Source organism: Lygodium microphyllum, chromosome 15 (genome assembly GCF_053477565.2).
Source record: "Lygodium microphyllum isolate KBCC chromosome 15, Lygodium_microphyllum_v1.1.10, whole genome shotgun sequence".
NCBI lineage: Eukaryota > Viridiplantae > Streptophyta > Polypodiopsida > Schizaeales > Lygodiaceae > Lygodium > Lygodium microphyllum.
Genome location: NC_141149.1, coordinates 4,619,549 through 4,763,727, shown reverse-complemented (window position 1 = coordinate 4,763,727; position 144,179 = coordinate 4,619,549). Strand labels below are relative to the sequence as shown.

Sequence of the window (144,179 nt, the reverse complement as noted above, 5' to 3'; positions counted from 1 at the left end):
TAAAATAACACATTTAAACCGACAAAAGTGAATACCTAGCAGTCTTCACCTACATAAATAAATCAACTGGTTAGAAATAAATCCTAACCTTAATTTATTACGAGTGCGCACTCTAAACTCATAAACGTTTATTAATTTAATATGCATTTTGCGGAATCACCCGCTATGGAATCACCCATGTACACACTAAATTAATGAAACGCCCGAAAAGGACAGGCGTCCCCATCAACTTCTCGCACAAAGAATCCTCTTTGCGTATGAGCCCCGGTTATCTAAGTTTACGGAATCCACCGTAAAACCTCACAGAATCCACCGTGGAATATGCCTCCTGGCATCAGATGTTCCTCTACAAGCTCAACCTCTTCTTGCTAAAGATAGGAATGAACATCTTGCACCTGATTCTCTTGATGCTCCACCACAGGCTTACCTTAAGCAAGAGAATCTTACATCAAGTTCTTACGGTGATCCTGACCAGCATTTCCTATCCAATTCTTCTTCTGTCGTACACAAACAGTCTCTCCCTGTTTCTCTTCAATCCGAACACAGAGATCTTACATCTAGTTCTTCAACTAAGCTTCAATCTAATGATTTCCACAAGGATTGCACATTTGGTTCTTTTCCTGTTGCTAACGGAAAGAATTCAGGTATTCTTCTGCAATCTTGTCTTGGTGGTACTCTACTTGGTGACTGTAGAGATCAAGCCAAGAATGGTGCATTTCGATCTTCTGGTACTTCTCCACAGTCTCCTCCTACTGTTCTTAATGAAGGAATTGAAGCTGTGGCCTCTCCACAGTCTCCTCTTACAAATCTTAACGAAGGAATTAAAACGGTGGCCTCACGTTCTTCTCCTCTTCCTCAACAGCATTGTTTTCCCCTAAGCAAGAGAAAAGAACGGCCATTCTCTTCTCCTTCCTGGTCTCCATTGGAGGGTGAAAATCTGGGCAAAGAAGATCTTATCCAACAAGAGGGAAGAATGTCACTATCCACTTTTGCTTGTGGACCAACCACTTGTGTCTTGAAGAACCAAGAACCGACACTTTCGACTCAAGATCCTGCTAAAGGTACAGATAAGGAGCTACTGTCTATGTCTGCTTCTCCTTGTAGATCATTAAACCCCTTAACCCAAAAAGATTTGGGAATTATTTACATGATGCATAATAAGGGAAAAAACAAGGAGATAATCGGGAGTAGTAAGGAAGAATTTGCGGAAGATATATTCTCTCTTAATTCTTTCCCAACTGATATGACTGTTCTAAAGCTCTCTCCCCGCAAGCATAATGCAGAGATTTCTGCTAAAATTCCCAGAGTCCCTTCAACATCTTGGACATTGTCTCCAGACAATGAACAAGAACAGTGGCATATGTGTGGACAGCCTCCTAGAGCTCCTCCCCCAACATCTTGGGCATTGTCCCCTGACAATGAACAAGAATCATGGTACAACACAGAAAATGTGGAAGAGCTTCCCGAAGCAAGATATCAGCAACCACACATCACTAAGAGATATCCTCTCAACCTAGAAGATTACCTAATCAAGACAGAGGATTACTTTGACAGGCCTCTCATTGCCTCTTTTCTGGACAAACCAGTTCTAGATGAAAGAACATATGAAGCAGAAAAAAGGCGATGCCATTGGGAAGATTCTCGTATCCATGGAGAGATACTTACTGAAGAGTCCAATTCCGTAGACACATCAAAGAAGTCCATTCAGGTCCGAGAAGATCTAAAAGGCCTCTGCTACAAAGATACACCTCATCACCAACATGAGGTTTACCATATTGACCTAAGGCATTGGCAAGAAAGAGAATGGGATGAAACACTCTACGACATCTTGGGAGAAGACCTCAGCTCCCATTCCTCTCAACAAATCCTAATTCACCAATATTATATTCTCCAACAAAAGGTCCCCTCATAAACAATTACAACCCCCCACATGATCATGCCTACATTAGAACATGGGAAGATGAACCTTTCATCCCCATCAACAACCCTATACAGCTCAATGAAGAACATGATCAAGCCTGGGATGAATGGAAAGAATAATCTATCAAAAACCCTGCTAAAGCATTCGTTAAATGAAGGATGGAGAAAGCCTCACCCTCTCTCAGAATGATATTGGCTGCCGAAGCTACACCTGGAAAAGAAGATTCCTCCAAAGGCAAAGGTAAAATCCTACCCCAAAAGTCTTTTCCAAATCTGGGTGCAACTAAAGAGGCAACTATGTCTCTTCCAAATAGTAAGCGGTCTCATGCAAACTGCATTAAAGGGGGTAAAATGGGTTTTGAATTTCTTGATCTCATCAATAGATTTGAAGCTTCCATTTTGGCAGAAGAAGAGAAATCATTACCTCTTGATTCTCTTATGTCCTTAGAATATCTCTACAAGCCCATTCCTAAAGACATGCTTTACATGATGAATTCTTCTTCTCCAAATGACAAAGCCAACGAAAAGGACCTACCAGAATCTAGCAAGAAAGCTCCCCTAGACAACCAATGGTATCCTATTCACTTAGGAGTTGAAGCAGATATTGACTTGGAAAGGCAACCCAACATGAATATCTCAAAGCCTACAATGCTAGCCAACTATGGACTAAGGAGTGAAGTTTACACAGAGCTAACAAAGAAGAAGAAGAAGAAGAATCAAGATGCAATATCCAAATCTGATGGTGACATCATCGAAGAACCACTGAAGGAAAAGAAGAAGCATCACAAAGCTGCAACGCAATCTGATGGTGAGACTTCATCCTTTTCTTATTTTCCTCTAGCACCATTTAAGAAAATTGTTCCAATGGAGGATAAAAAGGAGTTTTGCTATGAAGAATGGGCCAACACTCAGGGAAACATATGTAAAAAAGATACTCTTCATTGGCAAGACATTGAATACTAAGATGGCTCGCTTGACACCCTGTCAAGCTCAGAAGACTCTGATCCCGAACTAAACTATGCAGTCAAGGATGACCTTGCTTAGCCTCCAGAAGATAACTACCCACAGAACCTCCAGCAGTTTCATACTAAAGGGCAAGATACATGTGATATCTGTGCTCAATGGACGGATGACTCTGGTTGGCAAGATTGTGATTCCCAAGCCCAAGCCATACCTAACGACATTGGCGATGATCCTGGTTGGGATTACTATGGTGATGATGAATATGAATGCCCATATCCATACAACCCTAACTATGATAGAATACGCCAGTTTGAAAAAACTGTCCTTGGCTCCACTGATGTCCTGCAGTATGTTCTTGAATATATTCCGTACCATCCTCACACAATGGGATGCCCCACTTATAACCGGCTGGATTATTATCCACCCAACTCTACAGAATTAGGAAGCTGTGAAGGATGGGACACTGACGACAATGAAGACTATGTGGGCGCCCTCGACTATGCAGACTCCGACGAAAAACTACTTATGATGATTTACGGGTCTGACTATCTCTGCAATGCATTTCTTGGAGATGAGCACACTCCATTTCTAACTCCAAGTATGCTTTCAATAAGGGCACAATCATTAGCTTGGCCATCCCTGCAGTATTCACAAACCAACATTGCATACACGGTTCTCTTCTATATAAGCATTCAACACTTTTCTATGTATGCTAATTTTGGTTTAAAAGGCGATCTCCAAAGATGGTGGGAATCCCTCAAAGCAGTGTACAAAGATGATGATCCAGGGGTTCTCTTTCTTCTGGTCCCAGAACAGGCTCATGGCAAGAGCAATGCTAAAAGGTTCCATGCAAACCAAGCATGGAACACTCAAAGGGCGTATCCTTCGCAAGACAATTTCCTTTTGGCCCTCTACAACACCCTACAATGGTGATTGTCATGCCCACAAATTCAAAGGATAAAATAATCCTAAGCAAACACAATTACAGTCCCATTGATAAAAAACCTACTTTGCTTCCATTAAGAAGGAAAAAGAGAGTTCTCCAAAAGGATCCAAAATGTGAGCAAATGTGTAGAAATGCACATTTGAGCAAAAATCTTGGAAGGAACCAAAAGCATGCAAAAGGAGCAAAATGTAAGCAAATGTGTAGAAATACACATTTGAGCAAAAAATTGGAAAGAATGGGAAGCATGCAACAATCCTTAAAAGTGTACAAAAGAATTGTGCAAATGTGAACATTCACATTTGATTCAAAAACAACCCTTAGGAGGATTCAAAAAATAAGTGCAAAGAAATGTGTAAATGTGAAAGAATTACACATGCACATTCATAACTTGTCCTATACAAAAATTGGAGATATACTTCTTTTTGAAGCTCCAAACCATGCACAAAAGCACATTAACAAAAATTAAAGGGACAAACCATGCATAACAAAGTCTTGTCAGAAGAATAGAAATATGCATGGATGCATGGTTGTAATAAAAAGGTATGGATGAGAAATAAAGCAATAAATGGACAAAAGATACCATAGGTTTAAAAGAAAATTACCTCTTTGATCTATGGACCAAAAAATACCATGTACAAAAACCTTTTTGAAAAGGCACATGGTAAACAAATTAAAAAAATACAAGACCCAAAGAGTTGGCACATGGACAAAACCAAGAAGACAATTCATATGGGAATAGTACTCTCGCATGTGAAGAAACATGTGGCCCCCCATACAGAAAACCATTTCACATGAAAACCATGTGACTCTCCCATGGTTTTAGAAAAACCACCTTCTAGAGAATTTTTTCTCTAGAATATAAAATCCATCTATTTCATTGTAAAAAGGGACTCCCTTGCAACTATAAAAGGGGGATCTCTCATCCAAGAGGAGGTGGAGTTTTTGAGTAGAGTTTTGAGTGAAGTTGCTCTCCGCCCTTGTACAATTCTATTTTCTTTTGAGTGTTCTTAGTTATTAGAAGGTGCTAAACAAGCCTTACTTACCTTCTTCCTCAAGCTTCCTTGTACACATACCTTCTCCTCCAAGCTTCCATCTCTCTCCCTCTTCAAGCTTCCCGTATACACTATCTCTCTCAAGCTTCCTCTCCAAGCTACCCTTGTACACAAGCTTCCTCTCCAAGCTTCCCTTACGCAAGCCTTCTTCCACAAGCTTCTCCCTCAAGCTTCCCTCACTACCTTAAGCTCTTACCCTCTAGCCGCTTCAAGCTTCCTTCTTCCATAGCCGTAAGCCTCTCTAAGCTTCATTTCTCTTCAAGTTTCCTTCCTCTCCAAGCTTCCTTCCACTTACCCTCACGCCACTCCAAGCTTCCATACTCTTTCCTTGTCCATACCCTCGTCGTACGAAGCTCTCCGCCATACCTCTCCAAGCTTTCCGACTACCTTCTCTATCAAGCTACCTCTACCACTTCTCCCAAGCTTCCTCCTTCCTCTACCACTTTAGCCTAAGCCTCATACCTCTCTATCTAGCCTACCACACACACTCTTCCGCTATATCCACCTACCTCATGAACCCTTCTCTACCTTGTACAAGAAGCTTCATGCTCCTCATGCAATACATATCGGCTTGGTCTCCTACAACAAGTGGTCTTTGTCTCCTGTCTGGTTTTGCTTTCTTCATTCGTGTTGGTGTTTCCATGAAGCTTCATGCTCCTCATGCAATACATATCGGCTTGGTCTCCTACAACAAGTGGTCTCTGTCTCCTGTCAGGTTTTGCTTTCTTCGTTCATGTTGGTGTTTCCGTGTGCTCGCTATGAATTTTGGTATCAAAGCCATAAGCGTTTCGAGTTCTAGAGTAGTGTTCTCTTGCAATCTGAGATCCTATACGGGCATTATTGCCATGTTTGCCGTTGGCCGTGGTGGCGTAGGCGTTTTGGCTCAAGTCCCGGTGTTCTCTTGCAATTCGAGATCGTCCATTTCCGAAATTATTATGGCTTCGTTTCAAGTTCGGATGAGTTTGCGTGCCTCCAACAAAAATAATGAAGCAGAGTCTGCTTCTGCACGACAACCACCTGCACTTCATACGAATGAAAGGGATTCCAAGCATGACGAAGTTTCTGTCTATGAGATAAATTTCAGTGACATCCTTAAAAGGGTTCATACTAGCACTGAACCTCATTATCTCTTACGTAAATCCTATGCTCCTTCTAATCCCCTAGAATCTCTCTCCCATAAAAAATCTACCAAAAGCAATAATCTTGTTGAGCAATTATCCTAATCATCATCATCGCACTAATACCCCTAGAACTCCTAATAGTGTAATTACCTAGAATCTAGTATACAATCTTAAAGATTGTATTACTAAACTTACAGATAGTATTAATACCCAACATACTTATATAGAACATCTAGTAGAACAAAACCAAGAAAACCTTGTATCTACTCCTCCTACTATTTCATATTCTCCTTCTCCAACTGTATCTAACCCTTCTACTAAACCTCTACAATCTGGTTCCCCAAGTGCTGATATTCCTCCACAATCTCATTATCTTCTTTCTAGAGATAAGAACGAACATCTTGCACCCGATTCTCTTGATGTTCCACCACAAGCTTACCATAAGCAAGAGAATCTTACATCAAGTTCTTACAGTGATCCTAACTAGCATTTCCTATCTAGTCCTTCTTCTGTCATGCTCCAATAGCCTCTCCCTGTTGCTCTTCAAGCCAAACACAAAGATCTTACATCTAGTTCTTTAACCGAGCTTTAATCTAATGATTTCTGAAATCGACACAAGGATTGTGCATTTGATTCTTTTCCTGTTGCTAAGGGAAAGAATTCATGTATTCTTCTGCAGTCTTGTCTTAGTGATACTCAACTTGGCAATCGTAAAAATCAAGCCAAGAATGGTGCATCTCAGTCTTCTAGTGCCTCTCCACAGTCTCCTCCTACCCATCTTAATGAAGGAATTGAAGCTGTGGCCTCACGTTCTTCTCCTCTTTCTCAACAGCATTGTCTTCCCCTAAGCAAGAGAAAAGAACAGCCTTCTTGGTCTGACATGACTGTTCTTAAGCTCTCTCCCCATAAGCATAATGTAGAGATTTCTGCTAGACTTCCCAAAATCCCTTCAACATCTTGGACATTGTCTCCAGACAATGAACAAGAACGTGGCATATGTGTGGACAGCCTCCTAGAGCTCCTCCTCCAACATCTTGGACATTGTCCCCTGACAATGAACAAGAATCATGGTACAACACAGAAAATGTGGAAGAGCTTCCTGAAGCAAGATATCAGCACAACCACACATCACTAAGAGATATCCTCTCAACCTAGAAGATTACCTAATCAAGACAGAGGATTACTCTGACAGGCCTCTCATTGCCTCCTTTCTGGATGAACTAGTTCTAGATGAAATATCATATGAAGCAGAAAAAAGACGATGCCATTGGAAAGATTCCCGTATCCATGGAGAGATACTTACTGAAGACTCCAATCCCGTGGACACATCAAAGAAGTCCATTCAGGTCCGAGAAGATCTAAAAGGTCTCTACTACAAAGACACACCTCATCACCAACATGAGGTTCACCATATTGATCTAAAGCATTGGAAAGAAAGAGAATGGGATGAAACACTCAACGACATTTTGGGAGAAGACCTCAGCTCCCACTCCTCTCCCTAGGTAACAAATCCTAATTCTCCAGTATCATCTTCTCATACAAAAGGTCCTTGCATAAATAGTTGCAACTCCCATCAGCCAGTCGTACAATATGATCATGCTTACATTAGAGCACGGGAAGATGAACCTTTCATCCCCATTAACAACCCTACACAGCTAAGGAAAGAACATGATCAAGCCTGGGATGGATGGAAAGAAGAAGCTATTAATACCCCTGTTGAAGCATTTGTCAAACGAAGGATTGAGAAAGCCTCACTCTCTCTCAGAATGATATTGCTGCTAAAGCTACAGAAGATTCCCCCCAGACTATCAAAGACAAAGGTAAATTCCTACATCAAAAGTCTTTTCTAAATCCGGGAGCAATCAAAGAGACAAATATTAAGCACTCTCATCCAAACTGCATCAAAGGGTGTAAAATGGATTTAGAATCTCTTAATCTCATCAATAGATTTGAAGTTTTCATTTTGGCAGAAGAACATAAATCATTACCTCTTGATTCTCTCACATCCCCAAAAGGTCTCCAAAAGCCTATTTTTAAAGACATGCTTTACATGGTGAATCCTTCTTCTCCAAACAAGAAAGCCAAAGAAAAGGACCTACCAGAACCCAGCGAGACAGCTCCCTCAGACAACCGATGGTCTTCTATTCACTCAAGAGATGAAGCAGACGATGAAACCAAAAGGCAACCCAGCATGAAGATCCCAAAGCCTACAATGCTAGTCTACACTAAACTAGCAAAGAAAAAGAAGAAGAAGGATCAAGATGCCACATCCAAATCCGATGGTGACATCATCGAAGAACCACTGAAGGAAAAGAAGAAGCATCACAAAGCCGCAACGCAATCTGATGGTGAGACTTCATCATTTCCTTATTTTCCTCCAACACCATTTAAGAAAATTGTTCCAACGGAGGATGAAAAGGAGTTTTGCTATGAAGAATGGACCAACACTCAGGGAAACATATGTAAAAAGGATACTCTTCATTGGCAAGACATTGAATACCAAGATGGCTCGCTTGACACCCTGTCAAGCTCAGAAGACTCTGATCCCGAACTAAACTATGCAGTCAAGGATGACCTTGCTTGGCCTCCAGAAGATAACTACCCACAGAACCTCCAGCAGTTTCATACTGAAGGGCAAGATACATGTGATATCTGTGCTCAATGGACGGATGACTCTGGTTGGCAAGATTGTGATTCCCAAGCCCAAGCCAAACCTAACGACATTGGCGATGATCCTGGTTGGGATTACTATGGTGATGATGAATATGAATGCCCATATCCATACAACCCTAACTATGATAGAATACGCCAATTTGAAAAAACTGTCCTTGGCTCCACTGATGTCCTGCAGTATGTTCTTGAATATATTCCGTACCATCCTCACACAATGGGATGCCCCACTTATAACCGGTTGGATTATGATCCACCTAGTTCTACATAATTAGGAAGCTTTGAAGGATGGGACATTGACGACAATGAAGACTATGCGGGTGCCCTTGACTATGCAGACTTCAACGAAAAACTACTTATGATGATTTGCAGGCCTAACTATCTCTGCAATGCATTTCTTGGAGATGAGCACACTCCATTTCTAACTCCAAGTATGCTTTCAATAAGGGTGCATCCATTAGCTTGGCCATCCCTGCAGTATTCGCAAACCAACATTGCATACACAGTGCTCTTCTCTACAAGCATTCAACACTTTTCTATGTATGCTAATTTTGGTTTAAAAGGCGATCTTCGAAGAGGGTGGGAATCCCTAAAAGCAGTTTACAAAGATGATGATCCAGGGGTTCTCTTTCTTCTGGTTCCTGAATAGGCTCATGGCAAGAGCAATGCTAAAAGGTTCCATGCAAAAGAACAACCCAAATCAAGCATGGAAGACTCCAAAGCCGTATCCTTCACAAGACAATTTCCTTTTGGCCCTCTACCACACCCTACAATGGTGATTGTCATGCCCACAAATTCAAAGGATAAAATAATCCTAAGCAAACACAATTATAGCCCCATTGATAAAAAACCTACTTTGCTTCCATTAAGAAGGAAAAAGAGAGTTCTCCAAAAGGATCCAAAATGTGAGCAAATGTGTAGAAATGCACATTTGAGCAAAAATCTTGGAAGGAACCAAAAGCATGCAAAAGGAGCAAAATGTGAGCAAATGTGTAGAAATACACATTTGAGCAAAAAATTGGAAAGAAGTGAAAGCTTGCAACAATCCTTAAAAGGGTACAAAAGAATTGTGCAAATGTGAACATTCACATTTGATTCAAAAACAACCCTTAGGAGGATTCAAAAAATAAGTGCAAAGAAATGTGTAAATGTGAAAGAATTACACATGCACATTCATAACTTGTCCTATACAAAAATTGGAGCTATACTTCTTTTTGAAGCTCCAAACCATGCACAAAAGCACATTAACAAAAAATTAAAGGGACAAGCCATGCATAACAAAGTCTTGTCAGAAGAATAGAAATATGCATGGATGCATGGTTGTAATAAAAAGATATGGATGAGAAATAAAGCAATAGATGGACAAAAGATACCATAGGTGTAAAAGAAAAAACAATCATGGAAAAGAAAATCACCTCTTTGACCTATGGACCAAAAATTCCATGTACAAAAAACCTTTTTGAAAAGGCCCATGGTAACAAAATAAACAATACAAAACCCAAAGAGTTGGCACATGGGAAAAAACCAAGAAGACAATTCGTATGGGAATCGTACTCTCCCACGTGAAGAAACATGTGGCCGCCATACGGAAAACCATTTCACATGAAAACCATGTGACTCTAAACCTAAACCCTATTTCACATGGGAATCGTACTCTCCCACGTGAAGAAACATGTGGCCCCCATACGGAAAACCATTTCACATGAAAACCATGTGACTCTAAACCTATGGTTTAGGGTTTAGGGACAGTGAGATTGAGAGCAAGAGAGTGAGAGAATGAGGGTCAGGGCCCAAGTGGTGAAGCCTCCTTTCTTCTCTCCAATGTTCTCTCATGCCTATACCCATTGTATGCAAAGTTCATAGAGGGTTTGAGAATTAGGGGAATGTATCATGGACCATGGAGCTTGCAACATACATCTTTCATGCTTGAAGGAAGGCATGAATACTCACTATATGGATCATGACATTTGTAATGTATAAGAAGCTAGGTGAGAGATAGTCATTAAGCTCTTGAAAAAATTAGGAGTGTATCCAATGTTCTGTTGTTGAGTGCACATCAGTCATGAAGTTGTTTGTGTGTTGTGCATTGCGAAATAGGAGAGGTGAATGACCACCAACTCCGAAACACGCATATAACAATTAGGATCCCTATTACATGGTCTCATGTAAAAATAATTTATTCACATCAAATAAAATTACATTATAGTTATTTTGGTTAAAAGTGAAGGTTGATGGGGTTTAGGAATAGCATAATGTTAAGGAAACACACTTTCATCAATACACACAAGTCGTAGATCTTTGAAAGGCATATGCATAATTTGAGCAAGAAAGATGAGGTGAATCTATCATGAATTTCATTGCTTGAAAATTGTGTCTTGATAGCAAGTGTCCTTTGGTGTCTTGGGGACACTTCTAAGGTAAGAAGGATGAAGAGCAAGAGAGAGAGTTTCCCATGCATGAAGGCTTAGGCCTGATGTTTAAAGCCATAGGCTTAAACACAAAACCAAAATAGAAAGAAAGAAGTGAAAATAGAAGGCAATAGCACATTAGCCACCCTCTCCACCTTCTTTTTTTGGAGATCATCTTCCTGTCCAATCGAGTGTTAGCCTCTACTTCATTAAAGCCATATCCTGCCTCTACTGCTCATCATCCTCATTATAATTACCATGATTATAGGCCACCTGCTATCCATCTTAGCATCATCATCATCATCATCATCTCCTTCATGGTCATCTATTGTGAGTTGCATGTTGCCTAGAGGTTGCATCATCATGGCCATTGCAGTCATCACGTGTAGCATGGAAATCATGAACAATATCAACACCACCACCATCATCATCATTAGTAGCAATCATTGTTGTCCTTCCCCCACACGATTATCATCATGTTTTTCATCATAATTAAAGCCTAGTATCAAATCAGCATTATCACAATCACCACATGTAGCAACAAAGACATAATCATCATCATCATTATAGTAGTCTTGCACCAAGTGGTATCTAGAGAGCATGTCCCTGCATCATAAGCATCATCATCAGCACGTCATGGGCAACAACATTATTTCCATCATGATTCCCTTCTTCACGACCTGAACCAACCTCATCATAATCCCTATCTACTTTCCTTAACCATCATCATCATAGCATTGGGCATCACGAGTAGTCGAGAACTATCTAAGACAAAAAATGTTGTAACTTGGCCAAAGTTGGCCCTTTTCTTTCTCTAGGGAAATAGTTGGCCATATCTATGATTTTTGTATGCTTCCTCCTAAAGGCAAGCACAAGTTTCCTAGCATTCCTCATTGTACCAACTATTCTCTAGGATATTTTTTCTTGGAGATCTAAGAGAAGGTCAAGGGGTAAGAAAAATATATGGTAGTAGATGTATAAAAAGGGGACATGAGAGTTGTCAGGAACCACTCGAAGGGTCCTCCTCAACCATGCTTTATCATTTAGAGACGAATGTATTCATTGTTTGCAAATGAGATAGAAACATGAAGAGGCTATAAGCAACTATATCCACAACACAGTAAAAAACAATTGTGAACCTTTTGGATATTATTACATATTAAGAGAAATATTTGAAATATTTTCAAAGATCTTGTCAAAAACTTATTGAATTCAAGAAACTTATGAAAAATCATATATTCTTGAGTTGTGTTTTAAAGAACCTCAAAATATTAATTTTCAATAAATCATAACTTCTTTAATTTTAAAAATAAAGCTAAAATTTAGCAACTCTATAAGCTTCAAAACTTTCGAATTTTCTCTCCATCCAATGCCTTCATGAAGATGTTAACTATCTAGTCCTATGGGTTGACATATACCAAGTCAATCTCACCTATAAGTACTTTCTCTCTCACATGTTAGATATGCTCAATGCTCCATCCTCATAAGGTGCCACCTATAATCCATGGTGCTCAAAGTTGTAAGGCCCCCATTATGAGGAGAAGCCATATGTGAATCGAATATTGGTTGAGTCCTGACTTGTATTTCACATGAGGTCTATGTGACCGGATGGCAAAAAGGTGACCGTTTATTGGTCTAATCTTTAGGTTAGACGACGGAGTAGTTAAGTTGGTAGCAACTTGAGGCACATTGCATTGAATAGCTGATGATAAAGGGAATATTCCCTAGCCGACTAGTGGAGGCTCGTATGGTAGGTAGGTTAGGGCTGACCTAACCATCTTCCCGGGCTATAAAAGCTAAACCTCTTCAAAGCCATCCATAATCTATCTTTACCCAGTCAGAGTCGTTCCAACTAGCCTTAGAGCCATCTTTGTATTAGTTGTTCAAAGCTAAAGAATTTTATTCTCCTCTTATCTATTGTGTACTCTCTATCTCTTTCTCAGATTGTGTTTGCTGTGTCGTGTAATTTTTACATGGTATCAGAGCCCAGAGGGCTCTAGGAATCGAAGAATGTGCAAGAGGCAAAGGCTTCAACAGCAAAGAGAAACTATGTCGACTTTTGGAAGTAGTTTGGCACATCAGGAAATGGTGTAGGAGGTCATGTTGCTGTACTGGCTATTCAAACACTGAGGATTCATCCACTAGCCTTCAGCGAAGGAAGTTAGATGGTACAAACTACACCTTGTGGAAGTTCAAAATTATAGCTATCCTGATTCTTATGAGCTTTTTGAGACTGTGCTGGGGACTAACGCAGAACCAGAAGTCTACCCCGGAACCATCAAATTCTAGTGTGATGATTTATCCGAATGCAGAGCTTGGAAACGAAGGAATGCAGATGCATTGTATGCCTTAGTTACAAGCTATTCTGATAGTGTTTTAACTTTGATTCAGCATACAACCAAAGCATTAGAGGCTTGAAATGTATTGAGGAGTCATTATGAAACACGAAATCAAACAAGGATTCAAAACTTAGAGAATCAACTAGTAGTAGAGAAGTTTGCTGAAGGAGAGAGGACTGAAGTATTCATCACTCGGATTAAGAATCTATGCGACCAGATGGTTGGTGCTGGGATACAAAAGACTAGCGAGGAGCTAGCTCGGAGGTGTCTTCGGATTTGTCCACAAAAGTTTGATGGACTAGTAATTGCCCTTAATACTCAGGTGAGACATCAAGCTTTGAGTTTTGAGGAGTTTTGTGCATTATTGCTGGAGGAGGAGTTAAGACTGAAAGACCGAGAAGGAAGCAACAATGGAGATGCTACATTCTCTACCAATGCAAAAGGCAAAGGTGGTTCCTCCACAAAAAATGATGGTGATAAAAGAAAAAGAGCGGCAAGAAGAAGTTTCAGGGAGAGTGCTTCTACTGCAATAAGAAAGGACATGCAATTACAAATTCTCGTGTTAAAAAGGCAGATGAAAAGAATGGTACCCTTAAAAGTAAAGGGAAAGAGACAACCAATATGGCTAAAGTAGAGTTGGAGTTATTTATGGCGACCATTGAGGAACTGTGCTCCTCGACATAAGAAGAGTCTACCACTGACTCATGGGTATTGGATAGTGGGGTCTCCCGTCACATGACCAACAAGAAAGGTTTATACAGTTCTATGTAGCCTCTACAAGAATCCATCACTGTGATGGTTGGAAATGATGCAAAATATCATGTTGTGGGGTAGAGGTACTATTTCATTTGTTGCTGCAAATGGTAAAGTCAAAAAGCTTTCAAACGTGTTGTATGTTCCCAAAATTAGGAGAAATTTGTTATCAGTTGCTGCTATAACTGAACTTTGTCATGAAGTGAGGTTCAAGAAGACAAAGTGCATAAATTCTCAACAGTGCTATAAAAGTTGTTGTGAAAGGAGAAAGAAGAAACAACTTGTACGAGCTAAGTGCTCTTACAGCCACCATTGGAGTGGGCACAAGTAAGCTTTGGCATGAAAGGTTTGGACACATTGGATTTGTAGTGTTAAAGGAGATGCATAGGCAAGGTATTGTTGCTTACCTACATGCAGTGATTGAATTGAAGGAAACCATGTGAAGCTTGTATGATGGGTAAGCAACAGAGAAAGGCATTTCCACAAGAAAGCAAAAATAGAGCACATGCTCCTCTAGAGTTGGTGCATGTTGACTTGTGCGGTAAGATGCCTACACAGGCCTTAGGGGGATCTTCTTATTTTACGTTGATTGTTGACAACTACAGTAGGAAGATGTGGGTATACTTCCTTCGTGATAAGGCTCAAGATTTTGGTAAGTTTAAAGAATGGCTAAAACTTGTTGAGAATGAAATAGGAAAAAGCATGAAGAAATTTAGAAAAGATGGTGGTGGTGAGTTCAACTTAAAGGAGTTTGAATACTTTTGCAAGAGCAAAGGAATCAAGTGTCAATTGACGACATCTCACACGCCTCAACAGAACGGTGTTGTGGAACGCATGAATCACACCATTGTGGAGATGGCAAGATGCATGCTAAAGCCCAAGGGATTGCCTAACCATTTTTGGACTGAAGCTATTAATACTGCAGTCTACATTCTAAATTGGAGCTACACAAAGGCTCTCAAGGGAAAAACACCTCATGAGGCTTACATTGGTAAGAAACCATCTATCTCACATTTCAAAATTTTTGGATGTGAATGTTATGCACATGTTTCAAATCAGAAGAGAAACAAGTTAAAACCAAAAAGTTAAAAATGTATCTTCTTGGGTTATAGTGATGAGCAGACGGCTTACAAATTATATGACCAAGAGGCAAAGAAGATCATCGTGAGCTGTGATGTGGTGTTCAAGGAGGAGCCTCATACAATGGAGGAGGAGAAGGTAAGTTCTTCCACTTTATCATCAAGCGAAGAAGTAGTCCACTATGAACCTATCCTGAGAGCTGTCCCTATCCTTAAGGAGGAAACATCATCTTTAGATGATGAGGACAAAGTTCACCAATCTGATATCACCCCACCGGAAAAGCCATTGCCGCATTGGGTGAAGCAACTCTATGACCACAATAATCCTATGTCTACATCTATTGAGGAGAAGGTAAACTGACCAAGGAGGTCTCAGAGAATAGAGGAGCAAAGGAGGGCTTCTGCTCACATAGTCAATATGGCCTTGGTGGCCGAGATTATGAGAGAAGTAAAGGAGCCAACTGACTTAGAAGAAACCCTTGCAGATCCAACATGGAAGGCAGCTATACAAGCCGAGTATGACAACATAATCAAGAATGACACTTGGGAGCAAGTGGATCGGCCAGCAAAGTGGAAGGTTATTGACACCAAGCGGATTTTGAAGGTAAAGTACAAGGTTGATGGTACCTTAAAAAAGTATAAAGCCAGATTGGTTGCCCAGTGATTTTCACAGGTTGAACAGTTTGATTTTCAAGAGTCATTTTTTCCAACTTCCAAAATGACCACTATTCGCACAGTACTTGCAGTGGCCAGTTTACCAAACGGATGTTAAGTCAACGTTCTTAAATGATGACCTCAAGGAGGAGGTGTACGTGGCTCAGCTACCAGGGTTTGAGGCACCCCATTCTAAGAACAAAGTATGTAAGTTGAAGAAGGCATTGTATAGGTTGAAACAAGCCCCTAGAGCATGGTACTAGCGAATAGATAAGTTATTTTCAAGCTTAAACTTCAAAAGATATGCCTCAGATGCTAACTTGTATGTTTACAGGGATGGTGAAAAGTTTGTAGTGAATATCTTATATGTGGACGACCTTCTTATTATAGGTGACTATGAAGATATGATCAACCAAACTCGAAAGGCTTTGAGTTCTGAGTTTGAAATGATAGACTTGGGCTTGTTGCACTATTGTTTGGGGATTGAAGTCTGGCAAGAGCTAGGAAAGATCTTTATCTCTCAAAAGAAATATGCATGGGAGATCTTGAAGGCATTTGTCATGACCGAGTGCAAGGAGATATCTACATCTATGGAGGTGAATGCAAAGTTAACGGTTAAGGATACATCAGCACTAGCAGACATGGGGAGGTACAGGAGGTTGGTCGGCAATCTAATCTACGTGTGTAACACCAGACCAGATATCAGTTTTGTTCTTGGTGTTTTGAGCAGGTTCTCAAACAAACCTCATGAGAGTCATTGGAAAGCTGGGATGCGGGTGCTCAAATACTTGAAGGAAACTCTTGACTATGATATCACATACATTTCTAGAACTTCTCTTGTGGGAAACTGTGACTCAGATTGGGCAAGAGACAGCAATTCCAGAAAATCATTTTCTGGTTATTGTTTCTCTTTGGGTTCAGGAATTTTCTCTTGGATTAGTAAGAAGCAGCCAACAGTGGCATTGTCTTACCGAAGTAGAGTACAAGGCATCTTGTTTTGCTGCATGTGAAGCAATATGGTTGAGAAGGATTCTATGGCATATGGGAGTGCAGGATGAAGAACCAACTGTGCTGAGATGTGACAATCAGAGTTGCATCGCCATTGCCAAAAATCCAATGTTTCATACACACACCAAACATATAGAGATTTAGTATCATTATGTGTGTGATTTGATTCAGGGGATGGAATAGTGGAACTGGTCTACTGTCCAACTAATCCATGGTGCTCAAAGTTGTAAGGCCCCTATTATGAGGAGAAGTCATATGTGAGCCGCCCAGATATTGGTTGAGTTCTAAATTGTATGTCAGATGAGGTCTATGTGATCGGACAGCAAAAAGGTGACCATTTGTGGGTCTAATCTCCGGGTTAGATAGAGAAAAGTTGGTAGCAACTTGAGGCACATTGCATCGAGTTGCGGGGTAAGGGAGTTAAAAGGGGCCCCTATTTTGGGGTATGGGGGCCATGGAAACGGCCCCTGGTTGGGGGTCCGAGGGTAGAGCCCCCGGCCCGACGATAAAGGGAATATTCCCTCGTCGACTAGTGGAGACTCGTATGGTAGGTTGGTGAGACCGACCTAACCACATTCGCGGGCTATAAAAGCTAAACCCCTTCAAAGCCATCTATAATCTATCTTACCCCAATCAGAGTTGTTCCAGCTAGCATTAAGCTCTTCACATAACTTCTATTTAGATTGCCATCTAAGCTTCACTGTGAAAGCGCACGAGTAGATAGAGCCATCTTTGTATCAGTTGTTTGGAGCTAAAGAATTTTATTCTCGTCTTATCTATTGTGCATTCTCTATCTCTTTCTCAGATTCTGTTCGTTGTGCAGTGTAATTTTTACATCATAAAGTGGTAATGCACTTCAATATGTTTTGTCCTAGCATGGAGCATAGGATTCCTATGTAATTGTAAAATACTCATATTGTCACAATGAATGACGATAAGACCATCTACTTACACATCCAAATCACCCAATGACTTTTGTAGCCATACCACTTCACATGTTGCCATTCGTATGTTGCACTACCAAGGAAAAATATGAATCCACTTGTAGATTTTTTATTAGACATACTGTCAGTCCAACCTGCAACTATGTATCCACACACTTGTATATCCTTACTTGCCAAATAAAAAATTCAATACTACAAAGTAAACTTTACATGCCTTAATATGCATCTAACTGTATCCAAATGAGGCTTCCTACGCATTTGTATACACTAATTGATAAGGCCAACACTATAACTAAAGTCTAATTGGCCTTATGATAGTTATGTAAATCAAACTCTCTACTATCCTCTTCAACATAGTAGAGTCTTTTATCTCATTCCTAACATTAGCACTCAACTTCACATTTTACTCCGATGATACTGAAAGAGGCTTATACGTTGTCATACCATACTTGGACAACATATCTAAATCATGCTACCTTTAGGACAGCCATATACCATCATCACATTTGATTACCTTAATACCAAGAAACTACCTCAACTATCCCAAATCCTTCATCTCAAAATTCTTCTTCAAACCGTCCTTGACTTTAGCAATCCCACTACTACTATCATATGTAATAATCAAGTCATCCACATAGATGACTATGATGATCAAACTTACATATCCCTTTAACATATAAAGTGAGTGATGAGCATCAAAAACATAAAAGCTAATGTTAACAATATATTCTATAGAGCATCTTTTTTAACCTGAACACGTATTGAGATGCTCTAAATCCTCATAACCTGGTGGTTGTTTCATATATATATCTTCTTGCAATTCACCATGTAAAAACACATTCTTTACACCCATTTATTGTAAACTTCAACCTTTGGCTTGCCAAAGCAATAACACATCTAATAATTGTCATCTTAACAATTGGTTTGAATGGTTTTTCATAACATATGCCATATGTTTGAGCATAGCCTTTTGCAACCAGTCTAGCCTTATACCTAATAACAAAACTATATGCATTATGCTTAAATTTGTAAATTCACTTATAGCTAATAGATTTATTACCCTTAGGTAATGATACTAGATCCCAAGTCTTGTTGGTCTCCAATACAACCATCTCCTTATCCATTGTTGCATCCCATAAGAATAACCAATAATATCCTTAAAACAAGTAGACTCAACATTCTCAACTACCTTTACTATATAGGTATAATATTAAGCTATATAATCTTTAAAAATAAAACTTTTAACATGAAATTTGACTCTACTAGACTTGTGTACCACTGGATCATTCAATGGTACCTTTACATTAGCATATACTCTGTATACCTGATGTTCTAATTAAAGGAATACCAAGCTCATAATCCAAACACTTTGAACCATTAGAATTCTCTATCAAACCCTAAATAACTAACAAATGCATCATTATCATCTTACATTTTTTTCTTAAATTATCTTTACGTGCAATACTAGTATATGCACTTAAAATGTGGGACTGCTCCTTAGTCTCCTAGACCAAGGGCTAACAAGTGTAGATGTAGTACAATATATTTCTGATCCACTAAGGCTCCGTGATTCTTACTTTTCTTTCTGCACATAGCTATCATGATCATGATCATCATCCAACGTATCACCACTAGATGCATATAAATTGCTCATTTTATAAAAAATAACATCCATGCTCACTCTAAACTCACATGTGATATAACATCAATATCTTTTCTATTGTAAAGAGTATCCAATGAAAATACATTTTTCAACCTTTGAATCAAGCTTTTTTTATAACTCATCTAGCACATAAACATATATAATACAATCAAACACTTTGAAGTGTAATACATCCAGCTTCTTCCTCGTAAAATATTATTTAAGTATGACATATAAATATGAACATCTTCAAACAAAAAATAATTTGATATTTTTTTTCTGCCATCAATGCTTGTGAAACTTCTACAATATGTCCATTTTTTATTTTTTCAATCTTATTTTTCTCTAGAGTATAATGCAAGTAAATTCTCTCTTTATCTCGTGAGACCTCAAGAAGTCACTAAACATATTAGCGACGTACTCTCCCTCTCTATCTGATCTTAATTACTTAACTTTTAAGCATGTTTTTATTTTCAACAACCACCGTGAAAGTTTTGAAGTGCTCAAATATATCACTTTTTTTCTTTATAAAATACATCCATAATTTTCTTAAACTATCAATAAATGTAATAAAATATTTGCTACCACCAATAGATACGTTTTATATATGTACATAATATTTATATCCACAACATCAAGTATATTCATGCTCATATCTCTATCATGAAAAAAAAAATCTCTTGCTTACCAAACTCACATACTACATAATCGTGATCCATATTATATATGAACTTTTTATATTTTTTATATATCCCAATATAGTATTATCAATTATTATAAATAATCAATACATTATTTTTAATATTTTATATTTCATTCTTTCTGCACATTTAATTCATTTGTAATCGCAAGATCACTCAACTCGAGCTTCTTTTTTTCACTTGAAATAAACTAAAAGATAAATTTTTAAATAAAAAAACTTATCACACAAAACTTTTACAACATTTAGTTTTTGTCTAGCTTCTTAATTATAAAAATTTTACTATTTTTTACAATTATCATAAAACTAATACAAAATAATAAACAAATCTTCTACAACCTTTTACAATAAATGCATAACACATCAAGTAATCTTTTTCATTGACTACTCAATACACGTGTAATTTGCAACCAATTTACAAAAAAAACTTATATTTGCTTATTAAAAAACACCTCAAAACTTATAAATTTAAATTCTACAACATATATACCCACTTTTCGTCGACATAACCAAAATCTCAATATATTTTAAAATTGTTATCTGTAACCTTATGGATCTAAAATAAGACCCAAACAATCTCAAATGGCCAAAAAAGCATTGGAGACTTACCTGCAAAATATACAGTGCTTTGCTCGCTCACCTAATCTTACAACAATTTGAGCTTTTTACTTTCCCTACTTCCGATGTCTCTACAGACACTATCCAAGAGAAAGAATGAAAGAATGAGAGAGCTTATTATCCATCGCTTCCTTACTCGAATCCTTGTTTCTTCTTCAATTTAATCTCCAAAACCAATTTCTATCACTGGTGAAGCTTTGTTGCGAATCGCGTGGTGGGAAAGACTTGCATAAGCTACTATATCAAACGCACACCAGATACACAAGAGAAAGCTTACTCAAGAACACAAAAAGAGAGAGAAAGGCTAAAACATTTTCTTGTTGACTTCTTTTTCTTTCACAAAATTTTAATATACACAGTATAAATTAAGATACAATATAAAGAAAAGTAACCTACTAAGCCAAATGGTACATAATTGACTATATTAATCGATTGGCACTATAACTATGTTAATATTGATAGATATAGCAAACCAAATATAATAAGTCAATGGCGACATAAGAGTTATAATGACCACCGATATGCTAAGTGTAGATGTGCAAACCTATCTGACCAAGCGATCCATCATTAATGTATATATATATATTGAGCTTGTCGTCTCAACAAAGGAGCTCTCCATGGTGGGATCACTATGGTTCCATGCCCTATTAGACCCAATTAAGACACTACAAGTAAGCACTAGCCACTCTTCGATAAAGTAATAGGTGGGGTGTTGTTAAGGGCCTCCTTGGTAGGGTCACATCATATTGACATGCAATGCTAAAGTAGAGCTAGTAATGATCTACAACTGTTGTAATGAAACACATAGAGATGGTAAAAGACTATATTTAATATGAGAGAAGAAACTTAACAAATAATCCAACATGCTCGATTCACAACTCCCAAGTATTCTTAAAATACCACAAAACAATGATATTTCATATGAAGAATGAGTCGCTTGCTACAACTTGAATCAAGGATTTACATAATGAAAATACTCTTTTGTAAATAAGAGACTATAAATCATATCCAACACGATATGGATCAAGTTATCATGTACATTTAAAGATTTTACACAATAAATCCCAAAGTAGACCCAAGGATTCTTGCTTCATGAATTATAATTTCATTAAGTTGTTGCTTGAGAGTTTGACACAAGCTCAGAAGTAACCTTTGATACAAGGGTTAAAATAGACATTTGCGATGACTTGATCTAAGCTATAAACAATCATTAATATCATAGCCTCCCTAAGAAATGTGATTATACCTCAATCCAACCAAGTCAAGCCCCATTTTGATTTATGCCTTTAATTTGTCAAGATTGTGGGAGAGAAGAAATGAGTCTCACTTGTAGCTTTCTTGCTTGCACAATAGGGGAATACACACAAGGGTGGAGGCTGAAAACAGTTTTCCTCTTCTTAGTTTGTGTAAGCCAAAAAGAACTCAAGTACATAGAAATAGAAGAACCCTATATATGGGTCTCAAACCAAACTCAACTAACTAAGGTGGCATACTAACTGAGCCACGAACTAGAGTAGATAAAGATAGCTGTCATCTAGCTATTATTCATGGGCGGTGTACCAACCACATCTACAACTGACAAGTCGGTGACGTAAATGCACAACGGTCACCCTGGCATATCACGAGTGGAGCTCGATATCTCAACACTCCCCCTCGAGCTCAATCCCAATTCCTGCACACCAAGCAGGTCTCTGAGCTTGCGCAGCTTCTCTGCGCCCAATGCCTTCGTAAATATGTCAGCTACTTGATCCTCTGTGCTGACATAAACTAGATCAATAAGACCTAGTAAAACCCTCTTCCGCACATAGTGATAATGCACCTCAATGTGCTTTGTTCTAACATGATAGACTGGGTTATTTGCCAAGTATATACTACTCATGTTGTCACAATAAATGACAATTGGCCCATTTGTAGGCCGATGCATATCATAAAGTAGCTTATGCAACCAAGCTACCTCACATGCAGCCATTGCTGCGCCCATGTACTCAGCCTCTGTGCTCGACAAGACAACTGTAGGCTGTTTCTTGCTGCTCCAAGTGATTGCAGCACTCCCAAAAGAGAACACATATCCACTGGTAGATCGTCTATCAGAAATACTACCAGCCCAATCAGCATCAGTGTATCCATGTAACTGTATCTGAACCCCAGTCTCATAAAGTAGTCTATACTGCAATGTGGACTTCACATACTTGAGTATGCGTCTAGCCGCATCCAAATGCGGTTTCCTTGGAGCCTACATAAACTGAATTACCAATCCAACATCATAGCTCAAATCTGGCCTGGTAATAGTCATATAAATCAAACTTCCTACTATGCGTCTATACATAGTAGGGTCTTCGAGAAGCTCACCTGCATCTGCACTCAACTTCACATTCTGCTCCAAAGGAACTGAAATAGGCTTACAGTCTATCATCCCATATTTGGACATCATGTCCAATCCATACTGCCTCTGTAAGAGCCATATCCCACTTGGTGATCTAATCACCTCAATGCCCAAGAAATAACGCAGATCTCCCAAATCCTTCATCTCAAACTTCTGCTTCAATAGCATTTTCACATAAAAGATATCTTCATCACTGTCACCTGTCATAATCAAATCATCAATATAAATGACAAGTAGCATAATACCTCTCTCTGTTTTTCTCACATAAAGTGAAAAATCTGCCTTGGAAATCTGAAAGCCAATAGTGACAAGATACTGTCCTATCTTGTCAGACCGTGCTCTAGGTGCTTGCTTCAGATAGGACTGGTTTTCTTGAGTCTGCTGCATATTCTGATTTCTACCACAGCCTTCAGATCAGCTCCCTCTACCTCTGCCTCTACCTCTTCCAGCATTTGAATAGAAGACAGTTTCTTTTGAACTTCCTCCTGAAGAAGATGCACCACCATTTCTCTACTCCTCAGAAATTAGAAGAGCAATCAACTCCTCAAAATCAGGAAATCTTTCACGAATTGAAATGAATGTCCGAAACTGTGCATAATCCTTTCCTAGACCATTCAAGGTCACAAAAACTAAATCATCATCTTCCACTGGCGACCCAATGGAAGCAAGTGCATCTGCAATCTTCTTCACCTTCATGTGGTAGTCATTGATACTCATACTTTCTCTTTGCACATTATGCAACTCTTGCTTGAGCTGCATTTTCCTGGCTTGCGTATTTGTGCTATACATTTTTGACAAAGTATCCCATGCCTTCTTTGGCGTACTTGCATCCTGAATATGCACTATCATAGAGTCTAAAATGCTAATAGACAGTCAGTACATAACTTTCCTGGCTCTCTCATGCCATGCTTTAAATGCATGCATTTGCTGTTGATTTGGAACATCAGGAAGAACTAGTTCTTCTTCATTTCCTGCAACAAATTTCCAATATCCTTTTCCCATAAGGAAATTCGTCATTTTAAACTTCCATGCTTGGAAGTTGTTCTTGTCAAGCTTTTCAGTTACAATCTGTGAAAGAGAATCAGACGCCATTACAAAACACTGCAAAAAATTCTGTCACTGCAAAAAAAACACAGCTTCACCCTCAGAAGAGCGAATCTGCAAAACCGGCGAAAGTGGTATTTGACCACACAATCACTTCCTAGTGACGATTTTGCATAAACAAGAAACAAGGATGATTCTGTAACTCCCAATGTCTCTACGCACAGGCATACGATGCAATGTCTACAGCAACTTTTCACCGATCTGTAGAACAGTGGTTGCACAGCATAAAACTGGGCCTTTTCCTGAGTGCGTGCAGAAAACTTTCGCCTCCAAAACAGGCCCCAAAATGGCCTCAAATTAAAAAAACAGAGCAACCATAGGCTAAAGCCCTCTCTCGCAGCATATACTGCCCTCTTGCTACACCGCGAAGAGCGTCTCAATTTGAGACTGCTCTCTTGCACTTTCCGGCTGTGCTACCTGTACAGACTTGCTCCCAAAACAGAAAAATGAAAGCAACAGTGGTCCTCTTACCAGAACACTGCGAACTTGGCTTGCTTTCTTGAGCTCCTTACCACGAACAACGCTCTGATACCATGTCAAGATTGTGGGAGAGAAGGAAGGAGTTTCACTTGTAGCTTTCTTGCTTGCACAATGGGGGAATACACACAAGGGTGGAGGCTGAAAACAGTTTTCCTCTTCTTAGTTTGTGTAAGCCAAAAAGAACTCAAGTACATAGAAATAGAAGAACCCTATATATGGGTCTCAAACCAAACTCAACTAACTAAGGTGGCATACTAACTGAGCCACGAACTAGAGTAGATAAGGATAGCTGTCATCTAGCTATTATTCATGGGCGGTGTACCAACCGCATCTGCAACTGACAAGTCGGTGACATAAATGCACAACGGTCACCTTGGCATATCATAAGTGGAGCTCGATATCTCAACATAATTCACATACGGAGCATAGCAACCAACATATCTTCTTAAACATCTTGCATAAAAAAACTAAAGGCCGAATTAGAGTGAGGAGACTCTTTGGCCTATGTCATTCCCTACAATATGTTGATGCTCGTTTGCCTTGAACATTGAAAGAACCCCACATTCTTGGTCCAACAAGTCCAACACCACAGACATACACACACACAAAGTAAACACTCAGAAATTCCATTAACTAAAACTTTCAGAATTCCATTTCTTATATTGTGATTACCAACATTTTCAAAACTTACTACCTAAGATCAACTCATTCTAACATTTAGACTTAAGGCAAACTAGGTTTCTTAAAGATGCCTGCACTTAAAAATAAATAAGTCATCTTATTTTCCTGAAGCATTCTTCATATATAAGCAGGATTAATAGAGAACATTTTATAAATGTTAATTCTTGAGAAGCACTTGCAACTCAAACTTTTGTTGTCTTTTGCAATACGAAGAATTTATTTTCTTGTTTGCATTTGCGATACAATTGAGTACAAGTATCTTGCAAATCAATTCAATAGTCTTCTCAAATGAATCCTTGAAAGCATAAGGGTTACACATATTATACAAAGAAGAGGGCCTTTTACCATTAAAATGCTGAACCCCCAATAAGATTAAAAGATTTTAAATAATGAAGCAGTAGGCCTTTAGGTCAGATGAGATCACATATCTGTATGAACATGTTTTTACTGCTGAGACTATATTGAACCACTTAATCGATGATAATGATGCCCCAAGACAGTAACTAGTTTGATCCAAACTCCTGATTCCACACTTCATATTGATGTAGTTGATCCTTTAGTATACTTGGCCGGATAGTTCTCAAGGCTAACTGGAAGTCTGAGTACCTTAGAGGACGAACCTGTGTAAAATCCCGTGTGATTACACATCAAAATTGTCAACCAAAACTCTAACACAACCAATCACACTAAGGCAAGATTTTGTGCACCTGATCTGCTCGCACACTGTTGATTCGCGATCCCAACTCGCGGATTGGAATCATGGCTGCCTCTTGGCATAAAGCATGTATATCACTACCAGAATACCCTATTTACTCCATTACAATCAGTTCCATCAGTCCATGATATGAGGTTAACTATTAGGAGCACTTTAAGCAGTCCAGCATCATGTAGTACATTCTAATGGCACTCACCATCAGTATCCTGCACAATACGCTCTATGTCTGAACCTGAAAAACAGGGCAATGTCACAATCAGTGTATGTCATAGTGATCTAACTTTTCCTCGAGATATTCACCCAAAAATTCACAACCCTTTGTGGCATCCAGCAAAATGGCTTTTCCAGACTTGTCTGCCCCAAGAATGCAGCTATTAGAGTATTCTACTCCCATAGAGCCTTGAATTTCTAGTACTCCTATGGAAAACCTGCATTTCTTTGTTAGGACCCATACCAGTTACCAGCCACACTGATCTTCAAGAGAGATTCCAAAAGCATTTGCTAGCTTGAGAATAGATCATCTTTGCATGACACCTTGTGCACACAATTTGGGTTGCTTTGAATTGGCAAGGATATGGAGGAGTGATTTCCGCCAGGATTGCAAGCTAGAGGATCACTTTCTTCATTGGACTTTCCTATTTTACTACTATTTGCGTTGTTGAAATTTCTGGTTGGAAGAAAGCTGCTCAGAGGCCTTACAAGTTCATGCTATCAGGATGATGAGGACATGCTGACTTGCATCTACGGCCAGACGCTAACATATCTTGCGGCATCAGATAACATATTCCTTTGGAGGATGAGGGGGTACAACAGGCTTTGTGGAGGGGAGGACATAGAGCCTAGAGGATCATGTTGCCGGAATTAACTGGGTTGTACCTGAGGAGCCAATGGAGAAGCTGCTTGATGCATTGTGTGATGATGTCCATAGTGATGGCAAGGAAAAGGCAAAAGAAGAAACAAGGCAAAGGCAGTTGGGGCACTTAAAGGGGTGAGCATTAGTCCACGTTAAGAGCTTGTGTTAGTTTATTGAATCTTCCAGCATTGTTTGGATTGTCTGATGCTTGTGGCATGGTCCATTCAAATTGCTGGGAAAGTTGTTGCCTTAGGACAATTGCATACCCAAGTTGCATTTTGTCATCCTTTGGTTTTGACTAAACGGTATACGCACATCACATTGTAAGATGTCCCCCAACTTTGGCATCCTAATAGACAAACAAAACCTTATAAGTCTAAACTACACTTGATGCTTCATAACTAGGCCAGTAGCAAGAATATTCACATATCTTTGACCCTTACATAATGTAGGAGGTGTAGTGTGAACACACACCCCTATGTTCACACTAACACTACTGAGATGTGTTCACACAAATGGAAGGAACATTCTAGCAAAACCCATTTCAGGTAATCGGAGGCCAATGATATGACAAAAACTATGATCTTGTACAAAAACTACAATATGGTCCAATACAATAAAATACAGCTCAATATGATACCTTAAGGTACTTTAAGATACAGTATTGTAAAAATGCATTATTCTCTCCTAAAAACTACTTAAAACCTAAATTGTTTGAGAAAAAAGGGTGAAGTGGTTTTATCATAAACAACCACTCCATGAGAGAATCATACTTCTACAATAAGCATTTAACTTATAGTTGGTACCTTATGGTGCTAACATGTACAATAAGGTACCTTTAGTACGGTATAGTATGAGCCCTTTCATACATGGTACTAGTAAAAAAAAATACTCCAAAAACATGAATGCATTACCATTGGACAGCTCTAACAACTAGATTAGGCTCTAAAGATTAAGAGTGACCTCTTATTAGAAAAGAGAAAGTAGGATCTAATTGGTCTCACAGCATGTTCTATCAACTTATTAGGCTAAAATTGAACATGATTAAGAGGTGCATGCTCAAAACCTTAACAAAGGCAAGCAAGGCTGACATGCAAATGCACATGATAGATTGAGACTCATCAGTCCCGGTGCTCCTCATGAAGAAATCTGTGAGCTGTCTTTGGGGAGAACTGGTGCTCTTATCTCTAAGGATGGTCTCTCTCAAATCCTCGTATCTCCAGGAGATAAAGACCCAAGCATCTCTAGATAGTATAATCCATGACTCTCAACAATGGCCTTAATCCATTCCTGAATAGGCAATTAAAGTGGCCCAGGATCTCACAGTACATTGGGCAATGACAGTGTGACATTAATGTGACATTAAAAGTGATATTTAATGTCACATTAAGGTCATAAGTGTGGAATGTGACATTAAAAGGGATATTTAATGTTACATTAAGGTAAATTTAGGGGAACATGCACGAGAATGACCGTCCGGGCTCTTGGGCGCCCGAACGGGGTTAAGGGGAGCCTAGAGAGTAAGGGAGTCCAAGAATAGTAGGACTCCAGCAAGTTGACGGCTGGCAAAGAGATAAGCTTGAGGGCCAGCACTTATCTAGGCGTGGCTGGGAGGATGAACTGTCTCGTGCTTCCATCAGTATTAAGAAATCTGTCTCCGTCACCTAACATTGGTGACGAATGTGAAGAAGAACGGAAGCCAGTCGTGAAGAAGAACGGAAGCCAGAAGCGTCCCGTCCCGTCGCGTCTTCACGGCACTTAGTTCCAGATGGTCACGCGATCTGACGTAGCACTTCTGCCCTGCCCCGTCACGTAAGAAAACGGGCCGTCACTTCTGTCCGGTCCGTCGCGTGAGAAAACGGGCCGTGAAGAGAAATAAAAAGGGAGAAGGCACGTCACGTCACATTAATGTGACCCATCCCGTTGCGGGCAGGGAAGGTTATATGACATAAAGGTGACCCGTCTTGTTACGGGCAGAAAAAAGAAGAAAGAAATAAAAAAACGTGGGCCGCGAGGACCAGGCGTGGAGTCGCCAGCATTCGCGAGGACCAACCAGATCAGAAGTGGAGCTGCCAGTATCAGATTGCTGTTGACGGATAGGACTGCTCCTGAGGCGGATAAGACTGCGACTGTTGTGAGACAGGCAGAAAACTTCATATATAACTGAAGCTACAGCCTTCATACATAACTGAAGCCACAGCCTGCCATAAAAAATCAGGGAAGTATTTTATCTTGTATGCAAATTTCTTATTTTTGCTTTCCAATTCCAGTGTATTAATGGCAGAAAAAGGGAAAGAAAGGATAATGGAAAGTTCTAGTTCCGGGGATCAACCTATGGTAGATCCCCATGAACCAGACATACAAGAAGAACAATGGGAATAATTTTTTGCCAGATCCCCATGAACCAGACATACAAGAAGAACAATGGGAATAATTTTTTGCCATGAGAGAGCAATTTGATGATCTTTCTGCTCGTGTGCAAACTCAGGGGGTTCAAATGGAGTTTTTAACTCAAACACTTACTGAAATAAAATCTCAGTTAACTTTATTGTTGGAAAAAGACAAAAATAAGATAGAAATCTCAGATGTCCCATCTTCATCGAAAGATTTAGATGCGACCATTCGAGATTCTAAAGAACCCCAAACCTATCATAAATTGAGGGATAATCTGGTTTTAAAAGATATGAAACCACCTCAATTTTACGGGGAGGAAAAAGATAGGAATAAAGATACAATCTTTAATTTCCTCCAAAAATGGGAAGATTTACATAAATTAAAAAATACACCACCACATCTCCAAGCACTGGAGGCCAGTTTAACTTTGGGGCCCAAAGCATATAAGTGGTGGCGAACCTTAAAGGAGGCGAATAAAATACCTGAAACTTGGGCTCAATTTGAATCCGTATTTTTAAAAGAATTTCTTCCTAAAAATGAAATGGAAAGAAATTGGGAAGATTGGGATTATGTCAGACAAAAGGGACGACCCCTACTGACATATCTGGAGGAATATCGTGAGATAATCCTCAAACTGGAAGGAATTGATGAATTCCAAAAAACAAGAGGATTCATTAGAGGACTGGATAAAGCCTGTAAAAAGGAAGTAAAACGGAGTTTACCTAAGACGCTTGAAGAGGCAATTAAATTTGCATTAATTTATGAAGAGAGTACGCGTCCAGGTACACTCACCAGTCTCACTGATATGGAGCCCAAGTCTAAGGAATTAGAAACCTCAAAATTTGTGGGCAAATTTAAAAGAAAAATGCCATTTTTCAAAGGTAAAAAACAACCTTTTGAAAAGAAACCATATATGAGGCCAAAGCTAAGTCCTGATGACTTTGATAAGGCCAAAAAACAAAAATTGTGTTTTAATTGCCTATCCCCTAACCATGCTGCTTGGAATTGCCCTCAAAAGAAAAAGGGGGAAGACAAAGAAAAGGACAAGGGCAAGGGAAAAGAAAAACAAATCCATGTAGTGCAGACCTTAGAATTAAAGGGCCATGAAAAGTATAAATCTTTAAAGGTCTTGCACATGGATGTACAACATAAGTGTTGTATGTCAACTTCTTTGTGGCAGCCTACTTTTGGGCCACATGATTTACTTAGAGTACATGGATTGATAGCTGGAAAACGGGTTAGAGTCATGATTGATGACTCTGCCACACATAATTTTATAAATTATGCACTTGTCAAAAAATTAAAACTTCCCCAACAAAACAGTGAGCATCAATATGTTGTGCGTATGATGCAAGGCCAAGACAATAAAATATGGGATACAATGGTATCCAATTTGGAAATCGAGATTCAAGGATATAAAGATAAGCTTGATTTCCAAATAATGAACATGGAAAGAGCTGATATTGCTCTAGGGAGGGAGTGGCTATGGGGATTGGAACCATCCTTAAAACGTAGCTATCACCATAATACACTGGAATTTGAAAGGGATGGTAAAACTTTTGTCATTCAAGGTGAACATGAAGTATCTGATAATCCTTTGCTGTGTTCTACTGAAGTTCAGAAGCTGATAAAGAAGGAAGTTTGTGAGGTATATATGTTATGGTCTCTTCCTGTACAGAATACTTTTACTTTCTGTAATATAAAGCAACAATTTTCTTATGTTTGCGAATTGAATGTAAATAATGAATTGAACAGTTTGTTAGATGATTTTAAAGATGTGTTTCCTTTTGATTTACCAAGTGGCCTTCCACCAGATAGGGGTGAAATAAATCACCCAATTGATATAAATAAGGATACACACCCAATTTCAAAACCACCGTATAGGTTAAGTGAAACACAGCATCAAGAAGTTGAGAGACAAATTAAGGATTACTCGGATAAAGGATTTATTCAACCTAGTAATTCACCTTGGGCTTCACCAATTTTATTGGTAAAGAAAAAAGATGGTTCTATGCGACTTTGTGTTGACTATAGAGCACTTAATAAAATAACGGTGAAGAATAAATTTCCTATGCCCAGAATGGAAGATCTTTTTGATCAATTGCAAGGGGCAAAATTCTTCACAAAGATAGACTTAAGATTAGGTTATCACCAAATAAGAATTAAGGCACAAGATATTTCCAAAACGGCATTTCGTACTAGATACGGGCATTACGATTTTTTGGTGATGCCTTTTGGCCTCACTAATGCACCAGCTACCTTTATGAAGCTGATGAATAGTGTTTTACGGCCCTATCTAGGACATTTTGTAGTAGTCTTTTTGGATGATATCTTGATCTTTAGTAAATCAAGAGAAGAACATTTGGAACACTTATTATTAGTATTCCAACTGTTAAGAACACATTCCCTTTATGCGAAGAAAACTAAATGTGAATTCTTTGCACAAGAGGTCAAATATCTAGGGCATATAATCTCGAAAGAGGGAATCAACATGGATCCAGAAAAAGTAAGGGCAATTATTGAATGGCCACCTCCACGGAACCTGGAAGAGCTGCAGATTTTTCTAGGTTTATCTGGATTTTATCCTAGATTCATTCGAGATTATGCCAAAATAGCTGTTCCAATGACAGACCAACTTAAAGGGAAAGGGAAAAGTTTTAATTGGGGAACATACCAAAATGAAAGTTTTCAAAAACTTAAGGTAGCTATTGCTACAGCTCCAGTATTATTAATAGTGGATCCCAATAAACCATTTGTGGTTGAAGCTGATGCCAGTGATAAGGCAATAGGCGCGGTCTTATTACAAGAAGGTCGACCAGTTGCTTTTGAAAGCAAGAAATTAGATCGTGCAAAACAGAATTATTCTGTTTATGAGGAGCTGTATGCAATAGTACATGCAATGAAGAAATGGAGGCACTATTTCTATGGTGCCAAACTTTTGATTTTATCGGATCATGAAAGCATTAAGTGGCTTAATGATCAACCAGATTTACATGGGCGTAAAGCCAGATGGGCCGAACTCCTCCAAGAGTTCGACTATGAAATAAGATATAGGAAAGGAAAGTATAATATAGTACCTGATGCACTCAGCAGAATGCCCATCATTAATGAATTGAGCTTTACTCAGTTCACTTCCAACTTGCTTGAATCTTTAAAAGGGAAATGTCAGGTTGATCCGGCATATTCCAACATATGGGAAGCAATAAAAAATGGGGATCCAAATGAAAGTGCTTCTACTGAGGAAGGAATATCTGAGGATGTTCAACTAGGAAATGGAGCATCAGGGGTTGCTCAAACTGGATTCAAGTGGAAGAATTTTACCATTGATAATGGTTATTTACTCTACAAGGGTAGGGTATGTGTCCTGAAAGATATAGAAATAAGGCGCCAGATACTCTTTGAGTGTCACGATACCCCTAGTGCGAGACATCCAGGAGTTAATAAGACTTATAGTCTTATTAAAAGGCAGTTCTATTGGCCTGGAATGAATAAGGACGTCCTTGACTATGTGGTCAAATGTAATAAATGCCAGGTTAATAAAGCTGAAAAATTAAAAATGGGAGGACTTCTCCGTCCATTAGAAATTCCTTCGGGAAAATGGAAGAGTATCTCTATGGATTTTATTGTTGCTCTACCTAGAACAAAGAGGGGGCACGACTCTGTGTGGGTAATTGTGGATAGGTTAACCAAAATGGCTAGGTTTATTCCAACTTCAACTGATGTTAAAACACCAGAATTGGCTAGATTGTTCGTAGAGAACATATACCGATTGTGTGGCCTTCCGGCAAATATAATTTCTGATCGGGATAGAAAATTTGATAGCCATTTTTGGCGTGCAGTATTTAGGAAATTGGATACTAAACTTAGCATGAGTACGGCGGATCATCCGCAAACAGATGGGTAAACTAAAAGGGTTAACCAAATTCTTGAAGATATGCTTAGGGCATATGTAAGCAAAAGGCAAACTAATTGGGAAGAGTATTTACCGATAGCAGAGTTTGCATATAACAGTGCCAAACACTCTTCCACTGGATATAGTCCATTTATGTTGATGTATGGGTTTCAGCCCAGAGCTCCTTTTGCAGTAGGACTGCATAAGGAAAAGGTTCAGGCAGCTAAAGACTTTTTGGAGGATATGAATAATATGTTAAAATTTGCTCAAGAAAATATTAAAAAGGCTCAAAGTAGAGCTAGAGCATATGCAGATCCTCACCGAAGAGACATCTCCTTTGAAGAAGGAGAATTGGTCTATCTTAAGGTGCCTGAACAAACTAAAACTATGAAAAAGGGACATTGTCCAAAGCTTTCACCAAGGTATTGTGGTCCTTTCATAATACTTAAAAGGGTGGGAGAATTGGCTTACAAGCTCCAACTACCTATTGGTAGTAAAATACATCCAGTTTTTCATGTAAGTAAATTAAGGAAGAAGCTGGGTGATTTGGATAATTTAGTCTTAAATGATGATATTAAGGAGTTATTCTATGACCAATCTAATCCACATGAACCAGAAAAATTATTAAATGTTCGTAATAGACGAACGAGGAATACTATTTATCAAGAATGTTTGGTTAAGTGGAAAGATTGTTCAGAGGAAAGCTCAACATGGGAGCGAGTAAGTACTTTAAAGAAAAGGTTTCCCGATTTACAGTTAGACCTTCCAAATATCGTTTTCGAGGACGAAATCGATTCTTAAGGGGAAGGAAATGTGACATTAATGTGACATTAAAAGTGATATTTAATGTCACATTAAGGTCATAAGTGTGGAATGTGACATTAAAAGGGATATTTAATGTTACATTAAGGTAAATTTAGGGGAACATGCACGAGAATGACCGTCCGAGCTCTTGGGCGCCCGAACGGGGTTAAGGGGAGCCTAGAGAGTAAGGGAGTCCAAGAATAGTAGGACTCCAGCAAGTTGACGGCTGGCAAAGAGATAAGCTTGAGGGCCAGCACTTATCTAGGCGTGGCTGGGAGGATGAACTGTCTCGTGCTTCCATCAGTATTAAGAAATCTGTCTCCGTCACCTAACAGACAGATATGGTGCTACTCTGCCTCTGGCTCTCACTGATAGATCTGGTAAATATATTCTTCTAGGGGTAGGGAGGTATATCTACCAGTCTCAATCTCTAGTGGGTGTGAGGAGGTGCCTATCTAGGTAATAACACATCTAATCCCATGTGATAGGTGACTATTTATGTATCTCGGGCATATAATAAAGCCATCCTCAATGGTATGCAGACAATGGTCTTGGTAGAAAGCCATTTTCATCCCCATCTCATGTATTGGTGTCAGCCATGTCCTCCTAGTCTCTCACTGAATAAGATCCTGTTTGATGATCCTGCCAATCTCTGAGTAACTCAAAGTGAGAGTGAGAGATGATGCGTCAAGGGAGTATTGAAAGGGAGGTAGCCTACCTATGCTACAGCCAGGTAGCTCAAACCATGATGTCATTTGGGCATACCAACATGATGTATCATCCTTTGCAGCAAGCTATCATGAGGATTGAAGGGCCAATCATGCATGTCTTTGTTGTAGAAGCTTCCCATAAGCCATGTATGAATGAAACTGATCTAGTAAGAGCCTTTATCTCCATTTGAAGAGCCCCCAATTCAGCTCTAACAATCTCATGTGGGACTGATCCCTTACATCTTACCATCTTGGAAATCATGCATACCAACGGTCTCTTCATCGATCTTTGTCCATTGTATGTATGGCCTGATATACTCCATCGTCAAGGCCAAGTCCCAAAATTTGTACTCCATACAAGAGTGTGGTGTAACTAGAGTATCAAATAGCCATAACTTAGTGCAGGGCTGCTGAAAATGTATATGTGAGCACGTTGTCTCCAACCCTCCCAAGGTTGAAAACCCTCATGTCAGTCTGGTTTGTGCTGCCTTTCTCATAGAGAAAGTGGGCCCTATGAATAAGACCCCCAAATATATATAAGAATCAACATACTCCACCTGAAATCTGCAAGTGATGCATGAAGACTGTGGAGGAGGAAGCCTAAATATATAGGCAACAAATATGCCATAAATATGATCAGGTCGGCCAGCATTAAATGTTGGTTGGCCAATAATAAATGCTAAAATTACCATAATAATGGCACATTAAAGATACCTAAAATCACTACAATGTTTGGCCCACTAAACCACATGCCCAAACTCACTCATGAGCTATCAAAACTGCTAACACCCTCTCATATCATGGATGTTTTGATATAATACAATAATACAATGATACAATGATAATGACTCATCATAGTCATGATCAAGCCACCACAAAGGTGCCCCGAAGAGAACCTAATGTCAATCGTACTAGAACCTCAAAATAGAGAGTAACCATAGTAGCTCTCTATGCCTTTCAACAATGTCTTGCAGTAGCATACATGTCCTGTCAAAAATGCCTATGAGCATACATAACCATGGATTCCCTACCTTTGGCCAGAGACGGCCAAAGTGTCCCTCACGTAGACTCGAACAATGTGCCAATCCTGTTCTTTGTCAAGAAACGGCTCATCATGAGCATGGATGTCAATCCCAACTCCATGATTTAAAAGATGTTGGACTTCAATTGATGCAAAAGGAAACTCTCTCTCTAGCACTGGAGATTTGTGAGAGATGACTGCATCACCTATACTACGAAGCAACAAAAGGAGGGGCAGCCAAGTCCTTCCTCCATCTGAAGAAGATGGCCCATTCCACGTCTTGGCCTTCACCTTGGCTACAGGATCCGATTCAGAGTCAAAGAAGGAGGATGACTTGGCAAAGGAATCCGTATCCTGCTTCTTCCTCTCCTTCTTCTTCCACAAAGCCACTAACTCCTTATAACCCTCGTATAAGTGTCCCTTTCAAGGACATATGTGTAAAGCTCATTGGTATCGATGATGTCCGCGCCTGTAAAGCATTGCCTACTCCATCAAACTCTCGAGGGAGCTTATATAGCATAGTCCCCACAAGATGAGCCTCTAGAAGGGCAGACTCCATGTGATGAAGTTGATCTTGTACCTGTGTAACATGAAAATAAAATGACTAAATAGTATCCTTCAGCTCGAACTTTATCTACTAGAGTTGTCCATAGAGGGGTAATTGTACACATGGTTAAGGAAGCCTCATATAACATCTGAAGCTTCTCCCATATCATCGAAGCTCTCCTATAAGAGGTGACCACTAGTAGAATCTCTTTAGAGATACAACCATAGAAGTAGGAAATGCCTTGAAACACCCCTTTACACGACCCGAAACATCGAAATGTGTGGAGGATGACCCGAAATGTATTTTCCTATCCAAAACGTTTCCTCTTTGGGAAAACGACTGCCACGTGGTGTTTCCCCTTTGGAAAACATCTTGGTTCACCCCGTTTTTCAACAAGCCCAAAACGTTTTCAGCAAAACATAGTATATTGTTTAAGCTTTAAATGTAGCGTTATTAATTGTCATGTTCTTTACACTTTAAACGTAGCATTTATAGTGTTATTAATCTCATGTTCTTTATACTTTTTAATTGTCATGTTCTTTAAGCATTGATAATGTTTAATTATTAAATGTTTAATGTTTTGATGTGGCGTTTTCTTTAGAACTCAAAACATTAAATAGTCATTTAATATTTAATGTTCACAGGTTAAATGATTCATGAATTATTCTTAAATCATTGACTATTTAACGTTTAATCATTGAAAATGATTAAGCTTAAGAGTCATTTCTATCCGTTTCAACTTTCTTTATTAATGAGGATGATGATGAAGAGGATTTGTCTACAACACTAAAGCCTATAGCATGGATAAGGAAGAGGGAGATAGAGAGGAATAGGAACTAAGAGATGATAATTAGTTCACTCACACTCTTATATGGTTTTGCACTTATTTACAACTGTTTCTTCTTCGCAATTAGCATATCAATTATGTGCCAAAATCCTTGCATACCTCAAAAAGCTCCTTTGAGCTTACACCTTTTCTATAACTCTTTTAAAACTTGAAAATTATAAAGCTTTGATTTTGAGTATGAAACTTGTATTGTAAGTTTTTGCCCATCTTGTGTATGGAAAGCCTCCTCTAGTTCCTTCTCTGTGAAGGGGACTAGGAGGGCCCGGGGGAGGATGGCCTCTCTAAGGCCTTCTTCACTACATACTGGGAGGTGGTGAAGGATCCCCTACTGAGGACTTTCCAGGAGATATCCGCCTCAGGACACATGCCAGGGAGGCTATCGGCAGGCCTTATCATTCTCCTCCCCAAAGGGGGAGACCGGTTGGAGCTATCCCAGTGGAGACCAATCACCTTATTCTCAGTGGCCTATAAGGCTCTGGCAAAGATGATTGGTAGACGATTACGCCATGTGCTTCCAAACATCATTCATGACACACAGACAGGCTTTGTCCATGATAGGAGCATCCTAGACAATGTATTTACATTCTTTGAGGCGACAGAGTGGGCTCAGCACAGTGGGCAAAGACTCGCAGTACTACTATTGGACGTCGAGAAAGCCTACGACAGGGTGGACTGGGATTTCCTAGAGGGTACCGTGGTGAAGTTAGGATTTCCCCACGCTTGGATTCGTCGGGTCTCCGGCCTGTACAGATCAGCCACCAGCAGGGTTCTCATAGGCGGGAGGCGAGGAGAGGAGGTCCGGATGGAGAGATCAGTCCAACAAGGCTGCCCCTTGGCCCTATACCTGTTTCTATTTGTCGCAGAGAAGATGTCCCACTTCCTCAGGTAACGTGTGAGTGGACTACGTGGCCTCCGACTTCCAGTGAGAGAGGAGACTGAGTTGTTAGACTTAGAGTACGCAGATGACACAGGACTCTACATAGAGGACGATGAGGTGATGCTAGAAAGAATGAGGTTGGCTCTTGAGGTGTTCTGTGTTGCAACAGGTGCGAAAATCAACTGGCAAAAGTCGGTTGGTTTCCTCACAGACCCGGACTCTAGCACGGAGTGGGGAGGCCACTTGGGATTTAGATGGGTGAGCAGAGGGCAGACCGTCCGATACCTAGGGTTCCAAGTGGGACTTGATATCACTCCTGCCCAGCAGTTTCTTCCTGTTCTAGAGTCTATTAGGAGAAAACTGACCTATTGAAGCACGGCTCGCCTCTCACTAGCCGGTCGAGCCCTGGTGGTTAACCAGGTCCTCCTAGCGACGGCCTGGTACATCGCCTCCTGTTGGTGTTTCTCCTCATCGTGCGTAGGGTAGCTTCGCCGCCTAGTGCGGAATTTCCTTTGGTCAGGGTCTGATGGCTCCAGAGACTCCAGGGCCAAGGTGGCGTGGGCGACCATCATACAACATTGATGAGAGGGAGTGCTTGGGATCATAGACCCAGAATATCAAAGTAGGGCCCTCTTGGGCAAGTTAGTTGTCCACGGTCTCACACCAGGTGGGCAAACCTGGAAGGTCTTATTGCAGGAGGGCCTTCAGGCCTGTAAACCGAGGCTTGGTGGGGAATGGAGGCCGTCCCTAAGATGGATCTTCACTTCAGCCCAAATTACCCCGCCCAGATCACCTTTCCTGCGGAGCCTGCTCCGCGTGTGGCAGGGCTTCCGTAAGGCCCTAATCCAGAACCCCCCGGGCTGCTAGGAGGAAATAGACCGTTAGTCGGTGATCTGGAACCTCCAGGTCAAAGATAGAAAAGGGGCACAGTTAGGTGAGGGCCCCCACATCTAGTGGGCTGGGTGGGAGGCCGGCCCGGCTCGCTCCATCAGGACATGGCGGGAGGTGTATAGGATGGCAGACAAGGAGGTGCTATAGCGAGTATCAGGGTGCATGAGAGGAGTGGAGTTGAGGAGAAGAGAGATAGACGCAGCAATACCTCTGGAGTGGCTTGCCTCCCCGATACGAGAACCGATAGAGGCCGGGGAGGTATGGGCAGCCAGGTTCTCTCCAGCAAGCATCCCTCTTCAGGTGGCAGGTAGAGTGGGCGGTGCCCCCCAGGGGACCTTTTTTACCATTCAGGAGGGGGGACGTTTGGCCCTTGACAGAGGGCAACAGGATGAGGGGATTGCCACCGTTTCATGGAAGAGGATTCGGGTGGTGGGTCTTCAGGGGAAGACTTGGCGACTGGACCCCTATGTCTTCTGGATGGAGCTCAAGGAGTGGCGCCTTTGGATCTGGGAGGGTAGACCACTTGATGAGCTGGAGTGGGACCCAGGAGAGTGGCTATGGCCGGCCTCTGCGGTTGCAAAAAAGCCACCGAGGCTTCTAGAATACACTGCCAGGATTGGCAGACACGTATTGATGCAGGAGGATATGGATTGGGCGTCGTCACGCAAGAGGCACTGGACGGAGCACAGCATCACGAAGCCCTTCCGACGGACCTTCTGGCGCCGCCTATGGGATAGCTGGAGGCCGAGGAGGGTATCGTATTTTTTATGGCTAGTGGCACATGGAGGTTTGGGGGTGGGAAGCTGGCTTGCCCAGATGCAGGAGGGAGGTTGTAAGCACTGCACACAGCAGCCTCTAGAAACCCAAAGCACTGCCTTTGGTCTTGTGAGGAGCCGCAGCTTGTATGGAGAGGAGCATGCCATATCCTTCGACATATAGTCCCCAACCTTGGGTGTATTTCATGGGGTGCTTTCTATTGGCAGGCAGTTAGCCAAGGCCGTCACCTTCTGTATGAGGCGGGGATGTAGGACACGATTTTCATGATCGAGCCAAGGTCATGTGCAGTGGTTGGTCTGGAGGCGGAGATCATAGGGAGTCTTACTGGATGGCATATCTGGAAGGCGCGATGCCAGGTGGCTTTCGACGGAGAGAGACTTTCAGCACTTGCGACCTTGGCAGAGCTATGGACCTCCATCATTCACTCCCTCCGTGGCCGATGGGAGCAGGTGCAGGGTGAGTCCAGGGCTCGTCAGGAGCTCCGTGGTCACTTCATGCGTACCTGGGGCGGCCAGGGCCTATTCTTTGCGTTGCAGGCAGGAAGTCCCGTTTGGCGATATACCCCTCCCCCATGGCTCCTTGCCCCCATCCCCCCTAGACCGCCTTGAGAGGCTAGTATACATGTAGTGGTGAATTTGCATCAGCTCCAGTTTATTCTGTTGAGCTTGAGCACTCTGTTGTAATCAGTTTTTTGAGTAATATAATCAGCCACATTTTCTTTGGAAATTTTTTTTGTAAATTTTAGCTTCTAAGCTTAGAGAGGACGTGGCATTTTGGTTTCCCCCTCCTCGAAATTGGACGTTTCCATTCCCGTTTCCCTCAACTATGGCTACAATGGAGGAGCAAAATATGCATGAGCATCATCAAAATATCATATAAGCACAACTTCCTCGTGGTTATCATGGTCCCAATCATTAGGGAGAGGAGTGGGAGGTTGAGGACACTCAATGGCTCCAAAAACCATGTATCACAATCACTTATGCACAAACCATGCTTTCATAACAGCCCTCTAAGTCAAGTTATCAGAGCCGTGAAGTTTATCATCTATAGAACAACAGAGAGGAGCCATCTAGAGAGGATAGGAAGAGAAGATAAGGAAGATAAAGAGACAGTACAACCAAACACAACACAAAGTACAAGTGCACAGTGTCAAGGAAGCTGATCAAAAACTGCCTGCAAAATCCAAGATAATCAGGGTGAGAACAATCAAGAAATACTATCAGAAAGCTGAAGTCACTTTCGCCCAACTTGCACAAGCAATAAATGCACAAAACGCACCTGCTGCAGATCAAAATGCAGATAATCAAGCTTTAAATGCAAGTGTCAGCATTTAAATATTGCAGAAAATCAGAAAACACAGGCAGCTGATTGAAAATGCAGGCTGTAGGGCATAGTATCCCAAAACGATGTTGGCTGTTTAAGGCCAAAATGGAGACGGGGAAATGCCGTTTCAGCATCCTGTGGGCGGACGGCAGACTAGTTATCCAAAGCGAAAACACTTTGTTTTTCGCATTCTCACCTTCGTCTTCTTGGTTTTGCGTGATCGTCTCCTGCTCTCCAACAATCGTGACTCTACCTCCTGCAGCTCTAGTGGCCAGCCTTCCTCCTCCTTCCTTCCTTCCTTCCTTCTTTCCTTCTTCTTCCATCCTTCTTCGTTCCTTCTCCTACCAAGTTCCTTCTTTCCTTCTTCTTCTTCCATCCTCCTTTACTCTTCTTCCAAGTTCCATTCTCCTCCTCCTCCTCCTCCTCCTCTTCGTCCTCGTCCTCGTTGTCATGCTTCTCCTTCTCCTTCTTCTTCAATCTTCTTTTGAGTTCTTATTACCTAACTTATTTTCAAAATTCCATTACCTAATCATGGTGCCTGATCCATTTTGCAAGCATGTCACTCCAATCAAGGGATACGAGGGCTCTGATGGATCGAAGAAGTGGTAGTGCAACTATTGTGGATTGGAGAAATTGGAGGACGTAACCTGAGTGAAAGACCACTTGACATGTGTCCCCAATAAAGATATCACGTCTTACACAAATGTGCCGGAAAAAGTAATGGCAAGTCTCCATTTTTGGCACCGAAAATGTATGGGTATTGAGCTACAAGAGGATGAATCCTCTCATCCAACAGCACATGGGGCTAATGAAGCACAAGTGGGGTAAGGAGAGGCTAGTGAACCTAATGGCCCTAGAGCCAAATTGGAGGTGCCAATGACCTATCAAAAGAAGTGTATCCATATCATTATTAGGTCCAAGTGCAAAAAGGACCCCATTGCCATCTTCTTGTGGAGGTGGGCAAAGGGACTCCTTGCATGGTGCAAGTGTCCATGCAAGACTTCCAAGGGAAGCAATTGTGAGGCATGTGATAGAATGAGAAGAAGAGATGGGTTGCAATGTGAAATTTCCTTTTAAAGAGAAAGAAAGAAAGAAAGAAAGTTATATTAGCGTATGCAAAAGGCCAAAGAAGAAATGAAATGATATATTAAGGTCTAGAAAAGGCCAAAATGACCTATAAGACCATGAGTTACAATCATCTATGTCATGGTACAACTCTCTGATAAAGGAACAATAAATGAGACTGTAATAAATAGTACAAGTAGACTAAGGGCTATAAATAAAGAGAGCTCTAGCTAACAAGTAAAGAGTTCCAATTGATATGATCTCATGGGGACGTAGAAGGCCGAGCTCTAGCACAAGCAATAATCTCTTGTATCTAGCTGTGGAAGTATCGTCAAGGCTTGTATTGGGTGTTGAGCTAAAAATGCATTAGCCTGACTTAAAGAGCCCAAAACACGCTTGATTAATGAAGAAACCTTCGTATTTTAAAAAGAAACGCGATCCTAGAGAGTTATTGTCCCACATGCAAAACCCCAATTTGGGTGCCTCAAACTTTCAATAAATAGGTATGCAACCCACCATTCTCCCTTAATCTCGTTTTTGCAAGTTTCAAGCCCTCTAGCTTCGCTGCCCACACCCCATTCGTGAAAGCCATCTCATTTGGAGTTGCCTATTGCTGTCTACATTGGTCTACAACTTGTTTCCAGCCTCCATCATGAAGTTTACATCGCTTTTTGTTATGTTTGCTGATCAGCCACATCGTCGACAACTGGCGAACAGCTAAACTAGTACATTTGTGATCTACGGCTGCTGTGCAGATTGCCACGTCATCATACCTGAGATTTTTATGCCATCATCACATCATCAGGCCTACATTTTATTGTTGTCAGCCTACCACATCAACATCAACTTGCTGCAGATTTTCTCTCTCAAGTACCTCCGTTTTTAGTCTTTCCCCCTCCTCAATGATTGTCTGCATCAGATCCAGCCTCTCTGGCTGTGTTTGTTGTTGTTTGGCACACGGAGGCTGCCTTGCTACGTTCTCGAATCCTTTCGAAGTACGACACACTCTCCAGCTCATACCTTTGCCTTGATCCCAAAAATACGAGAATTCAAGGTTCAATATTCACTGCATAGTGAGTTTACTACATGAGCACTATATATTCAGTAGTCATCCACTTCATTATTCATTGTGTTGATTGTCTCTAAGTTACCCTAACCCTAACTATGTTTTGTGTTTATCAGTTTGTGCTTTGTCGTATGATTGGTTTTGTGTTTTGTGTTTAGAGCTTCACATGGTATTAGAGCCAAGTTCTCTTTGAGACACCTAAGACTTTGATCGGGAAGCTCATCTGCAGAAGCATGAACAACAGAAGGGTCAAATGACTTTAAACACTTCCACACCACTTCAATCTCTACAACCAAACATGTCCAAAAACAATCAAGAGTGGATCTCCTAGCTTGCCTTTGATAGATCTAACATAGCTAGAGAAACTTCAAACTACCATGGAGTCTACCGACCATGAAATTTCAGCTGCAAAGTACGATCTTATCCTTATGCATGGGCTTAGCAACAGATTGAAGGTCAAATCGAGTTTTCTCCTTTAGATTTGATCCATAGAACCAATGGCCATGTAGAAAAGATGGAATCTCCACCACAAATTGGCCATTTGCAAGTGGAAACTAGCATGGACTATACACCACTTCCATCGTTCATCTTTACTCCAATATCAAGTATGACCACATCTATTCATGTTCATTCCTCTTTTTCTCAAGTGTGAAGAGATCCTCTTGATGAAGGGACTATCCATAATAATTACCTGTTTATGAGCAATAAAAAAGACATATCCTTCTTTTTAAACTCAAAAGAAGGTATTCAATTGAACGCAGAAGCTGTAAGTATCCCTTCATCTCCTTTTACTTCAAATGATTTTGTTTCTCATGATCAAACTAAAGTAGATGCATCCACATCCTCATCACAATCATCATTTCAATTTAATGTATTTAATGAACAAAAGGAACCCACTTTATTTCCCATTTCGATAGCCATCACAAATCCTTTCGAGCTCCCACCCATCCCACCCTCACATTCCGATGCACCTTCCTTTTGACCTCCATTAAGGGCATCACATGTTCCACCACACAACAACATGGGGGTGCCGTACACTTAGACTTTAGGACACCTCCTTCCCCCTATCCGAGCAACATACCCGTGGTGGAGGCCAATCCTCCCCCCCCCCCCACACACTTTCTCGGTATCCCTTTGTGAGTGCATCCCAAACATATTTGAGTGTCCCCCACTTGATACCACAGTTTGCCTTCATGACCTTACCTAGTGGCTCAATTGGTCATTCTTCCATTTCCCAGCCAATATTTAGGCAGGCTTACGTGTCTCAGTGCCTCCACCTTCCCCATCGGCTCCTTATGGAAACATTCATGTTCCTGTGCCTCTGCATCAACTGACACCCATTGGACACTCACAACATGTTTATTCCTACCCCCCTCCTCCACCAAATCCACCTGTAGTAATCGATTAGGCACAGAGATCGAGGCAGACAGTCGTTACGCTCAGTTAGAGAGACAGAGAGAGTGCGAGAGAGCAGAGTATAGAGTGAACACGTTTTTCGGTACAATGACGAGTGTACCACTTTAGGTTTTTAGATAGATATATGTATGAAAGTACAATGTGCTAAGGGTGTGTTCACACCCGTGCACATATAAAACGCACAATGGCCCTTTATTCCCAACAACCTCCTATCTAAAGGCAATGTGCCTTAAGAGGAGAAAAGAATCAGCTAAGTCTAGGTATGTACAAAGCTGAAATAAATATATCTATCCAACTCCCATCATCTGTCAGCAATGAGCAAACCGCTTTGCTTGAAGACCCTTTGTGAGAAGGTCTGGAGGATTATCATCTGTATACAGTTTGACAAGCTCAATGCTCTTGCTGTCAAGTACATCTCTAATGAAGTGATACTTCACCTGTATGTGCTTTGTCTTTGCATGAAAGACAAGATTCCGTGCTAGCATGATAGCACTCTCACTATCATAATGGAGAATAGGTAACTCTGAAATGCCAAGTTCTGCCACCAGACGTGAAAGCCATAAAGCCTCCTTGCATGCCGCAATGGCAGCCATATACTCTGCCTCTGTTGTAGACAATGCAACACACTTTTGTAGCCTAGAGATCCAAGAGACTGCTCCTCCTGTGACAGTAAACACATATCCAAAAGTGGACTTCCTGCAGTCCACATGACCAACATAGTCTGCATCCGTAAAGCCAACAACAGATGCCTTCTGCTTTTCAAAGTAGATGCACTACTCCTTTGTGCCTTTGGGATATCTCATAATACCTTTCACTGCATCCCAATGCTTTTTGCCAGGGGTTGCCATGTATCTGCTAACCACTCCCACTGCAAAGGCAATGTCAGGACGTATAGCAACCATAGCATACATCAAACTGCCAACAGCTGAAGCATGTGGTGTCTTGGCCATTTTAGCCTTCTCATCATCAAATGTAGGGTTGTCCTCTGCACTGAGTTTCACATATGGAGGCAATGGAACCCCAATTTTTTCCCCCCCCCTCTATATTGAAACGCTGCAAAACTTTGGACATATACTCTTGCTGAGATAGATAGAGTAAGCCTTTTGATCTATCTCTGAGTATTCACATGCCAAGAATGTGATTTGCATCACCCAGATCCTTCATGTCAAAGCTGCCATGAAGACTTTGCTTCAATGAATCCAAGATATGAGTATCCCTGCTAGCAATCAGCATGTCATCAACATACAAAACCAAGATAATCAGGCTCCTATCTGCTGCCTTCTTGGTCTATAAGCAGTGATCCACTTGACTTCTATGAAAGCCTTGGGACTACATGAATGTATCAAACTTATGATACCATTCTCTTGGTGCTTGTTTCAGCCTATACAAACTCCTTTTGAGTTTACATATCATTTTTTATTTCCCTTGTTCAACAAATCCTTCAAACTGTTGCATATATATGTATTCATGCAAATCACCATGTAAAAACGCAATCTTTACATCCATTTGTATGAGTTCCATATCTTCAACTGCCACCAAGCCCAAAATGGTTCTCAATGTAGTCATCTTGACTACAGGAGAGAAAATCTCATCAAAGTCAATTCCATGCTCCTACTTGTACCCTTTTGCAACCAATCTTGCTTTGTACTTTGGTGAGGAACTAGAAGTAACCATCTTGTAAACCCATTTGCATGGAAGGGTTTTCTGCCCTTTAAGCAACTGCACCAAGTCCCAAGTGCCATTTTTTTCAAGAGATTCCATCTCTGACGGCATGGCTTTATATCATTTATTGCTGTCCTGTCTATCCATTGCTTCCTTGAAGCAAGACGGTTCACCACAGTCTGTCAACATGACATACTCAGCCACATTAATTGTACCAGGAACAAACCTGTCAGGTTGTCTAGTAGCCCTAGACGATCTCCTAACCAATGGTCATTGTTTGCTGGCTGTTCCTGCAAATTTCCATTTTCAGTATACTGTCCTGGCATTCCAACCTGCAAATCAGCATTAACAGCTTGTTGTCCTGGCTGTTCCTGCATATGGAATGGCTGATTTTCATGGGCAATAGCTGGCTGATAATTTCAGCATCATTTCGTGCATTCACAGGTTCATTTACAGCAGGTATTTGCTGTTGCACAGCGGGCACATTTTGCTGTCCAAAAGGTATTTCTTCCCGGAATACAACCCTACAGACCTCCTCAATCTTTTCGAGCTGTTTATGCATGCTATCTTCCTGGAAGATAACGTCATTGCTGCGTACTACATTCCTTTTCTCGAGATCCCACAATTTATACCCCATTTCACCCTCGTCACCATATCCTAGGAAAATGCATTTACAAGACTTTGGCTCAAGTTTGCTGCGTTTTTCTTTACGAATGTGCACAAAAGCCTCGCAGCCAAACACTTTCAAATGAGCATATAAAGGTGGCTTGCCTGACCACGCTTCTTGGGAAACTCCCCTCCCCCCCAAAGACCTATTTGGTGACCGATTAATCAAGTAAACGGCTATCATAACAACCTCTGCCCAAAAACCATGGGGTAATGTAGTATGAGACAGCATCGTACGGACCTTATCATGTATGGTCCGATTCATACGCTCTACAAATCCATTTTGGGGTGGATTATGAGGGGCAGTAAGCTCCCTCTTTATCCCTTTGCTGTCACAAAATGCCTGAAAGGCCTTGGACACATATTTCCCACTATTGTCAAAGTGAAGGCACTTAAGTGTCTTATCTGTCTGATTTTCAGCCAATGCCAAGAAATTTTTAAACTTGTCAAGCACTTCATCCTTGCTACGAATAGGGTAGACCCATACTTTCCGTGTAGCATCATCGACAAAGGTGACAAAATATTTCTTTCCCCCTAAAGATAATCCTGGCATTTGACATACATCCGAATGCACTAACTCTAGAGGAGGAGATTTTTAAAAAAGAGACTTTTTTATGTGACGTTTGTGCATGTTTGCCATAAATGCAATGATCACAATGCTCAAAATCAGCATAACGAAGACAAGGCAAGTAACTCAAACGAGAAAGCACTTTCATTCATGTTTGACTCATATGTCCCAACCGGCCATGCCACAAAGAAACGCTTGGCTGCTCGGTCACGCACATTGGATACATGAAGTGGATACAAAGTATCACTCTTGCAACCTCTGGCAATAACCCTAGATCCCTTACAGATCTTCCATTTTCCATCACCAAAGGTGGTATGAAAACCATCATCATCTAGCTGCCCTGTGCTAATCAAGCTCTTCTTGAGTTGAGGTATATGCCCTACATGCCGAAGTGTAAAGACAGAACCATACTGAAACTGTAACTGCACACTGCCAATACCTGTCATCTCACATGCATAGTTGTCCCTAAGATGGACAACACCATGTCGACCCCCTGTATAGGCGGAAAACCACTCACGATAAGGGGTGACATGAAAGGAAGCACCTGAATCAAGAATCCAGATATGCATGTCATCATTTGTATCTACAAGTAAAGCATGTGCACCAAAATGTGAAGAGACAAAGAGTACATCACTCCCACTGTCACTGTCATGAGTAACTACATTCACCTCTTCAATTTTTACACTGCTCTTCTTAGGTTGACTGTTCTTCTTTTCTTCCTTGCAATCATCTGTCTTCTTGCCTTTTCCTTTCTCTTTCTTCCATTTGTAGCAGTCATGTTTAAAGTGACCCTTCTTACCACAATGATGACATTCAACATCTTTGCCACGTGATTTACTGCATCCCTTACCATCATATTTACCCTTTTGCTGTGATCTGTCCCTAGTATGAAAAGCACTAGAAGACTTACTGGATGCATTGTTCTGCCGATTCATCTCTTCGATAAGTAGAGCACTCTCTATATCAGCATACAAAAGGATTACATTAGAATTGCTCATAGCAGTCCTGAATGTATCCGAACTCTCTGGTAGAGTGTAAAGCAAGAAAATAGCCTTAAATTCCTCATCAATCATGAACTTCAAGGCAACCAGCTGGCTGAAAATGGAGTTAAACTCACTCAAGGGAGTAGACATTGCTGTACCTTCTTTCATAAGCAAATCCATAAGCTTTTTCAGCCAATACACTTTGCTTGCAGCACTCTTCTGTGCATACACTTCTTCCAGCCTAGTCCATATAGCATATGCAGAATCCAAAACTTCAATGTTGAACAGCAAGGCATCAGAAATTGATAGCTCTATGGTTGAGCGTGCAAGCTCATTCAACTCATCCCAATCATCCTGATCCATGTGCATGGGCTTTGCCCCTTTGGTTTTGATCGGCTTTGCCTGCTTCTTTTGTAACAAGATATTGTAGCACTGTTTTTGCCAAACTGCAAAATTATGTGTGCCTTCAAGCTTCTTTATGTGCCTCAAATTACTATTGTCATTGCTGCCAGCTATGATTTTCGGCCCAAATGTGACCAAAAAACCAACAAATGCAGGTGGGCTGACCAAAAAACCAGCAAATGCAGGCCCAAACTGTCACCCAAGTGACCAAGGTACAAACAAGTACCAATCAACAATAAATGACCATGCAGAAGTATAGATTTCAGATCTGTAATTAAGTTTTCAGAAGCGCCAAAACAAGTGCTACAGCATTATCCAGCTGATTACAGCTGTTCCAAGGGCACGTGCATCACATTACATGAGAAATCCCAAAATTTAAGCTGCAATTTCTGTTGTACATGTACCTACGAGCATAAAATTTGATACGAACGGTCAAAAGCCCCAAAAATTTCGTGCTCAAAAGCGTCAAACACACATCTGCATTTCCTCTGTCATGGATAGGATTGTCCAATTTTGCCAAAATAAAGTAATTTCAGCAAAACCCCCAAATTTTACCAAGTGTTGATGTCCAAATTGCGTGGAATTCAACCTGCATGTACATAAAGTGACCAAATGCTGCACAAATTTTGCCCAAATCGCAAAAGCCCCAAATTGCACGGGGTCCAATGTGCCTCAATGTCAAGAAATTGGGTTAATTTCAGCCCAATTCGTGCATGTACATGAAAAGCCCCATATGTCGGGGATAAAATGTCACAAATTCCTGCAATTTCTGAGACAAATTTGCTTGTCCTGCATCAAATTTCCCAAATCTGGGAAAAGCCCCAAATTTTTGTGCCTAAGACTCGAGCCCATCTAGTGCGAGCACACCCATCCCCCTCCACAATCGAGACAACACGGTAGACCCACTGCTCACATGGCAGCTAGTTCTTCTGCTTCCTCTTTACTTGACAAGTTGTCAAAAATGTCTACCCATCCTACTCTTGTCGACTTCAATTATCCTCGAGCATGTGTTGTCTCTCTTGAGGACCGACTTGATGAGTCCCCTTCCCGCTCTAAGTTACCCTCTCCTTCAAGTTTGTAGCCATAAGCACTTAAGCCCACTTTCCCTAGAGACCATTGTTAGGGCTCAGTAGATTGTGGCACCTTCCTCACATTCAGACCTCCGTGATACTAACCATGATTCCTTTTCAATCCCCACCTACACATCACTTGATCCTTGTAGGGCATGCTCTAGTTTGTCTTCTCTTTTCTATTGCAGATTTCTCATTTTACTTTCTTACATTCTTACCGTGCCTACCTTTCGATAGTGGGAGTCCTATTCACATTTGTCCATAGCACTAGCTTGCACTTAACATTGAAGTCAAGGGTTTGTATGTTTTATGATCTTATGTAGTTGTTTTTGCTTTCTTTTGCACGTTGACATTTGCTTCTACAGGATCTACCACCTAGCGAAGCCTTGGATCATTCGACATTTCTTTCCATGGTTGCATCTTTTGGTGGCACTTCTTTTCATCTTCCAACAGCGGTATATACAAGAGCTTTTGAGTACCTTTGAGGTGGAGGGATACAAGGCTGATTCTACACCCATGGATCCAAACTGAAAAGCTATGACCCATGCAAATTCATCGGAGGCAAATGTTACTTGCTATAAGCAATGGATTGGGGTTGTTGATATGGCTCCTTAACACTCGGATTGATTTGTATTTTCTGTAGGTTTGCTTGCAAGGTTCATGAGTAAACCCAATTTGGTTCATTAGCATGCTGCTATAAGGACTCGCCAATTTCCGAGGGGATCCCCGACCTAGGTATTTATCATTAAGCAGGTACGGGAGATTGATCCTTCATTCTAAGGGGCTGGATAGATTCGGATTGGGCTGGAGATATTGACTATATGAGGTCAACAACAAGGCATTGCTTCACTTTGGGTTCAGATGCTATCTCTTGGAGTAGCAAGAAGTAGCCCACTATCACCCTATCAAGTACTAAGCGGCGCCTTCTACAACATAAGAGAGTGTGGCTTCAACGATTGTTAGGAGAGCTTGGATATAAACAGGTCCTAGTATGCAGCACTGCAACAACAAGAGTTGCATTGCTTTGGTACAGAAGCTCATACTCCATACTAGGCCAAAGCACATTGAGATCTAGCAACATTTCATTCAGGAGAAAATCTTAGAAGAGACCATTAATGTGGTTTATTGCAAGACAAAGGATAATTAAGTAGGTTTTTTTACGAAGGCTCTTCCTCAAACCATTCTTCAACAGCACTCCAAGTTCGCGAGCCTTATGCCCCACCCAAAATCTGAGAGAGGGTATTAGAGATTTATTCATCCCCTAGATAGGCATTGGTAGGCTATGTTCTACAATTAGCACTCTCGGGCATAGTTACGCATGTCCTATTTATCAAGTCGAACAGCTCGATACAATCTACAGGTCATTTCCAACTTTACCAAGCAATCGAGCAAGCAAGGCAGACATTTGAGCTATTATTTCATCCGATGATTGCATATATGCAGCAGTCACCGAACTAATTATTTTATTGCTAATTTTCTTGCCTACTTATAGCCAACCCACCCTTGCCATCATTTGCTTGGCTTTCAGGTGGTAAGATAGATCGGCTTGCGGAGATAGATTCGACAACCCGTGTATACATCATCCTTCTTCGTTTCAGCATTCATCTACTATAGATTTATACGTTCTATTGTCTCTTTTTTCTCTCTTGCTCTTCTTTCATGTCCAGTTTCTTTCAGTCCTATTATACACTTCTATATTCACTACACTCTAACACGTCCTTACCACAAGAATGTCATTGGAACAAAGTGGATTGTTAGAACTAAATTAAAAGATAATGAAACCTTGGATAAATACAAGGCTCACCTTGTGGTACAACGGTTGATAGAAGCAACAAATTAACTATGAAGAGGTCTTTGCAGCAACTGAGCAGTTGACTTCGTTTCGTCTTTTCATAGCATTGGCTATTGATCACCCTTGGCCAATCCATCAAAAGGATGTCAAAAGTGCCTTCCTTAATGACTAATTACTATTTGGAGGAGGAGGTCTATCTAGAGCAACCTTGATTCTCTCTTTCAAACCATCAAGACAAGGTCTTTCATTTGTCGAAAGCTCTTTATGGCCTAAAGCAAGCACCGTGTTCCTAGTTTCATAGAATGGATGAGTTCCTCAAATCTTATGGTTACCACTCTACCCCTTATGACCAAAATTTATATGTAGAACACACTTCATAGGGGATCAGCTATATCCTACCATATATGGATAATCTTTTCATCACATGCTCAAATTTTGCGACCAAAGTAAATATAAAGACCAAGCTTTGATTTACATTAAAAATGGCTGACCTTAATCAGCTACCATGTTTCTTGGCCATAGGGATTGAGACATAGAAATGGGATCTTCACATCTTAGCAAAAGTGGCATTCGGTTACAGCAGATTAATATTAAACCGATTAGGTACAACCCATAGCTGCTCCTCTTAATCCCACTGTGAAGCTTTCTAAGGATCTTTATGGCCAGCCCTTTGATAAGCATATCTATCAATCTATGGTGGGCAAACTCATCTAGTTGATCCACAATAGGCTAGACTTAGCTTACTCTATTTCATTGCTTGATTAATATTTCAATGCACCTAAAATGTCATGTTGGATTGCTTGTTTACATCATCTATGTGTTGAGCTATATTAAATGTATTTATTCTGTCCATTCAAGGATGAAAATCTGCCCATTTAAGGATAAAAATCTCCATGCATTTGTGCATAATAAATGTATTTATTCTGCCCATTCAAGGATAAAAATCTCCATGCATTTGTGCATAATAAATGTATTTATTCTGCCCATTCAAGGATGAAAATCTCCATGCATTTGTGCATGTTACCTCATTTCCTTCATCAAAGATTGGTCGATTTGGAATCCGCCATATTCACGGCAGCTCATATGGAAGTTTGTATTGCACTACCTCCTATGGTAGCATACACCGCATACTTCTATATATTTCCTCTTTACCAATACTCTAGATAGGTGATTGAGATTGTCTTTCTATCTTGTGATGTTGCATCTGACCACCTCTTCTTTTCCCCAATATGTACACATACTCTTTTTAAAAACACACCAAAAAGAGAAAGGTAGTTCAAAGCAATTCCCGAGGCAAAATGACCATTGCCTCTGCAATCTTGGTAGGTTCTTAGGCAGCCATTTGTGCACCCTAGGACTAATGCCCTGGTTGCTTTGGGATGGGATATCTCGGGGTATTATGGGCTAAGCTATGCGTAGCAATGCCTCCTATGTTCCAATTTTAGGCCTGAGAGGGGGTGTTGAGCATTACAGACTTAAAACCCTCATTAGCTCTTTAAAAGTGCTCCAAAACTTAGAATTACCAATTATTACTAAACAGTACCAAAGTCTCTATGTCCTATAAGCCAACATCTAAACTTTGAGAGGAACCCCATTTATAAATGAGAGGCTCTCCATTCACTTGCCCCTGTTCTTGTTTTATAGCTTCTCCATCAAGCATCACCAACTTCCATTGTTGTCTACACCCCTCCATTAGCGAACACCTTAGTTTGTGCTACAACGAGCTTGCACTCGGCTCCAAGCACTGTGTCAAGCTTGTCGTGACAGCTGCATTTGCTACTTACATCATCATTTGACTAGTCGTCGTGATCTTCAGGGGGCAGCAAAACGCTGCATTTATAATTTCCAGCCACTGCTTGCATCATCCTGACCATGTTCGGTCTGCTTTCCACTTTCTAGAGCTATTCCACATGGCATTTTTTGTTTTGGTGCACGTTTAGAGTACAACACACTCTTCGGTTCATCCCTATCCTAGTCCATTCTGAGACCTAGTGAAACCAACCTTCCTCCTCAATAGGGTGGTAAATAACCTAATTAAGTACTGATTATAGCAAGCATAAAATTCACATAAATTGAAAATGCACACTTTACCACTTAAATCTTGGACATTGGACATCCTATTGGCCCCGAAACTGGCACCTCTTGCATTATTTCTTTAGCTTATATTGCAAACGGAAGGAGTACAATAGAGATCCTCTGATCTCCTCCACTAAACCAAGTGCCCTTGCTATTAAAACTAACTGGCAAGCCTCCAAACTAATTTGCCCCTTGGTTTGCTTAGGGATTGGTCTTCACCTTACTCCTTGAAATACAAATCTAGCCCCAAATTTGATATTGGCTAGTTGGCCTCTTAAATTTCCCTGAAATTTCTCAAATTCAGTTGCTAGAATTTAAGTCCTACACCCTCATTTTTGAGCATGCATCCTGAGGTAGTTGTCAAAACCCAAATTTCTACTGTAAATTAGGATTTACAACAAAGATTGACTGAAATCTCTTCCTCTAATGGCTCAAACTACTGAGAAATGCTGAGTTAACTTGAGAGATGGCTAGGGAATGAGAGAGAATGCTATAGGGAGAGAAATTTCAAAGTTTCATTGTGAGAAGTATTGAAAAACTGCTACTACCTTGCTCAAACAGCCATGGGAGCTGTCACCTAGAGCTTAGGAGCACCAGAAAGATTGCTGCCCCATCTAGTATGCTCTCACCTGCTCCTGAAGGGCTCCAAATTGCTCTCACTTGCTGTAGGACTAGTCCATGGTAGCTGCAAATCACATCAGCAGCATCTTCTTGCTCTCTAACTGTCTGCTTCTCTCACATAATGATTGGAATAGACTCCACTAGCCCCGAAAAAAGTTTTTCCCACTTTTTGGGGCTGCAAACCCTAAACGCAAAACGCAAAAATGCAAACTGTGGGTGAAGGATTTCTCAACACCCTCTTCTTCCACATATCGGCCTAATCCCCTGCCTTCCTATCATAGGCTAAAAAAGGAAAAACTGAGTGGTACTTAACTAAAACTACACACCATCAGGACAAACAAATAGACGCGAGCTAGACTACGGCAATGTCCAACACTCCCCCCACCGTGTAAACAAGCATCCCCCACCACCCCTCCTCGCCATCGGCCCTTCTCCCCTCCTGTTGCTCCCTTTCCCTGCAACGTCCCCCCCACCTTCGATAGCGCAACAGAGTGAGTGGTAGGTCCTTAGCAAGGGCGCGCGATGGAAACCTCTGGTCAGATACCGGTGCACTCCACGAGTGCCCCCCGGTCAAACACCTTGCACATCATCCTTTCTGAGGAACAGCTCTTGGCCGTCCAGGCCACAAAGTTCGAGCTAAAAGAAACAGTGATCTTTGGTTAGGTCGTTGGACACTCCCCATTGACGGCCCAGTTGCGGAATTGGCTACACTCCACGTTGCACATTGGCACAACGCAGATCAGGAAGGCAGTCCTTATGGGCAGAGGGATCTTCATGGTTCAATTCATCTCTGCGGGCACAGCTCGTGAGTTAGTGGAGAGCTCACCCTATGCCTCCATGAAGGGGGTCATCTACATGGTTTCTTGGTATAGCGGCTTCACAGTGGAGTCTTTTGCACTCCACAACAATTTTCTCAGACACCCAGTCATTCTACTTTTCCCCGGACTGGCAGTAGAGTACTGCCAGTTAGTGGAGGACTTTGGTCGGCTCTTTGGCACAGTTCTTTCTGCTTCCTTCGCGTATGTAATGACAACTGCAAGAGTCCCAAAGGTACGAGTGGCTGTGAAAGAAACAAAAAGCATGCCAAAGTTCCTAGAGATTTGAGGCTGGAGATCACTTCTTTAGGCAGCAGGTCATTGAGACTGGGCAACCAGAGCAATGCATGCGCTGCCACGACTTTGGACATCAGGCAGCAGATTGTACGCATTTCAGGGCCAAGGCAGCTCCGTCTCGACAGGCCCACAAGTGGACACTGACAGCTTCACATGAGTCCAGAGATGGCAGAGAGGGAGACGGCAGGAGGGGCCGCAGACAGCCCCTCAGACCCAACCTCGATAGCAAGGGACAGAAGGACGAGCGACGCCTCCTCGGCAGAGAACTTCGCAACCCCCCCTGCTAGCCCTACCCGACGGGACTGCAGCCCCTACGTCCATCACCTGCACCACAAACTACCTCACCTGAGATCCCACAGCCCCCACCCGAATGGAGTCAAGGGGAGTCTAGGAAGTGAGTGAGCTCTAAAATAGTATAACTCACCTAAAGGAGACGGCTGGTGGGGGAGAGACACGACTTGGGAAAAGTCTAGCCAGCACTTCCTAGACGTGGCTAGGAGGAGAAATAGAGACGACTCTCTCATGCTTTATGACTGATAACAAAGGGGGCACTTATGAGAAGTTTCCCGCATCTAATACTGACCGGTATCTAACATTGGTATCAAAGCAATTTCTATTACATTGAAATGTGATCAAGATCTGTCTCAGCTGTTTCAATCGCACTTCGCCTGTTGTCTTTGTTCCGCAATTACGGTGGTTCGGCGCAAGTCGTGTCTTCATCCCGCGATCATGGTGGGGCGGCGCAAGTTGTGGGATGGTGCAAGTTGTGTTGGGCGAAATCCCACTTTAAAGTTACAAAGGTGGTCACAGTTTGTTCATACGTGACCTGGCGGGGGGGTGTTTAATCCCATCCTTATCCTGCGTTCCTGCCCGACAAGTCTTATTCCCCGCGACCTGCTCAAATTGGAGGAAAGTCATACTGTTCCTCACAACTTTCGCTATCACTAAGCTGTAAAGGCCATCGACATCTGCTCTATTACTATAATCAGGAAAGTACCTCATCTTGTACACAAAATTCTTATATTTGCTTTCTAATTCCAGTGTATTAATGAAGAGAAAAGAGAGAGAGGGAGTAACCGAAGGCTCTAATTCCGGGGACCATCCTATGGTGGATCCCTATGAAAACGGAAATACAAGAAGAACAATGGGAATAATTTTTTGCTACACAAGAACAATTTGATGACCTAACTGCTCATGTGCAAGCACAGGGGGTTCAAATGGAGTTGCTAACTCAAGCACTCACAGAAATCAAATCTCAATTAGCCTTATTACTAGAAAAGGATAAAGGTAAGGTAGAAACCTCAGACATTCCATCTTCATCAAAAGATCTAGATGTGACTATGCGAGACTTTAGGGAACCCCACCAAAAGCTGAGGGATAACCCAGTGTTAAAAGATATGAAACCCCCTCAGTTTCATGGGGAGGAAAAGGATAGAAATAAAGATACTATCTTTAATTTCCTCCAAAAATGGGAAGATTTGCATAAATTAAGGAATACTCCACCACATCTTCAGGCGCTGGAGGCTAGTTTAACCTTGGGGCCAAAGGCATATAAATGGTGGCGAACTTTAAAGGAGACAAATAAAATATCTAAAACTTGGGCTCAATTTGAATCGGTCTTTTTGAAAGAATTCCTTCCTGAAAATGAAATGGAAAGAAATTGGGAAGATTGGGATTTTGTCAGACAAAAGGGAAGACCTTTGCTAACATATCTCGAGGAGTATTGTGAGATAATCCTCAAATTGAAGGGAATAGATGAATTTCAAAAGACAAGAGGATTCATAAGGAGACTAGATAAGGCCTGTAAAAAGGAAGTGAAAAGGAGTTCACCTAAGACACTTAAAGAGGCAATTAAATTTGCATTAACCAATGAAGATAATACACGTCCAGGTGCACTCACTAGTCTCACTGATACGGAGCCCAAGACTAAGGAATTTGAAGCCTCAAAATTTGTAGGCAAATTTAAAAGGAAAATGCCATTCCTTAAGGGTAAGAAACAACCCTTTGAAAAGAAACAATATATAAGACCGAAGTTAAGTCAAGGTGACTTTGATAAGCCTAAAAAAGAAAGGTTGTGTTTCAATTGCCTATCCCCTAACCATGCTGCCTGGAATTGCCCTCAAAGGAAAAAGGGGAAAGATAAAGGAAAGGATAAGGACAAGGGCAAGGGAAAAGAGAAACAAATCCATGTAGTGCAGACCCTAGAATTAAAGGGGCATGAAAAGTATAAATCTTTAGAGGTCTTGCACAAGGATGTACAACACAGGTGTTGTATGTCAACTTCTATGTGGCAGCCTACTTTCGGGCCACATGATTATTTATAGAGTGCATGAATTGATAGCTGGAAAGAGGGTTAGAGTCATGATTGATGACTCTGCCACCCACAACTTCATAAATTATACACTTGTAAAAAAATTGAAACTTCCCAAACAAAAGAGTCAATATGTTGTTCCTATGATGCAAGGTCAGGATAATAAAATATGGGATACAATGTATCCAATTTGAAAATTGAGATTCAAGGATATAAAGATAAACTTGATTTTCAAATTATGAATATGGAAAGAGCCGATATTGCTTTAGGGAGGGAGTGGCTATGGGGATTGGAACCATCCTTAAAGTGTAGTTATCATCATAATACACTCGAATTTGAAAGGGATAATAAGACTTTTGTGATTCAAGGTGAACATGAAGTATCTGATAACCCTTTGATGTGTTCCATTGAAGTTCAGAAGCTGATAAAGAAGGAAGCTCGTGAGGTATATATGTTATGGTCCCTTCTTGTACAGGACACTTTTACTTTTTCTAATATAAAGCAACAATTTTATTATGTTTGTGAGTTGAATGTAAGTAATGAATTAAGTGGTTTGTTAGATGAATTTAAAGATGTATTTCCTTCTGATGTACCAAGTGGCCTTCCACCAGATAGGGGTGAGGTAAATCACCCAATTGACATAGATAGGGATACTCACCCTATTTCTAAACCACCTTATAAGCTAAGTGAAACACAGCACCAAGAAGTCGAAAGACAAATTAAGGATTACCTTGATAAAGGGTTTATACAACCCAGCAATTCACCTTGGGCTTTGCCAATTTTATTGGTAAAGAAAAAAGATGGTTCTATGCGATTTTGTGTTGATTATAGAGCACTTAATAAAATAACGGTGAAGACCAAATTTCCTATGTCCAAAATGGAAGATCTTTTTGATCAATTACAAGGGGCAAATTTCTTCACAAAGATTGACTTAAGATCAAGCTATCACCAAGTAAGAATTAAGGTACAGGATGTTCCTAAGACAGCATTTCGTACTAGATATGGGCATTATGATTTTTTGGTGATGCCTTTTGGCCTCACTAATGCACTGGCTACTTTTATGAAGCTGATGAATAGTGCGTTACGGCCCTATCTAGGACACTTTGTAGTAGTCTTCTTGGATGATATCTTGATCTTTAGTAAATCAAGATAAGAACATTTGAAACACTTACGATTAGTATTCCAATTGTTAAGAACACATTCCCTTTATGCGAAGAAAACTAAATGTGAATTCTTCGCACAAGAGATCAAATATTTGGGACATATTATCTCAAAAGAGGGAATCAAGATGTATCCAGAAAAAGTAAGGGCAATTATTGAATGGCCATCTCCAAGGAACCTGGAAGAGCTGCAAATCTTCCTAAGTTTATCTAGATTTTATCATAGATTCATTCGAAATTATGCCAAGATAGCTGTTCCAATGATGGACCAACTTAAATGGAAAGGGAAGAGCTCTAATTGGGGAATAGACCAAAATGAAAGTTTTAAAAAACTTAAGGTAGCTATTGCTACAGCTCCAGTACTATTAATTGTGGATCCCAATAAATCATTCGTGGTTGAAGCTGATGCCAGTGATAGGGCAGTAGGCACGGTCTTATTACAAGAAGGTTAACCAGTTGCTTTTGAAAGCAACAAATTAGACCGTGCAAAATGGAATTATTCTGTTTATGAGAGGGAGCTGTATGCAATAGTACATGCAATGAAGAAATGGAGGCACTATCTGTACAGTGCCAAACTTTTGATCTTGTCGAATCATGAAAGCATTAAGTGGCTTAATGACCAACCGGATCTACAAGGGCGTAAAGCCAGATGGGCCGAACTCCTCCAAGAGTTCGACTACGAAATAAGGTATAGAAAGTGAAAGTACAATATAATGGCTAATGCACTCAGCAGAATGCCCATCATAAATGAATTGAGTTTTACTCAATTCACTTCCGATTTACTTGAATCCTTAAAAGGGAAATGTCAGGTTGATCTGGCATATTCCAACATATGGGAAGCAATAGAAAATGGAGATCCAAATGGAAGGGCCTCCATTGAGGAAGGAATATCTGAGGATGTTCAACAAGGAAATGGAGCATCAGGGGTTGCTCAAATGGAATTCAAGTGGAAGAATTTTACCATTAATAATGGTTATTTACTCTACAAGGGTAGGGTATGTGTCCCAAAAGATGAACAAATAAGGCGTCAGATACTCTTTGAGTGTCATGATACCCCTAGTGCGAGACATCCAGGAGTTAATAAGACTTATAGTCTTATTAAAAGGCAATTCTATTGGCCTGGAATGAATAAGGACGCCCTTGACTATGTGGTTAAATGTAATAAATGCCAGGTTAATAAAGCTGAAAGATTGAAAATGGGAGGACTTCTCCACCCATTAGAGATTCCTTCGGGAAAATGGGAGAGTATCTCCATGGACTTTATTGTCATGTTACCCAAAACACAGAGGGGGCACAACTCTGTGTGGGTGATTGTGGATAGGTTAACCAAAATGGCTAGGTTTATTCCAACTTCAACTGATGTTAAAACACCAGAATTGGCTAGATTGTTCATAGAGAACATATATTGATTGTATGGCCTTCTGACAAATATAGTTTTTGATCGAGATAGAAATTTTGATAGTCAATTTTGGCATGCTGTATTTAGGAAGTTGGATACTAAACTTAGCATGAGTACGGCGGAGCATCCGCAAATTGATGGGCAAACTGAAAGGGTTAATCAAATCCTTGAAGATATGCTCAGAGTATATGTAAGTAAAAGGCAAACTAATTGGGAAGAGTATCTACCGATAGCAGAGTTTGCATATAATAGTGCCAAGCACTCTTCCACTAGATATAGTCCATTTATGCTAATGTATGGGTTTCAGCCCAGAGCTCCTTATGCAGTAGGACTGCATAAGGAAAAGGTTCAGGCAGCCAAGGACTTTTTGGAGGATATGAATAATATGTTAAAATTTGCTCAAGAAAATATTAAGAAAGCTTAAAATCGAGCAACCTCTTATACAAATCCTCATCAAAGAGACATCTCCTTTTACGAAGGAGAATTGGTCTATCTTAAGGTGCCTGAACAAACTAAAACCATGAAAATGGAACGATGTCCAAAGCTTTCACCTAGGTATTGTGGCCCTTTCACAATACTTAAGAGGGTGGGGGAAAAGGCTTACAAGCTCCAACTACATGTTGGTAGTAAAACACATCCAGTTTTTCATGTAAGTAAGCTAAGAAAGAAGCTGGGCGATATAGATAATCTAATCTTAAATGATAACATTGAGGAGCTATTAGATTACCAATCTAATCCACATGAACCAAAAAGAATTTTAAATGTTCGTAACATACGAACAAGGAATACTATTTATCAAGAATATCTGGTCAAATGGAAAGATTGTTCAGAAGAAAGCTCAACATGGGAGCGAGTAAGTAAATTAAGGAAAAGGTTTCCCAATTTAGTGTTGGAAGTATCGTCTTCGAGGACGAAACCAATTCTTAAGGGGGAGGAAATGTTACATTTATGGTGTAATACTGGGGGAACAAGTGCGAGAGAAGACCATCCGGGGGCCTTGGGCACTCGAATGGGGTCAAGGGGATTTTAGGAAGTGAGTGAGCTCTAAAATAGTATAACTCCCCTTAAGGAGACGGCTGGCGAGGGAGAGACACGACTTGGGGAAAGTCTAGCCAGCACTTCCTAGACGTGGCTGGGAGGAGAAACAGAGACGACTCTCTCGTTCTTTATGACTGATAACAAAGGGGGCACTTATGAGAAGTCTCCCGTATCTAATACTGACCGGCATCTAGCACAGGTCGTCGCCGACCACATCTCCCTGTGGATGGGAGACAAAGGACTAGTTCTGTTTGCACAGCAATGGCTTGGTTGCATGATGGACATTAACTGGTGGGCTGGAGCCGAGGTACCACACTTGAGCATGATCTTTCGGGCCCCCCACGGTGGAGAGCTCCGAGGGATGTGATCAAGTGGCCCCTAGCACAGGCAGCCCGTTTCTACCAATGTACAGAGTCACGACTCTCAGCTTGGCTGATAGATGCATTGATAGTACCACCTGGAGCATCTATCACCCCTCTGGTTTGGTCGAGGGCCACCATGGGGGACTAGAGTTCACCGTCTAGACATGCGGCAAAGCATACTTGCATGCCCCATAGTTTTTCCTCCTTATCAGCAGCCTCCACACCGAACAGATGTCTGTTCAGTCAGTCACAGGTTTCCCCATGAGCCTAAACCTGGCATTCTAGAATGAGAATAGTCTCCACTACAGTGGGGCACAGGCTTCCAAGAAGTTGATTGTTTCGCAAGAGCTGCAGCCTGCCCTTGCCGGATGGATTAACATCTTACTTCTACAAGAGCACAAGCTCACTCCCACCCAGGCCCAATGGATAGGAAAGGTACTCCCGGGCAGCTCACACACCTACTAGGAGCACGCTATAGATGCCTACGACAGGAGTGGAGGCGTATGCACCTCTATTAGCCCAAGTCTCACCGCCTGTGTACGAGACCACGGGACGATAGTGGCAAGGAGGGTTCTATGGATCAAATTGGATATTGGGGACTCCTGCCTTGGAGTCCTCAATGTCTATGCCCCTACGGAGGTTAGGGCACGCAGCAAGTTCTGGGTGGAGATCGTGGATGGTGTCCCAGAGGTGGACTCCTGGATTGTTGGAGAAGACTTCAACAACCTGGAAGCTTTGGAGAACCAGTAGGCCAGAGGCAAAAACTACCACGTCATGGCTGGGGAAGAGCAACAGGCATGGGAGGTCTTTCTACCAGCAGTAGGAACACGTGATGCCTGGAGAGACCCTGCCTTCCACAGGAGGGAGAGGTCGCTAGACTTCTCTTGGGGATACAAGAGGCTAGATGCAGTCCTGTTGGAGCGGTTGGACATGTTTTATGTGGGAGAATGGGGTGGCTCTCGTGGAGGCCAGATTGGGCAGTTGGCAAGCACCACGTTGTCCGATCCTTGCCCGGTTCTCCTCACACTAGATTCCCCAGCCTCTACCCTAGACACATGAGCCTATCGGATCCCTAACTCCATATATAGGAGGGAGGAGGTGACGAGACACATAGAGCAGGTTTGGACCAAGTAGTGGGGCAGGAGGGACAGGATCACAGAGGAGGTTGCAAAGGCCCTAGCCGAGTCGAGTAGAATCTGCCAAGAGGCAACCATACAGGCCAGGCAGCAGAGCTGGGAGGAGGAGATAGCACTCCAGCGAGACCTTGCAACCACACAGAGATTATTACAAGAGACACAAGGGGATCCCACCCTCCATGCACAGGAGGTGCGTGCGCGAGCAGCCATTGCTAGCCTAGAGGACAAGTGCTCGGAATTCTCTTTCCGCACCTCAACAGCTTTCTGGGCGCAGAAGGGAGATACGATGTGTAGGGAGTTTTTCCGGGTGCACCAACCTTGCTCCTTAGGAGAGCAAATACGCAGCCTTCGAGATCAGTATGGGAGGACTCATTCTAGCCCAAACGAGGTGATGGAGATTACCACCAACTACTACAGTCGCGTGTTCCAGCAGGAGACAGCCTCGGCTAGAGGGCAGTGATGTAGACAGCATGTTTGGGATCATATCCTATCCCTCGTCTTTCAGAGGAGATGGGACGCTCCCTCCTAGCCCTCTTCACGGAGAAGGAACTAGAGGAGGCTTTCCATACACAGGACGGGTAAAAATGCCTAGGAGAGGATGGCCTCTCTAAGGCCTTCTTCACTACCTACTGTGAAGTGGTGAAGGACCCGCTACTGATGGCTTTCCAAGAGATCTTCACTTCAAGACAGATGCCAGGGAGTCTTTCGGCACGCCTTATCAGTCTTCTCCCCAAAGGGAGAGACTAGTTGGAGCTTTCTTGGTGGAGACTGATCACACTTTTGTCCGTGGCCTATAAGGCACTGGCAAAGATGATTGATAAGCAACTACGCCCCGTGCTTCTAGACATCATCCATGACACACAGACAGGCTTTGTCCAGGATAGGAGCATCCTGGACAATGTATTCAACTTCTTTGAGGCGACAGAGTGGGCTTAGCACAGTGGGCAGAGATTGGCCGTACTACTCTTGGATTTTGAGAAAGCTCATGACAGGGTGGACTGGGACTTCCTAGAGGGCACCATGGTGAGGTTGGGTTTCCCTTAGGCTTGGATTCGCGGGGTCTCCGCACTTTACGGATCTGCCACCAACAAGGTTCTCATAGGTGGTAGGCGTGGGGAGTTTCAACTGGAGAGATCGGTATGGTAGGGATACCGCCTGGCCCCATACCTGTTCCTGCTCTTTGCAAAGGCAATGTCCCATTTCCTCAGGTCACGTGTGAGCGGACTACGCGGCCTCCAACTTCCAGTGAGAGAGGAGACTGAGTTGTTAGACTCAAAGTATATAGATGACACAACACTCTACATAGAGGACGATGAGCTTATGCTGGAGAGAGTGAGGATGGCTCTTGAGGTGTTCTATCTTGCTGCGGGAGCGAAAATCAACTGGCAAAAGTCAGTTGGTTTTCTCACAGACCCGGACTCTAGCACAAAGTGGGGCGTCCACCTAGGATTTAGATGGGTGAGCAAAGGGCAGATCGTCTGTTACCTAGGGTTCCAGGTGGGACTCGACATCATGCTTGCCCAACAGTTTCTTCATGTCCTTCATTCTATTCGGAGGAAGCTGACCTACTAGAGCACAGCTCGTCTCTCACTAGCTGGCTGAGCCCTGGTGGTTAACCAGGTCCTAGCGCAGCCTCGTACATCGCCTCGTGTTGGTGCTTTTTCTCATCCTGCGTAGTGCAGCTTCACCGCCTAGTGCAGAACTTCCTTTGGTCAAGGTTAGATGACTCCAGGCATTCCAGGACTAAGGTGGCGTGGGCGACCATCATACGGTATCGGTCAGAGGGAGCGCTGGGGATCATAGACCCAGAGTATCAGAGTATGACCCTCTTCGGCAAGCTAGTTGTCCGCGGCCTCATACCAGGCGGACAGACCTGGAAGGTTTTATTGCAAGAGGGTCTTCAAGATTGTAGACCGAGGCTTGGCGGTGAGTGGAGGCCGTCCTCGAGATGGATCTTCACGTCAGCCCAAATCACTCTCCCAGATCACCTTTCCTACGGAGCTTACTCCGTGTGTGGCAGGGCTTACGTAAGGCCCTAATCCAGAGTCCCCCCATGATGCCAGGAGGAGATAGACCATCAGCCGGTGACCTAGAACCCCTAGGTCAATGATCGCAATGAGGCACAGATTGGCAATGGCGAACGAGGAGGTGCTGCAGCAAGTAGCAGGCTGCCAGAGAAGAGTGGCAGAGAAGAGTGGAGCTGAGGAGAAGGGAGATAGATGCAACAATACCTCTCGAGTGGCTTACTCCCCTGATACAAGAGCCAATAGAGCCCGAGGAGATTTGGACCGCTAGGTTTTTACCAGCTAGCATCCCCCTATAGGTGGCACGTAGAGTAGGCTGCGCCTTGCAAGGGACTTTCTTCACCATTCAAGAGGGGGGGCATCTGGCCCTTGACAGAGGGCAGCAGGATGAGGGGATAGCTACCCTGTCGTGGAGGAGGATTCGGGTGGTGGGCCTTCCGGGGAAGACATGACCACTGGACCCCTATGTTTTTTGGAAGGAACTCAGGGAGTAGCGCCTTTGGATTTGGGAGGGCAAACCACTTGATGAGTTGGAGTGGGATCTAAGAGAGTGGCTATGGCCGGCTACTGCAGTCGCCAAGAAGCCACCGCGGTTCTTGGAGTACACTGCCAGGATTGGCAGACACGTACTAATGCAGGAGGATATGGATTGGGCATTGTCATGTAGTAGTAGGCACTGGGCGGAGTACATCATCATGGAGTTGTTCCGACGGACCTTGTAGCACCGCCTATGGAATAGCTGGAGGCCGAGGAGGATATCCTATTTCTTATGGCTGGTGGTACATGAACGCTTGGCGGTGGGAAGTTGGCTTGCCCAGATGCAGCAGGAGGGAGATTGTAAGCGCTGCACATAGTAGCCCCTGGAAACCCCAAAGCACTGCCTTTGTTCTTATGGGGTGGCGCAGCTCATGTGGAGAGGAGCATGCCGCATCCTTCGTCGTATAGCACCCAATCTTGGATGTATCTCATTGGGAGAAGGTGTAGAGCGAATCCAAGGCCCGTTGGGAGCTCCGTTGTCACTTCATGCGTACTTGGGGCGGCCAAGACCTATTTTTCGTGATACAGACAAGCAGCCCCAGATGGCGATACACCCCCCCTCCATGGCTTCTTACCCCCATCTCCCCTAGACCACCTTGAGAGGCTTGTATACATTATGTATTTGTGACTCTGCATCAGCTTCAGCTAGTCTATTGAGCATGAGCACTCCGTTGTAATCAGTTTTTTTGAGTAATATAATCAGCCACATTTTACTTGCAAAAAAAAAGTACACCCTCTCAAGCCCAAAAAGTGAGATAAAAAGAAAGCTCAACCCAATTTTTTTAAGTGTTTTTGGTTTTCTTATGAGTTTTTCACCCCAAGGCATCCCACCCCAAAGCAGCTAGGGTATCACACAAAGGATACACGGTGGTTGCCAAGTGGCTTACCAAGACTACAGACACAATGGTTATACTGCGAAGAGAATCCATATGGTCACCCCAGAGAGGCCAAGGCATCAGACAAAGAATGAACATTGATTGCCCAATGGCCTACCAAGTCTTATCGAATGAAACCACAATGAAATTTTTTTTCGGCTTTGTTTCAAAAAGGGAAGAAGCGGTTGATTAAGAAACTAATGGGAGACAAGTAGCCAGTCCCAAAGGCTTTCACAAAATAAATAGGCTATCCCTACCACTATTGGATGTTAATGACGGAAATAGGATAATGGAATGTGAAACAAATAAGAGGGAAATGTGGAGAGAGAAAAAGATATGTGGAAAACAAGCTAGCAAGGCGAAGCAAGGAAGGGGGATTGTTGTGGAGACTACCATGTGCAATGCCGTATATACGGTGGATCTAGGGTCGACCAGTCAAAAAGATTGAAAAGGGATAAATGCGCACAAATGCATGTTTATAGAACGGAATGCCAATGCACTAGAGTTATGCATAAGGCAATGCAGGTATGATCATGCTCATGCAAAATGCTATGGAATGGTGCCACTTGGACAGTGCCCTCACATGGAATGTTCAATGAATAAAATGACTAAATCAAAATCTGTAAGCAACATTACTGTCACTATCAAAAGAAGAAAGTTGCCCCCTCTCAAACCAGAAGGAAAAGCTAGAGGGAGCCTCCGAAGATATCTAACAGTAGAAAACGCAATGGAGCAATGAAATTCAGTAGTAAAATGCCACAGTAAAACGGCAGCAATAAAACGCAAGAAGTGGCACACATTGCGAGGTAGAGGCTGTAAACAAGTGCCGGATATTGAAGCAAGCTTGAGGCAGCTTCGGCTGAGATGTTCTCTATGCGAACGGGGTGTGGACAGTAAAATTCTAGGACCTGAAACCTACAAAAACGAGATTAAGGCTGAATGGAGGGCAACTTGTCTATTTATAGAAAGTATCGGACCTTATACCATGCACCATTTTAAAACTCTCTCGAGCTGCACACCGATTTAGGGATGTGATTAATTAAGTATTTTTTGTGCTATTTAAGTGCCTAATTCAGCATGCAATACTTATATTAGCTCAACATGGAGGTAACTTCAACAACTTAGAGACCTTGGAGGTTCAACATGGTCAAGGCACAAACATCTAGGGTATAGCTAAGGATGACAAGAGGCATGAGAGGCTTTCACTTTTGTGGTTGGTGTGCGAGACATCTTAACTTTGAAGAGACCCAATCTTCCACAAGTGTGATGGCTCGTTGGACTTCTCTTCGGGGTGCAAGCATTTGGGGGGCATCCTCCTAGAGCAATTGACCACGTTCTATGTGGGTGATTGGAGTACCTCCCATGGAGGGGAAATTTGGGTAGCTGCCAAGGACCATGTGATTGGATAATGAGATCGCTTTCCCTCTATATTATGAACAATAAGATTTCCTCTCACAAAATGCCCAACCCCAATCCTTGTTTCTCTAGATGAACGTGCTTCAGCCCTTGACCTGAAAGATGCCTTCAGGAACCCAAAGGACAGTAAACCACATTTCAGCAAACACCTAATTCAGCATAACAAAAAATTCAGCAAGAAAAATCTACACACAACTGAAGCTAAAGTGCTCCTACACCACATGACACTTGTCGGCTCCAAAGCTTGGTTCCCTTTTCAATATTTCTTCAAATAACTGGTGTATGATTCAAATCAGTTACAGATGGCTATATTTTCAGTTATTTCTCACAATACAACTAATTCAAGGTGGCATAATGACGTTATCACATTCAATATTGGCCTCAAACCAATCGTAGAGTGTTCAAAAATGCATATAAATGCTTCAGCCTGCCAAACAATGAAAAATGACATCCAACATTTGAACCCAATTTTGTGGAGCAAATGTTCCTTGTCATCATTTTGTTGCCGAGAAGTTGGGGGTGTCCAAATCCAATTCAACACCAATCAGCTAGTTAATCAATCAGTCATCAGCTGATACATCAATCCATTGACACTCCATTATACACGGCCATTTCTCCCTCCATCTTTGTGGGTTGCTATAAGAGTACAATAATGAGTAATCAATCAGGAACTCCATCCAGTGTGTACGATGGGACATAATATATTATAATGGACAAGGGTTAAGAAGAGCCCTCATACCTGCTCCACCTATTGTAGGCTATGTAATCCCCCAGCAGCTCTACAATGGTCCATGGATTTTAGAAATATGTGCCTAACATGGGCATGGTAATGTGTCCAAGTACTCTTGATCTCCTACTGACATTGATGTCCAGGGCTCTTTGCATTCGAAATCCCTGTTGTGAAATGGAGGGGGTGTAGTACATTGATTGTCTTGAAGAACTTGGAATCTCTAACTCTCTATGTGTATAACTACCTCTTAAATCCTCTATAGCATCATGAGAAAAAGAGTGAGGCATCTATGATCAGGGTAGTCTATCACTTGACTAAGCAATCCAAAACCCTACCTAAACACAACCAAGAATATCTCTCCTAATCTCACGCACTTACAAATGCATGCTAGCAGGTATATGTAGTATAATACACATTTTCAGGGTTACCTTAATTTTCCCAAGGCACAACCAAAACCAAAACATGTAAGCAAAAATCACCCGTACGAGAGGTGCTAGCACCTCACAAGCACATGCTCCAATTTGAACTATTTTCATTTATACCTGGCAAAGAAAAGAACTTTCCCCGTAAAAGGTTGTTTAGTAACTCTCTACGCGCAGGAACATCAGGAAGTGTCACATAGATTCTCTTCACCTGCAACATTTATTAAAACTTGAAATTAAAGGTCTAGTATATTTCACATGGAGTCAAGATTGCAGATTGTTTATAATGATCTAGCTAAAATTGGCATTAAAAGCATTGAGGAACACTTTCGAATATGTCACTAGGATCAAGGTTGTTTATAAAATGAAACGATCCTTCTAGCTCCAACTTCATGTTTGAGAAAGTATGTAATGTGCAGTTAACCTCCCAATTCTACTGCTTTTGAGAGTAAGATATTCATTACAAAGTTCAAGTATGGAAGCTCGCATGATGAGTAGCACTCCTTAAAGCAGATTAATGTTACCGCATACAGCTTACACAACATTTAGGAATGCTTTGCAACCTAGATTTATTTGCCAGGAGGTATGGTTCAGGATAAACTTTCTTGTGAAGGGCTAAACTGTTCTTTTTGTGCTAATTTAATTGAAATCTTTTTCATGCTGGTTTCATAGAAGTTTGAGCATTTTTACTAGAGATCAAAACAAATAAAAGCTAGAAACATTCAACCAAATTTTTGTCTGACTCGTTCTAAATAATAATTGACCCTTAGTTCCAAATTGTCCTTCAAAGATTCATAAAATTACTCCTACAAACTTGATTGAAACTAATCATTTTATAACACCAAAACAACTATCTGCAAGAAAAACAGAAACATCATTGGAACAGTATAAGCTATAGTGAAATCTGCATTTTGAAATGAAAGGCACATTATATGCACTTTAGTCTTGTAGAACATGTTGCAAGGATAAGGCAACACAAGGAGAAACCCCATGTTACACTCAAAGAGGTCAGCACTGTTATTGATGTGTAGCATGAGCTTGAGTTTGGACTGATCAAAGGACGATTCAAAAAGCTACTCAAGCAAATAATATGTAGTACTTAGAGAGAGATACTTGGCATACATGTACAGAGTACCTTTTCACATTTAACCCAAGCTGGAAGTACGCATTTGATTTCAAATGACTGTTTGAAAAAACAAACATACATGTTACAGAAGTTATAGCTCTAGGTCTTTTCTCTTTCTTTTTCCCACACGTCGAATACAGTAAGACTTAGGGTTCTTTGAGCAGTTAAATATGTCTGATGTATATTTGTCTCTGCATACACATCAAGGAGTAAGCCAGGTTATCAGATTGACCTACTCAGACTTTACACATACTACATTGCAGAAGAATCCCAGCTCAGCTGCCACTGACCAAATGCAATATTACCAAAACGTATGAAAAGTGTCAGAAACAATAACAAGTTTTCTATTATTCCTGAAACCACAACACTTTAGAACAACTCTTCAAAGAACACTCAACCACAGTCCCACGAGAGCCTCTCCCACCGCCACAGTCCACACACAGACGAGGAGTATTGATTGATCGAGCCATTCAGCTTAGCTGATCTAGACGTCCTAGGCCTCGACACAGACACCGACAACACCTTAATAGGCGGATACAGGGGATTATTGCTCGGGCTAGAGCTAGGCCCTCCATACCCACATGAGATTGTACCATTTGGAGCTCATTGTTACTAGATAGAGCTCTATGTTTACACATAGCCATAGTTAGTTTCCTTTCTTATTTTGCTTTGTGCTGCATATTTTGCCCAGACAGTTGTACCATCATACACATGATCGTAACTCATGCTCTCATAGGTCATTTTGGCCTTTTGTAGACGTTAATATATCATTTCATTTCATTTCTCTCTCACACATACATGCTTGGTAACCAGATAGTCTTGGGTTCAATCCCTACATCTGCACAGTCATTTTGTATAGGAATAAAAAAAGGAGATTTGACCCTGGATCAATGGGTTAATAAAACAAGTGGCTTACCACTAGGGTAGTCACTTGATCATGGAAATTAAAAAGAGAAAGAAAGAGAGATGCTCTAAATAAATCTGCCAAAGAGATCTTGAGAGTACCAGCCGACGTCGGACAGCATCATCCAGTTCTTGAGGCCTGTTTGTTGCACCTAGAAAAATCGTGAGAACAGTTAGGACTAACTGCCAAACAAGCTGACATTACAAGGTTTTGATACTTAAAAGATTCCATCATTCACAAAATGAAAGCTCGTACCACATACAACATGTAAGCTAAGAATAATCACTCTTACCCATAACAACGATACGATCATTATCATTCGACATCACACCATCGAATTGCACAAGAAACTCGGACTTTAATCGACGGCTTGCTTCATGCTCATTCGAACTTCTTGTAGACATGATACTATCAATCTATAGCAAAAAAAAAACCAAAAAGAAAAAAAAGAAAAGGTGGCTAAAACTTGCACTGAGTGTGAACACATCTAAAGGTGAAATTAACAGTTCAAAGATCACTTCATACCTCATCTATAAATATGACTGACGGCTGCTTTGACTTGGCAATACCAAAAAGCGCTCTCATTAATTTTTCTCCCTCTCCAACCTAAGGGCAACAACCTAAGATTAGTTTTTTTTTTTTGGATTTCTCATCATGCATGCAAAGCTCACAGTCAAACTGAATATAAGCAACATTACCCACTAAACACATTAGGACTTTTAAATTACAAGAATGTGCTGTTGAGTTCTATAAACTATCCTAAGATGAACACCTGCCACCTTGGCCATTCAGACGATGTGATAGTCAAGTCATCCACGTACAAAATGATGAAATACAAAAAAGAATCGGCTGAATGAAAATAGATGTTTGCATCCAAGTGGCTGCCAAAAGTTTCCTGTCATAGGAAAAATGAGCCAACCCTTGAACAGCATGCTTGAAGGGCTTGTTTCATGCTGTAAAGAACTTATTGCGAGTGAAAATGTAATCCTCCTGTCCTTGAAAGATGTCTCTCCCATGCTGCTCCTTGTAAAATTCCTTGTGGCATCATGGTGGAAGACCTTAGGTCAAACCGGTAGTCTTAGTCGGATGAGATGAATTCTGAGAAACTTGGAAATGGTGAAGGATCTCGTGTGTGGACATGCAAGTTGTGCCACTAGTGGGAACTGCAAAGATTTGTGAAAGAAAGAAAGAAAGAAAGAAAGGTGTATCAACGTCTACAAAATGCCAAGTTGACCTCTATGACAAAAATAGGCATATCTGAAGTTCAAGTAACTATCATGTTTCCCAAGTACAATAAAGAAACAATAATCTAAAAGGAAACATCTAGGCAAGAAGAAAGGATGAAAGCGAAGAGAGACCCTATGTGAATACTAGATGAATGCTCAATGCAATGATTAGCCCCTCCACATGCTACAGTGTATAGCTGCAATGAGGGTGCTAGAAGTGAGAAGGTAAGAAGAGATAGTGACCAATTGACAAGTGTGCCTACAAATAGACAAGAAACCCTACAAATACTCTTGGATGGCATAACCCTCAAGAAACCTAAAAATACTCTTGGCTCACACCTTGACCAAAAAGATAGGCAAGCCCTGAAAATACAAACAAAGGATAATAATACCAAAAGTGACCAAAATGAGTGGGCCTAGAAACCAGTGGCAATGGTTATCTTACCAAGGGAGTCCAAGTGATCACCCCAAATAGGCCAAGGCATCAAACAAAAGGTGTGCATTGACTTTCCAATGGCCAACTAGGACCTGCAAAGGCGGATGAAACCGCATTGAACTTTTTTTCATTTCCTTAATAAATGGTGAGAATAGATGGTCTGCAGCTTGTCATAATATTGTGTCCCATAGGGAAAATAAAAAGGGATGGTTAGATCCACCACATCACAAAACAAACAAGCTATCCCAACCATCCGTGAATGTCAGTGTGATGAAGGAAAAGGGAGAAGAAGTATGTAGATGTGGTGATAAGGTGGTGAAAGAACCACCAGTAGAAACACCTCAAGATCTGCTCATGGGTGCTCTATAAAATGAGATGAAATTATTCACTTGCCCAAGCACCCTTTTACAAAGATGATGATGATGATCATGCAATGCAAAGGGAAGGTACAACACAGAAGCGAGGCTGATATCAAGGACAAATACCAAAACCTCTAGAATACCAAGAAAGGGAAGGAACCCTTTTACAAAGATGATGATCATGCAATGCAAAGGAAAGGTACAACACAGAAGCGAGGCTGATATCAAGGACAAATACCAAAACCTCTAGAACAAGGATTTGAGTTGTAGCTAATCATATTTTGGGCATGTGTGTCCACGAGATAGAGAGCAACAACTCTTATTTCTCAACAAAGTACTTGATCGTTTTTCTATGTCTAATGCTAAGCCTCTCGGTATACGTTTTCCACCTTACCTTAAGCTTAGCAAAGCAGATTGCCCAAAAGATGACATGGCAGCCAATACCATAAAGGGTGTTCCTTATGCTTCAGCTTGTGGTTCACTCATATATGCTATGGTTGCTACTAGATCTGACATTGCTTATGAGTGGGAGTTGTAAGCAGGTTCATGTCAAATCCTGGCAAAGCACATTGGGAAGCAGTGAAATGTATCTTAGTACCTTAAGGGCACACAAAGAAAATGTATTTGCTATGGCAAGGGTACGTTGGATCTGCAGGGGTATTGTGATGCAGACATGGCAGGTGACTTGGATACTTGCAGTATCCAATCTACTAGCAGGTATATCTTTACCTTGATGGGTGGCGTGGTTTTTTTGTGCTCTAGATTGCAAAAAATAGTAGCACTCTCTACCATTGAAGCTGAATATATTTTAGCCACCGAGGCTTCAAAAGCAATTTTGCTTGGTCATTTGGTCAAGGATTTTGGGCTGCCCACCAAAACACTTGTACTTAGATGTGATAACCAGAGTACTGTATGCCTCGCTAAGAATGCCATGTTTTATGCACGTACCAAACATATTGATGTTCAGTATCATTTTATCAGACAGGTTCTGGATGATGGTCTAGTCACTCTGACTAAGATTAAATCACAAGATAACCCTGCAGATGTTCTCGCTAAAAGTTTTGCACAGGCTCCACATGAGCATTGCATTAGACTTGTGGAAGTTGGTTAAAGGTTTGCTTAGGATCTTTAAGTTGGAGGTTGTTGGATGTAAAGGCCCTTTACACACTCTTCCGTGTATATATTACTTCACATGTGAACCCACCCTAACAGGTGTAAGTATACCGTACCCCTAAGTATAAATACATTCTTTCGTTCTTTGTGTGTACCACACTGGTACACACCCATTCGACGACTCACTCTCACTCTATCACTATCAAACACTCTTTAGCTCTGAGTCCTTGAACTTCTCGATCACACTGTCTGCCTTCAGCTCATAGCTCTCACTCCCTATCTGCTTCTGCTTCGCCTCAGCACTCCAATGATGGAGAAGCTTGATAGGGCGTCATAGGATCTGAAAAAGAAGGCGCTTGGGACAATATGAGTCAGAATCCAATCGTGTGCGAGTCTCGCACAAAGACTATTCTCCACAATCATTGCAGAATACTCTTTAGACGATCATTGACTTTGATACCATGTGAAGATATACTAGGGTTTGCACTGAGGAAACACAACATGTACGACCAAGAATGAAACACAAAGACTCTGATAGAGACAAGCAAAACTCAAACCCTAAACACAAAATGCACAATGCAAAAACTCAAAACTCAAACACAGAGAGAAGAAACTCAAAAGTGAATGAATACTGTAAATGAATCCAAGAGTGTACTGAATGCCCAAGGGTAGAGCAATGCAACATCGAAGAGTGATGTCCACTGTAGATGGATCCCAAGTGCTGTGACCAGCAGTTGAAGATGAAAGAGTGTTGAATAATGAAGGGTAGCAAGTCGGTCGCCAAAAGGCAGTAGTCGAAGGCTGAAATCTGGTAATGCAATAGTGTACCGCCAAAAGAAGGCTGAAAACCCATCGCCCAAGCTAGAGAATTGTCAAGCGACAATAGGAGAGATGTTTGCTGATGTAGATAGCTTGTTGGACAATAAAAACGCAGGTACTACAGCAATCACCTGGTGGGAGAGATGACAATAGCCTATTGCTTGGATCCAAATGCTAAAAATAGAGGTTGGTTAGGTGCTATGATGATGTAGCAAATGGAGACCTCCAAACAACAGGGCGATGGCTGAAAAGAGGCCACGCCTAGGGCTAGATAGTGATGGGCGGTAGTCGATGATGGTTGGACAGCGAATGGTAGGTTGCTGATGGTTAAAATCTGCACGGTAGAGTGAGAAACTCGCACAAAAGAATAAGGCTGAATGTTGGGCAGCCTGTCTATTTGTAGATGTTGAAGGGTGTTGCAAAAATTAGTGTTTTGGGAACCACTAAAACTCTGTTGAATCGTGTACCTAATCTGTGGTTTTCATTAATTAAGCATGTTTTGGGGCTGTTTAAAAATGTTAATCAGCTATAAAGCATGTTTTAGCTCAATAGAGAGTACATGTTGCATGTTGCCATAATACATTGCCATAGTAGACTACTATATGAGATGTTGCAAATGTGGTGGATCCAAGATCAACCACTCTTTGAGAAGGTTAAAGAAAAGTGTGCTACACAAATGTAATTGGTTTTTATTCTCCGATGGGAATCTAAAAATATAGGTTTTTGCCCATCCAAAGCACCCCATTTGTACAAAAACACCATGCTAATACAACATTTATGCAAGGTTTAATGCAAGATGTTATGTACAGAAAATAATTCTATGCAAAGTGCAATGGTACCACTTGGACAATGCCCTAATTAGGGAATTGTTTACTTGCCTAAGCTATCTTTTAGAACTATGATCATCAAGGCACATATGGACAATGATACAGGTACATATAAGAATGAAGTAATGGACCAAAATCTTGTTAGTACCAAGCAAAGTAGCCGCTTCCTCTTACCATCGAACGGAGGAAGGGAATGCTTTGGGAATCCCCTCTTCTAATAGTGTCAATGTCGAAGGGGAGAGAGTATCGTAGGAATTATGGAGGATCAGATGATTATCAGGCTTGGTCAATATTATAGTGAAATTGTTGAATGATGCCACAAACTCTAGATGTATGGCACGTAACTCAACCTAACTTATAGTAAAATGATATTGGACCTTGGGATGCTGTATCTTTGAATTGGTGATGGGATTGCTATCAGATTTTATGGCATTTTGGTTGTCACAATAGACCATAGTCTAGAAGGCTTTAGAATTGGTTTTGAGAAAGTAAATGGCCACATATCTCAAAAAATCATCCACTAATAAAAAGTACTATTGTGCTCATTCATGGTAATAATGGAGAATACTAAGGTCAATGTGAATCAATTGTAGGGACCCCCTCAACTCGATGGGTAGACTATTGAGAATATGGAGTATGATGTTGTTTCCCAAGTTGGCACGCTTTGCACATATCCTTGGATAGTTGTAAGTATGGAAGGTCTTCAACCACTTGACTCCACAAAACATGGAAAGAAAGTTGTAGCCAAGGTGTGTGAAGTGAAAGTGCCAAACTCACTACTCATTCAAAGGGTTCTTGGTAGTAGCTGAGCAATGGTGTTAAGAGGGCATAAATTTTCAACTTAATGCTCTTAGTTGTGCACATGTGAGGTGCATAGGTGAGATTAGTTGAATGTATGTCATGATGATAGATAATCCTAGCCTTGGCAATCCCCTTGGAAATGATTTTTGGTGTCATGGTGATTAGATTTTAAATGATGTAATGTTCTAAGATTTGTGAATGGTTTCAACACTTTTAGGTTTAAAAAGTTTAGGAATTGAAAATTGAGGTTGGACATTTAATGCTATTTTAATGAGCGCAAGGCCAAAGGGCTATGTAGCTCGAATTTACATGTGGGGACTTTAGTGAAAATGAAAATTTGCCAAATGTCATGTTTGGGTTGGTTTTGGGCTGCATGCAAGTGTATCTTCCATGTTGGATTCATTTTCTCCCATTATCAACTGTTCGGGGCAGATCCGAGGGTGGAGAATTGAGTGGTGGGTTGAGAGAGAGTTACTGAGCCATTAGGGACAACAAAGCAGACGTGATCCATAGCACTTTTTGGGACTAAAAAACAATAGGGCAACTACTGTATAAGCATTTTTCTCACGTGAAATTGGAGAATTTTCTCTTATGTTCTCCTTATCTCTCCCTATCCAGAAATTCTCAACTTGCTTCTTATCTTTTCTCCCTTAGCAGATTTGAATTTTGGCCCTAATTTGCTGGTACAACTCTGAATTTTTGCAAAAATTAGGGTTCCTTAGTTGTCAGAAGAAGCGTGCCATCAAATCTTAGCCATGCAACAAGGGAATTTACTGGAATTTTGAAAAATTACAGTAGATGTGAGAAGGATAGATCATCTATAACCAAGATGACTTGCTTGCAAGTGTAGAAGATCCAATTCATGCCCATATGTGCTTCAAATCAAGGGGAAGAATTTTCTCCCTCTTGCTTCTCTCTCATCTAGACTTGGTGCATGTTCCATTTGGTGAAGGAAATTGGAGATTTGAGCCACAGATGTGAACTTGATTGTGTCCAATGTGTGACCAAGGCTTTGCATGGCAGCATTGAAATGCATGCATGCATATCTTTGTGATCGAGGAAGGTTGCTAATATAAATTGATTCATTGGAGCAAAATAGATAAGATTTTGGATCTATAGGTGGACTGATTTGTATGTAACAGGTTCGTAATAGGTAAAAGGGGTACTTTGGGATTGATGTGGTTGGTCATTGGAGATGTGCATGTAAGTGTTCTTGACCTAATTTGTGCTCGATTATGCATCGGATGAAGGGATCAATTAAACTTGATGGTTGTTGGTTATAGCACAGAACATATTATTCTAAATGTTATTGGAGAATTGGCTTGGTCAATTCTTAGTTGTATGATAGATGTTTGGAAGTAATTTGAAAAGAAATACTGCAAGGGTTGCCAACATTTTGGAGCCAATTGGGAGTTCGCTTGTCTCAGTTTCTTGAGGGCAATCCAGCCCAAAGTGGTAAAGTGGTTGAGTTTTGATTTATCTTTTATCTTAAATTTATTGCTTTCTGTAAGTTTCTATAAATCAATGCATTTTAGGGTGTAAAAATGAAGGCTGGTCTCACATGGATACAATGAAACTTGGAGTCTTTAAGTGTCGGCTGGGACAAGAATTGTGTTATGAAATACAAACCATTAAGTTGTACCTCTTGTGAGCAATCACTAAACTGGTCTTGGAATCAAGTACCTTGATTGTGATTGCGAAAAAAAGATTGCTCTTCCCAAGTGGCAAAGCTGATGGTCAGTATAACAGGTTCACCCCAAGCTAGGCGACATTGTAAACATTGTTCAATAAGGTGAGATCTAGGCCCTCATCATTGTCAAACTTGACATGACCAATGCTCCACATCACTGAGGAGTCATCACTCCATTGGACGTTCTTGACCGTTGAATCGTTGGAGATGAGTAAGTCATGTAGCGGACTCATATGATGGTGGCTTTACTGTCGACTATCCAAATGGCTCGATGGCCTGATGGCCACAAGGATTTGTCGGTAGGCCTCTTTGGTAGCCTGGTGTGAAGGCAACTTGTCTATATGGACCAAGCTCTTAACCTCCAACATGTGTAAGGAGATGAGGTGGGCTTGAGTATCGAAGTCCATCGATGGTTCAGCAGACCAATCTAACATTGCCTTGGGAGTCAAGAAAGGAGCAGATTGTGATGGTTTGGTCACTTTTGTTCTTATTGTCCTTTGTCCCTATTTTTGGGCCTTGCCTATCTTTTTGACCTAGGGCATCACTTGAGAGTAGTTTTAGTGTTTCTTTAGGGTTTTGCCACGTGAGTGTACTTTTAGGGTGTCTTTAGGATCTCTTGTCTATTTATACACACACCTAGTCATTATCACTTCATGCCTTCTTACTTCTAGTGCCTTCACTGTATCTTCACACTCTAGCACGTGTAGGGGTTGATCATTGTATTCAGCTGAGTTCTCTCTTCATTCCCTGCATCATGCCATTCATCCTCACATTTTGTGTCCTTTTGTAATATTTCCTTGCAATTAAAAGTCAATTGGTTAGTTCGAAAGTTAGTTAGTCAATTAGTAAGTTAGTAAGGTTACTAACTAAAGACTAACGAAAGAAAAAACTAACTAACGTTAATAACTAACTAATAAACAATTTTATTTAATTTGAAAAAAACCGAGGATTGTAACCCGACATTTTTTCCGGATTGATAAGGATTGTAACCACCCATCAACGAAAGTTACCACGTGAACGAGAGTTATGAGCCATATTAGTCATTGGTGTCAATGTGTATGGTATGGATGGTCTAAACGTATTAGATTTTTGGACAAAACTGACATATTTTAGATATTATTTATTGTAAATATCCTAAAAAGCTATGAAAATTTCTAAAACATGATGTCGTGTAACAAAAAACACGTGGTTTTTAAAGCCAGTTTTGGAGATTTAATACAAAAAAGAAGGATTGGCGAAATCGCATGTGTCCTCATCTCAGTTTATAGAAAGTAAACAATATTTCGAACATGGAGAAGAAAAAAAGTATTCTGAAAGATTTCTAATCAATTGTCTTGGGGTTTTATCCCCCTTTTGGAGCCAATGTAACCATCAGATTTGTGATTCGAGTATCAGAGTGCATCTTAGAAGTTTCAGATCACTGATTTTGCCAAGATCCCCTTCACAAAGAGCTCTTCTTCTCAGCCACAACCCTTCTTCTCTAATTTAGCTATAAATATGAGGCATAGGAAGCAGTTAGAGAGGCACAAGGAGACCTCGAGAGGCTGCGAGAGAGAGGTAGAGAGAGAGAGGCAGAAGGATATCCCTCCAAGAGGTTGCGAGAGAGAGAGAGAGAGAGAAAGAGAGAGAGAGAGAGAGAGAGGGGTTACCCTGAGAGCCTGCAAGGGAGATAGTTAGCTCAATACCCCTTGTCTCGGTCTTCGACTAGGCCATTGTTTCTTATGCTCTCCCATCTCAAATTTATTTTGCTTTCTCTATCTCTCGAACATGCTCGCGGATAATGGCTCCAAAGCGATGAGGTGGAATGATCATGAGAATCACTTCAACTGGTCAAATAACGGGTATTGCTAGAGATACGAGAGTGCCCGAGGTTGTCGGAGTTGCCACTACCAGCGGAACATCGGGGGTGTGGCAAACGCAAGCGCAAGCAAAAGCGAAATTTCCAATGTCGTTGTGCCAACCAGGTTATTCACTACTAGGTTATTATTTTGCCACTTAAAATAATAAGGTTTTTACTAAAATTTTGCATAAAATATTAGCTTTTATATTTTTCACTTATATGATTTGATAACTTAATCTAGAAAGCATACTAGTACACGCATAAACGATTAATCACTATGAATTGCAGCTAGATTAATTGAGATTCTAAATCGTAGAATCATGTTGTCTTTATACGCACTCGATATAGTTATTGTTAAACGCGACAAGGTTAAGTGTTGACTAATGCTTAAAAAGTGAAACTAGTTGCCAGAGGTTATTGCACATATGTCTTTATGCGCACTTGATATAGTTATAGTCAGACAGGACAAGGTTAAGTGTTGACCAATGCTTAAAAAGTGAAACTCTATTTAAAGGATCTGTAAGTCATCTCGTTGAGTTATTGGCACAATATATTTCTTTAAGGAATTTCGCTTATGTTGGATAAGATAGCCCAAATGAAAAATTCATGCCTTGCTTAATATATTGTCAGAGATGTACTCAACACTTCTTATTGGGGAGGAAAATCCTCATGAGAATGTAAGGTTACCTTAGGATAAGGTCTACCTTGGCTATGGAAGCTGTGAGTTACACGATGGTGTGATTAACATTGCATCATTTGATATACGTCTGAAAGGACTGTTTGTGTTTGCTAGAATCTAGATCTTTGATTGAATACATTGACAAACAGGATAAAAGGAAGGATTGCGCTAGGCTACCCCCAAGCTAGTTGCAAGACCCTACTCCAAGGGGGTCATGGTTATCGCTTCGAGAGGCTTAGACCGGCTCCTTAGCGAAAGGTCTGTCTATAGGGATAGTCTCGAGCAGTAGGCAATGTGGGTGCCAGAGGGGGCTCTGGCCGTAAATCCTGCATTGTTCCTGGAATTTGACGAGCCCCTTTGTGACCGAGGATGGGATCTTAGAACCCTAAATACTAGTTAGAAGGGTGGAATCTTGGTGGGCAGAATATCCTCGTGAAATTCTGTGTATCTTCCGTAGGCTCAGAAAGATAGAAATTGTAATAAACTTCCAATATAATAAAGAAAATTATTTTACTCAAGGGTTGTTTGAATTATATGCATGTCCGTGAGATAAATTATGTGAAGGAACGTGTGATTTAATGGACTAATTACGGAAGCTAGTTGTGTATGTTTCAATAAATGTGGTGTAGGTAATTAAAAAACTAAAGATGACTCCATCATCAAAGAAAAGCGGGTGGGGGTAATGCCCGTCGAGTCCGTCCAACAGTAGGGTGGTCCTGGTTAGCTGGGAGCTTTTCTAAATCGGCGATAGAAATAGGAAGATGATAAATTGACCAACCAGTCGTTAGGTAGAACCGACTTGCATTGTTTTAGGGGGCCAAAATGGGATTTTGCCTTATGGGCAGGAGAGTTGACGTACCGCACTCCCCTCCGTCTCCCATTCTCTTTGAGCCAAGTGTAATGGCAAGTTGGCTTGAGATCGAGTAATCCTGCAGAAGTGGAAACTCGAAATTTCTGACGCTAGCTAGCTGCTAGAAGACCCATCTGACTTTAGGAACCCAGAAATTCAAGTTGATTCTAGTGGGTTTGGGCTAGAACATTTTCATTGCGATATAGACTCAGTGAGGTTTAAGTGACAAACCCCGTGATGTTCCAAGGGAGCACGGGGCGGTGTCATTTGGAAAATATTGATGGACTACAAAAGGATGTGCCTTGGAATGAGCCTGGCGGACACCTCACACCTTTCCTCGCACATTCACTTCACATTTAGATTCCTCTCCTTTCAATGTAGATTCTTACTTTAGACTTATAATATATTATCCGGTCTTAGTGCGCATTGTCTTTGATGCACATCAATGTATTAGGCCACTAGCCACTTAGAAGTATACTACTCATCACCTTGGTACATTGTTGGTGGAAATGCCATCTTTTAACATCGTGTCTTATACACACCTGCAAATGCGTTAGTCTCTGTCCTTAGGTCCCCTTGTATGGGAAATCCACTTTTTGCACATTGTACCGCTCTCCTTAGTTGCTTAAACACATCGTTCTTTGAAGTAAACAAGAAGTGGAAAGGAATCACCTCCACCTTTAGATTCAATTTCACCTTTTTTGACTGACCCTGAATACATATCATGTTCGGATGTTCACAATCAGTCTCCTTCTTTGAAGGAAAAAGAGAGCGATACACTCATATCCTCACAATGACCCTCTTGGCACTTCTTGTATAAAAATAATAGGTTTTGTACATTTTGCTAGAAACCCGGCCATGTAGATGACAATTATCACTCAAAGGCGAAGTCTGTTTGACCCACACCCAAAATCACCTCGTCCCTAGCTAAGGATCTTCTACCCACACCAAAGCTAAATCCTATCTCCATTCCTCAGCCAACCTCAACCCCTTTCGGTAGTGGTAGTGTCACTCCAAGGAGGTTGAGGGGGGGTCTTCCCCAAGGAGGTAGCACAATTTCTTTACCCTCAAGTATCCGTGTTCATTAGTGGCTGCCCACCGGTGCAGTGGATCTTGGATCTCCTTCTCACTTAGTGCCTCGTAGCATCTCTGATTGGTTGGGTCCATTGCCTTCCCTTAGGCTAGTTTTTGAAGAGCCCTAGGTCATCCTTAGGAACCTTAGGCTAGTTTCTAGTTTTCTTTAGACTTAGCCATACTTTTTCATGTCTTCCGTTGCACATTTTCTTCTTTCATTTACCTCATCTCATTCTCACAAGTGACAACATCCAAAGCATCTCAGCATGAAACATATGATATACCAATTTTTATAATGCTGGCTTTTGTACCTTAGTTAGGACTAGCATTGTAGGTCCTATCGAGGCTAAAGTTTTGTTTTTCTATTCGTTCCATGGTGAGTATTACCTCCATTAACATGGAGATGGAGATAGTATTTTCTCCTTTGAGATCAGGCATTCTTTCCCCTTATCTTGGTATCTACTATTCTTCCCTTTTAGTTGAGATGTTTTTATCATTTCACCATCATTTTCTACTCTTTTAGTTTATTGTTTTCATGACAAGTGGATTGCTACTTTGTTGGTTGTGCCTTGATGTTCTTGGCTAGCATAGGAACCATCTCTTGAGGTCGAGTTTCAAGCATGCCTAAAATACTTGGTTAGCATTGGAGTCCTCTCTCAAGATTTAGTATGGGCCCTGAGTATGGGCCCATTCTTGATTGCTTTAGTGGTTGACTTTTTCTCGCTCTTCTAGTTGGGAGAGGTTAGGTCTTCCTTCTTCATCCATTCAATCTATTTGCATGATGGACTACTCTCTTGATGCTTCTTGACTAGCATGGAGCCCTCTCCTAAGGTTGAGATTTGGGCTTGCCTATGCCGCTTGATTTGCATTGGAGTCCTCACTTGAGATTGAGTACGAGCATATTGCGCATACCCAAAAGATTGACCTTTATTTGGCCATTTTGGATAAGGAGTGTTAGGTCTACCTTCATCACGAGATTCATTATGGTTCTTGGCACTATACAAAGAGTGACATAATGTTTCTCTTTCTCCTTCAACATTGACATCTGTGGTTGAGAGGGGGTTCAATGCATTAATCTGGCTTTTATGCTTACCAGCAATAAGCATATCATCCACATAAAGCACAAGTATAATAAGGCTTCCATCATCAGCCTTCTTAATATATAAGCAGTGATCTGCACTACTCCTTTTAAAACCATGCAAGAGCATGAAGGCATCAAACTTTTATACCATTTTCTAGGAGCCTGTTTCAAACCATACAAGCTTTTCTTAAGCTTACATACCAAATGCTCCTTTCCATATATAACAAAGACTTCGGGCTGTTTCAAGTACAGCTCTTCTTCCAGATCACCATGCAGAAATGCAATTCTAACATCCATCTAATCAAGTTCAAGATCCATAGATGCTACAATGGCAAATAACACTCGAAGAGTGGTCATTTTGACAACAAGAGAAAACACTTCCTGAAAATCAATGCCCTCCTTTTGTGTATAGCCTGTAGCCACAAGTCTGGCTTTGTATTTGGGTTTGCCATCCACATATTTTATTTTATAGACCCATTTGTTAGGAATGGCTTTCTATTCTTGGGCAATGTAACCAAATCCCGAGTATCATTCTGATACTATAGCTTCATTTCTTTCTGCATAGCTAGCTCCCACTTTTTCTTTAACTCACATGATAAGGCCTCTTTACACGTAAGAGGCTGACCTTCATCTGTGAGCAAAATGCAGTCCAAAGAAGGATCAAACCTTTCTATAGGTCTTCTAACACGTGTAGATCTTCTTACCCAATGATCTGTGTTATCAGGTAGTGGATTCACATCTAAGGAAATGTCAACGACCTCATCGTTTGGCTGTTGAACTGCATGTTCAGGTTGCTGTAATAATATTTCAGGCTGCTGTAATTCATTTTCAGCATGCTGATTTTGGTGCTCAAGCTGATGTTCAGCCTCCCCTTGCTGCCTATTTTCATCTGGCTCAATGATGATACGCTGAGTGTCATAATCAGCATCAAAAGGAGCTGAATTTTCAGTGGGTGATGGCTGCTCTAGCAACTGATCGTGCTGAAATTTAACTTTCTTTTTGTCTGAGTCATTAGATGTGACATTTTTCAATAGCTTTGACTCATTGAATATCACATCCCAGCTGCGTAGCAGCTTTTTAATGCTTGGAACCCAAACTCGATAGCCCATTTCACCTTCATCTCCATAACCCATGAAGATGCCTCTATGAGATTTCATGTCAAGTTTGGTTCTGCTATCAACAGGTACATGTACATAGCATTCACAGCCAAATGTGGAGATCAGTTGCATAAATGCACCGCGGTTTTAAGTGCCTCTCCCCAAAACAATTGTGAGAGATTAGTTGTGGACAGCATGCACCAAATCTTCTCACATAACGTGCAATTCATTCGCTCAGCCACACCATTAGAAGATGGACTGTAAGGAGCTATAAGCTCTCGTTTAATCTCATTGTCACCACAAAACTTATTGAATTCTTTAGATACATACTCTCCCCCATTATCTGTTCTTATGCATTTTATCTTTAGGCCTTTTTGAGTATTAACCAATGCATAAAACTATTTAAAAGCATCCAATGCCTCACTTTTCTGTTTAACCAAGTAAACCCTTAGCTTCCTAGAGTGGTAATCAATAAAAGACACAAAATAACAGAAACCACCATGAGTTTTTATTGACATGGTGCAAACATCAAAAAGGACTAGATCCAAGATACATGCCTTTCTAGAGGCTCCATGAGAGAAGGGACTCTTTACATGTTTACCAAAAATACAATCATCACAAAAGTCAAGCTTTGAACTTTTCACATCAACTCTTCGAAGTGAAGAGAGTGCTTGCAAACCCTTTTGGCTCATATGTCCAAGACGCTTGTGCCATAACTCCATGTGTGCCTGTACTTTAGCAACTGCAATAAACTTTTTAGGAAATGCCTTGCAATAGAGATAATACAGAGTCCCCTTTTTACCACCTCTAGTGACTAGCATAGATCCTTTCTGCATTTTCCATATGCCACCACCAAAAGTAGTAAAGTAACCTTTGCTGTCAAGCTGTCCAACAGAAAGCAAGCTCTTCTTGATGTCAGGAACATACCTAACATCATGAAGAATCAATTCCTGATCATTTTCTAGAGCCAAGTGTATGGTGTCCATTCCTTCGATATCACAAGCATGATTGTTGCCAAGGTAGACTTTTCCAAGATTACCTTCTGCATAAGTAGAAAAACACTCCAAAGATGGAGTTACATGAAAAGAAGCACCGTCGTCAACAATCCACGATTGTGACAAACCATCATGAGCTAAAAACAAAGCATCTATCACATCTGTTTTAGTGATATACATGTCCTCCACTGTCATAGAAGCAAATCTGAAAATGCAACCAGCAAATCAGCAACTTTATCATCTTCTATCTCTGAAATAACAACACTAGATACCACATTTGTTTTTTTATCTCTTTAGGGATAGAGCTGTCATCCTTATCATTCTTTTTGCCTTTTGCATTAGCCTTCTTCTTACATTCTTGTTCCTTTTTAAAATACCTAAAATAGGGCTTTTTATGCCCTTTGCAACCACATTGATAACAAGTTACATCTTGTTGTTTTTGCTGTGATTTTTGTTTTTATTTATAGCATTGTACCTTTTTTGAGGTCTTCCTCTTACATTGTAGGCTGATCCATTGCAACAGGCTTATGTTCTTCTAAAGCATCATCACAATCCTTTAGAAAAAGTATATCCTCCATACGATCTTTCCAAAGATCAAAACCATTTCCATCAAATTTACGAATCTCAAAGAGATTGTTTGTGTCAAATGTAGATGCACTACCAGCCATTTTCAGCAATACACAATTGCAATAACGGGCTGAATGCTTTCAGCCAATAGCAAGGTTTTTGAATTATAACAGCAAGTGCACTTGTACTTCCAAAGTGTCCAAGAAAAAGATGTTTAGCTGCAAATTTCAGTCTCAAGTACTGATTACAGCATGTGCACGAATCAAATCTGATAAATTTGCATTAAGGGTAGCTCCCACTTCAGTAGTACATCACCAGAATTCCCAAATGCTGTATTTACCACTGTTTCACTGCATAATGAGTATTCAGCAATGCATATACCAAGAGAAACTGCCCTTTTTCATCATTTGAAGCATCCAAAATTGACTCCCACTCAGCAATGAATCTGCTGTAGATTTCACTGTCCAGTCTCAACACGACTCAAAAATACATCACCAATGTGAAAAACCCAAAATTTCCGCAGTGAATCTGCTCCAATTGCATAAATACATCATCCCGAGCATCAAGGGCGGGCTAATGTTGCAGGAATTTCACGATTTCTGCAAAAGCCCCAAATTTTCGGGTCCAACAATGCACAATTTCCAAGAAATTGTGCTCATCCAAGCAAAAATTTCACTTGCATTTGAGAATCCCTAAAAATTTTCTGAGACCTGTGCACTCAATATCTGCACTTTTTGGTACAGAGATCACTGCAATATGTGTCACGCACCAGATTTGGGAAAAGCCCCAAATTTTAAGACCCAGACTTGCACAGATTTGCACTCTATGCTTATAGGTATGAACACCTTGTAGAAGAGGGAAAATAAATGTGAGGAAAATTAAAGGGAAAAATGTGGCATTGACCTTCTGCCGTCATTCATGTGACGGCGCTTGTCACGTGGACGCCTTCCAGTCCGTCGCACAGGTCGTTGTGCAGTCACTTCACACAGCAACGTAACGCAGCAACACCCCATCGCACAGGTCGTTGTGCAGTCACTTCGCACAACAACGTAACGCAGCAACACCCCATCACGCAGCAGCATTCCATCACACGGTAGTTTTTCCTGTCAGTCGTCAGTCCGCCGTCGATTGCACCTGACCAGCAGTCGTTCTTCGTTCTTTGCTTACCCGTCATCTGCCCCTCAAGTGTCCGCCAAACCATTACACTGTTATGCCTGCACCCAACCAGTCGTTGTATACTCCTCAACAGCTTGCTTGGGCCATTGGCTCTGATACCAGTTTACTGAGGTGAAGCGGAAGTAGATAGGGAGTGAGAGCTATGAGCTGAAGGCAGACATAGTGATTGAGAAGTTCAAGGACTCAGAGCTAAAGAGTGTTTGACAGTGATAGAGTGAGAGTGAGTCGTCGAATGGGCGTGTACCAGTGTGGTACACACAAAGAATGAAAGAATGTATTTATACTTAGGGTACGGTACACTTATACCCGTTAGGGTGGATTCACATGTGTGAAGTAATATATACACGGGAGAGCGAGTAAAGGGCCTTTACACCCAACATTGAGGCTTTGAGAAGTCATTATGGTCTCGAGGACAAGGTAGACACACCTTCACCTTTACCATCTTCTTCTCATTTTGGTCATCTTACAAATGAAGAGTTCGAGGAGTACTTGTGCATCACTTACAATTATGTTTACACTTCTCCAACGAGTGCTACTACTCTGTCTAGACAGATTGGTGAGACTAGCCATCTCTCAGATCTCGGAGGGACCACGACATTCGGTGCGTTTGGGGATCCATCTCCTTCATCACAACCAGGCTCACATCTTCATTCCAAAATCTTGAATTACATTCTGCTTCCGCTCAAAGCACACTAGGGGTTGGATCTTCTATCTCCACTCCTAACACTTTCTCTTTCTCCATTCCACCATCTAGCTACCCTCCATTCACTCCACCTCTTGGTGCATTGTTAGGGGGAATGCCACTCTTTGACATTGTACCTTCCATCTACCCCCACTTTACCACATCCTTTTACTCTGAGACAACTATGATGGGCATCCCCCTCACTATCCCCTAACACTCACAAACCCCCAACATGACCTTTCAGATGCAGGGATATCCATCCTCTACTTATGGACTATCATCACACATCCCTTCGGTCACTCCTACGCAGGGATTTCCATCCTTTGCTCCCTGCGTTCCTATCCTTCCACCTTGGGCTCAACAGGCGGTTACCATGTCCAGACCCAATCCACCCTTACCCACATTTAAATCCGCTATGAACACTTCTCATATGCATAGTGGGCACTCTCGGATTCCTTCCCAATGTACTCTACCTCCCAACCCTATCCCCCCCTATTCACCCTATCCCCATTACACACCTTCTCCATCTCCTAGCATTACCACTCCTGTTGCAACAACCAAGAATGCCTTCGCGAATAAGACACGTTTTAACAAGTCAAATTTAACCACTGGGTCAAACTTCATGCAACAATTTATTGAATCTCAGAAACTTTGGGACCTCGTCATCAATACCGAGCCTATGCTGGCAGACCCTCGATAAGCTCACCCTACTCATATCCATCAATGGAGAGCCCACAATAGCACAACCAATGTTGTATTAATGTAGGGATTGCTTCCTAAATTCCACTCTCAATTATAACGTTTTATCCACACATCTCAGCGTTGGAGTCATCTCATTGACCGCTATGTAACATGGAATCGCACTCAATATATCAATCTTGATTTTGAGCTTTAAGAGTTTTCCATTGAGAAAGGGGATGATCAAAAAGTCAAGTTGGCCAAGTATCAGCATTTACTAGCCGAGTTTGCCACTACTCGCTCCCCGAAGTTAGATGGTGATTAGGTCATGTTCTTCTTGAACAAGTTGCCCGACAAATACTTCCATTTTATCCAACATATTATCTCACTACCTACATTGCTGACCTTCTACGAGTTTGAGTGTCAGTTCTTGCATTACGCGAGGCTACATGATCAAGTCCATAAGAAGTGCTTCACATATCCATTCAGAGGGGCGAGGGTTGATTGCCTCTTCTTAAGGAGAGAAAACCAATAATAGCAAGGACTTATAAGATACGAAGGCAAGCCAAAATAAGGGTGACACCACTTCCTTTAACAGAACCAAAGAAACACGACCCCTTTGGTCATAGCAAATTTCTTTTCTTTTTTTTTAATTGCACACACTGCCAAAGGTCGAGCCATGTGGACGAGGAGTGTCATACCAAGGCCCAACATCTTCCACCTAGAAAACCACTTCAGATTGCTGCAATTGCCTCCACTCCAACTAACCAATCCAGTGGGGCTACGCCACCCGCTGTTGCATCTACCCCAACAGCTACTAGATATGTGGCATGCAGACAATCTTAGCAACCTGTCACGAACCCACCTCGGGTCCGCCTTGGGATAGGGGAGATCCACCCCGTAAAGCACGCGTCCAAGCCCATTCTGGTCTCTGGACCAAAGGGGTGTAATCTTCTTGGCAAGATCATCGTAGTTGGTTGGTTGCATGATCAAACCAAGTCGGTTCCAAGGAGGCTTCACCCTCCAGGTCATTTACGTTGGATGCAGCTCATCATGGAGCGAGATAGATTGGAACAAGCTAGGAGTGAAGTCTTAGCTCGAACATGCATCCCAAAGACAGATCTGGATATGCCTAGGCCCCAAAATGACGTGGGTGAACTTGTGCTAGGGCACAACGCAAATCCACTTCCAACTTTATGTGTCTTATTGTATAATATGGCTGTTGAGGGCCAATTCAGAGTTGTCACGGCGCAGGCTATGGCCCGTGCCATGCAGGCTAGGCAGTTCGATGCTATGCATTTGCATGTTCTACTTACTCAAAGTGCCTCAACACGAGAGCTAGCCATCAAGGGCCCTAACATACATGTAGGCATGGCATGGAAAGATATGTCTGAGGGCTGCCTACCTAAATCGGTTCGGATAACGATGTATTTGGGTGACAAAGGCCCGATGGTATTGACCGCAGGGAGGATGTCCCTTGCATTGCAGGCGCAGCAATTTGATGCAACCTGTCAAGTCGTCCTGCTTTGTTCAGGCGCTCTGACTATCCAGTCCACACAATACAAGCTCCCACCTCCTCTTTCAGCGTCCAGGTGTGCTCCAACACGAGGCACGGTGCTCGATGCGGGAGAAATGGATCTCTCGTGACGCGCAAGACAGCACACAGTAGGACCACATGTCCCTTGGCGCGTCCCTATTCAAGGTGCTCCCGACCCAGGAAGGTCCAAGCGGATGAAGACGGCTGGTGCGACGTGCTAGGATCGCGCCTTCCGCGCAAAGAGACATGCTACCTTCGCAAGAGAGCAGTGTGGGCTCTTCTTCAAGAAGACAACTCAAAGTGCCAAAGTGCCAATCTAGGCAACCAAGGCCCAAATCAATAAAGCTCGTGCAAAGCAAAAGATCCAGGCAACTAAGGCCCTTCAACTCTCAAGGGGGGTGCGACTCCACAGCGCACCCCTAAGAAGATATTGAGGCATGCGGCTACCCCGCGGTGGTCAAATGCTGCCTCATGCAGGTGTGCACTTAGCTTTACTTTCTTTAATTTTAATTTCAGTTTTGTTTTATGGAGCATCTCACTATCACCTCTATGCTTGCAGCTTTTGATCTCTTTTGCAAGGTTTTGTATTTCAATGTAGGGTTAACATACACGCTTACACCAGTCCTTTCTAAGCTAGAGACAAGAGATGCACACAGTCCCTTTCATGGCTCCATCTACTTGAAGTTTTGCTCTTCTACCAACATGGAGACTTCCCCTCCCGAGGAGGATTGTGCAGTATCTCTCTTGATGCTATCATGTTGGTGACTTCTATCATTGCCCTTCCAATAGGGATGCTTTATCATCTTCATCCACATGGTTCTCAACACCACACAAAGACCGACATTCTCAAGCTCCTTTTCCTTCTTCGGCATTGACATCCACATTGAGAGGGAGTTCGTACCCTTCTTGGTATTCGACATGTTTCAAGACTTGTCTTTGACATTGGCCTTTCCCCCCCTATTGTACCTTTCCCTATGTATTACATGATTTCATCATCTTTGTACTAGGAACCTTGGACAAGTGAACAATTTTCCCACGAGGAACACTGTCCAAGTGATACCTATTACATGAGCATTCTTCAACATGTAGCATACTATGCATCCCATTGTACAGAGCACCACTAGATAGATCCTAAGCTGTTTCCATCAGTGGATTACACCACCATCCTTCTTCCCATGCTACTTCATCAACTTTCCCTTGTCATCGACATCCTAAAAAAAAGTTCAATGTGGTTCCATCTGTCTTTATAGGGCTTGGTAGACCAGTGGGTGGCCGACGAGTACCCTTTATTCAATGCCATGTCCTCTCTAGGGTGACTACTTAGGCTCCCCTGGTAAGATAGCCGTTGCCTCTGTAGTCTTGGTGGGCCATTGGGCAACCAACGTGCACCCTTTGTCCAATGCCTTGGTTACTTTGGGATGGGATGCCTTGGGGTAAACATTGTCGGTCTTCCCTTTCAGGCTCAATTTGGGCGTAAGAGGGGGTATTAAGCTAAAACACGCTTTACAACCGATCAGCATTTTTTAAATAGCCCCAAAACACGCTTAATTAATAAAAAATGCAAATTTGGTACGCGGTTTGAGAAAGTTTCAATGGTCCCCAAAACCCTAATTTTGTGGGGCACCCTTCAACACCTATAAATAGACAAGCTACCCACCATTCAACCTTATCCTTTTATACAGGTTTCTCACTCTACCATGCAGATTTTAGCCATCAACAACCTACCATCTACTATCCAACCATCACAGACTGCAGCCCATCAATATCCAACCCCAAGCGGCCTATTTTCAACCATCACCCTACTATTTGGAGATCTCCATCTGCTACATCATCGTAGCACCTAATAAGCCTCCGTTTTCAGCATTTGGTGCCAAGCGAAAGGCTATTGCCATCTCTCCCACCGGGCGACTGCTGTAGTACCTGCGTTTTTGTTGTCTAGCAAGCCATCTACATTAGTAAATACCTCTCCTATTATTGCATGACGGTTCTCTAACTTGAATAATCAGTTTTCAACCTTCTTTTGGTGATACACTGCTATGATTCTAGATTTCAGCCTTCAACTACTGTCTTTTGGTGACCAACCTGCTACCCTTCATTATTCAACACTCTTTTATCTCCAACTAATGGTCACAGCACTTGGGATCCATCTACAATGGACATCACTCTCCAACACTGCATTGCTCTGCCCTTGGACATTATGTACACTCTCACATTCATTTAGAGCATTCATTCACTTATGAGTTTCTTCTCTCTCTGTTTGAGTTTTGAGTTTTTGTATTTTGCATTTTGTGTTTAGGATTTGAGTTTTGCTTGTCTTTGTGTTTCAGTCCTAGTCGTACATGTTGTGTTTCCTCAAGGCAAACCTAGTATATCTTCACACCCTCATTATTTACCCTTACCCCTTCCCTACACCACTTCCCTCATCATTTTCCTCATAAGATACTTCTTCATCCAAACCTTGCCTTGCATGGCTTTTGTTTATGGTTGATGTATTTTGTTTTTCCCGCTTATTGTCATTAAAAGCCATTAAAACAAAAAAAGGAAAAAAGAAAAGGAAAAACTTAAGACCCTTTAAATAAGGCTATCTAAAAGAAGATGAGCACCACCTCCATAGCTTCATAGCAACTAAACATCAAAAACGTGTTTAATAAATTTCTTTCTTTAAGGGTAAAATAAGGACCAGTTTTCTTATACAGGGAATTTTTTTTAATTTTAAACTATGGAAAGAGGTTTCAACCCACTATTAAACTTTATCTTAAACAAAAGAAAAGGCCAATTGAGCATAAGTGATAATGCATGGGAGTTAATTGAGCATAACACATTACACATCCATTATTGACTTATGTCAAAGTTTTTTAGACAAGCTATACTATGATTTAGACCTCAAATATCATGGTTTATAATATTACACTAAGGAAATTGAAATAAACATGTTACATAGCCCATGTGCAATGTGCAATGGATCAGGCTACAACATCACAATTCTCATTCTAAAATACTATGACAACATTTTAAAATCGAAAATGAATTATTATACATCATACATAACTCATAAATGATACTAGAGTAATATAATTAACTCTTAAGACAAGAATAGATATTGAAGTAAGAGAGCCCAATAACCAAATAAAATGCCAAAAAAGTAAGCCACTCATCCAAAATCCTAATCCCTCATGAGTCACTACTTGAACTCAACATCATCATCATCATCATCACTATCACTGGAGGCTCCTGCATTCTCATGCTCAGCCTCCTCCACTGACACTCCATATAATGCAACATTATAGTAAAGTTGGGCTTCACTTTTTGGTCTTAAACGCACATGTTTTACTCTCAAAAACATTTCTTACTTCTAGAGAAAATTTTGAAGCCTAAATCAAAGAAACATGTCTCTTTGCTATTATGTCTTGGTAGGTTCATGAGCAACCAACAAACACCCTTGCACCAATGCCTTGGCTACTTTGAGGTGGGAACTTTAATTATTGAAAGGAGGGTTAACTACCTCTCATTCTATCTCGGACACAATCCTTTTGGGCCTAAGAGGGGGTGTTGAGCCACTAAGTTCAGGGTTTTATTAACCCAGAATTAAGGCTTTCTAAGCCAGCCCCAAAAGCGGATTAATGCTGAATTTTAATTAAAATGGCTTAATTTGGCAGTATGCACCCCCAATTCTCTATGAATAGCCACCTGTGTGAGTGCATCCCCATCTCACATTCATTATTCCAGCCAGCTACCATTGGCTCTACTCACACCCACACTATCTACAGAGCTTCCGGTGAAAACCTCAGCTCGTGTAGTCTAACAGAGTGCTGCCCCTGCTGTTCTCAGCCATCCTACATCTGAGCGACCTGATTTCAGGTGTCGCCTACCTGGTTTGGGCCCTCATCAACAGCCTGCATTTATAATTTCCAGCTGCCATCTGCCTATCGGAGCACTCCGAATGCTGTTCCTTATCAGATCAGCCTACATTTTCAGCAGTTTCCTGCTGTCCAGTCACCAGATCTTCATTGACACTGATCTGTGTTTTCAGCCACCTGATATCATCAAAGACTGCCTGCATTCAAGGTACAACACACTCTTGGAGCTCTCATCACTTTCTCCGACTCCTCTTCCAGCTAACCTCATCCCCACTCCATGTTGAGACCCATTGTATCATACCAGCATACAGTTTGATTACTCATTCATTCATTGTTCACTCACAGTTCTTTTGTCATTGAGTTCTACGGCTTTCACTGTGATTGTCACAAACTTTGATTTCTCTATCCCTGTTCATGTACTTCTTTACACTTACTACATCCAGCTTTATTTCCTTCTCAATTTTTTGGTGCAGTACTTCAAAGAAAAACTTGCCCTCCCTGTGCAAACACATTCACTATGCCTAGCAGGCTAATAAAAACTTATTGTTCCCATCTAAGACAATAGTCCAAGGAAATCCACAGTGCTTCAAAAGATCCTGAATTAGCAATCTTCAGGGCATCTGCATCAGGCATGCTCAGAATCAAACAAGCCTATTTGCTCAGTCTGTCTACAGCAGTCACAATACTAACCTTCCAGAATCTCTTGCTCTTCGACAGCCCTAACAAGTACACCCCCTCTCTCGGCCTGCCCCCCCCCCCCCGCGCGCCCCCCCAAAAAACCAACTCCTTGCTCAAATGCAGGCCCTTGATATAAAGCTCCTTCAAAGGCACGATTAGCATCCACCACTGTATTCTTCTCCCCCAGAATGTGCTCAATACACATCTGCAATGTCCCAACTATGTTAAAGAAACCATTTCTTTGGCTCTTCTGATTTTAGAATATGACCACCAAGCTCTTTGCAGTTCTTTAGAGAAAATGAAGAAACCCATTCTCTGGTACAGATTCCTCACCCATTTTGATGTTAAAGATGAAGCGCTAATACTGAAAAAGGTTGCTGAAGACTCAGAAGCAACGGCCTTTGCCAGCATGGTCTTCCCAGTTCCAGGTGGTCCAAACAGCAGCAATCCTGAAAGATAGTATGTCTTTTAGCAGTGATGCAAAAGCCTTTACTGACAGCACAAAACTAGTTTATGGAAATTGCAAAATAGAAACCTGCAACAGAGACCTCGAGCAGGTTTCCGGAGCCCTGTGAAAAGATCACTCCTCTTTATGGGTAGAACAACCATCTCCAACAATGCCTGCTTTGCATTCTCCAGACCGGCTTTAAAAAAGTAGACCAGTAATGAATGGCCTCCAACAAATTGTCCAAGAAAGTAAAGATATACTAAACAATGGTGCAGTGACGCATACCTATAGAGTCCCAACTAACAGCAGGACTCCTATCCAGAATTTCATTCTCAATTATCTCTGCAAGTTTTGGATCCACACCCTTGGGTACTGAGGAAGAACTTTGTAGCAGGCGGCTAGTATCATTTGAGGAGCTTAATCCATGAGGACCCATTTTCTGTACATGCCTTGCAGAACCAGATCTTCTTCTAGAAGATGGAACAATTGCACCATCCACGGGGGGTCTATAAGGTAAAAGCTGCAACCATACACAATCAGGCATAATTGTAGACACCTATCACCAAAAAATAGAAAATCTTACTTCATTTTCAAGTCTATCTTGTACCCGCCCAGGCACTTCCAAGTGCAAACCTGTCCAAACACAAAGATCAAAGTAAATACCTCCAGAAATGAATCTACCAGTATGCCCATGTGTATGGTCCCATTTTGATAGTGTCCATGTGAAAGGAACTTGAATGGAAAGCAAAGTTTTTGTCTGAGTTGACACCAAATAAACCCACCCCCAAAACAAACAAAAAAAACCATCATACAAAGCTACAAGCACAACCTACAATCTGCCTTAACCACTTGCAGAAAGTAACACTTCCCTGCAAGATGAGCATAGCACTACTCTTTGAGATTATAATAACATCTACATTGCCAGGTTGCAGCAATTTGCATCCCTACGCCGAGCATCAACTACTGTTGTATAAGATAACAATACCTGATCGACATGACAATATCTGCAATCTCTCATTTATGTTCTTCTGCCATTTAAGCATCTTTCCTCGGTAGGTTTTTACACCATCCCCATAACTGATCAAGCAAATAAAATCAAAGTTTAAGATGGGGAATACATAGTGTGAAACTTAATTCACCAGTATAACATCCTGTCGTGGACAAGTTAGATATAGATAGAAAGATTTAAGCAAAAGATTCCCAAGATTGTAACTACTTATCCTTACAGTTTTAGTTAAGTACTTTTTCTACACTCAGTCATGAATTGTGTAGAAGTTATGTTAAGTGACAGAGTCAAACATTTCTGTTAGGGTGGAGACCAGTTGTTCCATTTGCACTGGCCTTGTAGGCTAATAAACAAAAAAAAATTCCTTGTTTAGCTTGTAAAAGGTAGATTTTTGTGGCACATGCATTCACCCAATAATATTTCATTTGTGCTGTGAATCGAGAATGGAAATCTGAAAAAGAACAATGACTTACCTGAATTCTCATATTACGGCCGGAGTGAGTCTTTACAAGAATTTTCTTTTCTATCATCATATTTCGGTAATGATGTGTGTCCACCGTGAACACAATTAGGACCGCCATGGCACTTTTTTTCCCTCTCTAGGAGGTTTTTCCCCCCGGGCATGCATATATGTCTATTCGTTGTAGGGTATACTTAGTCTTGTAAAACTTCTCTATTAACACCTCTCGATACACTTTGAGCTGTGCTCTCTTGAGCTGTTGCTTCTCCAAGCTGAGTACGTACATTTCTACAACCCTAGATCCATCAATTGGTATCAAAGCAGGCTTTGACCTCAGGGGTAGAGTCCTCAATACCCTCTGCTTGATTTCCTTAGAATGGTATGTGATTTGAAAAGCCTTCACAAGCAACAAATACTGTGGGCAAGCCTCTAAGGGCTTGGTGTCATCTCATTTTTTATTCAGATTCATTTCGGCCTTCATTTGCACTACTACCAGTATTGTGCGAGCTATTTCCTCCTTTTTTGCAAAATTTTCAGTAGCAATAAATTCTACAAGTAAGGATTATTCTACAAGTAAAATCCTTACAATCTCCTTTGCGTTGTGCTATATACCATAGGTTGGTTTTGTGCATATTTTCCATCTATAAATGCAACTTTTGCATCAAGTACAATCAATGGTCATGTCTATGACAATGATGTATTCTATACCTTCATTTTTGAGGACAAGTTGGATGGAACCGACTATACACTGTATGCTTATATGATGTATCATGTATTGGCTGCAAAGGGGCTTTGAAACATTATGCATAGAATTGAAAAACATCCTTGTGGTATTTTGGAAACTACAATTGTAACAAAAACAATAGAAACTAGTCTTGTTAAGGACAATATAGGTTCCATTGTGCTCTAATTAATCTAAGAATACCTCCACCACCTACTCTTGAGCACATCCCTTGGGATGGCACAAATACATAGCCTCATGCTTTGATTGCAGTGTCTATTAAATATACCATGATCCCTTATTCACTCATATCAGACAGTTAACGATACTTGGGATATACTTGCATGTTTGTATCAAGGAAGAAATAAGGCCCATATTGCTTACCTGCATAAGCACATAGAGAGTGAACATATGGACCAAGGTGACTCTATGGACACTTTTCCAACAAATATAAAATATCTTTAAGGAGTAATTGATTGTTACAAACAATATGTTGCCAAATAGTTCCTTCATGCATACTATTCAGCATTGCAGAATGCTTCACAACAACTATGATGTTTGTGGCATTAGTTTAGTGTTGACCACTGCTGCATATGGTTCAAATTTCATGCTTCTTGACGTTTTCTTTGTGCCTAGTATCACAAAGAACCTATTGTCCATTTCAGCTTTTAATAAGTATGGATTTTAGGACATCTTTGAGGATGACAAATGCATTGTTAGAGATGGAGAGCTTGATTATGCTTTTCACTTATCAAGGATTTTGTAGAAAGGTCTTCTTTTGCTTGATACTTATGAGAAGAAATCTATTCATGCTCTGGTAGTTAGCACTCTTATACCCGCTACGTAGAATGTGGAGCTTTGGCACACTCACTATGGTCACATGAGCTTTAGCAGTCTCATGACTCTCCAAAGGTGTTAGATGGTAGATGCTTTGCCTACATTGGATACTCCACCTCCCTATGCCTATGAGGGTTGCATTCTTGGAAAAATGCACAGATTTTCTTTCAACAAGAATGTGTTGAGAAACCACTTCTTCAGTTTAAACACTTCAGTTAGGCTTTCGCACTGACAACCCCAAAAAGGGCTAGTATCCATATTCTGGTCACTTTTTCAATGGGTTCCCACATCGTGGTATGCCACCCTAGATAGCTTATGCCTATAAATAGGCAATCACTTCATTCATTCTACACTACCTCAGTCATTCTTCGCCCCTCTTTCTCCGTCACTCCCACATTCTTCTCTCTTCACTCCAGTGCTGCCCATACCCCTACTAGAGAACATCACAATTCATGGTCACCCTTCCTCTTCTCCTTCAAGCGCCTTGTCACATCCCTCAGGTCCTACGTTTGGAGGCTCCACCCTCCTGGTGTCATCATCAAACTGTTGGGGACAGCACTCCTACCTTGGCGTCAATCCTCCATAGCTGGCAACCTCTTCCACTCCCTTCAAGCTTCACTAGATTTGCATTTGGTTGCCTAGAGCCCCTCACATCTGGTGCCACCTTCCCCACCTAGCATCAGGATCTTCTTGCCTTAGATCACCCCACATTTGGCATCTTTTGCAGCCCCAAATAGCTACCTTTTTGAGTTGACAAGCCTTCACAGGCTACATTTACCCTCCTGGTGGCTATCCCTTCATCTGGTGGCATCATCCATCCCCTACCATCAACATCTGGGCTGCTCTACCTACGTTTGACAGCTTTGACACACTCTCGCATTTGTGTTTTGCTGCCCAAGCCATCTCCCCAGCATCTAGGAACAATGTTTCACTCCCTCAACAGCTCGTGATCATCTTCTTCATCCTTGATGGCATTTCATCCCTGATAACATTAGAGGACTGCGGTTCACTCCCTCAAAATCTATCCTTCACCTTCTATTGATTACTTCGATAGCCCACTACCCAAAGGACTGCATTTCGCTCCTTTCACTGTGCAGATTCCCATAGGTGCTACCGCCTAATTCAGAAAAGACACTGCAGTTATCTTTTGAGCTTCAGCTCCGTTGTATCAGCTTTTCTTCTCATAGCATGATTCAGCATATCATCATCGTGTTCTTCTTGTGTTTCTAGGTCTCTCTTCTCTCTTAGTGTCTAGCATACACACTATGTTTCTCCCCACAAACCCTGTTGTCTCTCTGGTCTTTTTGTCATTTTTTGACATGGTATCACAACCAAAGGCGCTCAGTGACCATGAAGATCCTTTGCATTAGAGAAGTCAAAGATAGATTGTGGATTCGCCATCACCTACTGATTTCCCCCTTCATTTCCACTACATCACCAAGAGACAGAGATACCCTTCTCTTCCTCTCCCACCCACCCTTCCTTAACAAGTTGACACTCTAGTGCTATGACTTCACAAGTAGATGGACATACCACTAGGTGACCACCGCAATGCAATACGGAGGTTGCTTCTTCTTCTTCTTCTTCTTCTTCTTCTTCTTCTTCTTCTTCTAGGGTTTCAAGAATACCACCTCGACAACCCACGGTTCTATAGCCCACTCCATCGAGAGATAATGATTGTTAGATATCATTCCCTCATTGGTCCGCTCCTTCGTGAGAAAGTGGTTCAACACCTTCCATTACTTTGGCTCCACAATCTACTCCATTGAGAGACATCAACTATTGTCTACCCTTGGCTCTGCGTGAGCCTTCCCTTTCCCCACCCTCAACTACTCAAGCTTGAGAGGCCACCTCTAGGAGTTCTTTGATATCTTCGACACCCCAGATATCTTTTTGGCACGACTAGCGGCACTTCCTTCGTCATCTGATGATTCAGAGTCCGTGATCCATGAGTTTTTATATTCCCTCTCTCTCGCAAAGGGGGATTCAGAGGGAGATGTACTCTCTTTACTAAGGGGGCTCCTACTTCTTCAGCTTCAAAGGGGGCCCCTGTACATCCACCCTCGGAAGGGTCACCTGCTCCAAGAGATTCAAGGGTGACTTGGTGATAAGGGCCTTCGAATTCCTTCTAACATGGAGCTACAGAGCTAGTGGCTTCTCTCCCAAGTTGCAGTCACGTTCTACATTTCATCGCGTCTACTGTTACTTAATATGGGTTACCTTTCAGATGGAAATCTTGGATCTCCGAGATCCTCTACATCTTCCCTGTATCTCTCTTTGCTCCTCTTTCTTCCTCCCTTTTTGGGCCTGAGAGAGTTAGTGAAAAACCACTTCTTCAGTTTACACTGCTCACTTAGGGTTTCGCACTGATAGTCCCAAAAAGGGCTAGTGTCCACATTCTGGTCACCTTTTCAGTGGGTGTCCACACCGTGGTGCGCCACCCTAGACAACTTATGCTTATAAATCGACAATCATTTCATTCATTCTACACCACCTCAATCATTCTTCACTCCTCTTCCTCTATCACTCCCCCACTCTTCCCTCTTCACTCCACTACTGCTCATACTCCTACTTGAGGATATCGCAGCTTGTGGTCACCCTTCCTCTTCTCCTTCAGGTGCCCTGTCCCATCAGTCAAGTTCTGAGTTTGGAGGCTCCACCTTGCTGGTATCATCATCATACTATTGACAACGGTACTCCTACCTTGGTGTTAATCCTCCATAGCTAGCGACCTCTTCCACTCCCTTCAGGCTTCACCAGATTTGGCAAGGCTCCCACTTGGCAAACTTGCCCATACAGGAACAACGAGATTCTTCTTGCTGAAGCAAATGTGGGAGAGCTGTGAGCAACCATGGCCAGTCTATTTTCAGCCATTGCAGCCAGCCACGAGTAAGTTTTGAGGAGACAAATGCAAATTCAAACCCTCCACAACTGGGCGATTACATCTAGGTACAAGGTGACAGCTGATTAGGATGTCTCAACTATAGGTGTCAGCATTTAATGCTGTTGTGGCAGGGTAGCAGCTGCATTTGACTGATTTTCAATCATTCTTCGCGACAAAACTCTGAATTTTCTCTCTCTACAGCTTTCTCTCTCATCTCCCAGCCATTTACAACCTTGCTCCAAAGATCTCAGAATTTGGACCCTTGGAGACTGAGAAATTGTAAATTTCTTGGTTGTAAACCCTAATTTACAGCAGAAATTAGGGTTTAGCAACAGGCTTGGAAAACGTGCCAAAAATGCGTTTTAGACCACACAAGGGTCCCAAAACAGCCCATCTAAACCCACCCTCTACATCAAGAAAGGAGGCGGGGATTTCATCATCCTTATTCTTTGCATAGATGATATGTTGCTCATTGGACCAACTGAGAAAAAATTGGTGATTTCAAGGTTGATTTGCAATGTACATTGGATATATCAAATATGGGGCTATTTCTATTACATGGATGTGAAATTTTGATATGTCAATTATGCCAACTAGGTTTTGGTGGTCAATTGGTGTCAGTTTTGACCCTCAAATAGTTGTTTGGCCATTAAGTGTCAATCATGAAACTAAGGACTAGCATTATTTAACTAATTTATGCCAATCCAAGGGTTAACAAAGCTTGTAGAACACTCCAAGTTGCAAATGGCCTAGCCAATTTAATTATGGATGGGCCACATTTAATTTTGGGCAATGTCAAAAAAGCTGAAATTAATGTTCAGAATAATTTAATTCTGAAAATTAATTTAATGGTTGAATAATGCTAAAAAATGGGTTTAGAAGGCTGCCACTTGGCAAAAAATGCCCATGCAAACTAAAGAAACGTTTTTAGAGGCAAGGTCTCAATAATTAAGTGAGTTTTGGACCCTAGGGGACAGAGGCCAATGAAGCAAAATAATTGGTACCTACGGGCCAAGGAATCCAAGTGCAAGGCCATCATGAAAGGGCCAATCCAATGGATTGTGTGAGTGCACAACGGAAGAAGGAACACAAGTACACAGAGAGAGAGAGAGAGAGAGAGAGAGAGAGAGAGCAGAACATGAAGGAAGAAATACTGCATTGATCAAAGATGAATGTTGAATAGAATGATGAGGACTGATTAGTCTCTACATAGAGCCCAAGGCATCAATGAGGGCACCAAATCAAGCTGAGATGATAGCAGCACCAATGTCGGAGAGTGTCTGAGAGAAAGTGTGTTGAATCTGCAAAAGAAAGAGTGATCAGCCAAATGTGGGTTGTGGCTATAAATAGCCAAACTCCTCCAAAACTGGCTGATCAAGGCCTTTAAATCTGGCGGACCTGCTCCAGATGGTGGTATAGCTGCAATAAATGCAGCCCACCAACTACATAGGAAAAATGGAAAAATAATGACAAAAGGGGAATGAGGTACACCTCGTTGCTCCATCAATCAGGCCATCTTCAAAATGGTCCGATTCATAGTCTCTATCACACCATTCTCGGATGGTGTGTTTGGACAGGTATACTCCACTTGAATGCCTTGATCCCTACAAAACTCAAAAAAGAGGTGAGAAGTAAACTCTCCACCATGATTAGCTTGAACACAGCGAACTTTGAAGGTCGTCTGCTTCTCAACAAACACCTTCCACTCGCAAAAACAAGAGTGCACCTCACTCTTATACTCCAAGAAGTATGGCCACACATAATGACTAAAGTCGTCAACAATAAGCATCAAGTACTTGGCCTTCCCAAGGGAGGCCATGCCCATAGGTCTGCAAAGGTCGATGTGAACCAACTCGAGCAATGTAGAAGCCCTCCAAGTGGCAACTTGTGGATGTGGCCGCCAATGCTACTTGCCCCTCAAGCAGTTAGGGCAAAGGGTGTGAACAGGAGGGAAGTCTGAAAGCCCCACCTTCTTCCTCTCCAAGAGCCCCTCTGATCGCATCCATGTTCAAAAGACCATATCAAGCATGCCAAAGTAGCCCAAGCTCGTGGGAAGCCCACGCGGCTAAGGTTGTGAGAGTATAAAGCCCACCCTCTTGTGTGCATGTCCAAAGATCTACACCTATAGACTCATCCTCCACTGTAACTACGTCTCCGGTGAGGACCACACATGTACCTAGTGTTGAGAAACCCTTCACCCACAATTTGCGTTTTTGCGTTTCTGCGTTTTGCGTTTAGGGTTTGCAGCCCCAAAAAGGGACACCATCCTAGACTGACTGTGCCTATTTATAGGCCACTCTCTCATTCATTCCTTACGGCTGATTTATTCAGTCCGTCACCTCTTCTCTCCAGCCTCTCCACTACCCTCACACCCCTTCAGGAGGACATTGCGGTTCGTGGTTCATGGCTGTCTTCATCATCTTCCTTGTGCTACAGCACCCTTGTTCCCTTGTATCACATTCACTCCATGATTCAGATCTTCATCATTCCATTCATCAGAGTTTCTTCTCTCTTCTCTTCTCTTCTCCATGTTTGTCGAGTTCACTCCATGTTCCTCCCCGCAAACCCTACTGTCTCGCTGGTACATCTTCTTTTGACATGGTATCAAAGCTAGATCTGCTCACCTAGCAGCTAAGATCCTACACTCCAATGAAGGCAAAGACCAGTGGCGGGTTCAGCATCCACTTCTCTTCTTCTTCCGCTGCATCAACACTTTTTTGGCCAGACCAGCCCAAGGCTCAGCCCAGCTTGCGTTTGCAGCTGGCTGACCTCCGCCTTCTCTGCCCAGCTCCTAGCGGCTGTTTTTCTGCCGCTGGCCAGCTCCGCCCAGCTCTTGGCAGCTGTCTTCTGCCGCTGGCCTGCTCCGCCCTGCATCTTGGCAATTGTTTCCTGTCTGCCCCAGCGGCTCAGCTCCTGCTGCCGGCGGCTACACCCAATCTGCCTGCATTTTTCAGGCGGTTGCTGCTGGCAGCGCTGGCTGCAGACTAGCAGTTCCACCCAGCCAACTGGCGGCGCTGACTGCACACTGGCGGTTCTGCCCAACTAGCTGGCGGTTCCTCCCTATCTCCTTGCGTTTGCACATGCTACTGCTGGTGGCTTAGCCAGTCAACTGGCGGCACAACCAGCACTGTTGTTTCTCAGCTGGCCGCTTTTTTTCCCACAACTGGCGGCGGCACCTTAACTGCTAGTGGTTCTTCTTGACCACTAGTGGTTCAGCCCATTTCCAGCCCTTCCCCTGCCCTCCCACCCCTTGAGCGACGGACATTGTGGCTTGTGGTTCATGGTGGCTGAGCTCTTCCTTCTTCAACAAGGCACATTGGTATCCATGGCTTCTTTACCAACAGATGACCAGACTACTGGGTGCTGCTACTGTGGCATCACCGGACACACCACCAATGCTTGCCGACTTCGACCTTTGCTCCCCACCCCCCCCGAGTATATGTGTTTTCCACCAGGCACTCCTTGTGCCACCTCTCCTTTCTAGGCCACAAAGATTATTCTGCATCGGCTATCGGAGTACTATGCTCAAGCCAATAAGACGCATCCAATGAGCACTAAGTCCTTTCGAGCACATGGAGAATCGATTGGCGCTACGACTTCCTGGAGATCATTGTAATTCCAACGGCAGTCTTCTCCCACTTATTTTCAGGTACAATGGCTTCCACGATCTACTGATCTGTAGTCCGCTCCATCGAGAGACAGAGATTGTTTGATACCGTCTCCTCGTCAGTCTGCTCCTTCGAGAGACAGTGGCTGCTCGACTCCTTCCTCTTCTTCGGCTACCCAATCTGCTCCACTGCGAGACAACGACTGTTGCCCACCTCTTGCTCATTCTAAGCCCCACCCTTCCCCACCCTCGACTACTCCGGTTCAAGAGGCTACCTCTAGAAGCTCTTCAGCACCCCAGATACCTTCATCCGCACAACCGGCGGCACTTCCTTCGTCACCAGACATTTCAGAGTCCGTGATCCATGAGTTTTTGGATTCCCTATCTACTTCAGAGGGGGATTCAGAGGGGGATGTTATTTCTTTGCCCTCAGGGGGAGCATCTACTTCTTATTTGACTTCAGCGGCGGCCCCTCCACCTCCCATCTCAGAGGGGAACCTGCTCCACATGAAGTTCTTCACCCATCCTCTACTTTCTTGGGGTGGCTGTCTTCGACCAGTCATCTCTTCTACTGCTACCCAGGATCTTCACATACCACCTCGATCGGGGCCTCAAAGGTTCAACTGCGACTTGGTCACAAGGCCTTCGTATTCCTTCCAGCATGGATGCAGAGAGCTAGTGGCTTCTCTCCCGAGGTTAAAGTTGTGTTTCAGGTTCTACAGTTCACTTTGTCTACTAGTCTTTACTGCAGGTTCCCTTTTCGGTGGAAATCTTGGATCTTAGGGATCCTCTACATCTTCTTCATTCTCTTCTCTTCTTGCCTTGGTCACTTGGTTAGCATGGAGCCACCTCCCGAGATCGAGTATGGGCATATCCTTATGGTTCTCGGCACCACACAAAGTCCGACATTCCTCCTATGCATTGCATGTTTTCATCAACTTTGTACTAGGGCGCTTGGGCAAGTGAACAATTTTTCCACGAGGAACACTTTCCAAGTGGCACCTGCTGCATGAGCATTCTTCAGTATGTAGCATTTCATCTCCACCTCACTCTTCTCTTGTTCCCCTTTTTGGTCCTGAGAGAGGGTATTAAGAAACCCATCACCCGCAGTTTGTGTTTTTTGCGTTTCTGTGTTTTGCATTTAGGGTTTGCAACCTCAAAAATGGACGCCATCCTAGACTAACTGTGCCTATTTATAGGCCACTCTCTCATTCATTTCTTACTGCTAATTCATTCAATCCATCACCTCTTCTCTCCAACCTCTCCACTACCCTCACACCCCTTCTGAAGGACATTGCCGTTCGTGGTTTGTGGCTGACTTCATCATCTTCCTTGTGCTACGGCACCCTTGTTCCCTTGTATCACATTCACTCCATGATTAAGATCATCATCATTCCATTCATCAGAGTTTCTTCTCTCTTCACTTCGCTTCTCCATGTTTGCCGAGTTCACTCCATGTTCCTCCCCGTTGCTCTATTATCTCGCTGGTACATCATCTTTTGACACCTAGTTGGGTAAGACCATAGACAAACAAAGGGTTAAAGCCCAACCTAGGTACATAAAGAACTTTGGTAAAGGAAGACTACATATTTCGTAATAGGGGAATGGTCCCCACTCCACGAACTGGAACCGTAGAGTTGTCTCCAATGGTGACGGTGCCCCCTCCGAAACTCAAGTCCTAAAGCCAATCCTGCCAAAAGGTCATGTGAGAAGAAGCTCCACTATCCACGAGCCATGACTTTTCCCGAGTGGTAGAAGCAAGGGTTATATCCTACTCAGTAGGGACATACACAAAGACAGACTCTATCGTGACAGGTGCCGCTTTTGAATCCTTCTCCTTTGGCTTCAAGTGGGGATACTTCTGCCAGCACTTCTCCTTGAGGTGAGTACACTTCCCACAGTGTGGGCACTTGGGCTTCTTCTCGTCCTTCTTATCCTCCTATTTCTTGTCCTTGGCCTTCTCCTCCTTCTTCCCACCACTAGTACCTACAGTAAAAGCCTTGGAGGAGCCAAAACCACTGACCCCTACCTCTTTGAGTTGCTCGTCATGCTCCAAGACAAGCAGGGAAAGCTCCTATCATAAGAGTCTCTCACGAGTGCTCAAGGTGATGAGACTGGTGTAGAAAATATTGAATCTAGGAGATCGTAGCTCCATCAACAGGATCATAACCATATCCATAGTACAGGGGAGTTTCGGAAACGGGGGAAACGGAAACGGAAAAAACAGGAGTTTCGGAGTTTCCGCCAAATTTTGGAAACGGGAAAACGGCGTTTCGGATTGTTCACTAAAAAAATACAGTAGTATGTGGGTATGTAAATATATCAAGGCCTACAACAACATGTGTTCAAATTTCAAAACAAAACTTTGAGTCTTCATATCATATGATTAAAATCATAATTCATTACACATTTCACGAGTCACGAGTCACGACTCACGAGTGAAGATTGAGGAGTCAACACTGAGGACTCAATGGTTGAAACTTAAGACAACTTAACGCAATTAAGACTCAATTTTCAAAATATAAGGCAACAAAATGAATTAGAATTTATAACTCATGAATAATCTATAATCTAAACTTTAAAGAGCAATGAAGACTGACATTAAGAACAATGGAACAAGAATCAAGATGCATAATAGGTGGGATCGAGATACAATGATAGTAACTATGTCATGTGAATTATCTATTATCTATCAAAACTCCAAAGTCCAGTGAGGCTATAAGCATCAACATCAATGAACAACTGACAACTCTAGTCTGGACTCTGCACTGCTAAACTGACTCCTGTATATCACGAGTCATCCGGACTCTAAAGATCTGTGCACCATCTCCTCGTCCGACTCTAAGGTCTTTGATTGAGAAGAAGATGAAGCAACCTCAGCCTCATCCTCACACTCTAGCTCTGACTCTGCCTGTGATACACGACTACATGTGGCCCTCACTCTAACCCTCCTCTGTGCACAAGACTTGTGCACCAGTGTCAATAGCTCCTCATAGAGCATGAAATAGATATCCCGCTCCTCCTGTGGTATCTGCGGAATATCAGCACATTCTCTATATCAATCTTGTCAACATTCACCTGTAAAGGTGAACGAGACAAAGATATATCATATGAGAGGAGATTCAATATGTTCAATGTTCAAACTTCATACGTATCACAATTAAGAATCCAACTTCTAAGCAAATTAGCAATGTCGAGTGTCAAGGACTCAAGGTTGAAAAGTTAATTATGCATAATACTAATCATTACCAATTTACCTGTGAAGGCTCAGGGGACAGAGCGATCCTCTCAAGAAGCTGGAGATTGCAATGGCAAAACACTAAACGCTCCAACAGGGCAGTTGTGAGCTTGTTTCTCTTTTTGGTGTGGAAAAGGGCCCATGAGCTCCAGTTTCTCTCAGCAAGCCCTGAACTACAATCTTGCAAGAGGACCCAAATGGCAATGCATTTCTATTCAAATTTAAAAGATTGAGGTAAAGTAATTGGCAATTGCTAATATACATGTCACAAAATCAACATTTGAGTGGGCAATAGATTACAGAACTTGTTACCTAGGTTGCATAATGCATTAGATAATCAAGATTCAAAATATAAAAGTCACCAGTCACATACCAAAGTAGCAGCACAATTGTTGTATTTCTCCCACCAAGAGAGAAGCTGAAGCTGCGTCTCTCGAAGCCTAACTGTGGGTCGGCCAAAATGAAGAGAATGATTGTGGAATGCCAGCAAATCATTCTCTACTCTTCTCATCATATCTATATCATCCCCTGTGAAACGCCTCATGTACTCCATAAAGCCCTCCTCTAACTCCTCGCTAGTGTACTACTCCTCGCTACGCCAAAGGGGATGCAAGATATATGCGACAGCATGGATTGGTTTATGGAATCAATCCCATCGTGCATTCCACACAGCATGAATCTCATCAACCCTATAGATAAAATATGTTAAAAACTTAGAAGTTAGAATAATGATCAATCATCAAGGAGTTGTTAATACCAAATAATTACATGTGTAAAAGTTAAACAAAAACTTACTTGTCTTGGGGCAAAAAGCTGTTGTAAAGCAAGGCCTCGCCAATTTTATCCATATACTCATATAGAAGCCCCAAAGTACACCCCTCCACATCAGTGATGCGGAATACAGTGTAAATAGGAGTAAGACTTTTCACCAATGCCTCTGCCTCAACCCACCAACTCTCATTTAAAATATTACGCCTAAAAGCAAGAGCCTTTGGAGACTCTCTCTCACTCCCTGTGAGTCATTCCTGGCATGCAATGGTCTGTATCAAATTTGGACCGATCCGTATAAACCTCTCCAATACAATAAACATATAAGCAAATCGAGTGGTGGAGGGCTTCAATAGCTCAAGTGTGCTATTGGCTCGAAACATGCTTGTGATGGATGGCCTTAACTTCACAAATCTTACCATGCTTGTTGCCGTCTTGAAAATGTCATCCACCCAAGATATTTGCCCAACATCTTCAATAAGTAAGTCAAGGCAATGGGATGCACATGAAGTCCATACTATGCTAGGAAACTCCTCCTGAAGCATACGTCTCATAGACACATAATTGCTTCCATTATTTGTCACCACCTGCAGTACATTTTGGACTCCTATGTCCATGATGACATGTCGCATGTGCTCCCAAATGAAAGCTCCTGTGATGGTAAGACCTCAGGCAGAGGCATCGATGGCCTTAATGAACATGGTGTCTTTATATGAAGACACCAAAACATTGTAAACATTCCTTCGGCGTATATCTAATCATCCATCGCATAATATTGTGCATCCATATTTCACCCATGTCTCCTTCAAGGGCTTTAATTGAGCCTCTATAAATGTTTTTTCCTTTCAAAGCTCCCGTGTGTGTAATGCATCTGCGGATGGACCTTCCCACTCACACCCTATGCAACTTACTGTCCTCATTGTCTTCTTCCATTGATGTGTAGTGGCCACATTGAAAGAGATAGTACACCAAATAAATAAGCGTATGAGTTTCCTAGTGTCTCTACAATTACTTGTCTCTGAAGTCTCACATGGATCCTTGCACCATCCAAGAAGCCCTTTTGCCCACCACCACTAGAAGATGGCAACAAGGTCCTTTTTGCACTTAGACCCGATGCGGATATGGATGCACTTCTTTTTTATGGGTCACTCGTACCTCCAATTTGGCTAGCGCCACTAGACCCACTAGCCTCTCTTTGCCCCACTTGTACTTCATTAGCCCCATGTGGCGTTGATTCATCCTCTTCTAGCTCAATAGCCATACGCTTTCGGCGCCAAAGATAGAGACTTACTGTTACTTCTGCCGGCACATTTGCGCAAGGCCCAATGTCTTTGTTGGGAACGCAAGTCAAGCGGTCTTTCACGTGCGTTACACTCCCCGATTTCTCCAATCCACAATAGTTGCACTACCACTTCTTTGATCCGCCGAAGCCCTCGTATCCCTTGATTGGAGTGAGTGCCTCCAATATGGATCCGGCGCCATGATATGATTAGCCTTTAGGAGGCAGGACCTAGGTAATGGATTAAAGGAGAAGAAGAAAAAGAAAGAACAAGAAGAACAAGAAAAAAGAAGAAAAAAAAAAGAAATCTGAAGGAGAAGGAGAAAAAGAAGAGCTTAGAGGAAGAGGAAGAAGAAGGAAAAGAGGAAGAGGAGATGGGAGCTGGCTGCTGTAGGTCCGAGGAGGAGGAGAGCCGAGGCGAGACTCAAGAGCTACGCAAGTGATATGAAGTGGGGAAGGAGAATCATGAATGAGTTTCGGCACTGGATAACCACGCGAAACGGGGCCGGGCCGCAAGATTCCAAAACGGCGTGCTCTCATTTCCGACCCGGTTTGAAACGGCCGGTCCGTTTCAGACCTGCCGAAACGCCGTTTCGGGGTACATAGGCCTTTTATCCTCTTCCTCTGCTGACGATGTTCACACGTGGCACAGTTTCAAAATCTGTGCAAATCTGGCCAGAAAATTTAGGGCTTTTCCCAGATTTGATCTCATCTAGGCCTGACAGTGACATTCTTGTCAAAACTTGCTAACATTGCCATCGGTGACACCAAATTAATTTGGGGATTTTACCAAATTTCTCGGACTTTCACTCTTCTGGGCAAAAATTCCTGACATTGAATCCCAGATATTTGGGGCTTTTCATGTATTAGCAAAGTTTTGCTCACTTGGGTCAAACTGACTGATATTTATGCAATTTTGGACTTGAAATTTTGGAGATTTGCACAGATTTTGGTAAATTTCTGCATCTTTTGTCCATTTGTTGGCTCGTTCATGTACAAACAGCAAAAATTTACTTCTAGTTGAGAAAGAACAGCAGTGCATTTCGCTGGTACAGCTTGTGCTTTTGCAAATTAGTGCATTTACTCTTGTGTTCCTAATAAAATAACTGCAACTTCTTCCAATTCAGACATCAAGAGTTTGATGGAGATCAAACGGTTTGATGGTCATGGCTTTGACCATTCGAAAGACCGTATGCAAGGCATTTTGTTCCTAAAGGATTGTGAAGATGCTTTGCAGGAAGATAAACCTGCACTAATGTCTGATGCAGATTGGGCCAAAATGAATAAAAAGGTTGTGGCTTACATAAAGATGGGTGTCACTGATGACATTCTGACAGATATTAAGGGTTTAGATACAAGTTATGCAATATAAAACAAGCTGAAAACTACCCATGAGATCACCACACCTGTTAATCAGGTGCATTTAATGTGCAAGTTGATGAATATGCGACTCGATGAGTCAAAGCCTGCAACTGAGCACTTGAGGGCATTTACAAGGATTCTAAATCAGCTCAAAGATGCAAATTTGGACTTTGATGATAAGTTGAGGGCGATCTTTTTTATCATGACACTGCCTGACTCTTCGGAGACCTTGGTGGTTTCACTTAGCAATAACCCCAATCTCTCATACGATGGGGTGAGGGGTTCTATTTTGAATGAAGAAATTAGACGTATGTCTAGTGGAGAAGGCAGCAACTCACCTTATCATGTAAGAGGCAGGGCTGAAAAGAAAAATGCAAATGCAAGGCAGAGAAACAGCAGCAAGAGCAAAGGAAAGGAAAAGAGTGACATTACTTGCTATCACTGTGGTCGAAAGGGCCACAAGAAACCTTTGCAGGTATTACAAAAAGGAACAAGAGAGAGAAGAATGCATGAGACAAAAAGGAGGAAGAAAAGACAGATGCATCGGAGACAACCAAAGGCAAAGAGAAGGCCAATGTGGCCTCTAGCGTGGTCATGGAAGAGCTTTCAGATACAGAGGCTAATGTATTATGTGCAGTTGATTATGATGCCCTTATATGTCACATGCAGGATATGCAAATTACCAAAGCTGATGTGATTGATGCACTTTTGTCACTTGATGATGGTATCACTCAGACTTGGAATGTAGACTCTGGTGCCTCTTTCCATGTAACTCCTTGCTTAGAGTGTTTTGCTATGTTCAATGCAGGCAGTTATGGAAAGATGTATCTTGGAAATAACCATGCTTGCAGCATTGATGGAATTGGCACTGTACACTTGTCTTTAGAGAATGGGCAAGAGCTTGTATTAAAAGATGTCAGATATGTGCCTGGCATTAAAAAGAGTTTACTATCTGTTGGTCAGCTTGACTTGCATGGTTACACTACACTGGCAACCACTCAAACAGGTAGAAAGCTGAAATGCTTGAGAACAAAATGGGGGTGAGTTCACATCTACTGAATTCAAGTCCTTTTGTGACTTGCATGGTATTAAGAGGGAGCTGACACCTCCTTACAGCCCTTCTTCAAATGGGGTGGCTGGAAGATATAATAGGACTTTATGTAAAATAGTGCAGTGCATGGTGTCCACTACTAATCTCCCTCATGAATTTTGGGGAGAGGCACTCAATACCGCGGTTCACATTTGCAACCACTCTCCAAACAGGTCCTTAAATATGGTATCCCTGAGGAGGCTTGGTTTGGCAAACTGGCCTCATATGACCATTTACACATATTTGGCTGTGATGCTTTTGTACGTGTTAGAGATTATCTAAGGAACAAACTTGACCCGAAATCCACCAAAGGCATTTTCATGGGCTATGGTGATGAGGGTGAATTTGGCTACAGAGTGTGATTACCTCAGTTCAAGAAAACTATTCACAGCCGTAATGTTGTGTTTAATGAGGTAAAATTGCTAAAAGGTACTTTAGCCTCAAATGAAAATATGAAAAAGATCAAATTTCAGAGTTTGCAGCCACCTATTACTTCAGAAAATGAGCCTCATGGTGTCGTACCACAAGCTGAAACTGATGATCACCCGGTTATTTTTTAGCCAAATGATGATGGACAGCAAATAAGAGCACAAGGAGGTCATGGACAGCAAGATAGACTTACTGATTATGAAAATGTTGGTGCTGGTAATGAAAATGAAGGTGCTGTACAGCATGAAGAGCATGCTGAAAATGGCTTACAGCTGCCAATAAATGCTGAAAATAAATAAAGGGTATACACAAAAGGAAGGGATTGACTTCCAAGAGGCTGTCAGAAGTGGAGCAGCGGTGGAAGCATAAACATGTGCTGAAATAAACTGCTGAAACACAAGACAAAAAGAGAAAAGAAAAAAACACGATACAGATGAGAACTCAGATGTATGCACGGGAAATGGAATCCATATATCTGAACACGAGATAGTCGCATACAACAGTGAGTCACTGGCTGTGTGGGCACTGGCACTCGCTCCTCTCTCCACAGAGTCTGTGGATGGTGAAGATGATGATGATACTGACTGAGGAGGAGCCACTGAGAATAAATAGGCTGAAAAGTGGGGAGCAATAAATGTTGGTCGGCCAGCATTAATGCTGGCCGACTGGTGCATAAAATGCTCCACTGGCATAAAATGCCACACCTGAAAAACACCTAAAATATCTAATAAAAATGCCCAGCCCAGATCAAGCTCAGACTCACACATGAGCTGACAAATACTCTGCTAGATCATGGGTTATCTGCTACAATATAATAGTACAATGAAAAAGGAATCAGAAACTATAGAACCACCAAGTAGAACCATGGATGCCCAAGCAGTGGGTGATCAAGCCACCACCAAGGTGCCTCGGAGAGAACCTGATGTCGATGTCAATCGTACCAAACACCTGAAAATAGAGAAGATCATAGCATGTCTCTGTGTCCGTTACCAATGTCTCGCAGTAGCATACAAGACCATCCTGTCAAAAATGCCCCTGAACATAGGTGACCATGGATTCCCCGCCTTTGGCCAGACCGCCAAAGTGTCCCCTCATGTGAGCTCCAGACGAAAGCCTCCCGCTCTCTGTCAAATAACCAGCTCATCATGAACCTGGATGTCAATCCCAGCTCCAGGATTTGATTCTGCCAGACTGAAGGCGATGCGTCAAGGACGTCCCTCTCTGGAACCTGTGCACCTGTATAAAAGTATAGATGAGGCACGGCTGCCCCATCTGAACACCCGCTCACACTCCCGCTCTAGCACAAGAGAGTCATGAGGGATGACCTCATCACCACCACTAGAAAGCAGCCGAGGAAGCGGCCACCAAGCCCTTCCTGCGATCCGAAGAAGAGAATCCCTTCCGCGCCTTGGACTTCACCTTGGTCGGAGGATCTGAGTCGGAGTCTAATGAAGGAGAGGACTCATCGGTAGAGTCAACATCCCGCTTCGTCTTCTGCTCCTCCTTCCTGGAAGCCGCTAACGTCTTGCAGTCCTTCCGCAAATGTCCCTTCTTGCCACAGTGGTAACACTGGGCCTTCGACTTCTTCTGTCTGTTACCCCTCTCTGAAGCTACATAAGCCTCGCCTCCATAATGTGCCGGAAGCCGCCCTTTTAATCTCAAGGATGTCTCATGCTCAAGAAGCATCGAGGTCATATGTGTAAAACTGACAGGAGTCGATGATGTCTACGCCCGCAAAGCATTGGCCACTCCATCAAACTCCGGGGGGAGCTTGTAGAGGACCGTCCCGACGAGATGCGCCTCGGGAAGAGCAGATTGCATGTGCCGAAGCTGGTCCTGTACCTGCGTAACACGAAGAAGAAAAGACTGAATAGTATCTTTCGGCTCAAACTTCATCTGTTGGAGCTGGCCATAAAGTGTGACTGCCCGCATGGTGGAAGGTGCCTCGTACATCTGCTGCAGCTTCTGCCATACTTCAGGAGATGTCCTACAAGAGGTAACCGTCGGTAAGACCGCTTTAGAAATACACCGAAGCAACGTCGAGTAAGCACGAGCATCGTCCGAGTCCCATGTGAGCACCGCTTCCTCATGGTTGTCCTCATCAAAGTCTTCAGGAAGAGGAAAAGGACGGAGAGGTCGAGGAATAGCTCCACAAACGATGTACCATAACCGCTTTTGCACAAACCAAGCTTTCATGACAACATTCCAAGTGAGATAATCAGGTCCATGTAACTTATCATCAGTGGCAGTGCACGGAGGAGCCATATGGAGAGGATAAGAAGAGAAGTAGAGAAGAGATGGTCAGAGAGGAAACACAGCCAAAACACAAGCACAGACTGCAGAAAATGAGAGTTCACATCCAATATAACCCAAAATCTGATCAATAGAAAACAAAATCTGCTGCAGAAAGTCAAAAAATCAATCAAAAACAGCAAAAACGGCCTGAATTAACAGTCACCCAGCCACAAAAGATGCGGAATCAGCAAAACGCAGGCTATAAACTGGAGAAAAACAGGTGGAAAACTGTCGCCAGCAGTTGCTGATGGAGAACGCAGGCAGTAGAGGGTGCGTAGGCAGCAGGCGATGGTAAAACTGCAGAAAACGCAGGTCAAATAGGTCACCAGTAGGGAGCAGCAACCGCCTGAGCAGAAAAGGGAAAAACAGCCGTGAAATCAGCAATAAAACACAGCAAAAACACACATCCTGAAAACTGATACCATGTCAGAAGTGAAGCAGCGGTGGAAGCATAAACATATGCTGAAATAAACTGCTGAAACACAAGACAAAAAGAGAAAAGAAAAGAACGCGATACAGATGAGAACTCAGATGTATGCACGGGAAATGGAATCCATATATCTGAACACGAGACAGTCGTATACAACAGTGAGTCACTGGCTGTGTGGGCACTGGCACTGGCTCCTCTCTCCACAGAGTGTGCAGATGGTGAAGATGATGATGATAGTGACTGAGGAGGAGCCACTGAGAATAAATAGACTGAAAAGTGGGGAGCAATAAATGTTGGTCGGCCAGCATTAATGCTGGCCGACTGGTGCATAAAATGCTCCACTAGCATAAAATGCCACACCAGAAAAATACCTAAAATACCTAATAAAAATGCCCAGCCTAGATCAAGCTCAGACTCACACATGAGCTGACAAATACTCTGCTAACAGAGGCCTCCTCACCTGTTGTGAAGATGACCACTCTACATGTGCTTTTTGCTCTCACTATTGTATTGGACTTAGAGTTGTACCAAATGGATGTAAAAACAACTTTCTTGCATGGTGACATTGATGAGGAGAATGAAACAGCCTGAGGGCTTTGTAGTTCGTGGAAAAGAACAGATAGTGTGTAAACTAAAACGCAGCCTGTATGGGCTGAAGCAAGCACCACGGCAATGGTACAAAAAGTTTGACACTTTTGTGCTATCTCATGGGTTTACACACAACCATGCAGATCATTGCTTGTACATGAAAAAGGATACATATGGCAGCCCCATCATACTTGTTTTGTATGTGGATGATATGTTGCTAGCTGGGAAAAGAAAGACTAGCTCGGATGCTCTCAAAATTCAGCTGAAATCAGCCTTCTCCATGAAATATTTGGGAAATGCAGAGCATATTTTGGGCATGAGGATTCGCAGAGATAGAATGCAGAAATTGCTGTTTTTATCTCAAGAAAAGTACATTGAGAAGGTACTGGACAGATTTAACATGGTTGAAGCTAAGCCTTTTGGGGTACCCTTACCTCCTTATCTTAAGCTTCGTAAAGCCGACACCCCAAAAGATGACGTAAAAGCAAATGCTATGGAGTCCCTTATGCATCAGCTTGTGGCTCTCTTATGTATGCTATGGTTGCTACTCGTCCAAACATTGCTCATGCAGTTGGAGTTGTTAGTAGATTTATGTCAAATCCTGGCAAAACACATTGGGAGGTTGTCAAGTGTTTTCTTCGATACCTAAAGGGTACACAAAGAAAGTGTATTTGCTATGGGTAGGATGCAATTAGTTTGCAAAGTTATTGTGATGCAGACATGGCAGGTGACTTGGACACTCGTAGAACCACCAACGCATATGTCTTTACAGTTGCTAGTGGGGCTGTTTCTTGGTGTTCCATGTTGCAAAACATCGTTGCACTAAGTACTACATAAGCTGAATACATATCAGCTACTGAAGCTTCTAAGGAAGCTATATGGTTGAGCAGACTTGCAGAGAATCTCGACCTGTCTATGGGTACTGCAATTTTGGGATGTGATAGCCAAAGTGCCGTGTATTTGGCCAAGAATGCCATGTATCATTCATGCACAAAGCATATAGATGTGCAATATCACTTTATCAGACATATTCTGGAAGATGGTCTAATCACATTGACCAAGATCAAAACACATGACAACCCTGCAAATGTTCTCACTAAAAGTCTAAGCAAAGCTCAGCATGAGCACTGCATACGACTAGTGGGAGTTGACTAGAGGTTCACTTCAGACCTTTAAGTTGAAGGTTGTTGGGATAAAGGCCCGTTTGACCTGCATGTAAAGTACAGGGACATTATTTAGCTGTACATATGAATGCACCCTTACGTGCCCTAAGTATAAATACATTTTATTCTTTGTGTACCAACAAACTGTTGGTACACTCAAATCTAATCGTACTTTCGCTCTCTCTCTCTAACTCTCTCCAACCGTCACTCTCACTCCTCAAACTACTGTATCCAGCTAAGCTTCAACACAATTGAGAGTCCCTTGATATCAACCAAGGTATCATCTTTGACTGCCATTTTGATGTAAGCAATAGCCTTCTTCATTATCTTAGCCCGTTCCTCATCTAACAAAGCAACAGGCTTTTCTTCTTCCAAAGCATTGATACAATCCTTCAGAAACAAGATACCCTGCATACGATCTTTCCAAAGATCAAAGATGTTGCCATCAAATTTCTAAATGTCAAAAATATTCTTTGTGTCAAAAGTGGATGCATTGCCAACCATTTTCAATAATAAATTTCTGAAATAAAGTGCTGAATACTGCCAGCCAATAGCAAGGTTGTTGATGTTAGCAGTCATGTTTATCATGCTTTGTCATCTCCTGCCTGTGAGCCTCAATCTGAGCCAGACGAGGACTTTAGGAGCTCTAAAATTTCTATAGCTTGTTTCGACGAAGGAGGTAGCTCATTCTAGAGCACTCAATCCGTTCCATTTCAATGCATTTTCTCCTCCAATCATGATTTTATGTGTATTTCCCGGGTAATTTTTGAATTCTTTAGCCTGTCTTGCTGTTAGCGATCAGATCCTGTCCGTACAGTCGGACTGACCAGTCGGACTGCCACGTGGCAGTTCGACCTGTACCTGGTCAGTCGGCTACATTTAATGCAGCTGACCTGCCTATTTTTGGCGCCCATTTTCTGGCTATTTATAGCCGATCTTCTGCAGTCTCTCCCATTTTTCTGATCGCAGGTTTCAAGCTGGAGGCTCGTGCAGATTACATCTCTGTTTGCAGATTTCAGAGTGGAGATCGTGCAGACTGCAGCGGACTTCGAGGTGAACAGCAGGTTGCATCGTCGAGGTGGAGACACGCAGTCCCACACACTGCGCCCGTGTACATATCTGCATATCTTTGTATACAGCACACTTTATACAGCAAATCTTCATCTTCCACTGTCTCTTTCTCTCTCTTCTCTCTGCGTTCTCTCTCTCTCAGTCTCGGTCCCACGCTTCCGCATCGCTGCACTCTGACATGGTATCAAAGCAGTGTAGAAGGGCTGGCTGATTGAAGAACCAACCTGAAGAGGAGTTTCCATCACGGCACAAGGCTGCGTTTCCAGCGTTTGAGGGCGAGCGGGAGGGCTGCGCCTCAGAACAAGGCTGAAGCGAGCGTGGGCGGGCAGGAAATGAGTCCAGTTGGTGGATTTGCTGCTGTTTGCTGCTGTTTGAAGAGGAGGAAGGCTGAGTTTTCAGCTTTCAAGTGCAGGTTTTGCTTTTTCATCGCCTCTGGCGGGTGAAGAAGGTACGAGACGCGGAAGAAAGAGCCCTAGCAGGCTGCGTTTTCACAGTCAAAGGGGGCTACTTTTGCGTTTGTGAAGGCATTACAGGTAAAGATGTCTACATAGATTGACTTGGAGTTCCAGACGATCATGGACGGGAAGGTGCCTATCTTACCGGCTCTTCCCGCAGATCAAAAGCTCGATGGCAACAATTACCGCATCTGGCGTGTGATGATGTTGGCCATCCTTGAGTCCTACGATTTGGCGGAGCTTGTACAGGAGGAGATCGACCGGCCTTCGGTGAGAGATGAGTCCAAACTCTCTTCCGATGCTCGTGCGGAGTTGGCCAAGGCATAGTCTCACTGGGACCAACTGAATGCCCGGATTCGTTCTTTTCTTTTTCTGTCTTGTACTACAGCCGTGATAGCCCACATCGAGCACTTGACGGTGGCTCGAGAGATATGGCTGGAGCTTGATCAGATGTATAACCGAATGACCCTTATGAAGCGGGTTTCTTTGGAGGTGCAAATGCGAACCTTGTCCGTGAACAAGTCTTCTTCGTTGCGGGAGCACATCAACAAGCTTAGATAGTTCAGAATGTAGGAAAGCCGATTTCCTCCGAAGACATGGCGATCACATTTTTGTCCCAGTTGCCGCCACGATTCAGTGCTTTCTACTCTACCCTTATTGCTTCGGGGCGAGAGTCTACTCTTCGGTGGGAAGAGCTGGTTCCTATGGTCTTGGACCAAGAGGAACAACTGAAGGGACAGCATGCTTCCAAGTGGAAAGCCTTGACAGGTCAAGCCTCTCAAAAGAAGGGGAAGGACCAAAAGAAAAAGAAGGAGGACAACAAGTCAAAGAAGGACAAGGACAAAGAATTCACATGCCATATTTGTGGAAAGACCGGCCATTGGAAGAAGGATTGCCCTGACAAAGACAAGGAGGACACCAACAAGAAGGACACGAAGGATTCTGGAGCGGTGGCTGCACCCTCATCAACTGCGTTTCTTCATCTAGCTGTCATTGAGGACTCTACACCGAATGCTTCTGATGCTGCGATGACAGCTCCGCAGGCTCGAGAGTCGATCGTTGACAGTGGTGCCTCCCGGCACATGACTCCTTCATCAGTTGGTGTTGCCCAGTTGCGACTTTCGCGTGGGCAAATTCTCATTGGAGATAGCTCTTCGATGTCTATTGCAAGACGGGGTGAGATGCAGCTTATTCCAGATGGACGTGGTGATACCCATACCTCAGAGGTCTTGCATGTGCCAGGTTTAGGGTATTATCTACTTTCGGTTCATAAGATTTGTTCACTTGGACTTTTGGTAGAGTTTGACAGTGATTCGGTGCAAGTCCTTGATCGTGGGTCAAGAAAGGTTCTCTCATCAGGACATGAGGAGAACGGCATCTACAAATTGACGTCTTCTACCGCCCTCCCTACTCTTCTTCTTACCTCTCAGACACAGTCAGAGTTATGGCATGCTCAGTTTGGTCACCTCAACTATGATTATCTTCGAAGGGCGTCACGTGGACAGCTTGTTCGAGGGTTGCCGGACATAGTGGTGAGCCAACAGCCATGCGTCTCCAGCATTCGTGGAAAACAGCATAGAGATGCGATTCCCCAAAAAGCTTCGCAGTGGTCTACTTCACCAATGGAGCTTGTCTCTACGAATCTTTGTGGCCCTATGAGGAACGAGTCCTTGAGAGGAAGCTCATACTTCATGTTGATCGTAGATGACTACAGCAGGATGACTTGGGCCTATTTCTTGGCGTTGAAGTCAGAAGCTTTCTTCCACTTCAAGGATTGGCTTCTCTTTGAGGAGAACCAATCAGGCAGGCGATCGAAGCCCTTACGATCCGATAAGGGTGGTGAATTTGTTTCTAATGAGTTTGCTCGTTTTTGTGCAGATAAAGGTATTCACCAGGAGTTTGCTAACACCAACACTTCTCAAGAAAATGGCATTCTTGAACGGAAGAACCAAAGTGTGATCGATATGGCGAGCACCATGATGGAGCACCGACAGACACCTCAGTTTCTGTGGGCCGAGGCTGTGGCTACTGCAGTCCACATCCTTAACCGATCCCCCACTTCGGCCGTTGATGGGATGACACCTTTTGAGGCATACTTTGGGACTAAGCCCGATGTTTCTTATTTTAGGGTTTTTGGGTGTGATGCCTATGTTCACATTCCCAAGGCTCATCGTGATAAATTTGAAGCAGCTTCCCGAAGACAGGTGTTTGTTGGCTACAGCTCTCAGTCCCAAGGCTATCGTTTGTATGATCCCGTCAAGCGGGATGTGTACACCAGTCGAGATATGCGGTTCGTGGAGGTTCCGGCCATAGCAGCGGGTGATGAGCATCCCGTTCTTGGAGATCCAGGGGAGAGTTGGGCTCCCGAGACAGTTCCTTTGAAGCCCGCGCCTTTTGATTCTGATTCTGTTTCCGATACAGAGTCTACTATTCCACCGGTCACCCCCGAGGAGTAACCACCGGTGGATATCCCAAAGTCTTCAGCTGATGAAGAGAGACGAGGAGAGGTCCGGCCTCCTCCTCGTTGGGCCCGTGACACACTCCATGATTCAGGGATCGAGGGGGTCCCTGAGGAGTGGGGACCGTAGGATGGTCCGCGGCGGTCACGGAGGCACCAGGCACATTCTACGGAGCTTGTTTGCTCTAACTATTATTTGATGACCCGTGTTATGCAGCATCGAGAGCCCACCTCCGTAAAGGAGGCTTTACAGTCCGCACCATGGAAGAAAGCTATGAAAGCCGAGTTGTACGCTATTGAGAGGAATGGCACTTGGTCTCTCGTGCCTCGCCCCCCGAATAAGAAGGTGATTGGCGTCAAATGGGTCTTCAAGACCAAGTACCTTAGCGATGGTTCTTTGGACAAGCACAAGGCTCGCCTTGTTGCTAAAGGTTTTGTACAGCGCCCAAGGATTGATTGTCATGATACTTTTGCCCCCACTACTCGTATGGCGACTATTCGAGTTGTGCTTGCCTTGGCTAGCCATAGGAGATGGCCTGTCTACCAGTTGGATGTGAAGTCGGCCTTCCTCAATGGTGATTTGAAGGAGGAGATCTATGTAGAGCAGCCTCCTGGCTTTGGATCTTTAGATGGGAAAGTCTCCAAGTTGAAGAAGGCCTTGTATGGCCTCAAGCAGGCTCCACATGCATGGAACGAGAAGATTGATTCGTTCCTTCAGTCACAGTTGGGATATCGGCGTTCCAAGGCCGATCCGCAGCTTTATGTACACACTTCCAAGGCTGGTTGTGTGGTTTTTGTGTTGTATGTTGATGATTTTATTGTCACAGGTGATCATGCACAGAAGGTCAAAGAGACGACGGCAGCTTTACATCAGACATTCGAGATGACGGATTTGGGTCTACTCCATTTCTTCTTGGGCCATGCGATTTATCAGTCTCAGAGGGGGATTTTCATCTCTTAGCAGAGATATGTACAGGAGCTCTTGGTTTCTTTTGCGATGGAGGATTGTCGGACCATTTCTACTCCTATGGATCCGAACTGGTAGGCTACTTCACATTCAGCTTCTCCCGGATGCTTCCTGCTACCGTCAGTTGATTGGATCATTGATTTGGCTCCTCAACACTCGTGTTGATCTTTGTTTTGCTGTTGGTCTCTTGGCGGGGTTCATGAGTGAACCTCAAATGGTGCATTGGCAGGCTGCCCAGCGGATACTTCGGTATTTGAGGGGGACATCTGATTTAGGGATTCATTATCCAGCAGGCACAGGTGGTTCAGATCTTGTACTTGCAGATTGGAGCGACTTGGATTGGGCTAGTGATGTGGACCACAGGCGGTCTACAACAGGTTATTGTTTTACCTTGGGTACAGGTGTTATCTCATCGAGTAGCAAGAAGCAACCCATGGTAGCCCTTTCGTCTACTGAGGCGAAGTATCGCACCGCGTCTTCCACCACATGTGAGGCTGTGTGGCTTCGGAGATTGTTGGAGGAGCTTGGCTGCCCCCAGACTCGTCCTACTTTGCTGCAATGTGACAATGAGAGTTGCATTGCCTTGGCACGGAATCCTGTTTTCCATGCCCGAACGAAGCACATAGAAATCCAATACCACTTCATCAGAGAGAAGCTTCTGGATGAGACCATCGCTGTGGAGTACTGCAAGACGGAGGACACTCTTGCAGATTTGTTTACGAAGGCGCTTCCCCAGGCTCTACTTCGGAGACATGCCAGATCCCTCAGGCTTCTGTTCCGTCCAGGCTCTGAGAGGGGGTGTTAGCGATCAGATCCTGTCCGTACAATCGGACTGCCACATGGCAGTCCGACCTATACCTAGTCAGTCGGATGCATTTAATGCAGCCGACCCGCCTATTTTTGGCGCCCATTTTCTGGCTATTTATAGCCGATCTTCTGCAGTCTCTCCCATTTTTCTGATCGGAGGTTTCAAGCTGGAGGCTCGTGAAGATTTCATCTCTGTTTGCAGATTTCAGGTTGGAGATCGTGCAGACTGCAGCGGACTTCGAGGTGAACAGCAGGTTGCATCGTCGAGGTGGAGATACGCAATCCCGCGCACTGCGCCCGTGTACATATCTACATATCTTTGTATACATCACACTTTATACAACAGATCTTCATCTTCCACTGTCTCTTTCTCTCTCTTCTCTCTGCGTTCTCTCTCTCTCAGTCTTGGTCCCAAGCTTCCACATCGCTGCACTCTGACACTTGCCCTATTGGACATTGTCGACCCTTTCCAAGATTTTTCTAAGTATTTCTAGCATTTTTACCAACATTAAATTTTGGTCGGCCATATTTGTGGCCCCACATTTCAAGTCGGCCAATTTTTGGGATATTTGGCTATTTATAGTCATTTCCCACTTGGTAGTCAGTCAGATTATCATCTTCCCTCCTCCTTTGGTAGGTGCACTCTCCAACTCCATCATCTTTCTCCATCTTCACTGCTGCCATCATCATCAACCTGATCTGGTGGCCTCACTAACGTTGTGGGTCACGTGCAGGGATTGATCAATCCTCATGTATTCAGCATTTGTTCCTTCTCAGTGCACGTTTCTTTTTTTTTCTCTTGCAAATTGTCACTCTCTCTTCCTCTGTGTTCGAGTTCCTTTTTCCGTTGCCCACTCACACATGGTATCAAAGCATGGTATCATCGCCTAAGAGAGATACAAAGCTAACTTCTCGTAGAGGAGACCACCCCACACTACCAAGTGGCCTTAAACCTCACCATGAGGATTGCCGCACAGCCAATCACTTTTCTTCAGTTAGTCAGTTTGCTTCTAGAGGAGGTGCAAACAAGAAGAAATGGTGGTGTGGATGTCATAACCTCTGAGCAGGCTTTTATGGCTAGACAGAAGGGCAAAGGCAACCAAGTAAAGAATACTCCGCAGAGCTCTGGGACTTCTAGCACATCACAGGCAAGTAAAAAACAAGGGGACACGCAAGCCAAAAAGAGCAAATGCCATTATTGCAAGAAGCCAAGCCACTACATCACTCAGTGAAGAAAGCAAATCGCCAAGGAGTCGGGAATGTCTGTTTCTGATGCTCCTTCCACTGCTATTGAGTCCGCGTCCTTTGTTGCAAACAGGGACTATTGTTTTTACACATACAGTAATGACACCTCTTGGGCAGATCGAGCATTCAACTCTACTGAGGATGCAAGTACTTGGTTTTTTTACAGTGGTGCTTCTAGGTATATTACATCTCATAGAGATTTATTTCCATCTGTTCGTGCAACTCCAGTTGGCAAGTCTGTACAGTGTGCCAACAATGCATCATACCCTGTTAGAGGTATTGGGGAGATTGTGCTCACAGCCATTGATGGCTCTATTCTCCGCCTACAGGATGCCTTATTTGTGCCAAGCATAAAGAAGAATTTGCTCTCTATCTCTTCTTTGGCACGTTGTGGATTGCAGGTCACATTTGATGATGACCGATGCATGGTGAGAGACAAAGAACACATGACTTTGGTCTTGGCAGGCACTTTATGTCATGGGTTATACGAGTTGGATGCTCTTTCAGTTGATCAGTCAGCGTATTTGACATCCACTCTTACTCCTGCTATGATACAAGTAGAGTTATGGCATGCTAGGATGGGGCATGTGAACTTTGGTAGCTTGATGCTCTTACAGCGTACACAAATGCTAGATGGATTACCTCTACTAGAGAGACCTCCTGAGCACTTGTGTGAAGGATGTATTTTGGGAAAAATGCATCGTTTTTCGTTTTCCCGTGATGTTGCTTTCAGAGCAACAGCGAGGTTGCAGTTAGTGCATTCAAATGTATGTAGGTCTATGCACACAAAGTTATTGGGAGGATGTTACTATTTTGTAACTTTTATTGATGACTTTACTCGATTTTGTTGGGTCTACTCTTTGGTCAATAAGTTAGAACTGTATGATGCATTCTTGGCTTTTGTTGCACTTGTAGAGAACCAATTTGGTTGTAAAATAAAGACTCTCCGTTCGGACCGAGGGGGGGAGTATATGTCATCTATGCTAAATTCTTTTTTAAAGCAAAAGGGCATTGTCCATCAGTACAGTACTGCTTATACTCCACAGCAGAATGGCGTTGCAAAGAGAGAGAATCGGTCACTCATGGAGATGGCCAGATATATGCTGAAAGCAAAGAGCCTGCCACACGATTTTTGGATGGAAGCCGTCATGTGTACTTGCCATGTTTTGAACAGATGCCCCACCAAAGCATTGAAGAAAATTACACATTTTGAGGCTTGAAACAGCCGGAAACCTTCTGTTGGACACTTTCCTACCTTTGGGTGCCTTGCATATGCACATATTCCAAAGGTACTCAGAAAAAAGTTGGATAACAAGGCTGTTAAATGCATTTTTATGGGATATAGCAGTGAGAGCAAAGGCTACAGACTCTATGATCCTGTTTCGAAAAAGGTATTTGTCAATAGGGATGTACTATTTGATGAAAAAATAGAATTGTCCCTGGCTGGTTTAGATACATGTCAGGCTGCCGTGATGTATTTGAGGGGCTGCTGCCCATTACATTTGGTGATTCAGCTAGAATTTCAGCAAGTGAACACAATGTTCAACCAACTGCTCCATTGGAAAATGCAAAAAATCAGCCATTGGCTAATCTGAATATTCAGCAAAGTGCTGAAACTAAAATTCTGTAAGCGCTTATGGACAGTAAGGAGGCAAGACAAATGCCTAGATGGTATTTACAGACTATGAAAGATAGTCATCTGGATGCACCCATGGCTGGTCGTACTAGAAGGCAAGCTCGTATGCATGATAGTGCACACACCATGGAGTTTGTTATGGCAGCAATCACACTTCATGATGAGGAGCTTGAATGTTTTGAGGATGCACAACAGTGTGTGCATTGGATGGCAGCAATGCAAGCTGAATTGGATTCTATAACTAAGAATCAAACATGGGATTTAGTGTCTTTGTCCTTTGGGAAGAAAGCCATTGGAACAAAATGGGTCTACAAGCTGAAACGAAATGTAGATGGATCCATTGACAAATATAAGGCAAGGCTTGTAGCTAAAGGCTATGAAGAGAAGAAACGCATTGACTATGAGGAGACATTCGCTCCTACTTCCCACATGACAACCATCAAGTCTATGGTTACTTTGGCTGCCCATTATGGATGGACCGTGCATCAGTTGGATATTAAAACTCCATTTTTACATGGGAAACTTCATGAGAAAGTATATATACAACAGCCCATTGATTTTGCAGTTGAGGGATCGGAACACTTGGTTTGTAAGCTGAAAAAAACTTTATATGGTTTGAAACAAGCTCCTAGAGCTTGGTATGCAAAGATAGATGCTTTCTTGCTTAGCCAAGGGTTCATAAACAGCTCATCTGTGTCACGAGAACGTGAAAATTTTATGCTTTGCTTATGTTTAATTGACATTTGATTAAAGGATTAATCAAATGTGCAATTAAAAGATGCACATGTGAGGTGCAAGCTACTTTTTTTTTACAGTTGAAGGTTGAAGGACCGTGTGAAAAAGATGGGTGTCAAAGGCAAAAGTTGTAACAAGTTACCCTTGTTAGATTCTAGATGAATTTTGGTGTCAGTTTGCCCCTAAGACCATTAATTGGCCATTAAGTGTCAGTGGTGATACTAGGGAGCATTAGTTAATAGTTTAATGCTTGTCCAAGGGTCAATTAATGCATGGGACCACTTTGGGTTGCAAATGGCCTAGCCAATTAATTTTTGGATGGGCAAGGTCAATTTTTTGGGCATGGATTAAGGGCTGAATTAATTTTCAGAATTAATTAATTCTGAAAATTAATTAAATGGCTGAAAATTGCTGAAAATGGATTAAGAAAGCTGCCACTTGGCAAAACTTTCGCATGCAAGTGGGGGAAAGGCTATATAGGGCTGAAGGGAGAGGGAAATCTCGTTTTTTCATTTTGGAGCTGTTGGGAAGAGGTGTTGGATTGTTGCTGCCAGCTTTTGGGGCTATTTCCCAGCCATTGGAGACCATTTTGGTGATGGAGATTGTATATTCTTGACCTTGGGAAGCTGACAATTGTGCTGATGCACTTTCTCCTGAAGATCACAGTCTTTGATGCTCCTATTGTTGTTGGTGCATCCATTTGGGGCTGGTACATCAGGGCAGCAGCTGATTTTGATCAGTTCTTCACGACAAATCTCAGAATTTTCTCTCTCTGTAGCATTCTCTCATCTCCTTCAGCCTATGCTCAGCCATTCTCAGTAATTCTCAGCCATTTGGAGGAGATTTCAGCCATTTTTGGTGGGCTGATTTGTAATTTCTGCAGTAAACCCTAATTTACAGCAGAAATTAGGGTTAAGCAGCCACCTTGGGATCCGTGCCAGAGATTGAAGGCTCAAGGGACTGAAATCAGCACCTGATAATTGAAGATTATCAAGGGATTTCAGGAGCTAGCCCATCCCAAATTGATTTGGGGCAACATTTGGCCAGCCAAGGGTCAAATTGGAAAAGATGTCCTGGGTGAATCAAGGGGCAAATGACCCAAAAGGCTTGCTGGTCATTTATGACAGCAAGAGCAATTGGTTAGCAGGAAGGAGATTGAAGAATCTCAAGTTATACTCCTTCCAATTGAATGAAGCTAAAGAAATACCGCAAGGGGCGCCAGTTTTGGGGCCAACATGGAGTCTACTATCCAAAAATGTTATGGTAAAGTGTGTATTTCATTTTATGTGCATTTATTTATTGCTGTAATTAACTCTTAAATCAGGTTATCACCACCCATTCCAAGAAGGAAGGCTGGTTTCAGATTATGATTCACATCACTCCACTAGTGGCAATTGTTTCTTTCTTGGCTCGTCTTGCATATCTTGGCTTAGCAGGAAACAGTCCATTATTGCCACATTGTCATGCGAAGCTGAATACAAGGCAGCTTTCACTACCACAGTTGAATGCGTATGGATTACACTTGCTAGCTAATCTGGATGTATCTGTTACAGAGCCTACTCCTTTGTTCACTGACAGTGAGAGTGCCATTGCAGTGGCACGGAACCCAGTGTTTCATGCACACACGAAACACATTGAGATACATTATCACTTTGTCACAGAGAGGCTACATGCAAGTGATATCAACCTTGTCTATTGTCCTACCACTAGTAATGTGGTAGACATCTTCATCAAAGCTCTTCCTCGTGACAATTTTGAAGCATTTCGCAATGCTTTAAATTTGATCTCCTTTGGTGGCGGATGATCCTTGTACTCTTGATCACTCCACTCCAAGGGGGTTGGATCTCACAAAAGGAGAGAAAGAAATCCTCTATTAAATCTGCAAGGCGGGGAGTAGTGGAGACTCTCTGTCTCTTTGAGAAGTACTTGCCCACCAGCATGCTCACGATACAAACCAACCTCCTAGTGCATCTTTTAGAGGAAGTGAAGATTGCAAGACATATCCATATGCGATGGATGTTCTTCGTGGAGAACTTCATGAAAACCTTGAAAGGATTTGTGCAACAACGAGCTCGGCTAGAAGGTAGTATAATTAAAGGTTGGTTAATATCTAAGGGGTTAGTGCATATTTCACAGTGGCTACCAACAGTGGATTCAGACAATAGTATACTATGGTCACTGGAGGACGATCATCCCCCCCCCCCCACTTACGCCTACGCTCACATAGGAGTATTTCACTTACGCCCCACTTTTTACTCTCGGTAGGAGAGGTTTTTTCCCCCATACTTATGGTCTTATTTCATATGTACGTATGTCACACACTTACGGACACTAATCGTATTTGGGTGTGAACATCCCCTACAACCCTAAGGTTTAAGGGTTGTACCTTGAACTTACACTACACTCTCTTTCAATCTATTGCATTGGGTGTCATGCTTCACTCTCACACTGTCTATTGATTTCTATGCTGAGCTTCGATCCTGTCTCCATCTCACATAAGGCTTGTAAGGAGGCCCTATGGTTAGACCGCATCTCATGGCAAACCTTGATATTATTGTTACTCCTAACCTACATTCGACACTATCACTTCGTCAAGGAGGTGGTAGAGAACAAGTCTGTTGAGCTTGTTAAAACCTTGATTGACAAGAATCCTACAGATATGCTCACTAAAAGTCCCTCAATCGAACGTTTTGCCTTTCTTAGGAAGACGATGGGCATAAGATGAGATGACATCTTTCCTCATCTTGTTGTACTTTATGTACATCTACACTTTATCACTTCTTGTTCTCTCCTCACTAGAGGCACGTTTGCTTTAAATGGAAGGTTGTTGGGAGTAAAGATGCATGTGCTTGTGCCACCCTGTATTTACTTCACATACCATGGCCATAAACTGTTGAGATATCGAGCTCCACTTGTGATATGCCAGGGTGACCGTTGTGCATTTATGTCACCGACTTGTCAGTTTGCAGATGCGTTTGGTACACCGCCCATGAATAATAGCTAGATGACAATTATCCTTATCTACTCTAGTTCGTGGCTCAATTAGTATGCCACCTTAGTTAGTTGAGTTTGGTTTGAGACCCATATATAGGGTTCTTCTATTTCTTTGTACAAGAGTTCTTTTTTGCTTACACAAACTAAGAAGAGGAAAACTGTTTTCAGCCTCCACCTTTGTGTGTATTCCCCCATTGTGCAAGCAAGAAAGCTACAAGTGAAACTCCTTCCTTCTCTCCCACAATCTTGACATGGTATCAGAGCCTTGTTCGTAGTAAGGAGCTCAAGAAAGCAAACCAAGTTCGCGGTGTTCTGGTAAGAGGACCAGTGTTGCTTTCATTTTTCTGTTTTGGGAGTAAGTCTCTGCAGGTAGCACAGCCGGGAAGTGCAAGAGTGCATTGTCTCAGATTGAGACGCTCTTCGCGGTGTAGCAAGAGGGCAGTATATGCTGCGGGACAGGGCTTTAGCCCTTGGTTGCTCTGTTTTTTTTATTTGAGGCCATTTCGGGGCCTGTTTTGGAGGCGGAAGTTTTCCGCACGCACTCAAGAAAAGGCCCTGTTTTTTTTCTGTGCGACCACTGTTCTACAGGTCGGTGAAAAGTTACTGTAGAAATTGCATCGTATGCCTGTACGCAGAGACATTGGGAGTTACAGAATCATCCTTGTTGCCTGTTGATGCAAAATCGTCACTAGGAAGTGACTGTGTGGTCAAATACCACTTTCGTCAGTTTTGCAAATTTGCCCTTGTGAGGCTGAAGCTGTGTTTTTTGCAGTGACAGAATTTTTTGTAGTGTTCTGTAATGGCGTCTGATTCTCTTTCACAGATTGTCACTGAAAAGCTTGACAAGAACAACTTCCAAGGATGGAAGTTTAGAATGACGAATTTCCTTATGGGAAAAGGATATTGGGAATTCGTTGCAGAAAATGAAGAAGAATCAGTTCTTCCTGATGTTCCCAATCAACAGCAAATGCAGGCATTTAAAGAATGGCATGAGAGAGCCAGGAAAGTTATGTACTGGCTGTCTATCAGCATTTCAGACTCTATGATTGTGCATATTCAGGATGCAAGTACGCCAAAGGAGGCATGGGATACTTTGTCAAAAATGTATAGCACAAATACGCAAGCCAGAAAAATGCAGCTCAAGCAAGAGTTGCACAATGTGCAAAGGGAAAGTATGAGCATCAATGACTACCACATGAAGGTGAAGAAGATTGCAGATGCACTTGCTTCCATTGGGTCGCCAGTGGAAGATGATGATTTAGTTTCTGTGACCTTGAATGGTCTAGAAAAGGATTATGCACAGTTCCGAACATCGATTTCCGTCCGTGAAAGATTTCCTGATTTTGAGGAGTTGATTGCTCTTCTAATTTCTGAGGAGCAGAGAAATAGTGGTGCATCTTCTTCAGGAGGAACTTCAAAAGAAGCTGTCTTCTACTCAAATGCTAGAAGAGGTAGAGACAGAGGTAGAGGAGGCCGATCTGGAGGCCGTGGTAGAAATCAGAATATGCAGCAAACTCAAGAAAATCAGTCCTATGGAGGAGGACGTGGTAACTCTAGAGGCAGGGGGAGCCAAAGAGGTCGTGGTGGATGGCAAAGAGGCCAAAATGCAAAACAGCAATGTTGAATGCTACTACTATGGTAAAATGGGTCATATAGCTAAAGATTGCTATAAAAAGCAGAATGACATCATGAATGAAAAATTGCAACAAGGAAATTATGCATCTTCTAGTAGACAGGGTGATGACAGAAATGAGCATTTGCTTATGGTGCAGCACATGACCAATTCTATGACAAGTGCAGAAGAAAGCAACGATGTGTAGTATGTTGACTCAGGTGCATCAAACCACATGACAGGTCATGCAGAATGGATGCAGGATGCAAGGAAAATGGAAAAATCAAGATTTGTGGAGACTGGTGATGATACTGCACATCCTATAGTGCAGATTGGAAATATTCCTTTGTCTATGCAGGATGGGAAAAAGAAATACGTGTCGGATGTATTTCATGTCCCGAATATCACCAAGAACCTGGTTTCTGTTGGTCAAATGGTTGAGCAGGGCTTGCAAGTCAGATTTAATTCTCATGGATGCTTTGTTGAGGATATGAAAAATAAAGGTCGCTTGATAGCAAAAGGAAATAAAAAATGCAGAATGTTTACGTTGGATGCAGACATGCCTGAATTGAGTGCAGCAATGTTTGCACATGGGACCGGTGTAGTTGCAAATATTGATATCTGGCATAAACGCATTGGTCATGTTAATGTACAGCGACTTAAATCAATGCAAGCCCAAAATATTGTTGCAGGATTGCCTAAATTCAAGGTTGCAAAAATGCATAAGGTATGTGAAGCCTGTCAATTTGGAAAACAGGCAAGGAAACCATTTCCTAGACATGTTCAAGAGAGTAAGAAGCCATTGGAATTAATCCACTCTGATGTGTGGACAACTAAAGCTGCATCTATTGGAGGATGTCATTATTTTGTCACTTTTATTGATGACTATAGCAGAAAAGTTTGGGTGTATTTTATGCAAAAAAAAAGTGAAATGTTTGGGTATTTCAAAACTCTTAAAGCTATGGTTGAAAAAGAAATAGGCCTGCAAATAAAATGCCTAAGGTCAAATGGAGGGGGAGAGTACCTCTCAAATGAGTTTGCAAGGTTCCTGCAGGAGCATGGCATAAAGCAACAATATTCATGCAATCATACCCCACAACAAAATGGAATTGCAGAAAGGAAAAGCAGGCATATTGGAGAGGTATCTCGTGCCATGCTCAACGAAAAAAACTTGCCAGATTTTTACTGGCCTGAAGCAGTTGCTACAGCAGTCTACATAATGAACAGGACTCCCACTGCAGCAATACATGGGATGACTCCAGAGGAGAGGTATACTGGTAGGAAACCAGATATTTCTCATTTGAAAATTTTTTGTTGCATTGCCTATGTTCATGTGCCAGATGAGTTGAGATCCAAGTTGGATCCAAAAGCTGAGAAGTGCATCTTTATTGGTTACTCTCTGCAGCAAAAAGGGTATAGATGCTATAACCCTTCTACTCGTAAGTTTACAGTGAGCAGAGATGTTTTTGATGAGATGAGTAGCTGGTATAAACCAGTAAATGTGATTGATAATGTAGATGCACAAAATGGTAATGCTGCACAGAATTCACAGCAGCAGTCGCAAGATATTAATGGACCTGGAGCGTCCTCTAGCAATGGTTCACATTCTTCGCCATGGACACGCAGATTGAGATCAGGAGAATCTTCTCAAAGCAATGCAGATAGTGGTATGCAGGTATCACGAAAAGGAAAAGAAAAGGTAGATCAGCCCATGTTTGATGTGAATGCAGGTCACTCTTATGTGGATGGTGAATCCAGTGGCTCAGAACAGAACATTGATGATGAGTTGGGTATTCCTTCTATTGTTACACCTGGAGTAAGGAAGACCAGGGATGTTTTGAGAGCACCTGGGAGTGAACTTACTTTGTGCAAGTCTATCAAAGCTAGATATCCTGTGGATAGGCTGAAATATGATGGATTTACAGCCATTCACTATGCATATATGGTCAAAGTGATACAGGAACCAGAACCCACTTCTTTTGAGCAAGCCATGGAAAAAGAAAAATGGGAGAAAGCCATGGATGAAGAAATGGATGCCTTGGAAGCAAATACTACATGGGAATTGGTACATTTGCCTAAAGATAAGAATGCAATTGGTTGTAAGTGGGTTTATAAGGTGAAGCACAATGCAGATGGTTCTGTGAACAGATACAAGGCAAGATTAGTAGTCAAGGGATATGCACAAACATATGGCATTGATTATGAAGAAACATTCAGTCCGGTTGCAAGGATGGCAACCGTAAGAGCAGTCATTGCTATGGCTGCATCAAAGGAATGGTCTTTACATCAGATCGATGTAAAGAATGCCTTCTTGCATGGTGATTTGCAAGAAGAGGTATATATGGAGCAGCCACCAGGTTATGTGCATGCTGTTCATCCTGAGTTTGTTTGCAGATTGAAGAAAGCCTTGTATGGCTTGAAGCAAGCACCTAGAGCATGGTCTGACAAGATAAGACAGTATCTTGTCACTATTGCCTTTCAGATTTCCAAGGCAGATTTCTCACTTTATGTGAGAAAAACAGAGAAAGATATTATGCTGCTTGTCATTTATGTTGATGATTTGATTATCACAGGTGATAGTGATGAAGATATCCTTCATGTGAAAATGCTATTGAAGCAGAAGTTTGAGATGAAGGATTTGGAAGAGCTGCGTTATTTCTTGGGCATTGAGGTGATTAGATCACCAAGTGGGATATGGCTCTTGCAGAGGCAGTATGGATTGGACATGCTGTCCAAATATGGGATGACAGGCTGTAAGCCTATTTCAGTTCCTTTGGAGCAGAATGTGAAGCTGAGCGCAAATGCAGGTGAGCTTCTGGAAGACCCTACTATGTACAAACGCATAGTAGGAAGTTTGATTTATATGACTATTACCAGGCCAGATTTGAGCTATGCTGTTGGATTGGTAAGTCCGTTTATACAGGCTTCAAGGTAACCGCATTTGGATGCGGCTAGACGCATACTCAGGTATGTGAAGTCCACATTGCAGTATGGACTACCTAATGAGACTGGGGTTCAGATACAGTTGCATGGATACACTGATGCTGATTGGGCTGGTAGTATTTCTGATAGACGATCTACCAGTGGATATGTGTTCTCTTTTGGAAGTACTACAATCACTTGGAGTAGCAAGAAACAGCCTACAGTTGCCTTGTCGAGCACAGAGGCTGAGTACAGGGGTGCAGCAATGGCTGCATGTGAGGTAGCTTGGTTGCATAAGCTACTTTATGATATGTATCAGCCTACAGATGGACCAGTTGTCATTTATTGTGACAATATGAGTAGTATACACTTGGCAAATAACCCAGTCTATCATGCTAGAACAAAGCACATTGAGGTGCATTATCACTATGTGCGGGAGAGGGTTTTACTAGGTCTTATTGATCTAGTTTATGTCAGCACAGAGGATCAAGTAGCTGACATATTTATGAAGGCATTGGGCGCAGAGAAGCTGTGCAAGTTCAGAGACCTGCTTGGTGTGCAGGAATTGGGATTGAGCTCGAGGGGGAGTGTTGAGATATCGAGCTCCACTCGTGATATGCCAAGGTGACCGTTGTGCATTTATATCACCGACTTGTCAGTTTGCAGATGCGTTTGGTACACCGCCCATGAATAATAGCTAGATGACAGCTATCCTTATCTACTCTAGTTCGTGGCTCAGTTAGTATGCCACCTTAGTTAGTTGAGTTTGGTTTGAGACCCATATATAGGGATCTTCTATTTCTTTGTACAAGAGTTCTTTTTGGCTTACACAAACTAAGAAGAGGAAAACTGTTTTCAGCCTCCACCTTTGTGTGTATTCCCCCATTGTGCAAGCAAGAAAGCTATAAGTAAGGCTCCTTCCTTCTCTCCCACAATCTTGACACAAACCTGTATACTATGGGTGGCGAGTGTCCATCATTGTCACTTTATTCTTTATTCTTTCAATGACTATTGAATAAAGGAAGGCCAGCGATCACACATTGTGACTATTGGAGTTCCCACATACAGTGTCCCTCTCTTGCTCTCTCGAGGATATTACTAAGAGAAGCAACCATCATAGCGAGAAAATTGTTACATCCTTAGATATCTCGACAAGTGCTAGCATTGGTCACAATGGTCAATAAGTGACCTAGTACAAATGCACTAAGAACGCTTTAAAATTAGAGCAACTGAGTCCTATTTATAGGACTCGAGAGCCTATTGCACACATCATTGTGTGATCACTACTCTTGGACTCGTAGGCCCGTAGACCAACGCCTCTATATACTGGGATGGTGTGACCTAGTGATATGGGATACAAGCTCTTGGGATGTGTTCGTAACCTAGTTTGCTACTAGCTCCCAAGCTAAGGTGTAATCCCATTTGACTCAATGTCTAGGAAATGAGTCTAATGTCCATTCCTTTTATGTTTACTGTGGATACGGTGTTGAGAATTATGCAATCACACTCCTATGATAGCCTCTTTGTATGGAGCAATAGGACAAGGGATATGCAACAGCCTAGAGGAACTGCCTTGTATCCCATAGGCATAGTGAGAAAAAGTAGTACCATCCTACAATTATAAAGCGGTGTACTTGACAATCATTTGGATGCAATGCTATTATACTTTGTACTTTCAGTCTTGCCCATATCTACTTAAGATTGTGTTTATGAGTCCAAGTTAATTAATCTTGGAACCTAATTCACTTGAGTAATACTCCAAGTCATCATGCTTCTTGTCCATGAATCCCAACCACCATAGCTAAACCTTGCTCAAGGATCCGTGTTTCTCAACATGGTATCAGAGCCATGGTGAGCATGGTTCAGCTCAGCTCACTGCTCCTCCAGGTCCCCACAACCTCTCGTCAACTCAGCAATACAAGATGACTTCATCTCTCACTCCATTTTCACTCTACCTCTCTTGACTGCCATAACGAGCCAGCACCCTGCTCTATTGGAGCTCTTGGATCTCTTCAACCACGCCATATCTCATCACGATTTTTTCTAGGGAGTTGCTCTCTACATGAGAACACTTCATGCCAGCATCACAAACATCAACATTGCTGCTCCAATAACTCAGCATTGCAGAAATCATTGCTCGCTGTCCAAATCTGTGTGTTTTTTGGTCGTACAATTGGCGCCGCCCATACATGCTATGATGTTCCCCACGACCATAGGGCATTTGGAGCTTAATATCTAAGCTCTCTCCTCACTAAAAATCAGCCCCAATGATGCACTCCTCAAGCTACTAGAAGGAAGAAACCAGGCCCCTGTCAAAACCCTAAGTGTGGCAACCATAGCCACTTTTCTTCAAGCTCATTTCTCCCTCCATTTTCTTACTTCCCTTGGCTCAACCAAGTCACTGCCACTCTGATTCATTGAACCACTCAGTCTCCAGCAAGATTTACACTTCAAATCAACAAGAAGGGAAGAAATCAACAACAACATCAAGCAACAACAATATCAAGCTTCAAGTATAGTATCTTTTTGATACTCATTGAATGTTGTTTAATACTAATAACTCCTGTCCCATGAGACAATCCTTGTCAACTCATTTGCTGGTCTGATCTGATATTGTTGGTGCTAATTTGTTGTTGCTCCCGCCATCTAGTATGGGCAAAGATTCACCATCATGTCACTTCAAAGGAACAGGCTTCCACACATGGCAGACAAGGATAAAGCTAATCCTCATGAAGAAAGGTCTATGGTTAATAACCAGTGGAAAAGAGAAAAACCCCAAAGATGCTACTCTTGCAACAGTATGGTAAAAGAGTGATGACAAAGCCCAAGTAATCATCAAGCTTGAGCTTGATGAGCTTAATGACAATTATATCCACCATGTAAACACATGTAATACATCTCATGCCACTTGGAAACAGTTGGACACACTGTTTGGTGCCCAATCTAAATCTTTAAAATATGGATTGTTGATTGAGTTTTTCGGGTTGGATACGAAGACTAATACATCCCTTGCAACTCACCTTAATTATATGGAAAGTCTACTAACTCAACTTGCAAGGATTAACTTAAAAATTGAAGAAGACATATGCTTTGGAGACTTGCTCAAGCGTCTTTCTCCACAATTTGGTAATGTCTCCACCACACTAATTAATATGCCAAATCCAAAGCTGATAGACATCAAAGCGTCACTCCTTGAAGAAGAGAAAAAATTCAAAGGTAAAGAACAAGAAAGCACTTCAAAGGAAAAAGAGTTGCTCTATGTAAACAACGAGTACAAAGGGAATAAAGATATTGTTTGTGACTTCTGCAAATTTTTGTCATGCCAGGAAAAGATCACAGAAGGCCTACCCTGCAACTATCAAAGAAAAGGAAGACCATGAAAAAAAAAGAAGACCATGAAGAAGAAGAAGAAAAAGATGACACTCAAGAGGAGAATAACAAGCCTCATTAGTCCTTCTATTCCCATTGTTCAGACTGACTTTTTTAAGCCTTGTATATACTTGTATTAATGCTCCAATCATAAGCCTTATAACCCTCATGTAACCCGTGCACTGCAACCTTTGCACACTTAGTGAGGCCTTGTGACAGCCTCTAGCTTTACATAGTTATTTTTTTCTATGTTTACACTTACCAAGGTTCTACTCATAGCAGCCTCTGTATACTCTGTGTTTCTATGATTGTGATTGAGGAGAGGGGTTGAGAATTATGCAATCACGCTCCTATGATAGCCTCTTTGTATGGAGCAGTAAGACAAGGGACATACAACCACCTAGAAGAATTGCCTTGTATCCCATAGGCATAGTTAAAAGTAATACCATCCTGCAACTATAAAGCAATGTATTTAACAATCATTTGAATGCAATGCTATTGTACTTTGTACTTTCAATCATGTCCATGTCTACTCAAGATAGATTGTGTTTATGAGTCCAAGTTATTTAATCTTGGAACCTAATTCACTTGAGTAATACTGTAAGTCATCATGCTTCTTGTCCATGAATTCCAGCCACCATAGCTAAACCTTGCTCAAGGATTCGTATTTCTCAACATATGGTGTGTCATGTCTCTAATGGAGGTTGGATCCTAGGGGGACATCTCAAGAGCGGCCTACATGGCTAATAAATGGAGTAAATAGTAACATTGAAGGAGTACTCACAACAAAATGCAAATTAAAGAAGGATAATGACAGTTGGAATGATGACTACCATCAATTGTTGAGTGTCCAATAGAAGCTAAAAATGCAACTTGTACAATAGGTGGTAGCTACTGAAGTGGCAATTGCACATGATCAACAAACACAACCTACAAAACAAATGTGGACAAGTGACCTAGCTAATGGAGAGTTGGACACCACACCATAAACTAAGATATCTGCCAAATAGGGGTGTGGACGATAGGGGACAAGTGACTATGCAGCCCATCTATTTAGAGATGAGGACCCAACCAAATTTTTTGGGTTTGCTTGAGACATAGAAACTTTGTACCATTTTGAGTTTTGGGGTTATATAAACAAGCTAATTAAGGTCTTAATGTGTAATGGATCTTTTAATGAGTTTCTATGCAACATTGGTCTAGATAATCAATATGTCTCCCCATCTCCCATTTCCTCCCACTTAAATTACAGTTGTCCTCAACTACTGCATAGGTCCTCACTAAAGAAAATTCCAACAACCTAAATTCTTTTAACATTATCTAGTCATGTCTACCAATTCAATCAATTTATGCAATTTTGATCACATTCTCCAAGCTATCTCTAATCAATCTTGAAAGAGTTTAGTCACATTTCAATATTGCTTTTAGCGAAGGATTCAATTAGGAGAATCCATGTTACATCCTTGGACATCTAGATGGACATGCACTAGAGGCACTTCAAGGTTAGGGAAACAAAGTCCTATTTATAGGACTTAAGGCCTTATTGTGCACATCATTTTGTGACCACCACTCTTAAACTCTTGGCTCGTAGGCCAATGTCTTTATACACTAGGACAGTGTGGGCTGGTGGTATGAAATGCTAGCTCTTGGGACACGGTCATTTGTTGCTAGCTCCCACGCTTGTGGTTCAATTCAAATAAAAGAATAAAGCATGCATACAATTTAGAGTCTTCAAGGGAACATTGCCTACAAATTAAGCTCCACTAACCACAAATCAAAAGTTTCTTACTAGTCTAGTAAATTCACAAGATTCATGGTTCTTCCCACGATTTAAGCTCTTAAAGATTAAATCATAGAACGAACCAATGATAGCTGAAAAATGTCATTTAGAAATCCAACTAAATCATCGCTTGAAGTATGTTGATAAATTTATATGCCGAACTTGAGGTTCAAGGCTTGGAATTTGGGCTAAATCAAAGTATGATTTGATTATGTTATTTGATCACAAGGGATTGTGAACCATGTTCTGTTTGTTGAGTATTTGCTCATACACACTGCATGATCAGCCTTTGATTGTGGACCATGTTCTATTTGTTGAGCATCTGCTCATATACACTGCATGATTGTACACGCTCCAATTTGTTGAACATTGATGATGTACACTTCGATTTGTTGAGCATTTGATCATATACACTTCAAATTTGACCAGAGCAAACAGCTGATTGAGCAGTTGATCATCTGGACTTCGGATTTTGGGCACATGATCATACTTCAGACTGCTTCAAATTAATTGACCAAAGAATATAATTGCATTTTTACTCAATTGAAATGGAACTCGTCTTCCCATTATTGTACCTGTTTGATGAAGAAGAAATGGGCACGGATAAGCCCTCTCTGAGAATGTTCTGTGCAGCCTGATAATAGTGGACTGCGTCCACCGGGAGGCCCCATTCTTCTGCGCGGATGGCCCTGTCGATCTCCACTTTGGCTAAATCAAAGTAGCCCTTCAGCTTTTTGGCAAGGCGGTCCCTGCTGTGTTTTGACTTGTCATTGTTCACCATAACGATGGAATCTGCCTCCACTTCTCCCTGTTGTTGAGGTCCTCCTGCTTGCCGATCGCCATCGCTAGTCACCAAAGTTCTGTCGTTGGGTGCCGAGAAGTCTTCTAGAGAGGACGATGACAGAAGATCGGAAATCTTTTCCAGAACCCACATCAACATTGAACGCAGGCAGGCTCGCAGTGGATTTACGGATGATATTCCTGGACATGTGCCTTGACATGTGCCTTGGTCCTCCCTTATTGACGTCTCAGGTTAAGAGCTCTTTCACATGAACTCAAAATTCCGGGCAAGTGAACACCGTCGACTTCAACACATCTAGGGTAAAGGAGCGAATCCTTGAACAATTAAGGAGTTGTAGTAGCTTCTTCTCAACGCACACACCAAAATCCAAGCTTTTGGCCCCATAGATGTGTTCTAAGGATGAACATGTAAGAATATCTAGGTTGATGGAAACAACAAGGTTCAGGTAATTTGATATTTTATGTATTTTGAATGGTTCTTATTAGTAAATATTTAATTAAAGTTTGATTTACTTTCTAGCACCTAAACATAATAATTGAATAGAAAATATAACTTTAAGAAACAAGTAGTTTATATAACACTCACGATCAAATGAAGGTAACATATGCATTTCATGGATATTGAAAAACACTATGATTAAATATTGTTTTTTATATTGATTTGTATCCAAGCAAAACGAATGTGTCTCTCTTAAACTATGTATAAGAAATGAATGTGTGTTTTTATATGGATCTTATTAATTATATTGAATCAAATGTGCTTTGGCCATTGGCAAGTGAAATGAATAAGTGTGTTTCTAGCTATGCATGAGATGAAAAACACTGATAAGTTTCTTGAAGATTTGGCCAAAAATTATCATACAGCTTGATATGTCATGTCAATGATGAGTTCCTTGTAAAACATATAACCAAATACCAGAAAGTGGGTTCATTAAAGTTTGAGATGTAGTAGCTTTCACATTTAACTAATTTCTTGGTTGAGAATGGACTTATCATTTCATTAAAGCATAGCAATAACACAAAAAAGTACATAAACATGCTATACCAAGTAGCATGTCGAAGAGTTAACATAAGTCTCTTCATTGTTTAATAATTATAAGGGAAGGTGCCATTCCCTCGTCTTTCGAGAAGCTATATACTTTTCTTTTCTTTCATTTACTATTCATCATCATAAAATGTAGATTTTAACCTTGTGAAAATGTGTACAAATAAAGATTTTAGTTGCATTTCCTAAAGCCTATAATGATGAATTGAATGAGAAAAATACCTCTTTCTTTCTCTCTCTTTACACTCTCTATCATATTATTGACAATACATACACACACACACACACACACACACACACTCTCTCTCTCTCTCTCTCTCTCTCTCTCTCTCTCTCTCTCTCTCTCTCTCTCTCTCTCTCTCTCTCTCTCTCTCTCTCTCTCTCTCTCTCTCTCTCTCTCTCTCTCTCTACTGGGCCAGACGCCACAGGGTATGGAGGGCATTTACTTGAGCTTGGTAGTAGACATCATCTCGTTATTTATAACGGGATGGCACGATGGCCATATTCAGGAGGTCTTACATGCTTCCCACATGGGGGGGGCGAGAGTATTGTAGATTCTCTACTCGGACTGATCGATGGGATGCATACTATCGAGTCCTTCGGCCTTGGGAGACTTCCACTCGGTGCCGATCACACCTTTCTCAGTTTCTCACTCCTCACCTCATTACCATCACCACCTGCAGATATCATACCCCACATGCATACTACCATACACTTCACTCATAAGCTCTCACATATTTACTCACAGCATCTGGAGGAGCACATCACGTCACTTGATCCATACGCACCCCTTGATACACTGACCACTGATATCACACGCATTCTGCATGATTCTGCTACACTCAGTTTTCCACATCACACATACACGCACCCCCCTCGGACCGGTACCATGCCACAGAACAGGTGGTATGATGATGAGTGCAGAGATCTACGTCGACAGCTATGCGATTTGGAGGCCAGAGGAGAGATCACACACAGACAGGTGCAGAGACGCATGCACCGCTTGACCCGCCGTAAAAAGCGGGAATGGGAGGAGGAGAGATATTGGGATATATACCACCTTCTTATGAGCAGAGATTGTGCAGAGGCATGGAGGCAGATCAGAGAACCACGCTCACCCACACCGATACATGGCCCTGCAGTATGGCATGGATACGCACAGAGTTTATATCATGTACCCACACCGCTGATACCCACACCATGTACACCGAGACCGGGTATTTCATCCTTTTTCACCACTAGTATGGTGAAACATGCTATCTCACGGTTACAGTATGGCCGCGCTCGAGACCAGTTTGATCTTCAGGCAGAGCATATTATATATGGCAGAGACACATTGGCTCCACTCATTGCTCACCTCTTCAACCGTGCATTGTCGGAGGGGTTCCCTGACTCTGGACAGAGCACACCATTGTACCTATCCACAAGTCAGGAGATCCTATGGATCCTAACACATATAGGACCATCATGATTGGGCCAGTTTTGTCCAAACTTTATGGCACGGTGATAGAGGAGGAGCTCAGCACGCTAGCAGAGAGAGAGTGCATGCGCACACCCGGACAGGCAGGGTTCAGACGGGCATTTTCTACCATAGACCACATCTTCACTCTTCGTTGTCTGATCGACCAGACACGAGTGAAGAAACAGAGATTGTACTGTTGCTTTGTGGATTTCCGCCAAGCCTTTGACATGGTTCCGAGAGAGAGGCTTTTCAGACGCCTACTTGATATGGGGGTGGATGATGACATGATGTGGGGTATTTATGCACTATATGAGCGGGTTACTGGCAGAGTCAGATGTCCGGGAGGTATATCAGATCCCCTTGTGAGCACCATTGGTGTGAAACAAGGATGCCCACTCTCACCGACTCTATTTGGGCTATACATTGATGAGATAGCAGAGTTTATTCAACAGCGAGCCGGTGGAGGTATAGATCTCAGTGGAGCCACAGTTCATATCTTACTATATGCAGATGACATTGTGTTGGTCTCAGACTCAGCTTAGGGATTACAGCAGCATTTATTAGCATTGGATGATTTTTGCATACAGAGAGGCATGACAGTGAACCTTGGTAAAACCAAGGTTCTTATATTCCATACATCAGCTCAGATACGCAGACAGAGTATTTTCATGGCAGCAGGAGGGAGTATTGAGGTCACTGGATCATATGTATATTTGGGAGTCACCTTTACAGCAGCTTCAGGGACTTTCTCGATGACACAGGCAGCTCGTGACCGCCTCACTAGAGGATACTCAGCATTGGCTCTTATGGAGCGACAGTGTTATCAGGCACATTTCCAGGAGTCCCGCACCAAGGGGTGGCTCTTTGATACTCTAGTCACTCCAGCACTGATGTATGGAGCAGCTATATGGGGGCCAGGCCTTGCCGATTATGTATGGACATTGATGGAGAGACCTCAAGTGATCATGATATCTAGATTGATTCGCAGCAAGGCCTCAGTCCCACATGACATTGTGCGAGCAGAGCCTGCCACACCGCCCATGCTAGTCGAGGCATTATTTCAGACAGTCTGCTTCCTACACAGATTTCAGGATATGG

General features: G+C 42.2%; 1 protein-coding gene and 1 pseudogene across 1 annotated transcript; both read right to left on the bottom strand.

Moving 5' to 3' along the window:
* Window positions 1-25,653: 25,653 nt before the first annotated feature.
* LOC148024221 (uncharacterized) lies at window positions 25,654-140,899 on the bottom strand. The gene is made up of 13 exons (XM_087693841.1): window positions 140,349-140,899; window positions 96,551-96,642; window positions 96,149-96,198; window positions 95,851-96,085; window positions 95,666-95,761; window positions 95,451-95,566; window positions 71,581-71,661; window positions 71,348-71,471; window positions 71,157-71,206; window positions 69,146-69,236; window positions 26,377-26,412; window positions 26,173-26,270; window positions 25,654-26,085 (listed from the first exon to the last, which is right to left on the bottom strand). Exons 1-13 carry the CDS (start codon window positions 140,711-140,713, stop codon window positions 25,969-25,971), a joined length of 1,551 nt encoding a protein of 516 aa, XP_087549967.1. The 5' UTR covers window positions 140,714-140,899; the 3' UTR covers window positions 25,654-25,968.
* LOC148024222 (uncharacterized) lies at window positions 107,878-110,501 on the bottom strand (annotated as a pseudogene).
* Window positions 140,900-144,179: the final 3,280 nt, after the last annotated feature.

Bases quoted from the DNA above. Each gene is read 5' to 3' on its own strand.
- LOC148024221 (XM_087693841.1), bottom strand. From the start codon at position 140,713: ATGTTGATGTGGGTTCTGGAAAAGATTTCCGATCTTCTGTCATCGTCC. The intron at 95,567-95,665 runs GTCTCTGTTGCA...ACTATCTTTCAG, and splicing joins GCTCCGGAAACCTGCTCGAG to GATTGCTGCTGTTTGGACCA. The intron at 69,237-71,156 runs GTACTCTCAAGA...TAAATGTTGCAG, and splicing joins ATGCTGTCCGACGTCGGCTG to GTGAAGAGAATCTATGTGAC.